Source organism: Choloepus didactylus, chromosome 2 (genome assembly GCF_015220235.1).
Source record: "Choloepus didactylus isolate mChoDid1 chromosome 2, mChoDid1.pri, whole genome shotgun sequence".
NCBI lineage: Eukaryota > Metazoa > Chordata > Mammalia > Pilosa > Megalonychidae > Choloepus > Choloepus didactylus.
In genome coordinates this window covers 186,601,348-186,745,526 of record NC_051308.1, presented here as the reverse complement: position 1 = coordinate 186,745,526, position 144,179 = coordinate 186,601,348, and the positions used below count along the sequence as shown (strand labels likewise).

The 144,179-nt window shown below is 36.3% G+C and overlaps 1 protein-coding gene and 1 pseudogene across 2 annotated transcripts; one reads left to right on the top strand and one right to left on the bottom strand.

The window, feature by feature from the left end:
* The first annotated feature begins 32,885 nt into the window (after positions 1–32,885).
* Positions 32,886–132,526, top strand: HOOK1 (hook microtubule tethering protein 1). 2 transcript variants are annotated; one of them, XM_037827082.1, is made up of 22 exons: positions 32,886–33,140; positions 50,612–50,697; positions 56,486–56,558; positions 66,624–66,674; positions 67,869–68,001; positions 70,742–70,809; positions 71,950–72,012; positions 72,954–73,037; positions 78,512–78,678; positions 90,142–90,282; positions 91,409–91,610; positions 92,201–92,311; positions 101,565–101,652; positions 101,728–101,788; positions 103,431–103,571; positions 118,228–118,321; positions 120,027–120,061; positions 120,591–120,673; positions 121,293–121,393; positions 124,305–124,406; positions 126,707–126,775; positions 128,521–132,526. In XM_037827082.1, the coding sequence occupies exons 1-22, from the start codon at positions 32,946–32,948 to the stop codon at positions 128,689–128,691; spliced, it is 2,319 nt and encodes a 772-aa protein (XP_037683010.1). In that variant the 5' UTR covers positions 32,886–32,945; the 3' UTR covers positions 128,692–132,526. The 2 variants fall into 2 exon arrangements, with proteins under 2 accessions (XP_037683010.1, XP_037683011.1); XM_037827083.1 differs by having other exon boundaries at positions 33,104–33,140; positions 50,572–50,697; positions 128,521–128,691.
* Positions 97,289–98,312, bottom strand: LOC119528179 (annotated as a pseudogene).
* Positions 132,527–144,179: the final 11,653 nt, after the last annotated feature.

Below are 144,179 nucleotides of genomic sequence, written 5' to 3'. Positions count from 1 at the left end.
CACCCTAACCAAAAGACAAATAAATCTGCCCCCACAAGATTGCGTATGCGTATATGTTAAGGGGGGACATAATATATCCAAACCAGTGTAAGTATGATGGAATATTATTTAGCAGTAAGAAGAAATGAAGTCCTAAAGCATACATGGATAAACCTTGAGGACATTATGCTGAGTGAAATAAGTCAGATATAAAGGGGCAAATATTGTATGATTTCACTAATATGAACTAATTAGAATATGTAAACTCATAGTCATAAAACTTAGAATATAGGTTATCAAGAGATGGAATGAGGCTAGAGAATGGGGAGCAGTTGCCCAGTAAGTACAGAATTTTTAATGAGGTTGAACTTAAATGTTTGGAAATGGAGAGAGTTTGTTATTGGGATTATAGCTAATAGTGCTGAATTGTAGGTGAATATGGTTGAAAGGGGTTGTTTAGAGTCATGTATGTCACCAGAAGGAAAGCTAGAGGTTAAAATATGGGAATGTATAATACAGTGAACCTTGTGGTGGATGATGTTTATGGTTAATGCTACAAATATAAATAAGTTCTTTCATGAACTAGAACAAATGTATGATACTTGTACAAAGAGTTAATAATAGAATGGTATATGGGGGAAAAGTACCTATTGCAAACTACAAACTATAGTTAACAGTAATATCTTAACATTCTTTCATCGTCAGTAACAAATGTACGACACCAATACTGGGGTTCAATAATAGGGAGGGATAAGGGGTATGGGGTGTTTGAGGTTTTCTTTTTTATGTTTATTTATTATTTTTCTCTTTGGAGTAATAAAATGTTCTGAAATTGATTGATGATGATTTCACAGGTAGGTGATGATACTGTGAGACACTGTATAATTTTTATGGATTATATGGTGTGTGAATATATCTTGATTTAAAATTTGCAGCTTAAAAAGATAATGACTTCAGTGGATTGATATATATCAAATATATAAACATCCATGAATCATTCCTAAACATGCACGTGGTTCCATCTGTACTTACCAACTAGATAACTTTGCAACATTCCAGTCATCAAATCATATTTCTGCAAATTCATTCAGCCAAATCTTCCTACCCTGGATCTGAATCTGGCATGATATCATACTGTAAGGGACTCCAGAGAATGGAAGGGACATATTCCTTCTAAGGAGGAGGAATAATAGGGAGTTTTCTCAAATTTGCAGAGAACAAAGGGTCATAAGAGTTGCCATCCAACAGCAGATCAGTGGTCTCTCTAACCTAGTGATTCTCACCCCCAGTTGAATATTAGAATCACCTGGGAGCTTTTACAAACTACCCTTGGGCTCTACTTCCAGAGATTCTGACTCACTGGTTCTTGGATGTGGCCAGGCACAGGCAGGTTTGAAAATCTCCTCAGGTGATTCCAATGTGCAGCTGGCATTAAGGAACCGCTGCATTCTCACTGTGGCTCTAACCTCATGCTTTCACTGGGAGGGGGCTCTGTGGAGCAGGAATGAGAGTTCGGGACTGAGTAGAGAATATTCTTCAGGAAATACACCTAAAAACACCATCAGCAATAACAAACCACCAACTGCTAGACATGCTAGATACGTTACTTACTTAATCCTCTAAAAACACTGTAAGGAAGACACTATTCTCATTTTTATAGATGAATAAACTGAAGCATAAAGAAGTTAAGTAAATCACCAGTGTTTACAGAGCCATTGAATAGTGAAGGTAGGTCTGCGTGAATACTCTTTGCCATATCACAATTCAGATATATTTTCTTCCTGATTCTTAGCTAAAAATAAGATGCAGTCCAGGTTGAGCAGATAACTGCACAGTATGTGACAAACTATTGACAATCATTTTCAATGTTCCTCATCAATGAGCCACCTCTGGGGAAGCAAACATGGTCCGGCTTATTTATTTTACAGCCCTGATAAAGAAGGCATAGATGATCATGCTTCATAGGACACTTGGTTGTTTAGAATCATGAATTGTTAGCGTTTAAAAATAAAATATATATTTTAAGTGCAGCAGTGAACAATATTTGATAGCCATAAACTACTTCTTTTAGCAGTAGAGAATATAGAATTTCTATGTAAGAATTGCTTGGGGGACTCAAGGAGCTAGTGGACTTTACATAAGAATGAAAAAATGTCAACTGTCCAGATCAAAGAATTGAGCCCTCTCAATTCCAAAGTTGGTGCAAATTGTGGGAAATCTAAAGCCCCCTTTCCAAAAAACCACTTCTCATCACTGCTGCTGTCCCTCAAACAGGCAAGGGTCTTTACATAACCATCTAATTGGGGTTGAAGGGAATGGATTAGGTATTCTGTTAGCTATAATGTGTTTTTTAATCAAATATTATTACTATTATTAACTCCTTTTCAAAGAAATCTCTTGGATTTCCCTAATCTTCACCTCTTCTAATCTGAGTCTATGTTCTAATTAAATCTAACAGCCTTCTGGCTAACCTTCCTGCCTCCAGTCCTTCTTTCCTTTAATCCACCTTGACTATTGTTTTCCATTTCACAATCAACACTCACATCTCTTCTATTTGTAAGGGTTAAATACAATAAAAGGAGGGCCCTGGTGAGGTCTTAATAGGAGTGTGGGAATAGAGATTAACTAGGAGGGAGGTGTGAGAGCTGGAAGACAAACGCCAGAATGATGTCCTGAAAGCAACACAAAGGCCAAGGGAAGGACAGCAGGCCAAGTCTTGCTATTCCAAGAGGCCAGCATGCGATGGATTTAAGGTATGGGGCCAGTTAAGGAAGCCAGAGAGAGGGCAAGGACTCAAGTGGGAGGTGGTCCCCTCTCAGGGACAGATCTAGGAAATATATGTGTTTGTACTAACTCATGTATATGCACATGAGGAGATTTAAAAAAAAATAAACGCACAGAGGGACTGTTATAAGTGCTATGAAAAAAAACGCATTCTATATAAAAAGAATTAGAGGTGTGATTTACTATAGATGGGGTGAGGTGGAGGTCAGGGTAGTCTTTGCAGAAGGAATACTTCAGTGGAAATCTATCCAGTAAGTAGGAATTAGGTGAAGGGGCAAGACGAGAAAATTTCAGGTAGAAGGAGCGGCACCTGAAGAAGCACCGAATAGGACGAGCTCAGTGCATTTGAAGCATTGGAAGAGGTCCTTGTGACTTGAGCAGAGTGATCCAGAAAATACATGACTACAGATGAGGCTGGAGAAGTGGGCAGAAGCCAGATCATGTGGGGCTTGGAAAGCTATGGTAAGGATTTCAGATTTTGTCTTGAGTGCAATCGGATGCCGCTGGAGGGTTTTTAATTGGGAAGTAAGATGCATTTTACTTCATATAGCAATGTAGGGCAGTCAAGTGGGAACACCCTCCCCCCAACTTCCTCATCTCGCCCACCCCACCACCTATGAGCTTTTCTCCACTGGCCCCCATCCCCAGGGAGCTTGTACCTGACCCTATCACCCTGGTCCACACCACCGTCTTATCTTTCAAGTTCTTGTATTTGACAAAGACCAGATGTATAAAATGCACTCATATGAAGAGTCGTATACTTTTGTTATAAATCTTGCTCTCATTGACATTATTCGGTTTTTCGCTCAAAATCTTTTCCAGTAACAGCCTCATATCCAAAACCTCACGAAATTCCAGGCTCTTACTAAATAAGAATATTGTTTCCCTCTTTTCCTTGTTTACTAAGAAATTCATCACTCTGTTTTAGATCCACTCAATTTTATTTTCCTTTGCTGAGAATTCTTGATATAACATTTTCCCACTCCTTTTTTTCTGCTTAGTTGCCTGCAGAGTATGCCAAGATTGTTTATTTTATTATATATCATGCCTTTGTTGTAAGCCAATTCAAGACCTTTTTTGAAATTAAGATGGATACAAATTTTTAAAAATTAACAAAGAAAGAAAAAGCCTCCTACCACTCAGCAAAGGGATTTTCTCTTTAGCAGCAACAGCCTCAGCCTGGAGGATTCCAATAACATGGGGCTCCTGAGGTTTTTCTGTTTTCTGACCAGCTCTAATTAGTGCAAAGTTATTAAATGTTTATTGATTGTTGGGCCAAATGAATAAACAATGGTCTGTTGTTCTTATTAAATAATGAGGCACTGGTTATTTAAATATGTTTATAGTGTATTGTGTAAAATCTTAAAGGTTTACTAAGTGTAAGACACATTAATGAAACAATTTGTTTATTAAAAGCATGGATTAAGCAAAAGCATGGATCAAATATAATTATAAAAATGAAAATAGAAGGTACTTTATCATTTGCAGGGTAGTACTTTTAGAATGCAATAAAGACAAATAATTATCCCCTAAGGAACAATATAACAGCCATTGCTTAATTACAGTTTATTTTTCCCTTTCTCTTGTGATAATTATTCACTCATTCATACTAAAAGAAGCTGACAGTTCTCTAACAATGTGTTTGTTTTTGTTTCATACACCCTGTGGTTTTCCTTTCATTTTAGTCCTAAGACGAAGTATTCAATTATTTTCAGATCTTAACTTTGTTTTAATGGTGTCTACATCTGTTTAGATTTATGATTCCCTAATTTAAAACATTAGACCAATTTCATTTTGATGTTCTAGAGATAACTTGAGTGTCCTTAAAATTCCAAGGACTTTTCAGTCTTTACACTATACATGATGTTAAGTTTTAAAGACAAGCCAGAGTAGCATCGGATCGTGGAACCACAAGCCTTGGGTTTGAAGGGCAGCTCTGTCATGCACTAGAAGAGTGTGAACTTGGACAAATAAATTAATCCCTCTGGGTCACTGTTTTTTCATTTTTATGATAGAGTTGGTAATCACTCCTTTGCCCAACTCATTGTGTTGCCACAAGGTTCAAATGGAATAACAGCTGGAAAACTGTTCACTTTGCAAACCTTAAAGTTCCTGTTGCATATCAGCTATAGTATATGTGTTCATTCCATTTAATGACATTTTCTGAACACACACGAGGTGTCAGACACTGCTCTGATGCCAGAAATATTCAGAAAAATGTTTGAATAGAAGAAGATGAGGATGATGATGACAATGCTTCATAGGTTTAAAAATGTACATAATATGTTTTCTTTCTTATGCTATTTTTATGTAATGACATCAGCATTTTATAATATAAAAAGCGTTTTTAAATTATGTTTTACTCATTTGGGAAGCACTAATTTTATTCCAACATTCAAAAATTTTATATGCCAAATGTGAACAATTAGATAAAGAACTGAAACGCTATGTCTGCAAACAGGATACAATTTATGGTTCTACTATTTCCAGTCAGAAACTAATTAATGGTTTTTAATTGGTGAATTCTAGCAGGCTTTAAGCTCAGTTTCCACTGGTGTCTCTGACTGACTCTTCCCCTTCCTCTTGTGGACTGACAGTGGGCCCACGTGGAGTTTCAATGCCAACTGTCACAGAGAAAAACCTTGTGAGATCTGCTATATCATCTGTTTTTCAGGAGTTTATTTCAGAGTCAGAGGCAAGAAGGACTCCAGGAGCAAGAGAAATGTGAGCTGTAATTACTGCAGAGGCAGCAAGAGACAAGAAGACAATATGCTGGGTTCCAATATTTACTGAGCATTTACCTCATACAACGCACCCTGCTAGTGATGGGGATACAGTAGTAAATACAGACCTATATTGAGGGAGTTTAGGTAAGTGAGGAAGAGTTTAGAGACCTTAACTTCAGGCGGAGAAAGCAGCACCTGAGAGGGCCTGGCAACTGGAAGGAATCTGACGCTTTTCAGTTCCTGTGTTCTGTGTGTCTTTGTGACCCTCACAATGTATGGTAGAGGGTTGTACACACAGACATGAAAAATAGATATTTTTTAATCAATAGCAAATGAACACCAATGACAATGGCACCACTGGATCATCTGACCTTCCTGCAGCCTGTCTATGAATGCCAGAACATCCAAATCTTCAGTCACATGGAAATCATGATCTATACTATATAGGAAGATGTGGAAATATAATAAAATGATAGGTAGCAAAGCAATTTCTAAATTATAAAAATTATCAAAACCTTCGTTGGTAATCTTTGAAACAATCGGAATAAACAGAGCATGAAAAAGAATGTCAAGGAAGAGTCTAGATTAGCTTTAATTCACAAAAGTGCCAAAGAATAGAATGCTTCTGAGGCAGAAATAGCCATATCTGTGTCAGTATCAGAGTCAAACAAACTTGACTTGGGAGAGAAAGAGAAAGTGTCAAAGGAACAGTCATTCATCCTGATCAAAGTTCACAGGCTAATGTGTGTGAGTCTTGTTCAACAGCTAGAAGGGAAAGGATTTGGCTAATGAATGTCATAATGATTCCTATCAGCGAGTTTGTATATTTCCTCCACTGAATCAAACTCTTGCTTTGATTATATATTGATACACACATAGGGAGATACACATGCTACAAGGAGACTTGTTAATGCTTCATTTGGGGGAGTTATGCAATAATATATGGGAAATCACATCATAATCTACAAATTATTGTAGAACTAAAAGAAACTATTATCAGTAATATATTGATTGTTATAGTGACACATGCTATAAGACAATTACATGAGCAAGGCTGCCTTATAATAATCCTTTGGGGACTTTCACTAAATGGTTTTGAATGGAATCCAAGTCTGACTTGCTTAAATGCATTCTACTCTATTGTGAATGGTGTTGTAGTGCTGCTTCAGGATGTCAGATAATGGAATTGTGACCCTATGGTTTTAGCAGATCAGACTCTATTAATAAAGCCAAATAGTCATTTATCTGGGATGATAAAGCCAAATAGCACAGCACTTAAATTTTAAATTACCATTGAGATATCAATGGAATAATGCCACAAATTTGAGTCTGGAGAAAAGAAATTAATTACTTGGAAAGAGAATGCTTTCACATATTGCTCATTGTGCCTTACTAAAGTGCTGGAAGTATGGGAAGCAGTCAGAGTATAATGATGCTTATCACAATGAGCTTGAGTTAAAGGCTTTTGGGATGTTATCTATTAAATGTAGAAGCTGCTCTCTCCATAGAGCATTTCCATATTAAAGATCCTGTAGTATTATCAGTTAGTTTACTGGTCATGTGTCACCATGGACAGCAAATTGGTCTCAACTCCCCAGCCAGTGAAATTGAGTAGTAGTGGCTGCTGGGGGCACTTTGTTGAAAAAGACTGTAATGGTAAAAGTAGCTCTAAAGCAAAGATCGTGGATGTGTGCATTTGGGCAGGAGAAAGTGAGGGTAGGGGGCAGTAGGGAGCAGACACTATGCAGTGTGTTGGATGGTCACAGCTCTGTATTAGGAAGAAGGTGAAGTGAACCCTTACTGCCCACAGTTATGCACTTGCTCACTTATTCAGTTGTTTATCCTTTACCGCTTCAAAAAAGACAAGTATGAAAATATATATATATTACAAGCAGATAAAGAAATCAGGACAAATGGAAAATAAGATCAAATAGTAAGATAAGACCAGTAAGAAATGCAGGACATAAAATCCTGCACAATTAGGGGGACTTAAGGGGACTTTTGAAAATTTGACTCCGAGCTTCCTGATAGCCAAATTAAAAGCTGAAGGCATAACCATTTACAAGATTCACATTGTCTAAAATGTAAAGTGGGTCATGTAAGTAAAATGTAAGACAGGCTGTGCTGGTTTGAATCTATTGTGTACCTCCAGAAAAGCCACATTCCTTTAATCCAATCTTGTGGGTGCAGACTTATTGTGTGTGGGAACTTGTGATTAGGTTGTTTCCATGGAGATGTGGCCCCGCCCGTTCAAGGTGGGTATTATATGTAATCCATAGTTTGCCTCTGGGAAAAGCTAAGAGAAGCTAAGAAAAAAAGCCCAGAGACATTTTGGAGAAAGCCATGGAAACCAGAACCTAATGCCAGGAGACTTCCCCTTTTTCCAGACAGAGGACCACCGATGCCATTGGTCTTTCTTCAGAGAAGGTATCATCTTGTTGATACCTTAATTGGGACATTTCATGGCCTTACAACTCTAAATTTATGAACTAATAAACCCCCATTGTAAAAGCCAATCCATTTCTGGTATATTGCATTTCAGCAGCTTTAGCAAACCAAAACAGTGGCTTTGGTATGAAAGACTAGTACTGGACATAGAAGACATGAATGTAAACCCTGGATCTGCCATTTACTAGCCATGTGACTTTCAGCAAAGTTACTTAAACTTTCACTACCTCAATGTCTTCTGTCTTGGTTTTCCAGGCTTCTATAACAAAATATGATACAATGGATTGGCTTAAACAACAGGAACTTTTTGACTCATGGTTCTGAGGCTAAAAAATGTCCAAAATCAAGATACTGGCAGGACTTGCTTTCCCTCAAAGCTTGTAGCATTCCAGCTGGCAATCCTTGCAGCTGGAGACATAAGACTCAGATTCCTTCCATCAGATGACCCCATTTCCCCAATATAGAATGCAAACAGCAGAGAGAGAATCAGGGTTAATCAGGTCAGTTCGCCTGTACACAGAAAAATGATAGCATTTATGGAAGATGTAAAATATGTTCTATATTTTATAACATTTAAAAAGAGCATAGCAAAGAGCAAGTATGAGATTTTTCTTTGTGCCATTGTATGTACCTGAGTTTCTGGTGGAGAGGAGAGGGCACATACATAATTAATGGAGTGACCAGCCTTTTCACATGCTAACCATTTTTGCAATGATTTAAATAAGGGAATGTGCCTTTAGAAAGGAAATATTTTGTCTCCTTTTTGTCAATAAAGATTGAATCTAAGAATGACATATGCACGAGAAAGTAACTAGTGGTCCCAAAGTGTGTTATGCACAGGGTCTATTATAGCATAACTGTAAGTTCGTGGGTATTCAGCAAACTCTGTTGTTGGTCCTAGAAACCATCTGTGCTGGTTTGGATGTATTATGTCCCTCAAAACACCATGTTCTTTGATGCAATCTTGTGGGGCAGATGTGTTAGTGTTGATTAGGTTGGAATCCTTTGATTTAGTGTTTCTGTGGAGATGTGATTCAATAAACTGTGGGCGAGACCTTTGATTGGATAATTTCTATGGAGGTGTTACTCCACCCGTTCAGAGTGGGTCTTAATTGAATCACTGGAGTCCTATAAAAGTGTTCACAAACAAAAGGAGAAGCTGCAGCTGAGAGACAATTGGAAGGCAGCCATTGAAAGCTGACATTTTGGAGAATGCCATTTTGAAACACAACCTGGGAGCAAGCCGCAAACTGACTCCAGCCACGTGCCTTCCCAGCTAACAGAGGTTTTCCAGATGCCAATGGCTTTTCTCCAGTGACGGTACCCTATTGTTGATGCCTTACCTTGGACACTTTATGGCCTTAAGACTGTAACTTTGTAACCAAATAAACCCCCTTTTTAAAAGCCAATCCATTTCTGGTGTTTTGCAAAATGGCAGCATCAGCAAACTGAAACACCATCAAAGCCAGATAATTCCATGTGTTTCTTTATTAAAGCAACTTAGTTATTATTGCTGTCAGGAGAGACCCTTTTTCTCAATGGTCTTGATTGACACAGGCTTTTTTTCTCCTTTGACACAAAATTCATAGGAGAGCAGAAGTGTCTTAGATCCTCTGTATGTGCACAAGTTGTCCCCCAAACCAGACAGGCCTTGTATAAAATAACACAGCATAATGGAGAAGTCACAGAGTAAAAGACTCATAAAGTAAAACATTTTTGCTTTTCTATTTGTCATTTTCATTCTGCTTTGATATTCAACATTTATAAATCATTCTGTTGCTGTAAACTTAATAAATGAAGTAAAAGAGCAAAGACCAAAAATATAATATTGAAATGAAATTTTGAACACCTACAATTTTTTGGCAGGGTCGGCTAGATTGTGCTTTATATAAACTTAAGGGTTTTGAATTTTAGATGGACCTTTTTTTTAAACATGTCATGTGTCTTAAATGTGACCCAGTTTCATTCTAATAAATGAATGCTTAGCATTGCACAGGCAGGTCAAACAGACTTGGCTATTTTAGGAGCCATTAATATAGTATACTTACAGAAACCAAATATATCATTCCAGATGGCCAGTGAAAACATTTATTGAGCATATATTATGTGTTGAGCAATATTTCAGGCTCCGTAAACACAAACACAAAGGACAAGTTCCCATATTCAAGCAACTCATAAACTAGTAAGAGAGGAAGACAACAAACATGTAACAATGCACAAGAAAATGCAACAAAGCATGACATGTGCAATGATAGAAGCCTGAGAAAGGTACAGAAGCAGTACAAGAAAGGTAGCCATTCATTCTGTCTGGGAAAGTTCAGGGAAGACTTTGCAGAGGAGGGGGCATCTGGGCACATTCAAAAGTTTTAATTCCAGGTTGGAATTTCTCTTCAGTTAAATCATGACTTGTTTGTGGAGAAATGTCCACTTAGATCAATGAGATAACAGATGGAAAATGCCTAGCATAATGCTGGGTATAATATAAGAATCATTAAATGCTTTCCCTACCCACCTATTTTTTTTTAAATTGAGATTAAATTCATGTACCATAAAATTTACCATTTTAACCATTTCAAAGTGTACAATTCAGTGGCTGTGCTGGCTTGAATCTATTTTGTTCCCCACAAAAGCCATGTTCTTTAATGCAATCTTGTGGGGACTGACTTATTAGTCTTTTAATTAGGGTAGGACATTTGATTAGGTTGTTTCCATGGAGATGTGACCCACCCAACTGTAGGTGAGACCTTTTGATTAGATCATTTCCAAGCAAGTGTGACCCCCACCAATCCAGTGATTGACTGTAGTACTTTAAGAGAGCTCACGGAGAGAAGAACCCCAGAGAAGCTGAGAGAGACATTTTGGAGAAAAGATATGTAATCCAGAGTTTGCCCCTGGGAGAAGCTAAGAGTCGACACAGACCCAGATGCTTGGAGACCCTGGGAGATGCAGATAGGACAATATTTGGAGATCCTAAACTAAGAGATGAAGCCTAGAGTTTGCCCGAGAGAAGCTAAGAGAGGACCCCCAGATGCTCAGAGAGAAACACTCCAGGAGAGCCAAGCAGAGAGCTGAGAAGGGCTAAGAGAGACAGAAGCCCAGAGACATTTTGGAGAATGCCATTTTGAAACATAACCCAGGAACAAAGGACCAGAAGACGCCAGCTGACAGAGGTGTCTGGATGACATCAGCCTTTCTTCAGTGAAGGTATCCTCTTTTTGATGCCTTGGTTTGGACATTTTTATGACCTTGTAACTGTAAACTTGTAGCCTAATAAATCCCCTTTGTAAAAGCCAGTTCTTTTCTGGTATTTTGCATAATGGCAGCTCTAGCAAACCGAAACAGTGCTTTTAGCATATTCACAATACTGTGCAACCATCACCATAACCTAATTCCAGAATATTTTCATCATCCCCAAAGAAACCCCATTCCCATTAAGCAATCATTCCCTATTCCCCCTTACCCTTGTCCTTGGCTACCATTAACATACTTTATGTCTCTATGGATTTGCCTTTCCTGAACATTTCATATTAATATGTGGCCTTTTGTGTCTGGCTCCTTTCACTTACTATAATGTTTTAAATGTTCATTCATGTTGTAGCATAAATCAGTACCTTATTCCTTTTTATGGCACAAATAATATTTCATTGTTTGGATATACCAGATTTTGTTTATTCTTTCACTAGTTGATGGACATTTGGGTTGCTTCCACTTTGAGGGTATTATGAATAATGCTGCTATTCATGTATAAATTTTTATTTGAAAATACATTTCTGGTTATCTTGGTTATATACTAAGGAGTGAAATTCTTTGTTCTTATAATAATTCTATGTTTAACTTCTGAGGAAACTCCAAACTGTTTTCCACTGCAGCTGCAATATTTTACATTCCCATCAGCTTTGTATTAGGGTTCCAATTTCTCCACACCTCGCTAACACTTATTATTTTCTGTTTTTTGATTATAGCTATCCTAGTGGGTGTGAAGTGGCATTTCATCATGGTTTTGATTTGTACTTCCCTAATAACTAATGATGCTAAACATCTTTTAATTTGCTTATTGTCCATTTACATAGCTTTTCTGGAGATACATCCATTCAAATGCTTTGCTCACATTTTAATTAGGTTGTTTGTTTTTTTTTGTTGTTGAGTGGTAAGAGATTTTTATATATTCTGGATACTAGACCCTTACCAGATATATGATATGAATATATTTTATCCCATTCTGTGAATTCTTTTCACTTTCTTCATAGTGTCCTTTGAGGAACAAAAGCTTTCCATTTTCATGGAGTCCAATTTATTTTTTTCTTTTGTTGTTTGTGCTTTTGGTGTCATATTTAAGAAACTGTTGCCTAATCTCAGGTCACAAAGGCTCTTTTTAAAGGACTCCAGTAAACTAATCAAGACCCATGCTAAATGGGTAAGACCACACTGCCATGGAAATAATTAAATCAAAATTATCACCTACAGTTGGGTGAGTCACATCTCCATGGAAACAACCTAATCCAAATATCCCACAATATTGGATTAAAGAAGATGGCTTTTACTGGGGGACATAATATATACAAACCAGCACATGTAGGCACTTACAGCTAAACATTTCCTCTGAGCACTGCTTTTGCTGCATCTCATATGTTTTGGTATGTTGCTTTATCATTTTCATTCATTTCAAAGTATTTTATTTCCCTGTGATTTCTTCATTGACCTATTGGCTGTTTAAGAGAGTGTTGTTTAATTTCCACATATTTCTGAATTTTCCAGTGCTCCTTTAATTGGTTTCTAATTTCATTGCACAGTGGTGGTAGAAGATATTTTGCATGATTCCAATCTTTTTAAATTTATTGAGTTTTGTGTGCACGTGTGCAGTGTAACTTATGGTCTTTCCTGGAGAATGTTTCATGTGCACTTGAGAAGAATGTGGATTCAGCTTTTGTTGGGTGGGAAGTTCTATATATATCGGGTAGGTCTAGTTAGTTTACAGTGTTATTTAAGTCATTTATTTCCTTGTTGATCTTCTGTTTAGTTGTTCTATCCGCTATTGAAAGCAAGGTAGTGAAGTCTCCAACTATTATAGTTGAACTCTTTCTTTCTTCAAGTCTGTCAATTTTTTCTTCCTATATTTTAGGGCTCTGTTTACATGTTTATTATTGTTATATGTTTTTCATGGATTGACCCTATTAGGACTATATAAAGTTCCTTTGTCTTGTAATAATTTTTGCCTTCAAGTGTATTTTTTCTGATATTAATATAGCCATTTCAGATTTAATTTGGTTATCATTTACACGGAATACCTTTTCCCATCTTTTCATTTTCAACCTTTGTGCCTTTGGATCTGAAGTGAGTCTCCTGTAGACAGAATATAGTTGAATCATATATATTTTTTGAATCATATTTTTTATCCATTCTCCCCAAATCTACCTTTTGATGGAGTTTTTAATCCATCTATGTTTAATACAGTTACTGATAAACAAATACTTACACCTGCCATTTTACTATTTGTTTTCTATATGTCTTTTATATTTTCCTTAATTCCTCCATTAGTGTCTTCTCTTTTCTTTAAATAGATATTTTATAGTATACCATATGATTCCTCTCTCATTTCTTTTCCTACATATTGTTTAGCTATTTTCTTAGTGTTGTCCTAGGGATTACAATTAACATCGTAGTTTATAACACTTTGGCTCAAATTAATACCAACTTAGTTTCAACAGTATACAAAAAATTTGCCCCTAAATAGCTCCTTTTCCCAACTTCATGATATTTTCACAAATTACGTTTTTAGTCATGTGTACCCATCAATATAGATTTATAATTATACTTTTTTGCAGTTGTCTTTTAAGTCATGTAGGAATAAAGAGGAGCTACAAACCAAAAATATATTAACAATGATTTTTATTTTTCCTTTGTAGTTTTTATCTCCCCTTCTGAATTTTTTCTTTCCCTTCCCTCCTTCCTTTTCCTTTTTTCCTTCATGTATTCATCTCTTCCTCCCTCCCTCCCTCTCTCTCTCCCTTCTTTCCTTATTTTTTTTCTTGGACATAGGAAAAAAATATAAAGTTGTATTTTATTATTATTTTAAATTTGGAAGCTTATGATGCCCTTGGTAATTTATCCTTTCTCTTCTTTGTCTTTGATATTCACATGGTGCTTCGCAAGTATGACCCTTTGTTATTATTTTCCTTTTTTTTTTACCTGCAAGTTCTGCATCACAAGAGCAGGGACTATGCCTTATATTTCTCCACATTTCCAGTGTTAAATGGAGTATTCTATCTGTAGAATATACTTAATATGTGATTTTTGCTGTTGTCCTAGGTATCTTGCCTACTTCCTTCAGGCAGGCAAGCTATTATTATTCTCATTCACAGTGAGAAGCTAAGAACCACGGGAGTTCAGGAATTTGACCAAGATCAACAATAAGGAGAGAAAACCATATTCTCCTTGGCTTTGTACCCGATATGGTTTCTCAGGCAGCTTGCTTTAGTTATCTTTTACAAGCCTGAAACAAGCTTTTCCATGGATTTCACTAGCATTAACTTCTGACAACAGACAGTACTTGTAATGAAAAATCCAACCAAGACAGCATTCAGTTTGAGATTCTTATCTGTTCTTTTAAGTCAACACTGAAAGCAAATGAAATAGAAACTTGTTTTCACAGACTTTCTGAGTAATAAAGAGAATTACTTTGAACTTTATTTTCAACCAAAGGACAATGCTTGTGAGGGTGGCTGTGCACACAAGTCTCAATGAACAACTTCAAGTAAAACCAATTTGCCCTTCTCAAGACTCAAAGTGTGTGAAGCTTGTTTTCTCATCCCCTAGACCTCCTTGCTTGACTTGGAGGTCAGCATGGGATAGTAGAAGGCACAGATGAGGTTTTTGGAGTCAGATATTGTATGCTAAATGCCATACAATTTGTAGACTTTGAATGTTATTTCCTCACTTGCAAAAATGAGGGTTGTCGTGAGGATTAATTTAAACAATGTATGTGAGGTGCCTTGAATAGATGAAATTGATTTTAGCTTTCTTCCTTTCTCCATAGATCCCTCTCACCACTCCACTCCCAGGCATCCAATTTCCTCATATTCTCAGTTTCCTAACTCATATAAAGGAAATGTGCTAATAAACACTTTCACCCCAAAGTATAAAGGGATATTAGAGTCAACATTTAAGTTTTTACCACAATGTCTCTATTTTAACAGGGTTCGAAAATCTTATGTTCAAGGAATTAAATTCTAATTAAAATGGAACCTGCTTTTATAATAATCCAAACTTGTTTAACACCATGTGCTGATGACAATCAAAAGCGATAGTTTCTCTGCCTGATGTGCATAACAGCCAATCCATAACACCAGGTTTTGAAGAGAGAAAGAGTATAATGCTACAGGGAAATTGCGGGAAGCAGGAAGAGCAGATGGCCCATGGGCTTCAAAATCTCTCTCCAGGTCTAAGGAGTTCAGGGTTTTTATGGACTCAAACAAGGGGAGATGGAGTTGTTACCATTTCGATAACAAGTATAAGCAGAAACAATTTACAAATGTAAAGGAATGGGGTTATGCTAGAACTAAGCTAACCACTACAAGAACAAGTCAATGTTAGATCTGGGCTGACTCAAATTCCTTCTTTAACATTACAGGATTGCCTTTGTGATTATAAGACCCTAAAGTTGATAAAAACATATAAAGGGGGTGCCAGTCACAAGATTTTTACAATTACAAGGTTACAAAATAAAGGCTATAGATCTATAAACATTATCAAAAATCAAGGCAACTGGATTACAGTTCAACAATTTCAGGCATTTCCTTCTGGTTATTCTAACACAAAAGAATAAAAATATTCTTTTTTAAATAAAAAATTTCTTTTGTAATAAAAAGAAATATCTATATAATGATTCAATAATGATGATCATTTCTTAAGTCCTAACTTCTTGGTTACAACGCCACAATCTGGAACTGGGTCTCCTGGGGGAAATTGTTATTTCCAGGATAGGGATTGGGAAAGTACAAACTGAGTCTGGAACATGTTTCTGTGCCAGAAAGTATGAAACACTAAAAAAAAAAAAAAGAAAAAGAGAAAGTGCCAGAAAGTATGGAAACAAAGGAAGGAAGAAAGGAAGAAAGGAAGGAAGGAAGAAAGGAAGAAAGGAAGGAAGGAAGAAAGGGTGGGGGCATGTCAAAAAGACAGAGAGGCCAACTTGAATGAGTTGCCACTGGCAAAATTTGGGATAATTTGATTATTAATACGAATAGTGACAGGAATGGATTATAACACTTAGAATAAAAAATTAATGAGAGTTGCAGAGAGGCAGGGCAAGATGGCAGACTGGTGAGCTGTAAGTTTTAGTTACTCCTCCAGGAAAGTAGGTAAAAAGCCAGGAACTGCGTGGACTGGACACCACAGAGCAATCTGTCTTTGGGCATACTTCATACAACACTCATGAAAATGTCGAACTGCTGAGATCAGCAAAATCTGTAAGTTTTTGCGGCCAGGGGACCCGCGCCCCTCCCTGCCAGGCTCAGTCCCGTGGGAGGAGGGGCTGCCAGCTCCGGGAAGGAGAAGGGAGAACTGCAGTGGTAGCCCTTCTCGGAAACTCATTCTACTGATCCATACTCCAACCATAGATAGACTGAGACCAGACACCAGAGAATCTGAGAGCTGCCAGCCTAGCAGAGAGGAGACAGGCATAGAAAAAAAAAAAAATAACACGAAAAACTCCAAAATAAAAGCAGAGGATTTTTGGAGTTCTGGTGAACACAGAAAGGGGAAGGGCGGAGCTCAGGCCTTGAGGCGCATATGCAAATCCCAAAGAAAAGCTGATCTCTCTGCCCTGTGGACCTTTCCTTAATGGCCCTGGTTGCTTTGTCTATTAGCATTTCAATAACCCATTAGATCTCTGAGGAGGGCCCTTTTTTTTTTTTTTTTAATCCTTTTTTCTTTTTCTAAAACAATTACTCTAAGAAGCCCAATACAGAAAGCTTCAAAGAATTGCAATTTGGGCACGTCAAGTCAAGAGCAGAACTAAGAGAGCTCTGAGACAAAAGGCAATAATCCAGTGGCTGAGAAAATTCACTAAACACCACAACTTCCCAAGAAAAGGGGGGTGTCTTCTCACAGCCACCATCCTGGTGGACAGGAAACACTCCTGCCCATCGCCAGCCCCATAGCCCAGAGCTGCCCCAGACAACCCAGTGTGACGGAAGTGCTTCAAATAACAGGCACACACCACAAAACTGGGCGTGGACATTAGCCTTCCCTGCAACCTCAGCTGATTGTCCCAGAGTTGGGAAGGTGGAGCAGTGTGAATTAACAAAGCCCCATTCAGCCATCATTTGAGCAGACTGGGAGCCTCCCTACACAGCCCAGCAGCCCAGAACTGCCCTGGGGGGACGGCACTCACCTATGACATAGCACAGTCATCCCTCAACAGAGGACCCGGGGTGCACGGCCTGGAAGAGGGGCCCACTTGCAAGTCTCAGGAGCCATACGCCAATACCAAAGACTTGTAGGTCAGTGGCAGAGACAAACTGTGGCAGGACTGAACTGAAGGATTAGACTATTGCAGCAGCTTTAAAACTCTAGGATCATCAGGGAGATTTGATTGTTAGGGCCACCCCCCCTCCCCGACTGCCCAGAAACACGCCCCACATACAGGGCAGGCAACACCAACTACACACGCAAGCTTGGTACACCAATTGGGCCCCACAAGACTCACTCCCCCACTCACCAAAAAGGCTAAGCAGGGGAGCACTGGCTTGTGGAGAACAGGTGGCTCGTGGACGCCACCTGCTGGTTAGTTAGAGAAAGTGTACGCCACGAAGCTGTAGATCTGATAAATTAGAGATAAGGACTTCAATAGGTCTACAAACCCTAAAAGAACCCTATCAAGTTCAGCAAATGCCACGAGGCCAAAAACAACAGAAAATTATAAAGGATATGAAAAAACCAGATGATATGGATAACCCAAGCCCAAGCACCCAAATCAAAAGACCAGAAGAGACACAGCACCTAGAGCAGCTACTCAAAGAACTAAAGATGAACAATGAGACCATAGTACGGGATATGAAGGAAATCAAGAAGACTCTAGAAGAGCATAAAGAAGACATTGCAAGACTAAATAAAAAAAATGGATGATCTTATGGAAATTAAAGAAACTGTTGACCAAATTAAAAACATTCTGGACACTCATAGTACAAGACTAGAGGAAGTTGAACAACGAATCAGTGACCTGGAAGATGACAGAGTGGAAAACGAAAGCATAAAAGAAAGAATGGGGAAAAAAATTGAAAAAATCGAAATGGACCTCAGGGATATGATAGATAATATGAAACGTCCAAATATAAGACTCATTGGTGTCCCAGAAGGGGAAGAAAAGGGTAAAGGTCTAGGAAGAGTATTCAAAGAAATTGTTGGGGAAAACTTCCCAAATCTTCAAAACAACATAAATACACAAATCATAAATGCTCAGCGAACTCCAAATAGAATAAATCCAAATAAACCCACTCCGAGACATATACTGATCACATTGTCAAACACAGAAGAGAAGGAGCAAGTTCTGAAAGCAGCAAGAGAAAAGCAATTCACCACATACAAAGGAAACAGCATAAGACTAAGTAGTGACTACTCAGCAGCCACCATGGAGGCAAGAAGGCAGTGGCACGATATATTTAAAATTCTGAGTGAGAAAAATTTCCAACCAAGAATACTTTATCCAGCAAAGCTCCCCTTCAAACTTGAGGGAGAGCTTAAATTTTTCACAGACAAACAAATGCTGAGAGAATTTGCTAACAAGAGACCTGCCCTACTGGAGATACTCAAGGGAGCCCTACAGACAGAGAAACAAAGACAGGACAGAGAGACTTGGAGAAAGGTTCAGTACTAAAGAGATTAGGTATGGGTACAATAAAGGATATTAATAGAGAGAGGGGAAAAATATGGCAAACATAAACCAAAGGATAAGATGGCCGATTCACGAAATGCCTTCACGGTTTTCACGTTGAATGTAAATGGATTAAACTCCCCAATTAAAAGATATAGATTCGCAGAATGGATCAAAAAAAATGAACCATCAATATGTTGCATACAAGAGACTCATCTTAGACACAGGGACACAAAGAAACTGAAAGTGAAAGGATGGAAAAAAATATTTCATGCAAGCTACAGCCAAAAGAAAGCAGGTGTAGCAATATTAATCTCAGATAAAATAGACTTCAAATGCAGGGATGTTTTGAGAGACAAAGAAGGCCACTACATACTAATAAAAGGGGCAATTCAGCAAGAAGAAATAACAATCGTAAATGTCTATGCACCCAATCAAGGTGCCACAAAATACATGAGAGAAACACTGGCAAAACTAAAGGAAGCAATTGATGTTTCCACAATAATTGTGGGAGACTTCAACACATCACTCTCTCCTATAGATAGATCAACCAGACAGAAGACCAACAAGGAAATTGAAAACCTAAACAATCTGATAAATGAATTAGATTTAACAGACATATACAGGACATTACATCCCAAATCACCAGAATACACATACTTTTCTAGTGCTCACGGAACTTTCTCCAGAATAGATCATATGCTGGGACATAAAACAAGCCTCAATAAATTTAAAAAGACTGAAATTATTCAAAGCACATTCTCTGACCACAATGGAATACAATTAGAAGTCAATAACCATCAGAGACTTAGAAAATTCACAAATACCTGGAGGTTAAACAACACACTCCTAAACAATCAGTGGGTTAAAGAAGAAATAGCAAGAGAAATTGCTAAATATATAGAGACGAATGAAAATGAGAACACAACATACCAAAACCTATGGGATGCAGCAAAAGCAGTGCTAAGGGGGAAATTTATAGCACTAAATGCATATATTAAAAAGGAAGAAAGAGCCAAAATCAAAGAACTAATGGATCAACTGAAGAAGCTAGAAAATGAACAGCAAACCAATCCTAAACCAAGTAGAAGAAAAGAAATAACAAGGATTAAAGCAGAAATAAATGACATAGAGAACAAAAAAACAATAGAGAGGATAAATATCACCAAAAGTTGGTTCTTTGAGAAGATCAACAAGATTGACAAGCCCCTAGCTAGACTGACAAAATCAAAAAGAGAGAAGACCCATATAAACAAAATAATGAATGAAAAAGGTGACATAACTGCAGATCCTGAAGAAATTAAAAAAATTATAAGAGGATATTATGAACAACTGTATGGCAACAAACTGGATAATGTAGAAGAAATGGACAATTTCCTGGAAACATATGAACAACCTAGACTGACCAGAGAAGAAATAGAAGACCTCAACCAACCCATCACAAGCAAAGAGATCCAGTCAGTCATCAAAAATCTTCCCACAAATAAATGCCCAGGGCCAGATGGCTTCACAGGGGAATTCTACCAAACTTTCCAGAAAGAACTGACACCAATCTTACTCAAACTCTTTCAGAACATTGAAGAAAATGGAACACTACCTAACTCATTTTATGAAGCTAACATCAATCTAATACCAAAACCAGGCAAAGATGCTACAAAAAAGGAAAACTACCGGCCAATCTCCCTAATGAATATAGATGCAAAAATCCTCAACAAAATACTTGCAAATCGAATCCAAAGACACATTAAAAAAATCATACACCATGACCAAGTGGGGTTCATTCCAGGCATGCAAGGATGGTTCAACATAAGAAAAACAATCAATGTATTACAACACATTAAAAACTCGAAAGGGAAAAATCAATTGATCATCTCAATAGATGCTGAAAAAGCATTTGACAAAATCCAAAATCCCTTTTTGATAAAAACACTTCAAAAGGTAGGAATTGAAGGAAACTTCCTCAACATGATAAAGAGCATATATGAAAAACCCACAGCCAGCATAGTACTCAATGGTGAGAGACTGAAAGCCTTCCCTCTAAGATCAGGAACAAGACAAGGATGCCCGCTGTCACCACTGTTATTCAACATTGTGCTGGAAATGCTAGCCAGGGCAATCCGGCAAGACAAAGAAATAAAAGGCATCCAAATTGGAAAAGAAGAAGTAAAACTGTCATTGTTTGCAGATGATATGATCTTATATCTAGAAAACCCTGAGAAATCAACGATACACCTACTAGAGCTAACAAACAAATTTAGCAAAGTAGCGGGATACAAGATTAATGCGCATAAGTCAGTAATGTTTCTATATGCTAGAAATGAACAAACTGAAGAGACACTCAAGAAAAAGATACCATTTTCAATAGCAACTAAAAAAATCAAGTACCTAGGAATAAATTTAACCGAAGATGTAATAGCAACTAAAAAAATCAAGTACCTAGGAATAAATTTAACCGAAGATGTAAAAGACCTATACAAAGAAAACTACATAACTCTACTAAAAGAAATAGAAGGGGACCTTAAAAGATGGAAAAATATTCCATGTTCATGGATAGGAAGGCTAAATGTCATTAAGATGTCAATTCTACCCAAACTCATCTACAGATTCAATGCAATCCCAATCAAAATTCCAACAACCTACTTTGCAGACTTGGAAAAGCTAGTCATCAAATTTATTTGGAAAGGGAAGATGCCTCGAATTGCTAAAGACACTCTAAAAAAGAAAAATGAAGTGGGAGGACTTACACTCCCTGACTTTGAAGCTTATTATAAAGCCACAGTTGCCAAAACAGCATGGTACTGGCACAAAGATAGACATATAGATCAATGGAATCGAATTGAGAATTCAGAGATAGACCCTCAGATCTATGGCCGACTGATCTTTGATAAGGCCCCCAAAGTCACTGAACTGAGCCATAATGGTCTTTTCAACAAATGGGGCTGGGAGAGTTGGCTATCCATATCCAAAAGAATGAAAGAGGACCCCTACCTCACCCCCTACACAAAAATTAACTCAAAATGGACCAAAGATCTCAATATAAAAGAAAGTACCATAAAACTCCTAGAAGATAATGTAGGAAAACATCTTCAAGACCTTGTATTAGGCGGCCACTTCCTAGACTTTACACCCAAAGCACAAGCAACAAAAGAGAAAATAGATATATGGGAACTCCTCAAGCTTAGAAGTTTCTGCACCTCAAAGGAATTTCTCAAAAAGGTAAAGAGGCAGCCAACTCAATGGGAAAAAATTTTTGGAAACCATGTATCTGACAAAAGACTGATATCTTGCATATACAAAGAAATCCTACAACTCAATAGTACAGACAGCCCAATTATAAAATGGGCAAAAGATATGAAAAGACAGTTCTCTGAAGAGGAAATACAAATGGCCAAGAAACACATGAAAAAATGTTCAGCTTCACTAGCTATTAGAGAGATGCAAATTAAGACCACAATGAGATACCATCTAACACCGGTTAGAATGGCTGCCATTAAACAAACAGGAAACTACAAATGCTGGAGGGGATGTGGAGAAACTGGAACTCTTATTCATTGTTGGTGGGACTGTATAATGGTTCAGCCACTCTGGAAGTCAGTCTGGCAGTTCCTTAGAAAACTAGATATAGAGCTACCATTCGATCCAGCGATTGCACTTCTCGGTATATACCCGGAAGATCGGAAAGCAGTGACACGAACAGATATCTGCACGCCAATGTTCATAGCAGCATTATTCACAATTGCCAAGAGATGGAAACAACCCAAATGTCCTTCAACAGATGAGTGGATAAATAAAATGTGGTATATACACACGATGGAATACTACACGGCAGTAAGAAGGAACGATCTGGTGAAACATATGACAACATGGATGAACCTTGAAGACATAATGCTGAGCGAAATAAGCCAGGCACAAAAAGAGAAATATTATATGCTACCACTAATGTGAACTTTGAAAAATGTAAAACAAATGGTTTATAATGTAGAATGTAGGGGAACTAGCAGTAGAGAGCAATTAAGGAAGGGGGAACAATAATCCAAGAAGAACAGATAAGCTATTTAACGTTCTGGGGATGCCCAGAAATGACTATGGTCTGTTAATTTCTGATGGATACAGTAGGAGCAAGTTCACAGAAATGTTGCTATATTAGGTAACTTTCTTGGGGTAAAGTAGGAACAGGTTGGAAGTTAAGCAGTTATCTTAGGTTAGTTGTCTTTTTCTTACTCCCTTGTTATGGTCTCTTTGAAATGTTCTTTTATTGTATGTTTGTTTTCTTTTTAACTTTTTTTTTTCATACAGTTGATTTAAAAAAGAAGGGAAGTGAAAAAAAAAAAAAAAAAGAAAAACAAGGAAAAAAAAAAAAGATGTAGTGCCCCCTTGAGGAGCCTGTGGAGAATGCAGGGGTATTCGCCTACCCCACCTCCATGGTTGCTAACATGACCACAGACATAGGGGACTGGTGGTTTGATGGGTTGAGCCCTCTACCATAAGTTTTACCCTTGGGAAGACGGTTGCTGCAAAGGAGAGGCTAGGCCTCCCTATATTTGTGCCTAAGAGTCTCCTCCTGAATGCCTCTTTGTTGCTCAGATGTGGCCCTCTGTCTCTGGCTAAGCCAACTTGAAAGGTGAAATCACTGCCCTCCCCCCTACGTGGGATCAGACACCCAGGGGAGTGAATCTCCCTGGCAACGTGGAATATGACTCCCGGGGAGAAATGTAGACCCGGCATCGTGGGACGGAGAACATCTTCTTGACCAAAAGGGGGATGTGAAAGGAAATGAAATAAGCTTCAGTGGCAGAGAGATTCCAAAACGAACCGAGAGATCACTCTGGTGGGCACTCTTACGCACACTTTAGACAACCCTTTTTAGGTTCTAAAGAATTGGGGTAGCTGGTGGTGGATACCTGAAACTATCAAACTACAACCCAGAACCCATGAATCTCGAAGACAGTTGTATAAAAATGTAGCTTATGAGGGGTGACAATGGGATTGGGAAAGCCATAAGGACCAAACTCCACTTTGTCTAGTTTATGGATGGATGTGTAGAAAAGCAGGGGAAGGAAACAAACAGACAAAGGTACCCAGTGTTCTTTTTTACTTCAATTGCTCTTTTTCACTCTAATTATTATTCTTGTTATTTTTGTGTGTGTGCTAATGAAGGTGTCAGGGATTGATTTAGGTGATGAATGTACAACTATGTAATGGTACTGTAAACAATCGAAAGTACAATTTGTTTTGTATGACTGCGTGGTATGTGAATATATCTCAATAAAATGATGATAAAAAAATTAATGAGTTCATATTCACACTTAAAGTTATAAGGAGGTGTGAAGAAAAAAGGAAAAATTCTTTTTTATAGAATGTTGCTAACTAGATGTAGAAGGGATAACAGAAATAGAAAATGACTTTTATACAACTGACATAGTAATAATTGATTCAGGCAATACTTCTCCATGGATGTTAAAAGCATTGGGTGAAAATCTTCTGGGGAACAGGATATTCACACAGTCCCAGATTAAGTAATTATTACAATGGTAAAAATACCTGGTGGACACAATCTTTACCAAATGATAAAATTAAAAATCCCTAATAACTGGACAAACAAGTACCATGTTCCTGCTAAGGTGATGCATTGAGCTCACAATATTGCTACTGGACCAAGGTGGTGGATTCTTTTGCCTGATGTGCTCAAATGACAAATTCCTGAGACACCAGGAGAGAAAGAGTTTTATTGCTAGGCGTGAAACGGGAAAACCAATGGCCTATCAGTCCAAAATCTGTTTCCCCAAACAGTAGAAATTCTGATAGTTTTATAGCATCAAAAGATGAGCAGGTTTTAGGATGATGAGTACAATGGCCCCAGGTGACATAATTAGAAGTGATCTAATTGTTGATTAGATCTAACTGTTGATTAGGTTGATGCTTATGTAAGATAATGGCAGCTTTAATATGATCATGGGTGTGATTTTTAGTATTATAATGAGGTATAGGTGACTTGTAGGTTAAAGCCTAAGCTACTGCACCTGTCAGGTGGGCCCATTTTGGTTAGATCCAGCTTCAGTTATCAAGGCAACTTTGGACTTGGGGTGGGTTAGTCCTGGGCTGATCCAAGACCCTTCATTAATAAACATTAGGGGCTGTCTTTAGTGATCATAAGACTATAAAGTAGAAAAAGTGGATAAATGGGTACAAGTGAAAGTTAGCCATGAGGTTTTTACAATCACAAGGACACAAGATAAAGGCTATGCAATCATTATCAGAAATCAAGGCAGCTGGAACACAGCTCAGGTTTCAGGTATTTCTCTCTTGTCTACTCTAATATACCAGAAAGTAAAAAGGAATATCTATATAGTAATTTAGTAACCATCATCAGTCCTTAAATCCTAACTTCCTGGTTACAATATTGTCTTTGTTAAAAATGGTTAATCCAAATCCAGTCATGAAGAAACAATAAGACGAATCCACTGGACTGAACTTTTTAATAATGCTTGCTGTCACCAAAGCTCACAGACACATACACACACACACACACACACACACACACACACACACACACACACACACACACACACACACACACACACACACAGGCTGGGAAACTGACCTAGATTAAAGGAGGCTAAAGTGACCGAACAAGAAATACAATGCATGATCCTTTACTTTGGATCCCAGAAAAAAAAAAAAAGGAAAAAAATAATTGGGAACCAGTAGGGAAATTTAAATAAGGATTGTATCAATGTTAAATTTCCCAAGTGTGATAATTGTATGAACTTATGTATATACTTTTGTAAGAGAATCTCATTAGGCGCTATATCAAAGTATTTAAGGGTAAAGAATCATGATTTCTATTACTCTTAGGGTGAGAGAGAGAGAGAGGCAACATAAAAAAGGACTTTGTAAATAAAAAAGAAATATAACCCTAACAGTAGGCCAGTTATTTAACCAAATGGCAAACTTAATTATTTTTCAGAAAAGTCATATGAAGTTTAAAATGAAAATTGAAGAGAAATAATAGTCCAAGCTCTTTTTATGATTAAAAAAATATAAAAAGGGAGAGTATCTGTTTGCTGGATATGGTATGTGTGTAAATAAAATTAATTTTAAAAATGCCCAAAGCTTAATATATCTGAATCATCCCTGAATCATCTACTGTAGTCATTAGCCTTCAGTCAGCAGATTCTCTAATGGTGAAATTATACTCATTTAGACATGATGGTTTTGTTTGATTCACAGTGCTGGGGAAAACATGTGACTGCTTGAAGGAACATTTCAATAACAAGGGACAATATAGAAACAGTAAATTAAAGAATTTTGCTTTTGAAAATATTAATTTTCAATACCCCTTAAAACAATAGAGGTATACAGGGTAGTTATACTGTAAAGGTAGATTTTTATTGACTTTTAGAGACCATACATTAAAAAACAAACATCTGTGGATTAAATGACTAGCCACTATATGTCACTGTTTGGTCTTTGTTTTTAAAACCTGCTCACATGGATTAGAAGGATTTTTGTATACAAAAAATAGGTCACTGACTGAGAAGCACGGATCATCTCTTCTAATGGAGTGTAAAATGATGACATTCTTATGATTTACTTAGATAAATTCAGAAATAAACTACAGGATTTATATGTTTAAATGATATGTTTGATTGGTTGCATTATCAGTACATTTTGTTGAATGCTTATTTTTGTCAACTGTTTTCATGTTTTGAAAAAATGGTGCCTATATCTTGCTAGTTAAAAATTTCTCATCTGAATTATTTAAGGCAAGATAAAATAATTATGTCCAATTATATTTGATTTAGAGCTTTGAGGTTAATTTAAATATGCTTAGTAAATGAATGTTATCTTTATTTCCACTCAATAAATGACAAACTAAACACTCTTTCCCATCAGTTTAAAATACAATTGATAATATCACCATGTGTTACGATTTATTTTTTATAACATTTGTTTCCCTAGGTACCCAAGTCTTAAATCCTCCAAGGGGGCATTCATTTAGTTATTTGACACCAAGTCCCTGTATAAAGTTTTATCTGTGGCTACCATCCCTCTCCTCTTTGGAGCCTTCTCAATCCAAGAACCATAGTGCCAACATTTTCCCTCTGTGATCATTATTACTTTTCTCTTATTACACTTTACTGCCACATTCACAATCACTTGCCTGGGCTCTTTCTGACACCATGCTTTGCCATTCTAAGTGATGACACCCCCAGCTCCACCCCAAATAACTGTGGGTGCTACTGCTGTGCAGAGGATACTGTGATATGCTGCCTGGATCCCCAGCATCTGGGAACGCTACCAGGAGACAGCCCTCAGTCATAGCCTTCTTTGTGAACTGCCTTAACTGTCACATCCCCTTTCCAGGGCAGCCCTCATCCAGGTCACGGAAGTAGAAAGACCTGGCCCCCCTCATCCAAACTCAGGACAACTAGAAGGTATCATTCCAGTTTCAGAGCTCCATAGAGGTAGGTTGGAATTTTGTTAGGACTGCATCACAGCCTACTTTCACCCTCTACTTACTTCTGCTTACTTCCCTTCCTTTTACAGCTGTTATTCCCAAGAGCACTTCTTAATAAACCTACTGCATGCTAATCTCCATCTCAGAGTCTGCTTCCTGGGAAGCCCAACTTGTAACATGCTGTCACAACAACAGTTCTTGGAATTATGATATTCTCTTTGCCCCTTATGGTACAATTTTTAAATCCCTTGCTCTTTTAATATACAGTATCCAGTGGCAGAGAAATCTTTACTCTTAATTTGGCTTGAACTTCTCCATTGAAATCTTAGAATAATCTCTTTGTGGGCAGCCCAACACTTGTGCTAACAGCCATTTGCAAGCATTGAACTGAAATTTATTAAAAAGCTGTTTCATTAAATGATATAAAATCTCTAAAACTTAAATCAATGAGGACCTCAGAAGTAAAATTCCCAGTTCATATAAATTCCCCAAATGAGTATTAATTTCATATCAGAAGTCACTTCCTGCTTAATATAAAGAATAGATGAGAATTTCCTTTTGTATGTAGTGGGAAGTTGTCCATATCCTTAATCCCCTTTCTCCAATTTCTATCTCAATTGTCACTCCAGCTGAAAACATCTATAGGTATGAGGTTTATCCTGGTTTTCCCAGCCCCATCACCTAAAATTTAAAAATATTAGTCATTTCTTCCCAAGATTGTCCCTTTAACAGAAGGCTAAACTCAGTAATGGGTAGTGTCTGTGATTGCTCTTGCTTCCCTAAATCCAGTTTTTCATGGGGCTCTGGTGAGCTCCAGGCACTTGCACCCACTATGATCACAGGCCTAAGAACTAAGAGCCATTTTAAAATGTCACCATCTTTCTTCCCTAGAACTCTGCCTAGAGTTTGTAAATCTCTTTCTCCAGGGCTTGCACACTATTATTCTGAAGTATCTTCCATGTTCTGAACATTATCACAGTCTAGAAACATCTGCTGCTCCATTGAACTGCCTGTGGATGCTGATGCTGACCTAGATGTAACCTGAGTTTTCTATAGTTCTTTGGATATTGTGGCTGCAGACCACTCTTGGGGGTATCATCCAGAGAACCAGGTTAACCCCAATGGTGACTCTTACATCATTCTGGCTCCTCCATCTCTGTTGTTGAAATCTAGTCTCAGCTGCAGTTCTTTCCTTCCTCCTTCCTCCTTTCCTCCCTTCCTTTACTACTTCTTCCTTCTGTAAATATTCAGAGGACTTCTGTTTGGGGGATCATGGAATGCACACCTGCACTTAAGCATTGTCAGGATCCTCTGTGTGTGGGTCCAGAAAGTGCTTCAGGAATAAATGCTTTGCTGGTGACATCCATTTGGACTGTTTGCTGATCTTATGGTTACTTTTATGGTGGAGGCTTTATCTGTATGTCAAGATCCGTGCCTGTCCAGGCCAGTGTTGTCTTCTAGGGGTGTGCACTCTCAGCTGTTCAGGGTACCTAAAAAACATCGGGAAAAGCCTTAGAATTCTCCATTTCTTCATTCCCTCACACGTCTGTGCAAGGCACAGACTTCCTCTTTACAAGTAGAACCTACTACATTTTTATTTACAGTGCCTAATCATGGATTCTTTCCTCTTATCATTCATCCATCACTTACAACCCAACTCAGAGCCTCAAATCTCATCCTGATCCTGACTCCTTTTTTTTTTTTTTAAGTTTAACTTTGTTTTAATTCAAAAGTTCCATTTTGGTGAAACTGGAAAATAAAAAATATTAAGAATAATAGCCATAAATAACCTCTACTAATATTTTAATATGTTTTCTTTCAGTTTTCTTAATGAGTGTACACACACATACACATACTGTATGTTATGACTAAAATGTATTGAGTTCTTACTATAGCTAGGATTTGTGTTAAGCACTTTTCATGCATTTGATCCTCACAACAATCCTATGAGGTCATGCAGAAAAAATTGTCTCCAGGTCCCCACATCCTTTCATACTTGCATCTGCCCCATGATTTCACCTTGGGTATGCAGTCTTAGTGGGGCTATCAGACAAGGTGCTCCATCCTCTTCTGGCATATCCCAAGATAGACCATCATGTATCCTCCCAGGAATTTGAATCTTGAACAGAATATCTCAGAAAGACTGAGTAATCATTTATAGTACTCATATAGTTGGTAGTGTCCAAGAAAGACTACCCATAGTTTTTGCTATCTAGATCAGAAGAACAGTTCTCTGTTCTGCACTTTCCCATGCCTGGTTCTTTAGCTTTTCCTCTGAATCTGTGAGCTTTCCTATATCCCTTCCACATTGTTTTTATATATATATATTTTTACCCTAATTTGGTTTCTCCCATTTGCCACCATGAAAAACCTAAACAATACCATACTATGCTAGCATTACTATCCTAGTTTACAATGATTGAAACTGAAAAGTAATTGACTTGCCCAAGATCAGCCCAGCAATAAGAAGTGGTATCAGGTTTCTGTAATACTAAATTTGTGCTTAATTTTAAACAACTCTGTTCTCAAAATTCTCTCTCTATATAAATACATAATAGATGTGTGAGTATGTATGAATATATATATATATATCTTCCACAACTGAGATCTAATATATTCACAATTTTAATTATTTTCAGCTTTTATTTTTTTCTGACAATAAAGTTGTAGAAAATTTCAAAATTAATATAAAATACACAATATTCCAACACCCTGACATCATCAGCCACTGTTGACAGTTTGATTTCTCTTTTAGTTTCTCTCTCTTCCTCTCTCTCTCTCTCTGTGTATATACATATGCATACACAGACATGCACATATCCAAATAGGGATCAATACACAAATATATATTTACATACAATTACATATTTATATATATGTTGGGATGCATGCTATATGGATTGTGTCTTCACTTTCTTCTCTTAATGTTATTTGTAAGCATTTTCCTAAGTCATTAAACTTATTTGAAAATATTTTAATAGTTACAATATATTTAGTTGTATGGATATATCATAATGTATTTACTCACTACTTTTTTATTTAATAGCTATTTTTTTCCTTTGATAAATAACACTGCAGTTAACAACTTTATTGGCATCTGATTATTTTTGTAGAATATATTCTGGAAGTGAAATTATTGGCTTCATAGCTTTGAATCTTTTAATGGCTCTTGATATATATTGTCAAATAAATTTTCAAAAAGATTGTGCCAATATATAATCCCACCACTAGTGTATAAAAGTTAGTTTCATTCATTTCTCCAAACCTGGATGCCAACTTAAAAAAATAAATGCCAATTTAATAGGTGGAAAAAAATAGCTCACATTGTACTAGATATTTCTTCTATCTTTTTATTCTGAGTCAGAAAAATTTTTAAATAATGCTTATAGAAAATAGCAATCACTTGTCATCCATATATAAAAATAACCATAGTAGTTTGATGACTTTTCCTTTCAGTCTTCTTGCTGTGCACATATTAAAATATATAAGTAATATTTATAATATTGAGTTCATGTGGTTCATACTTATATCTCAATTTTTATTGTATATTATGACCTTATGACCATTTTCTATGTTATCAAATATTCTCCAAAGCATTATTTTTATTAGTTGCCTAATATTCTATCTTACGAACATACCAGAATGTATTTAAGCATTCTTTCTTGTTGGACATGTAATTTTCAGTGCATTTAGAATGCAATACACATCACTGTTCAAAATCTTTGACTACATTTCTGATTATTTCAACACAATTCCTCACTAGAAATGGAATTATGGATTTATGGTGTTAAATGGTATGGACATTTCAAAATTTTTTGATAAATATTGTCCATTTTTTTTTTCTAAAATGCTTGTTCCACTTGTGTATGAAAGTGCACTTCACTCTTGTTGGCATGATTATCATCTTTTTATTTTATTTCAGTGATTCATGCTTTGTATTTTTCTACTTTTTCATATTTATTTTATATTACTATTTCTTCTTCTCTGAATTCATTGATCATGTCTTCACATGTTTTTCCATTGGATCTAGTATTATGAAGAGAATTGGGCAGCTTTTCCTCTACTGTGCAGAGCCCAGAAGGACAACTCAATTACTCTCCCCACCCCAGTTACTCTTACTAAATATTTTATTTGAATAGTTTAATTACTTGTGGCTCTCAGAGATAAAAGCTTCTAAGTATATATAATTATAGTAACATTCATCAAACTCTTCCATATCCATTATCATTTTTTCCCTTGTGAGGGAGGCAGGGCAAGAAGTGTCATTAGCATTATTTTATGTATGTTTAGGTTGGGGTCCAACAGAAAAAGCTTAGGTCAACAGCTAGTGGACAATGAAGCCGAAATTCAGGCCATGTCTTCAATTCCTAAATCCTGTATTTTTCATTGAGCCACATTACCAGTTCCCAGTGTCTAAAAATATAAAATGATTCCACATGGAGTAAGAAATTTCTAGAGTTATGTTAAGAAAGCCAGTAGCAAATGCATGGATGGTATTTTTAGAAACAAGACTCGTTTCCATTTAGAGGCTTTTAATTGCAGTCAACCAATAGTTTTAAACTTTCAATGTCTAAATATACAAACGCAACAATATAAATGAGCCAGCTGTGTGTTTACACAGAGCATGAATTAATGAGTTTATGAATGAATGATGTAATGGGAATCATAAGCAAAAGTAAGACCACTCTAACCATTCTCAATAGGCCAAACCATCTCTCAGTATCTTGTTCAGCCTCCAATTTTATGCTATCCCTCTCCAACATTCTCAGAAAACAGATTTTCAACCCCCAAAGGAAAATGGGAAACCTTGTACATTTTTTCCATATCATTTTTCGAAAACTGAAAGACCATTTCATTTTCCGTTTTGTTACCTGAAAGTGGTCTCCCCTCTTGCTCCATTTAAAATAAAATTACCGGGGATCCCGTGAGTCTTTTTGGTTTCAGCAGTATTAAGGTAGTTTCTCCTAGGAAACACATTCCTTTGCCACATCTGCCTATGTAGGATGTGGTTTTAATTCCATGTACGTTCTCCTTCTCAAGACTTTAGGGAAGCAGAGGGCCGGACTCCACAGGCGTAGCCTGCAGGCGCGCCAAGGCGAAGGAAGCGGGAAGATGCCGCTGCCTTGCTAGTGACCTGCGTATGCTCTGGGCAACACCACCCCTTCTGCCCCTTTTGCCTCTTGGGACTGTACGGGTATCTGAGTTTCAGCCCTGCCACCTTCCAACGGCGCACGCGCACTCCACCCACCTTCTTCTCCGCCCTCACTGCACCTGCCAGGTCATAAACCCCTTTCCCGCCCAGTCCCGCTCCATCCCGGAGCCTCAGGCTTGTCTCACGTTCATTGGTCGGAGCCCCAGGAGGGCGCGCCCAATCAGGAACCCCTCTTGCTCAACCTATTCCCACTGTCTCCCACCCTCTCCCCTCCCTGCCCCGCCTCTCCTGGGTAGGTTCTTTGTGACTGGTGTGCACACAGGTCACTCAGGGAGGCGGGGAGAGGTGGGCGGGAGTGGGAAGGAGGGGGCGGGGTAGGGGTGGAACGGGAGTGGGCGGGGCCCAGGTGCCCAGCGGCGTCTCCCGCACTCAGGCAGGGGAGGGGGCGAACTCCAGAGAAAGGCGGGGGCGGGAGCGGTGGCGAGGAGGCGGTTACGCCGGCGACGTCGGCTGCGCGAAGTTTCGCGCATGAGTCGCGCTGGCGCTGGGCCTCGCTACCGAGCTTGCCTGGCCGGTGAGCAGGTCGTCGACTCCGGCTCCTGGAGGAGCGCGGGGAGGAGGAAGGTGTCGTGTCACAACTTAGTCGAAGGCGGCCTGGTCATGGAAGACACGCAGTCCCTTCCGCAGCCCGAGCTACCTCTCTGCGACAGCCTCATGATCTGGGTGAGTGCGAGGGCTTGTTGGGACGAGGGGCCAAGGCGAGAAGCACCGGGCGCCCAGTTCTTCCCAGGTGAGCTGGAGGAGGACCCGGGCCATCTGCTCAGAGGACTCTCCGACATGCCTTCCTCACCTCTTGTCGCCCTTGACCGCGAGGGTGGTACCGGTAGTTCGGGCGGCAGGGTCTGTGTCTGTGGGGGCGAAGGGAGGAGGTAAGGGAAGCTAGAGTTTCGGGGTGGGGGTGGGGTGAGGGAGAAGGAGACAGAAAGTAGGAGGCTCGGCAATTAGCCGTATGCTCCAGTTGGACCGTGCCCCTAACTGCTGTGACAGGAACGCAGCGCCAAATCCCCTTCCTTCCAGACCCCTCTTTTCTTCCTTTACCCTGCGCCCCAATTCCTAGACCTTGTAGACCTCCGACTCTCATCTTCCTTCTGCTGAGTAGTCCTTCCATAGGGACCTTTGTGCCACCAGAGAGTGACCTCCCCCCTCATCCCCCACCTTGAGCACAGATGGTCAAGTGGGTCGCAGGCTGTTTTAGTTCCCGGATCGATGCTCTTTCAGTACGCAAGAAGTACTTAGAAGTGATGTTTCCATGTATTTTCTGGGTGGAGAAAAAGATGTGCTGGGTTGGGAGATCATTTTCCCTTTTTCTCTCCTTCCCTTCCAAAATGGACAGCATTTTATTTAAAGAAAAGGAATTACCATTTTCGTTTACACTTTATCAGTGTTTAGGATTTCTGTTAGTTTGTGATATGTTTGGATAGACAAAATCTGTTCCCAGATTCTTCAGTATTTCTGTCAGCAAAATGATGTCTCAGCTCCTGGAGTTTCTCAGGTGTCAGAGAACTGGCAGTAAAGTGTGGGTGTCAGAGAACTGGCAGTAAAGTGTGGGACCTAACCCATATTGGGCAAGGATAGTGCTGGGAGTTCACAAGGTACTGTTGATGATGCTCATCCAACCAGTTGTTTAGTTATGTGTAGGGGAGTATGTGCAAAATGGAATGTAAATGGATTTGATCAGGTAATTGGTTCCCTGGTAGTCTTCTAATGCATGTAATTCAAAAGAATCAGAAATCAGGGAAAGTTTCTAGTTGTGTAGGATGTCGATTGGAAATAATAATTTAAAGCACTGTTTACATTTTGAAGATAAGTAGCTTTTGTTCTAAGTGGAATAAAAATATGTAGGGTTCTGAGTTAAAAGCAGTTAGCTAACTGTTGATCTGTATTCTCATTTAAAATAAGTATTGGGATTTAGATGCTGTATTTAAGACTGTCATGAAATAAGGCAACATTACTTTTAATGATCTGTTTTGTTAAAACCAGTGATTAATTACAGGATGTGTCCTCATCTGTTACATTGTTGCTCTAAACTTCATCTGACTGAGGTAGTAAACTTAGTCTTTATGATGTCATTGAATTACATGTGAGGTGGTGGAGGAGCACAGGATTTTTCTTGAATTGTATTGTAAGATTTTAAAATATTATGTGACTGTATCCATTCTTTTAACCAGTATTTGAGTTCCTACTTTGTGCTAGGCATCAAGGAAGACAAATATCATTAAGAATCAAAGAGCTTTATGTTTTAATCGGAATGGCAGGCAAAGCTGTTTTTAAAATAATGAATTTCACAATGGAAAGCAAAATTCATTAAAAGCTGCAAAAATGTTATAAACCAAATGATACAGAATCATAGATGACAGAGTACACCTGGTTTGTTTGTTTCTCCATTCTTCTCTCAGGCTTCTGGGCTTTGTGGAGAAAGTGGAATGATTGTGCAGACTTGCCTCTACAAATCTACGAATGCAGTTATAGCCAAATCCAGCTATTCCTGTAATGCTGCCCAACTCTATGACACAGGTTGTAAGATACCCAGACCTTTCCTTTCCTATTCCTCTTAGAAAGCCTTATCTGTTCTCTAAGCCCCCAACTTTTCTTTCCCTTAGGCAAATGACCACCTCCTCCTCCTTATCTCTGGCTCTGACTCCGTTACATCATTTATTGCTTTCTGTATGTACAACTTCGTCCCCTCCATTGGCTCCTTCCCCTCTACATATAAATTTGTTCAAATCTTCCTCATATTAAAATGAAAGAACAAACAGCCACACTACCTATTAAAATTCCACTTATTTTCCCTTCCTTTTACAGTCAATTTTTTTTTTCTTATTGCCATTGTGATTTCTTCATTGGTTATTGAGATTTCTTCAAAGAGTTTTTTTTTTTTTCCACATTTGCCTTTTATACTTCCTTAATTCCTAGTCTCTCCTTAGCCTACTGCTCTTGTGCTTTTTTTCTCTAAGGCTTTCACTTAGTTATTAATTTGTCAAACCCAATAAGCACTATATTATCTTTATCTTACATGATGGCAAGACAGTTGAGGTAGGAAGGGACTTTATCCTGCAGCATCTTTCAAGCCATTTTAATCACTTTGGACTTTATTGCAACAGAATTGGGTATTCATCAAAGAGTCTTAAACAGAAAGTCAAGGAGTAGTATAATTGTCTTTCAAAGATCACTCTGATTCTAGTGTGAAGAATGGATTGAAGAAAATCTGATCATGCCATTCCCCTATGCACAAATCTTTGGTGATTTCCCAAATACCTTTTCATGATTTTAGCTACTGCCTTATTTACATCTTATGGCCCACCCCTTACCCCCAGTCATAACTACAAGCGTGTACAGTCTCACGTTCTTTCACTGATTTTTATACCAGGTCAATATCAAGTCTTCTGTAGCCCCAGGAATATGGCCAGATGCTTTAACACCTATAAGCCATTACACATGCTGCTCCCAAACATCTGGAATGCCATCTTGCCTGTTTGACTGTCTAATAAATGCCTATGCACCCTCTGTAAATATGAGCCCTTCATTGTGGAGCATTCCCTTATGATTTCAAGAGAATAGTTTGGAAGCTGTTGCAGTAGTCCAGGAGAGAAATGACTAGGTTTGATGTCACTGGATGGTGAAAAAAATATAGATTAAAGAGATATTTGAGAAGTAAAATCAAAAGGGCCTGTGATTCCCTTACTCATCTCATCTCAAGAGAGACCCTCCTGTCCGCTCAGTTCCCAGGTTTCCCTCCTTCCCCAGCCCAGTTGTCCTGCCTTCCTGTCAGTTCTGCAAGCTTCCTCATATCCTCCCGATAAATTCCCTTTACAATTAAAAAAAAAGAAAAAAAAGGGGGCAAAAAAAAAGAAAAGCACCCAGTGTTCTTTTTTACTTTAATTGTTCTTTTTCACTTTTATTTTTATTCTTATTACTTTTGTGTGTGTGGTAATAAAAATGTTCAAAAATTAATTTTGGTGATGAACGCACAGCTATATAATGGTACTGTGAACAGTTGAATGTATGCTTTGTATGACTGCATGGTATGTGAATATATCTCAATAAAAATGAAAAAAAAAGGGGCCTGTGATTGATTGAATTTAGGGTGAGAGAAATGTGTTGAATGATCCTAGATTTCTAGCATAAAGTACTGAGATTGGAATTCTTGGAAGAGGAGCAGGTTTGCGGAGAAAATCATGATTATCTACCATATGCATGGACCTTCAGTTGGAGCCAGGGGAATTAGAGCAATGTGAGAATAGTTGTTTCTCTATAATCGCTCATCACAGTGTGTTATTAAACTTTTTTTTAACTTTGCCAATATGATACTTGAAAATGGAATCTCATAGTTTTAATGTATTCTATTTTAAGGAATGAGGTTGAGTAGCATTGTGTATAACTAACAATAATTTGTATTTTGTTTCCTGTGAACTCTGTTCATATTTTTTAGTTTTGTTTCTCCTCCATTTACATTATACATATAGTAAGTCACTTATTCTTATTGACTGTACTTCTTAAAGTTCTCTCATATTAACCCCTGCTTCTCTTGCCTCACTGCTGCTGACCTACTTTGGGTCTTTTTAATCACTTGCATAGACCATAGTAGTAGCTGCAGTAGCCTTACTGGACTCCCTAGCTCTATTATTAACCCATGCCAATTCATTTTTCACACTTCAGATATGGTGATATTAAAAAAAGGAAAATCTGATCATGCCACTCCCCATGCACAAATCTTTGGTGGTTTCCAAAATACCTTTTCATGATTTAGCTACTGCCTTATTTACATTTTGTGGCCCACCCCTTACCCCCAGTCATAAGTACAAGCTTTTACAGTCTCACACTCTTTCACTGATTTTTATACCAGGTCAATATCAAGTCTTCTGTAGCCCCAGGAATATGGCCAGATGCTTTAACACCTATAAGCCATTACACATGCTGCTCCCAAACATCTGGAATGCCATCTTGCCTGCTTGACTGTCTAATAAATGCCTATGCACCCTCTGTAAATGTGATCCCTTCATTGTGGAGCATTCCCTCATGATTTCAGGCACAGGCAGACTGAAGCATACTTTTCTCTATAACTCCCATTGTATTTTTTCCATTTTAATTGTTTGCTTTTCCATTAGATTTTAAGTAGTCTCATCTTTGTGGTTCTAGTGTGTCTCACAGGACCTAACTGGGAGTAAAGATTAGCTGACTTAGAAGATCTTTTTTTCCTTTTAATGAAGTATAATATACAAGCAATAAGCGCATAACATACACTTAAACTTACAGCCTGATGATATTTTCCTATGTTTATGCTCATGTAACCATCAGACAAATCAAGATATAGAACATTTCCAGGATGCCAGGAAATTCACTTATGCTACTTCCCAGTAAGATGTGAGAACTATTCTGATTTATCACCAAAGGTGAATCCTTTTTCTTGAAATGCATATAAATGGAATCTTGCACTCTTGGGTGTGGATTTTTTTACTTAACATATCTGTGAGATTTATCTATGCTGTTGGGTAGATCAGTAGTTCATGCTTTTAAAAAACTGCTGTGTAGTATTCCATTGCATGAACATATAAATTTTTTTCATTTTCCTGTTGGTGGAAATTTGGCTATCTTATTGGCTATTTTATTATTACATTGGGCTATTATATTTTGTTGATAACTTTTGGCTCTTGTGATGAAAACATCTATGAACATTCTTGTACATTCCTTTTGTAGAACATAAAATCTGCTTGTGTTGGTAGTATCACCCTAAGAATGGGATTAAGTCATAGCATAGGTGTGTATATGTTTAGCTTTAGGAAATCTGCCAGTTTTCCAAGATGGCTATCTCACTGGTTACTCCTACCAGCAATATTTGAGTGTTCCAGTTGTTCCATATACTCACCATTATTTGGTATGGCCATTCTTTTTAATCTGAACCTTCTTGGTAATTGTGTAGTGCTATCTTAATTCAGTTTTAGTTTTGCATTTTCTTGATAAGTAATAACATTGTGCATCTCTCATGTTTCTTATGAAAGGGTACTGTTTAAGAAGCATTGCCTACCCCCAGGACATAAAGATGTTTCCTATGTTTTCTTCCAAAAGCTTTATTAGTTTACTTTTCACGTGTGACCTGGTTATTTCTCTAGAATTAATTTTTGTGTGTGGTTTGAGATAGCATTATGACTCATTATTTTCTATCTATGTACTAATATTATGCTGTCCTACCTACAGGAGTTTAAAGTAACTCTTGAAATATGATAGTTTATGGCCTTCAATGATGAATTTCTTCAAGAGCATTTTAGATATTCTGGGTTATTTCCATCTCTATATACATTTTTTAAATTTGCTTGTCAATTTTCACTAAAAGAAAAAGGAAAAAAACCTACTGGGATATACATTGGGGTGACATTATATGTCTTGTATCATTTTTCATAAAATTGACATCTTAGCAATATTGAGTCTTTCATGGTATGTCCCTCCATTTAATTTCTCTCTTGAAGTTGCTTTATAAAAGTTACACACTTTTCTACCTTTCGTTAGAGTAATTCATGTGTTTTGATGATTTTTTTGTGCAATTGCAGAAGATATTTGAATTTAATTTTCTAATTGTTTATTACTAGTATGTAGAAATACAATTAATTTTTCTATGTTGTCCTTGTATACAACTATTTATTTAATCCAATAGGTTCTTTTGACTTTCCACATATGCATTATGACATCTGAGAATAATAAAACTTTTACTTTTTTCCTTTTCAGTTTTTAAACATATATTTCGTCTTGCCTTACTGCACTGGCTAGTATATCCAATAACATTAAATTAAAGTGGTGATAGTGGATATCCTTGTCTTGGTTCTGACCAAAGGGAGACAGCATTCCGTATTCACCATTAAGAAATGATGTAGCTGTAGGAATCTGTGGTTTCTCTGAGTGAATTTTTTAGTGAATCATAAAGGATTCATGGATTTCAATATGTAGAGGTCAGGGGAAATAAGTTTTCCAGACTCAGGGAAGAGCCACTAGCAGCAATGTAAATGCTCTGCTTTGGCTATAGGATGAAGGGATGTAATGGAAAATAAATCTTTTTCATGAGATCCCTGGTCCCTTGATATTCTCCTGAATATAGTAAGTAATGTAATGAGTTGAAGGGAAGTAAGAAGAGAGAGAAGATAAAAGTTATAATGACACCAAATCATGGAGGTGAGAAGACAGTTGGGAGTAACTGTTCTTTCAGCACTGGGAGGAGAATGGAGCCACTATTAACAGAATTAGAGAAGTCAAAGGAAGGGTGGTTAAGTGAGGGGCTACCACTTTGCAAGAAAGAAAAAAGTTTAGTTTTTAAAAAGTTATCTTTTATGATTTTTTTGGAGCTCATCTTCCTAAAATAATTAGTTCTTAGAAATGCTGTGCTGCTAATACGGGGAAAATTTAGGGCTTTAAGGATGAAGTTGGACATCATTTACATAGTGGAAGGAATGGATGACACTTTGAAGAAGTTTCTGTGAGAAGATAAGTTCTGCCTCTTGGTTCTGTAACATTGTGAGATTTATTTAATATCTTTGGACTTTCACCAATAAAACTGGTGTTTTACCAGATTTTTTTTTTTAATGGTTTCATTGCTTCTTGAATTCTTTGACAGGCAGGTGAAGGAAAGACTAATACCAACTATATACCCAAATTAACAAATGTATTAAAGACTGAATCTTTCTTATAAGTTCTTTAAACTCAAAGCTTTGGTTTCCTCTCTGAAATGAGTAGCTGGGGGGAGAGTATGGGTATATAGTTTACCTGAAGTTGAATTGTTGTTGGATAGCAGGTGTGATTCCACCCTTTTCTTCTTCGATTTCTAAGATGTTTATATTGAAGCAGTTTAGGAATAGCATTTACACATTTCTGGTTATTTAGAATTTTTTTTTTTCTTTAAATTGAGAAGAAGGTAAGATGATTGTTTGCCGGAACACTGTTTAGTGAGAAGCAGTTGTAGAAGCCTTGTCTGTCCTTTCTGGGTTACTCAGTAAAAAGACTTTTGCCTGTTCACCTCTGTGAAGAGTAATGTGAATGCATTCATTTTCTTTGTTCCTCTGCCTCCACCTCACTCCCATCACTGAGCTTTCTAATTTATTCACTGTTCTTGGTTATAAAACCTTCCAATTTGGTAGTTTATTTTATAGGCAGTTTAAGAACTGCTAGGAGGGGGAGAACCCAAGATGGCGGCTAGGTAAGATAGGGCAAAAAAAACACCTCTGTGAAAAATACTAGATAAAAGCCAGAAAGTGACCCAGAACACCAGTTCCAGCGATGCACCAGCCGGACAAGGTCTGCTAAATCCACAGGGACCGTACATTTGGTGAAACTGGGAGTCTGCATTCTGAAACGAGTGAGTGAGCCGGCTGAAAGTCTCACGGCCACGCTGCGGTGTGGGGAAACCGTGGGTTGGCATTTGGAGATGGACTAGTTCTTTTAAAAACAAAAAAAACAAAAAAAACAAAAACCTGAAACGGACTGCGGATGCAGCAGTGAGAACCGAGCAGTGAAGCATGGCAGGAGCAGGCTGTCCCAACGCCTTGCTATCTGGCATGCAGGATAGCCCTTCCCACACCCGCTGCTGATTGTCTTGGGACCAGGGGAGCAGAGGGGAGCCAAAAGGAGAAAGAAACTGCGTCTCTTGCAACCAACTCCCTGGCGGGCTTGGGACGCTACCGCCCAGGGCCGGACCCATAGCTCAGAGGCACGCCAAAGGTCCCAGTGTGGCGGGGAGTGGTTCCCGCAGCACCAGACACACACCACAATATCAGCTGTGGACAGTGGCCTTTAGGGCACCCACAGCTAATTGTCCCGGACCTGGGAAGGTGGAGCTGTGTGAAAAGGGGGAAATTAACATGCTTCATTCTACCATCTTTGAAACGAGCTGGGAACACCCCTGCATGGCCCGGCAGCCCAGGGCTTCCCTGACAGGCCGGCATGCACTTGTGACGTGGCACAGCCTTCCCTCAGCAGAGGTCCTGGAGGAGCATGGCTGAGAAGGGGAACCCGCTCAGAAATCCCAGGGACCCTATGCCAGTGCCAGGGACTTGTGGGTCAGTGGCAGAGATGATCTGTGGCGGGACTGAGGTGAAGGCTTGGACTCTTGCAACTGCCTTAAATCTCCAGGAACACCTAGGAGGTTTGATTATTAAAGCTGCCCTGCCTCCCTAACCGCTCAGACACACACCCCACATTCAGGGTGGACAGCACCAACAACACACCCAAACTTGGTGTGTTGAACCCCACAACAATCAGAACCCCACACACCACAAAGACAAAGTTGGGGAGAACTGACTTGCGGGGAATAGGTGACTCGCAGACACCATCTGCTGGTTAGTTAGAGAAAGTGGATGCCACCAAGCTGTAGATCTGACAGAGATTGGTATTTTATAGACCCTGAAAGAGCCCTATCAAGTAAAGCAAATGGCAAGAGGCCAAAAACAACAGAAAATGTTAAAGCATATGATAAAACCAGATGATATGGAGAACCCAAACCCAAACACCCAAATCAAAAGATCAGAAGAGACACAGTACTTGGCGCAATTAATCAGAGAACTAAAATCAAACAATGAGAGCATGGCACAGGATATAAAGGACATGAAGAAGAGCATGGTACAGGATATAAAGGACATAAAGAAGACCCTAGAAGAGCATAAAGAAGAAATTGCAAGAGTAAATAAAAAAAATAGAAGATCTTATGAAAATAAAATAAACTGTTGGCCAAATTAAAAAGACACTGGATACTCATAATACAAGATTAGAGGAAGTTGAACAACGACTCAGTGTCCTCGAGGACCACGGAATGGAAAATGAAAGAGCAAAAGAAAGAATGGGGAAAAATAAAAAAAAAAATCGAAATGGATCTCAGGGATATGATAGATAAAATAAAACGTCCAAATTTAAGACTCATTGGTGTCCCAGAAGGGGAAGAGAAGGGTAAAGGTCTAGAAAGAGTATTCAAAGAAATTGTTGGGGAAAACTTCCCAAACCTTCTATACAATATAAATATACAAAGCGTAAATGCCCAGCGAACTCCTAATAGAATAAATCCAAATAAACCCACTCCAAGAGATATTCTGATCAGATTGTCAAATACTGAAGAGGAGCAAGTTCTGAAAGCAGCAAGAGAAAAGCAATTCACCACATACAAAGGAAACAACATAAGACTAAGTAGTGACTACTCAGCGGCCACCATGGAGGCGAGAAGGCAGTGGCATGACATATTTAAAATTCTGAGAGAGAGAAATTTCCAACCAAGAATACTTTATCCAGCAAAACTCTCCTTCAAATTTGAGGGAGAGCTGAAATTTTTCACAGACAAATGCTGAGAGATTTTGCTAATAAAAGACCTGCCCTACTTCAGATTCTAAAGGGAGCCCTACCAATAGAGAAACAAAGAATGGAGAGAGAGAGATAGAGAAATTTAACAGATATATATATAGAACATTACATCCCAAATCACCAGGACACTCATTCTTCTCTAGTGATCACAGATCTTTCTCCAGAATAGACCATATGCTGGGACATAAAACAAACCTCAATAAATTAAAAAAAAAATTCTATTTATTCAATGTACATTCTCTGACCCCAGTGGAATACAAATAGAAGCAATAACCATCAGAGACTTAGAAAATTCACAAACACCTGGAGGGTAAAACTGAGGAGGAGATGAAAAGATTCCCGGATAATCAAAAGCTGAGGGACTTCATCACCAGTAGATCAGTCCTATAAGAAATGCTAAAGGGAATTGAGCAGGCTGAAAGGAAGGGACACTAAACAATTGACTGAAACCACATGACGGAATAAAGATTTCCAGTAAAGATCTCATGGTAAATATAAATACCAATACTACTGTATTTTTTATTTGTAACTCCACTATTTACTTCCTACAGGATCTAAAATACATAAACTGTAATGATAAATCGGTGGTTTGGACTCAATGTAAAATATGTAATTTTTGATAAGAACTACATAAAGGTGGGGGAATGGAGGTGTATAGGAACATAGTTTATGTATCCTATTGAGGTTAAGCTGGTATCAAAGAAAAACAGATTGTTATAGATTTAAGAGGTTAAATTGAAGCCCCATAGTAAACACAAAGAAAGTATCAGAGAATATGACCATAGAGATGAAAAGTAGAGTAGGGGTTCTGAGAAGTGGGGGAAGGGGCAATGGGGAGTTAAGAAATGAGCGTAGGGTTTCTGTTTGGGGTGAAGTGAAATTTCTAGAAATGGATGGTGGGAAGCTGATAGCATTGCAACATTCTAAATGTGATTAATCCCACTAATGGAATGCTAGGGAGGGGTTGGAATGGGAAGATTTAGGCTGTATATGTGTTTCCACAAGTGAAAAAAATAAAAAACAGTCTAAATAGATAATAACAATTAAATGCCAAGGATGATCCTGGATGGGATCTGAGGATGGAGGAGAGGAGGCTCAAAGGGACACAGTTGGGACATAAGGAAAAAAAAAAAGAAAGTGTAGAATGTAAGCTTTGTATCAATGTTGAATTTCTTGAACTTCTTGGCTGCACTTAAAGGGAATGCATAAAAGAATGTTCTTGTTCGTGAGAAATGTATATATGAATTATATTGTTTGTTCAAGGATGTGTGCAGCCTGCTGTCCTGTGTTCAGAAGACAGAGCGATGGATGATGGATGATAGATAGGGAAGGAAGGAGGGAGGGAGGGAGAGAAAGAAAGAAATGGTGGTGTGACAGGATGTTAAAGTTGGTGGATCAGGGTATTGGGGGAGGGGGGTCGGGTATGCTGGAGTTTTGTGTATGGGGTTTTTTTTTTAATTGTTTTTGCAACTTTTTGTGTAAGTTTGAATTTATTTCAAAATAAAATTTAAAAAAAAAAAAAAAAAGCACTGCCAGGAGACACTCCAACTTCCATGGCTATACATAGAAGTTGATCTTAATCTAAACATTGACAATGAAGCAACTACTTACTGTGGGATGTGTGTGTGTGTGTGTGTGTGTTTACTGTGGGGTGTGTGTGTGTGTGTGTATTTCCTTATACATATTTTAAAATATTTTGCCTAATATCCTAAATAGATACTTAGGAAATTTCCAAAGTTATTATGAGTTATAGTACCAGAGTTTCAGTTACTTCCTTATTGTGAAATATAACATATGTACAAAAAGATATGGTTTTCAAATTACAATTTAACAAGTAGCTATGGAACAAATTTCAAAGGATGTTATGGGTTACAGTTCCACCATTTCAATTCTTTCCTTCTATCTATTTTAACACCCTAGCAACTAAGAAAAAGCAAATTATGTAAAGATTCAGTATTCATAATTCTTTGTTAAATTCCATCTTGTCTGTTGCTACTCCTTCCTCCAGTTAATCTTTTTCGCCTTCTTCAGGGATATCCAGGCAGTGACCACCCTAACCTATTCATATTGAAAAGGGGTGTCGACTTTATGAGCAAAGGAGACATATCTGGTTGATGTTCTTGTAGAGGCTATTGCCTCTGGGTTTGGGGACTTAGCTGGCATAGGAGCACTCTGAAGGATTTATGTTTAACAATCGTTACCCCATCCATTACCATACCTTTGAATTCACCATCATTAACATATTTTAATGTATCATTACCCCTCACTAGCTACAGTCTATCACTAGGTCCCCAATATTCTTATGTTGTAAGACATTGATTTTGCGTTGTTCAGATAGTTCATAGAAGTGGTAACATACAATCTCTCTCCTTTTGTGTCTGAGTTTTTTCACTCAGAATTATATCTTCAGTGTTCATCCATGTTACTATATGTTTCAAGACCTTATTGCTTCTTACTTACTGCATAGTATTCCATCGTATGAATATGTTGAAGGACACTTGGATTGTCACCATCTCTTGGCAATTGTAAACCTGCTGCTGTGAGTGACGGTGTACAAATGTCTGTTCATGTCACTGCTTTCAAATCTTCTGTGTATATACCAAGAAGTGAAATTGCTGGATCATAGGGTAATTCAATATCTAGTTTTCTGAGAAACCACCAAACTGTCTTCTAGAGTGGCTTGTACCATTATACAGTTCCATCAGCAATAAATAACAGTTTCAATTTCTCTACATCCTCTCCAGCATTTGTACTTTCCTGTTTGATGGTAGTCATTCGTATTGGTGTGAGTGATATCTCATTGTGGTCTTGATTTACATCTCTCTAATAGCTAGTGAAGATGAGCATTTTCTCATGTGTTTTTTAGCCATTTGTATTTCTTCTTCAGAGAAATGTCTTTTCATATCATTTGCCATTTTATAATTGGGCTGTTTGTACTATTGTTGTTGAGTTGTAGGATTTCTTTATATATGCAAGATATCAGTCTCTTATCAGATACCTGGTTTCCAAATATTTTCTCCCATTGAGTTGGCTGCCTCTTCCCCTTTTTGACAAATTCCTTTGAGGTACAGAAGCTTTTGATTTTGAGGCGTTTCCATTTTTCTATTTTTTCTTTCGATGCTTGTGCTTTGGGTGTAAGGTCTAGGAAGTCACCTTCTAATACTAGGTCTTGAAGATGTTTCTCTACATTATCTTCTAGGACTTTTATGGTTCTGTCTCTTACATTAAGGTCTTTGATCCACTGTGAGTTAATTTTTATGTAGGGTGTGAGATAGGGGTCCTCTTTCATTCTTTTTGTTATGGCTATCCAGGTCTCCCAGCTCCAATTGTTAAAGAGACTGTTCTGTCCTAGTTTAGTGGATTTGGAAGCCTTATCAAAAATCAGTCGACTGTGTATCTGGGGGTCTATTTCCAAACTGTCAATTCGATTCTGTTTATCGATATGTCTATGTTTATGCAAATACCATGCTGTTTTGACCACTGTAGCTTTATAGTAGGCTTCAAAGTCTGGAACTGTGATTCTTCCCACTTCGTTCTTCTTTTCTAAAATGATTTTGGTAATTTGAGGCCCCTTTCCCTTCCAAATAAATTTGATAACTAGCTTTTCTAAGTCTGCAAAGTAGGTTGTTGAAATTTGGATTGGGATTGCATTGAATCCATAAATCAGTTTGGATAGAATTGATATTTTGACTATTTAGTTTTCCTATCCATGAGCATGGAATTTTTTTTTCCACTTATTTAGGTTGTTTTTTTAAATTTCTTTTAGTAAAATTTTGTAATTTTCTGTGTAGAGTTCTTTTACATCTTTGGTTAATTTTATTCCTAGGTCCTTGATTTTTTTAGTTGCTATTGTGAATGGATTTTTTTTTTTTTTTGATTGCCTCTTCTGTTATATCATTACTAGTGTATAGGAACATTACTGACTTGTGTGCATTAATCTTTACATCCCACCATTCTGCTGAATTTGTTTATTAGCTCAAGTAGCTTTGTGGTCAGATTCTCAGGATTTTTCAAATATAAGATTCTATCATCTGCAAATAATGACAGTTTTACTTCTTCCTTTCCAATTTGGATACCTTGTATATCTTTATCTTGGCGAATTGCTCTGGCTAGATCTTCTAGCACAATGTTGAATAATAGAGGTGACAGTGCACATTCTTGTCTCATTCCTGATCTTAGGGGGAAGGCTTTCAGCCTCTCACCATTGAATATTATGCTTTATGTGTGATTTTCATATATGCCCTTTGAATACTCTTGCTAGCCCTTTACTCTTCTCTTCCCCTTCTGAAACACCAATGATTCTTATATTTGTGCACTTCATGTTGTCCATCATTTCCCTGAGAGCCATTTCAAATTTTTCAGTTTTTTTCACCATTCGTTCTTTTGTGCTTTCACTTTCCATCACCCTATCTTCGAGGTCGCTGATTCGTTCCTCTGCTTCTTGAAATCTCTGTTATGTACCTCAAGAATATTTTTAATTTGATGAACAGTATTTTTTATTTCCATAAGATCCGCTATTGTTTTATTTACTCTTGCAGATTCTTCTTTATGCTCTTCTAGGGTCTTCTTCGTTTCCTTTATATCCTGAGCCATAATATTGATGTTTGAGTGTACCTCTTTGATTAATTGCTCCAAATTTTGTGTCTGTTGCAGCTTTTTAATTTGTTCCTTTGGCTTGTCCATATCTTCTACATCTTATAAGTGTTTTGTAATTTTCTCTCGGCTTTGGGGCATTTGCTTATCTTGATGGGGTTATTTTGGTAAGTGCAGAATTAATTCAGCAGTTATATATAATTTTGTTTGCTGGAGTGCAGTTGTTTTCCAATTCTACCAGCAAGTGGCGCTCCTGAGACACAAGTTGCTGGAGTGCAGTTTTGCTATTTACCAGCAGGCAGTGCTCTCAAGTAGATCTTCAGACTTCTGTGTGGTGGGCGTAGTCCAGACCCAGTGGGGAACCAGTCAGTGCACCGGATCTCTGTGTGCTCTGGGGAATCCTGGTCCTGGGCTACGGCGTGGGCCCTGGGCAGGCAGAGAGCCTGATCAAGGGCATCCCACAGGTGGGATATAGGCCCTGCCTGCCGGTTCTCTGCTTGCCTTGTGCCCGCAAGTCTCTGGGGTGTGGGAGGGTCTCCCAATCACTGGTATGGTGTGTCTCCGTTCCCTGCTCCTCACTGCTGCATGCACCTAACATCTGTCGGGGGAGAGCAGTCGCCACCTGCTGGGTTCCCTCACGGAGCTCCCCACTGTCTGACTGAGAAGGCTCACCCCTCAGTAAACTCTCAAGGTAGGTGAGCCTACCTTTGCCCAGTAGTGGTTTTACTGCTGTCCGCTTGGGGGTCAGGGGTGGTCCGAATGGGGAATACACTTACCATGTCCCTCCAGTTGCCTCTGTCCTCTGTTTTTGTCAGGGGTCTCCTCCATGTATGGTGGGGGACCCTCTACTGCCAGCCAAACCCCGGAACCGTGGTCCCTGGTGTCCTCCCTCCCCTTTCCAGTTGCTTTCTTGGAGGAGGAGAAGCCCATTCCGCATTACCTACTCTGCCATCTTCTGGCAGTCTCCAGGCACTATTCTAAGTGCATTATGTTTGCCAATTAATTTAATTCTCACAACCATCCAGTGAGGTAGAAACTATTCTATTTCCAATTATATAGATGATGCTATTAAGGATTAAATAAATCCACATTTCTTGCCATGGCCCTTCAGAGTCCTAACCCCTGCCTGTCTTCTCAAACCCCTTGTCACTCCTTCCCCATCCCTCTCTGCACTACAAATCCAGTAATCTGAACTGGGTGCTCCTAAAAACCCTCTCTTCATGTATCTCTTCTTTTATTATGTTTCTACTTCCTAAAGCTTCCTTCCCCTGGCTTTTTTTTCTTTTCACTTAGAAATTATGCAGCTCATCCTCAGGACCTTCCTTTCAGGAATCATCTCTGAGAAGTCTTTTCTAAATATATATCCCGAATTAGATTAGATAGCACCTATTTTTTTTTTTAATTAAATTCAGTTTTATTGAAATACATTCCCATACCATAAAATCATCCATGGTGTACAATTAGCTGATCACAGTATGATCATGCAGTTCTGCATTCATCACCACAATCTATTTCTGAACATTTTCCTTACATCAGAAAGAATCAGAATAAGAAAAAAAAATGAAAGTAAAAAAGGACACCCAAATCACCCCCCCCCCCCCACATCCCACCCTATTTTTCATTTAGTTTTTGTCCCCATTTTTCTACTCATCCTTCCATACACTAGATAAAGGGAGTGTGATCCACAAGGCTTTTACAATCACACTGTCACCCCTTGTAATCTACATTGTTATACAGTTGTCTTCAGGAGTCCAGACTACTGGGTTGGATTTGATAGTTTCAGGTATTTACTTCTAGCTATTCCAATACATTAAAACCTAAGAGGTGTTATCTATATAGTGCATAAGAATGTCCACCAGATTGACTTCTCAACTCCATTTGAAATCTCTGAGCCACTGAAACTATTTCATCTCATTTCACATCCCCCTTTTGGTCAAGAAGATATTCTCAATCCCATGATGCTGTGTCCAGATTCATTCCCGGGAGTCATATCCTGCGTTGCCAGGGAGATTTACACCCCTGGGAGTCGGGTCCCATGTAGCAGGGAGGGCAGTGTGTTCACCTGCCAAGGTGGCTCAGTTAGAGAGAGAGAGAGGGCCACATCTGAGCAACAGAGAGTTACTCAGGGGGAGACTCTTAGGCACAATTATATGCAAGTTTAGCCTCTCCTTTGCAGTAATGAGCTTCCTAAGGGCAAGTCCCATGATAGAGGGCTCAAGATAACACCTATTTTTCAGAACGTTTTGTGCACACTACAATCATGGTACTTCCACATTGTGCAGAAATGGTTTATGTCTTTTTATCCTTAATCCTTGACTGAAGCTACTTGAGGGAAGAAACCTGGTGATTTTCCTTTGGAACCCCATCCTGTACCACAGTGTCCTGCTTAGAGTAGGAACTTAGGTATCTCTGTGTACTTTGAAAGTAACTGTGACTAGTTTTAGTTTGTCTGTGTCATTCTTCCATGTTGTATTGGGGAAATGAGGACAGATTTTTAGAATCTGAAAATACATAGAACAATTAGTGGAAGATAATTTTATTGGATTAAGATAGTTAATTTCATGGTAAACTAAGGAATTAAGTGATAAACTGAGGGAAGAAGATCAATAGGTATGGGAAAAGAGAATTATATATTTAGTTTAAGATCCTTATGGGTTCAGGTTAGATTTGTAGAAAGTGTACGATTCATTTTATCTCTGTTAGAATTTGCTATGTAAAAAATTTTTCTAACTTGTATTTGTATTTTTCTATCTTGTGTTATTCATACATACATGAATATTTAGCAAATAGAGACTTGAAAAGTCAGTAAGATCTAAAGCCATACTAGGTAGAAGATACTGCTATGGGGGCCCTTGGTTGATGTCCATGCCCTGAGGTTTATTGTGGGATGGCAGATGCAGATACTGTCTTCAGATCTGATTGATAAACTGTCATCAGTTACAGTCTTGACATTTCTAAGCTTTGTGCTCCTATGAAATAAGAAGGAAATTTTCACTTACAAATGTTAGATTATCTTAAAGTTCTTTTTCTATTATTTTCCCAAAAATACACAAAACAACAGACTATTACTATCTTAAGAGTCTGCATGTGGCTTTTTATTCAGAAGTTCTGAATTACTTCATACATGTCATCAGTGTATTTAGTGATCTTTTTTTTTTTTTTTAATGCTTCTCTGTAGGTATCAAAAATCAGTAGTCATTTGCTTCCTGTCATTTCAGCTGCAGACATTCAATACTGCTGCACCTTGTCAAGATGTCAAACAGCTAACTAATGGAGTGGCCATGGCCCAGGTTCTTCATCAAATGTGAGTGTTGATTCTGACTCTTTCTGAAAACAGTTGCAAACCCAATATCAAGCTCTAGAAGGAGAAAAACTTAGACTTTTACTCTAAAGGTTATTGAAACTTTATCCTATCAATACATGAAAGCATATAGTACTAAGGCATTCTTGCAACTAGAGAACAAAAAAATTTACCACTTTATTATTCTTTTCTTATTCGTAGAGAGACATTTTAATTAAATTATCAAATAGGATTCTTATTTATTGAAGATATTTTATTTTAAACTTGTTCTGTATATGTTTACAAGATTTTAGTAACTATAAAAAGAAACATTGAATGAATGATATAATTGCTTCTCATGTTTCCTTTAGCTATACTATTGTCTTAAAAGTATCACTGCATCGAGATTGTTATCTTAGAGGTTATTGAAGCATGGAAACATCAAATACCTGATTTGGAAAAAATATAGACTTAAATTTTAAAATCTATTTCTGAATTAATATTAGTAATTCTATAAGTCCGTCAGTAATGCAACAATGTATGAGTGAAATTTGAAATCACAGATGCTAAAGAACTTTAGCCAGAAAAGTGATTCTGTTTAGGCTGTCTATTTTTATGTCAGAGTCCTTGTATTTGCCAAACAGTGTACAAGGATTGAAGTTATAAAGTCTACAATATGAACTGTGACATTAGGGGGATAACATGGCCAATTCTGTAGTCATAATCAATAATATGCATATCAGTTTATATTAGCTTACTTTCATGATAATTTATCTTCAGTGAGACTAGAATCATCTCTGCTTCACTGTCTTATAGTCAAAGATTATTTATTTAACTGTAGACTTCATATTGTAAAGGCTTGTGGTGATTCGCATTGAAAACCATGTAGATAGGTTAGTAAAAATCATTACTACTCTTAAAAATCAGCTTAAAATTATATCAAAATCCTAGTTATTTGGAGTCTTGAAAATGGTGTAATTTGAGTAGGCAAATTTTATGGTTAACTCAAGAGAAAGATTAAATGATTAATTAATCATTTTTTAAATGAACTTAATATTTTGGGTGCAGTCCTCCTCAAATATGCCTTATTCTCCTGCCTTTTATAAAACATTTCTTATGTATTTTATTTATTTATACTCTGGTTTCAAAGTGAATTTAAATGGTCAGAGTCAAACATTCTGAATATGGTCCTTTGTCAGACATTTAAGAAAGCTGTTACTGTTTTTTGTCTTTCTATACCTTGCCTCCTTCTCATCACAGTATTTGTGGGGATTAGGATAGGGGTAGCTACATTGTGTTTGGTATGGATGTAAGGTTGGTGCACATTCACCCACTCCATTAGTACATCCAAAGATGTCATTCGTATGTATTGGAGTGGGCTGTAGTGGCTTTATGCCACAATACAATAAAAGAGACTTATTTTGACCATGATGCTTTTAGCTCTTTGACCCCCAAACTCTAGGATTGTGTCTGATGCTTAGATTAGGGTCAGGTAAATTATAGTTGAACCGTATGCTTTATCACTAACTGATTTTTCCACAATCTGTAGGATTCTGGGATTCTACTGTTATTACTGATTCTCTCTGTTCTCTTTGCTTTTCTCTATTTTTGTTCTTACTTTTGTCTCTTAATGTCTTCTAATAGTTTTCCTGCAGGAAAAATCAAGTATTCAGCCAATTAGGTCTTTTTCTTCTTAAAGCAAATAGCCTGTCACCTCAAATTGGGCCTAAGTTTTCTTTTCGCTTTATTTGCTTGTTTTTGCATGTTTAGGTTATTCACCTTCTTATTGTTCAAGGACCATTTTTTTTTTTCTTTTCTTTTCTTTTTTAACCCTTGTGCATTTCTGCAGCTTTGTGGAAGTCTGGATCCTGGATAGTGAGATTTATATCATATGTTATCCTTCCTATGAAAAGAGCAAATTTCGTCATATTTCTTTGAATATTTCAAAGTATTTTAGCATGTGTTACAATTTATCACATTTTGTATTAGTAGCTATTGTGACTCATGTCAGATGGCATCAAAGTTGTTACTGAAGGTGAGAAGGTAAATTTTGCTCTTTATGAAAGTAGCCATATTTGACCAATAATTCTTTCCTTATTTACCTGTGCAGATATGCATTTAAATAATAAAGTTTGTAAAAGTGATATCCAACTATATGTCTCTATGTCTCAGCTAGGGGTCTTCAGGTCCTTACAAGGCTAAATATTATCTTTAGTCTGTTCACATAATATATACCTCTTTTTCAAATGTGTGTAGACTCTATTATTTGAAAAACTTAATTATTTTTAAATTATTGATATTACTGTAGTCTTTTGTCATCATTTTCTCTATCAGTGGGTTTTAAAAGTACAGTTATCATAGGGATTCAAAATTTATTTTGAAGTTTAAAAGGATCTTCCTACTTAAAGACTGGGAATCAATGATTTGAAACATAAAGGCCTCTATTAAGATTGTCAGGTAAGTTGATTATAATTTCTGAAAGACAGTTTTAGGAGAGAAACTTTTTTATTTAAAAAATATATATTTATTTTCTTTTTCTTAAGAAAAGCTGTAACAGGCTGAAATCCTTCTTATTAGCACATATTTTTATTTTAGTCTGGAGGGAAGTGGTAACTACTGTATATAGAGTACATGCCCCTTCTTCCAAAAGAAAAACCTAGCTTTGTCAGTTTAACCTCACATAACTTCTCTGCTTATTTCTGCTATTTCTGATTAGACTATTTTTTAATTCAGTTTTATTGAGATATAGTCACATACCATACAGTTATCCATAGTGTACAATCAACTGTTTACAGTACCATCATATAATTGTGCATTCACCACAATCTTTGAACATTTTCCTTACTCGCTCCCAAAATAAAAACAAGAATAAAAATAAAAGTAAAAAAGAATACCCAAATCAATCCATCCTCCTCCATCCCACCCTATTTTTGTCCCCATTTTTCTACTCATCTGTCTATATGCTGGATAAAGGGATGTGAGCCACAAGGTTTTCACTATCACATGGCTACAGCATGTAAGCTACATAGTTAGACTGTCTTCAAGAATCAAGGCTACTGGGATGCAGCACAACAATTCTAGGTATTTCCTTCTAGCTATTCCAGTACACCAAAAACTAAAAAGGGATATCTATATAGTGCATAAGAATGCCCTCCAGAGTGACCTCTTGACTCCATTTGAAATCTCTCAGCCACTGAAACTTTATTTTGTTTCATTTCACTTACCCCTTTTAGTCAAGAAGTTTTTCTTATTCCCACGATGCTGGGTCCAAGTTCATCCCCGGGAGCCATATCCCTCATTTCCAGGGAGATTTACGTCTGTAGGAATCATGTCCCACATAGGGGGAGGGACTAGTCACCCGCCATCTGACTTGACATTTTTGCAAAGGGGAAAAGAATGCGACAGAGAATGTAGTATACTCAGAGGCCATAAGCATCATGCATTTATTTATTCATTCTTTCATTTTATTATTAAAATAATAAAACACCATGATAGCCAGCATTTGAATAAGATGCTGTCATAGGTCCCATGAATATGTTATTTTGTTTAACTTCTGTGAAGTAGATATTATTTTTCATATTCAAATTATAGATGAGGAAACTGAACTGAAGCCCAGAGAAAGTGAAATGAACAAAGGTAGGATTTGACCTATTTGGCCAGACTCAAAAGCTAGTGCTCTTAATCAGCCATAATCGTTGAAATTTAGTGTCTTGGACTTCTCTTTATGGGTTATCACTTTGGTCTTGTAATAAAATGAAAGCTACTGAAAGATTTATTTGGAACACTTTGAAAGGCTAGATGTACGTGCCCAAAGTACAGATCGCAGTTTGATGTGTTACACGCAGAAAGCCTTTTGATTATTCAGTAAGAATAGTCTCGGGATATCCACTGAAGAGACACGACTGTTTTGTTTATAGAAGCCAGTAGGTATTCCTTACTATCTGAATTTAGCTGGCATAATTGTGGAAGACAGATAACATGGGTTGAGTTAAAAAATAATCATGTAGCAATTCTGACAGTTTTATTAGGAAATAATTGGGCAGTATTTTGTTTCATTAGTCCTGTGTCCCATTCTTATTTGATACCCCTTGAGTTCATTGGAGTTATGGGAAATATAAGCAAAAGAAACTAATTGTTGGGGGCCAAGAAGCTAGTTAAGGCGTATGTCACAATATGGTAAAGAAAAAGATATGGCCAGAGAGTTCTGAGGTCGGATATCAAATTTATTAGTGGAAAGATTGGCTGTCATTGTATTTGAGAAAGGAGAGTTAGTTTATAAGAAAGAAAGCAGAAGATATATTTTTATGCAGAAGTTAGAACATGTTTTCCAATTAGGGCTAAGATTGATGTGGGATGGAAAAGAAAAAGAAGAATGAAGACAAAAGGAGAAATCAGAATAGATTATCTCTAGATCCAATTTCTAAAGATAATTGCAGCTTAGAATCATATATTTAGATTTTCTTGGAGTCAGTTAGAAGATCAGCATATACCTCTTTTGTGTTATACTTTTTTTACTCATCCTGATTTAAAAAGAAAGTAAATTTATTTTGACAGTTTGGGTACATTAACTAAATTAATTCAGTCATTTCTGGTAAATACTGTGTTAGCAGTGTATCATTTACACATTTAACTAAATTGTTTTGATAATTGTAGCATTAGCCTAGGAAAAATTGAGGAAAATCAAGATTAGTTTTCTCAAAAGAAAATAGTCACAAATTTCAAATAGATAAATTGAAAATGGTAAAACCATTTTGGGCTGTACCAGCCAGAAGTGAGATCATCTGTATTAGAATATCTGAGATAGACTAGTTTCTATAAGCAAATGGGACTAGACCTTGTGTTCTGGTTTCAGCTTTGTATTTTTAAATACAACTTTGGAAAAGAATTCTTTTAAACTTTTCCCCCACTTTAGTTGGCTTATAAAGTAGAATTTTAGATGAGACCTCTAAGACCTATTCCAGCACTAATTTTCTGTGATTTTGTAGTTACTTGTTTTGTTCAACTATTAGAACTATTATCACATTTGAATTGAGTGTATTATTTGCACTCCTGGCATTCCCCCTTTAATAACTGTTTCTCTGAAAGTCAGAATATTAATTATTCATCTTGTTAATCTTCAGTTGCCTACTCAGAGCAAGCATCCAAACATTTGTTGAAAGAATAAAATTTTATTATTATTATAGTCCATTATTTATAGTCAAATGATTTTCCTCAAAAATCTGATATAGCAATTCTTTATCTTGGTCTTTCAATATCAGTGTAGAAGTTTATTTCTAATTAAAACAATATTTATCCTTATATATTTCTCAGTTAAAGTCATTTGCCTTGATTATAATCAAATAGATTGTTTGGGCTTTGCCATGTACTGGTGTCACTTGGGGCAAATTACTTAATCTCTGTCATCCTCAGTTCCCTGAAGAGTAAATTTGGGAATAATGATAGTTTCTTTGCCAAATTATTATGACATTTAATTGAAGTAATATGGGAAAGCATCAAGTGAAGTGCTTGATACATAGACGCTCATTAAAATATTAGTTTCTTGCTAACATGGTGCCTACCATGAAATATTTAATACATGTTAAATTGAAAATGTTAGTAATTTAAGTAATCTAACATGGGAAACTCCAAAAGAAATCCTCAGGAATCACAAAAAATTCAGTGGGTTCATTTAAGTAATTTTTACTATTCATATTAGCTCAAGGACAGGCTTTAAAATGTAAAATAACTTTCTCTTGATTCTGTTTGGTATTCTTAATGTTTTTCATGTAATAAAAGTCATCTTAATGTTTATTGTTTTTTTTTTTTGTTTTAGTGATGTAACTTGGTTCAATGAATCTTGGTTAAGCCGAATTAAAGAAGATGTTGGTGAAAACTGGAGAATAAAGGTATGTAGAATGAATGTGAAGAAGCACTTGATCCAAAGAGTGTTCCTAAAATTAGCACTAAGCCCAACTAAACCTTTTTTTAAAAATAAACTGAAGTATAATTTACATACTTAAAATGGGTGCTTTGTATTGTGTACAGTTGGAGTTTTGATGAATGTGTATCTTCATGTGTAACCATCATCATAATCAAGATAAAGAACATTTCCATCTACCCCAAACATTTCCATATCCCCTTCCAGTTAATCCCCACCCCTTGCCCAGCCCTCGTCAGCTGCAGATCTGGTTTCTGCCACCAAAGAATTCATTTCTGGAGTTCCGTCTAAATGGAATCAGTCAGACTGTAATTTTTGGGTTTGTCTTCTTTCACTTAACAAGGGGCTGAGACTCATCCATGTTGCATGTTTCACTTATTTCTTTTTATTGCTGAGTAGTATTTCATTACATTGATACACTGCAATTTGTTCAGCATTTACCTGTTGATAGATGCTTGAGTTTTTATTTTAGTTATAAATAAAACTGCTATGAACATTCATGTATTGAGGTTTTGAGTCTACCATATATTCAGTTTCTCTTGAGTAAATTCCTGAGTGGAATTGTTGAGTTGTATGGTAAGATATGTTTAACCTTCTAAGAAACTTCCAAACTGATTTTATACTTTTTGAGTCAGTTTTTTGTAGCTTTCAAGGCATTTGTTTGTTTTTATCTTGGTTGTTTTATTTGTTGGCATACAGTTGTTCTTAACTGTATTATTATGCTAAAGTATGCTAAGGACTTTAGTGATGTTCCTGCTTTCTTTCTTGATATTGGTAATTTGTAACTTTCCTATCTTTTCCTTGATCAGTTAGCTAGAGGGTTTTCAATTTTATTAATTTTTTTTTAAAGCACCAGCTTATTTTCATTGTTTTTTTTCTCTACTTTGATCTTTATTATTTATTCTCCTAACTTAGAGTTTAAGCTGCCTTTTTAATGTGAATGCTTACATCATAAACCTTGGGTCTTTTGTTTTCAAATATTAAGCACTGCCTTAGCCACATTCCACACATTTTGGCATAGTATGTTTTTATTTTCATTAAGTTCAATAAATTGTTAATTTCCCTTTTGATTTCTCCTTTGATCCATAGGTAATTTAGAAGTTGGTATTTTAAAATCTAAAAATTTGAAGATTTTCCAGGTGTATTTCTTTTATTGATTTATTGATTCCTGATTTAAATCCATTTTTTTGGGGGGAACACACTCTGTATTATCTCAATTCTTTTACATTTTATGTAGACTTATTTTGTGACCTAACATATGAACTGTCTTGGCTGATGTTCTATGTACACTTGAAAAGAATATGTATTCTGTAGGTATTCTGTAAATATGGATTAAGTCAAGTTTGTTGATACTGTTGCTTAAATCTTTTATGTCCTTAATGATTTTCTTATTCTATCAATTACACAGAGAGAAGTCCTTAAATCTCTAATGATCATTACAGATTTGTCATTTTTTTCTTTCCATCCTGTTAATTTTTATTTCATGTATTTTGAACATGTTACTAGGTTCATACACATTAAGTTTTTATGTCTTCTTGATGAATTAATCCATTTATCATTATGAAATGCCTCTCTTTATCACTGGTATTATCCCGTGTTCTGAAATCTATAATGTCTGATTAATATAGCAAATCTAGTTTTGTCATTATTATTGTTTACATGACATCTTTTTCCACCCTTTTAATCTGTGTCTTTTTTAATTTTTTAATTTATTTTTATTGAGGTTGTTCACATTCCATACAGTTATCCAGAGATCCGAAGTGTACAATCAGTTGTCCATGGTACAATCACACAGCTGTGCATCCATCACCACAATTACTTTTTATTGAATTTTTAGCACATTTTCATTACTCTAGAAAAGAAATACAGACAAACAAAAAGGAAACTCAAGTCCTCCCATACCCCTAACCACCTCACCTCCATTATTGAATCATGGTACATTTGTTGCTGTTGATGAAAGAATATTAAAATACTAACTGTAGTATATAGTTTGCAATAGGTATATATTTCTTCCCTATATGCCCCTCTATTATTAACTTCTAGTTGTATTGTCATACATTTGTTATGGTTCATGGAAGAGTTTTCTAATATTTGTACAGTTAATCATGGACATTGCCCACCATAGGATTCAGTTTTTATATATTCCCATCTTTTGACCTCTAACTTTCCTTCTGGTGACATATATGACTCTGAGCTTCCCCTTTCCACCTCATTCACGCACCATTCTGTACTGTTAGTTATTCTCACATCTTGCTACCGACACCTGTGTTCATTTCCAAACATGTAAGTTCATCCTAGTTGAACATTCTCCTCATTCTAAGCAACCACTCCCCATTCTTAAGCCTTGTCCTATATTTTGGTACCTTATATTTCATGTTTATGAGTTTACGTATTATAATAAGTTCATATCGGTGAGACCCTGCAATATTTGTCCTTATGTGCCTGACTTATTTCACTCAATGTAGTGCCCTCAAGGTTTCTTCAACCCATTTTTTTTAAGATGATTTTGTTCACACCCCATATATTCCATCCTAAGAAAACAATCGTTGGTTCCCTGTATAGTCACGCATTTATGTATTCGCCACCATCCACCACTATCTATATAAAGACATCTCCATTTCTTCCACAAAGAGGGAGGAAGAGTCAAAGAAGGTAGAAAGACAAAAGAAAAAGAAAGAAAAAACAAAACAAAGCATGACAGCTAGGAAGCAACAAAAGGAAAGACAGCATTAAACTAAAGTAGAATAAAGAGTCAGACAACATCACTAATGCCAGGAATCCCATACCCCTCCCTTATGTCCCCCTCTTATATGCATTTAGCTTTGTTATATTGCCTTTGTTACATTAAAGGCAGCATAATACAATGTTTCTGTTAATTATAGTCTCTAGTTTGCATTGATTGTATTTTCTCCCCAATATCCTATTTTTAAGACCATGCAAAGTTGACATTCATTTGTTCTCCCTCATTTAAAAACAAATTTGTGACAGCTTGGGCAAGATGGTGGCATAGAGAGGGGTGGAAGCTAAGTAGTCCCCCTGGAACAACTGAAAAAAACCAGAAGCAACTAGTAAATAATCCAGAATAACTGCGGGGGGAAAAACGAGACCGTCCACTGATCATACACCAACCTGAATTGGGGGGAATGCCCAAGATCACAGCATAAAATCTGTAAGTAAAACTTGCGGATCCAAGTTGCGAGACCCCCTCCCCCACAGCCCGAGCTGCAAAGCCTCGTGGTGCCACAGAGAAGCTGTCTCCCAGCAAGCGAATATAGCTCAGCTGAGCTCCAACTCGTGTTTTAAGTAGCGAGTGTGAACTGCTCACTACAGGTACAAATCCCCAAAGAACAGACAGAGGCTTTGGGTGACGACTGACCTTGGAGAGCTGGAGGGTCGCCTTGGACTAGGTCTGAAGGGGACTATCTGTTTCTTTTCGGCTCAGTGGAGAAAGCCCCAGTCATTTTCAGTTTCCAGGGCTGTGACTCAGAGAAGGGTGGAGACAGCACAAGCAGAGAGAGACCATTGAAATGCTAATGACTTCCCCCTAGGCGTTCTATCTTCTCTAAGAGGAAAGGGGTGGGGCCCTTTCCATTCAGAACCAGACCCCAGAGCCTGGGGGAACATGGTCATACCTCCTCACACCAGTCAAGAATTATAGGCTAACAGGCATCACCTGCTGGGCAGAAAAGCACAGTGACCTGAGGAATCACAGGGTGGAGCAATTTTCTAAGACACACCCTCAGGGAAACAAGATACTGAATATTTCTTCCCTCTGGGACCTGAGCCTGTTCTGGTCTGGGAAAACCTGAATTGGATAACCAAGGAAACCATGCCTAGACAACAGAAAATTACAACTTACACTAAGAAAAACAAAGTTATGGCCCAGTCAAAGGAACAAATGTACACTTCAACTGAGATACAGGAATTTAAACAACTAATGCTAAATCAATTCAAAAAGTTTAGAGAAGATATTGCAAAAGAGATAGAGGCTGTAAAGAAAACAGTGGGCATACGTAAGGTAGAAATCGAAAGTTCAAAAAAACAACTAGTAGAATCTATGGAAATGAAAGGCACAACACAAGAGATGAAAGACACAATGGAAACATACAACAGCAGCTCTCAAGAGGCAGAAGAGAACACTCAGGAACTGGAGAACAAAACACCTCAAAGCCTACATGCAAAGGAGCAGATGGAGAAAAGAATAAAAAAATGTGAGCAATGTCTCCGGGAACTTAAGGATGAAACAAAGTACAATAATGTATGTATCATTGGTGTCCCAGAAGGAGAAGAGAAGGGAAAAGAGGCAGAAGCAATAATAGAGGAAATAATTAATGAAAATTTCCTGTCTCTTATGAAAGACATAAAATTACAGATCCAAGAAGCGCAGCGTACTCTACACAGAAGAGATATGAATAGGCCTACGCCAAGACACTTAATAATGAGGTTATCAAATGTCAAAGACAAAGAGAGAATCCTGAAAGCAGCAAGAGAAAAGTGATCCATTACATACAAAGGAAGCTTAATAAGACTATGTGCGGATCTCTCAGCAGAAACCATGGAGGCAAGAAGGAAGTGGTGTGATATATTTAAGATACTGAAAGAGAAAAACCGCCAACTAAGAATCCTATATCCAGCAAAGCTGTCCTTCAAATATGAGGGAGAGCTCAAAATATTTTCTGACAGACAATGAGAGACTTTGTGAACAAGACACCCTCCCTATAGGAAATACTAAAGGGAGCACTACAGAGTGATAGAAGACAGGAGTGTGTGGTTTGGAACACAATTTTGGGAGATGGTAGCACAATAATGTAAGTACACTTAACAAAGATATCTATGAATACGGTTGAGAGAGGAAGGTTGGGAGCATGTGAGACACCAGAGTAAAGGAGGAAAGATAAAGACTGGGACTGTGTAACTTGCTGAAATCTAGAGTGTTCAACAATTGTGATAAAATGTACAAATATGTGCTTTTATGAGGGAGAACAAGCAAATGTCAACCTTGCAAGGTGTTAAAAATGGGGAGACATTGGAGGAGGGATGCAATCAACATAAACTAGAGACTGTAACTAATAGAATCATTGTATTATGCTTCCTTTAATGTAACAAAGGTGATATACCAAGGTAAATACAGATAATAGGGGGGGATAGAGGAGGCGTGTTAGACACTTGACATTGGTGGTATTGTCTGATTCTTTACCCTACTGTGATTTAAGGTTATTTTTTCTTTTCTTTTCCTGCTTCCTAGCTTCCATTTTTTTTCCTCTTTCTTTTGCCTCTCTGCCTTCTTTGACTCTCTCTCCTGCCTTGTGGAGGAAATGTAGATGCCCTTATATAGATAGTGGTGAAGATGGTGAACACATAAATATATATGACCGTACAGAGAACCATTGATTATTTACTTAGGATGGAATGTATGGTGAGTGAACAAAACCATATAAAAAAAAATGGGTTGATGAGAAAACCTCGAGGGCAATATACTGAGTGAAATAAGCCAGACACATAAGGACAATTATTGCAGGGTCTCACTGATAGGAACTAATTATAATATGTAAACTCATAGACATGAAATATAAGGTACCAAGATATAGGACGAGGCTTAAGAATGGGGAGCGGTTGCTTAGTATGAGAAGAATGTTCAACTAGGATGAACTTAAATGTTTGGAAATGAACAGACGTGTCAGTAGCAAGATGTGAGAGTAACTAACAGTGCCGAATGGTGTGTGAATGAGATGGAAAGGGGAAGCTCAGAGTCATATATGTCACCAGAAGGAAAGTTGGAGGTCAAAAGATGGGGAATGTATAAAACTGAAACCTGTGGTGGGCAATGTCCATGATCAACTGTACAAATACTAGAAATCTCTTCCATGAACCATAACAAATGTATGACAATACAACTAGAAGTTAATAATAGATGGGCATATAGGGAAAAAAGATATACCTATTGCAAACTATATACTACAGTTAGTAGTATTTCAACATTTTTTCATAAACAGTAACAAATGTACTATACCAACACTACGAGTCAACAATTGAGGGGGGTTGGTTAGGGATAGGGGAGGATTCAAGTTTCCTTTCTTTTTTTCTTTTTTCATCTTTCATTTTATTTCTTGCCTGGAGTAATGAAAAGTTTCTAAAAATTGAACAGAAATTAAGTGTGTTCATGGATGCACAGCTGTATGAGGGTACCCAGGGGCAAGTGATTGTACACTTTGGATCTTTGGATAAATGTATGGTATCTGAACAATCCCAATATAACTTACAAAGGAAAAAAAAAACAAAAAACACATTTGTACATTTTGTCACAGTTGTTGAGCATTCTAGGTTTCACTGAGTTATACAGTCCCAGTTTTTATTTTTCCTCTTTTGTTCTGGTGTCCCACGTGCTCCTAACCTTCCTCTTTAAACCATGCTCACAGTCATCTTTGTTCAGTGTACTTAAATTGCTGTGCTACCGTCACCCACGATTTTGTTCCAAACCTCTCACTTCTGTCTTTTTCTGTCTGTTTGTAGTGCTCCCTTTAGTATTTCCTGTAGAGCAAGTATCTTGTTCACAAACCCTGTCATTGTCTGTTTTTCAAAGAATGTTTTAAGCTCTCCCTCATATTTGAAGGACAGTTTAGCCAGATATAGGATTCTTGGTTGGCGATTTTTCTTTTTCACTAATCTTAAATATATCACACCATTTCCTTCTTGTCTCCATGGTTTCTACTGAGAAATCCACACATAGTCTTATCAAGCTTCCTTTGTATGTGATGGATTGCTTTTCTCTTGCTGTTTTTAGGATTTTCTCTTTGTTTTTGATGTGTGATAATCTGATTATTAAGTGTCTGTGCATAGGCCTATTCAGATCTATACTGTTTGGGGTACACTGCGCTTCTTGTGTCCATAATTTTATGTCTTTCATAAGAGATGGGAAATTTTCATTGATTATTTCCTCTTTTATTGCTTCTGCCCCTTTTCCCTTCTCCTTCTGGGACACCCATGACATGTACATTCATGCATTTCATGTTGTCATTCAGTTCCCTGAGACATTGCTCATATTTTTCCATTCTTTTCCCAATCTGTTCTTTTGTGTGTAGGATTTCAGTTTTCTTGTTCTCCATTTTCTGAGTGTTTTCTTCTGCCTCTTGAGATCTGCTGTTGTATGTCTCCATTGTCTTTCATCTCTTTTGTTGTCCCTTTCATTTCCATAGATTCTGCCAGTTTTTTTTTTTGAACTTTCTATTTCTACCTATGTATGCCCAGTGTTTTCTTTATATCCTTCATCTCTTTTGCCCTGTCTTCCCTAAACTTTTTGAATTCATTTAGCATTAGTTGTTTCAGTTCCTGTATTTCAGTTGAGTGTAAGTTTTTCCTTTGACTGGGCCATAACTTTGTTTATCTTAGTGTAGGTTGTAGTTTTCTGTTGTCTCAGCGTTTGGTTTCCTTGGTTATCCCAATCTGGTATTCCCAGACCAGAACAAGCTCAGATCTCAGAAGGGGGCAATATTCAGTATCAGGTTTCCCTGAGAGTGTGTCTTAGAAGATTGACACACCCTGTGAGACCTCAAGCTGCTGTGCTCTTCCTCACTTGCCCAGCAGGTGGTGCCTCTCAGCCTGTGGCTCCTGACTGATGTAAGGATGTCTGGCTCTCTTAGTCCTTAGTTTCTGTGTTGATTGTTTTCCCCCAGGCTCTGGGATCTGGCTCTGAATGGGAGGCGGGTAGTAGGGTTGGGCATCACTTCCTTCCTCTTAGGGAAGATACACCCTCCAGGGAGTTTTCATTTGTATTTAAATAGCTCTTTGTCTCTCTGACTCTGCTATCTCCACCCTTGTCTGGGTCAGAGTGCTGCAAACTGAAAATGGCTGCGGCTTTCTCCACTGAGCCACCCAGTTTAAGAGAGAGAAAAACGGACAGAAAGTCCCCTTCAGGGCCAGTCCATGGTCGCCCCAGCTTTACCTGCCAGCTAGAGATAGCACCCAGTCCTCCGGGCTCCCCCTCCTGGCACAGAGAAGTCCTCTGGCTCTATAAGGTCAGTCGTCACTAAAAGCCTTTGTCTGCTTTTGGGGATTTGTAGCTGGTATTGAGCAGTCCAGATTTGTTAATCAAAACCCCTTCGGTCTGTGAGGGGAGGAGGCTCCAGGCTTGAGTCCACAGTCTTTACTTACAGATTTTATGCTGCAATCTCAGGCACTCCTCCCAGTCCAGGTTGGTGTATGATGTGTGGACAGTCACTGTTGTCCCCAGCAGTTATTCCAGATTATTTACTAGTTGTTCCTGGTTGTTTATTAGTTGTTCCAGGGAGATGGACTAACTTTCACTCCTCTCTTTGCTGCCGTCTTCTTTCTTCTCCCCTGTATTTACTTTGAAAGCTTTTCATGTAGGTACCTAGTGGTTGGGTCTTGCTTTTTAACCCACTCTGACAGACTGTCTTTTAAAGGAAATATTTAGGTTTGTCTACTCAATGTGATTCCATTTAAATCTACCAAGTTGTTTTTTGGTCTTTTTTTCTTCCTTTTTTCCTCTTTCACTGCCTTCTTTTGGAATAAGTATATTTAGTATTTCATTTTATCTCTTCTTTTGGCTTATTAATTCCTCTTTGTTTTATTGCTTTGTGGTTTATTTCAGGGTTACTATATGCATCTTTATTGCTTATCATGGTTTAACTTTAAAATATACCACTGCTTATGTCTAATGTAATAATCTTACAGTGGAATTCTTCTGTTTTATCTGTGCTTTATTTGTGGTATTGTTGATATATATTTTACCTCTACATCTATTATATAACCCTAACAAGTCCTTTCTTTTAATTTAAAGTCAGTACTCAACTTTTTATTTTGAAATAATTTCAGACTTACAGAAGATTTTTCTTGCTTTCCTACATCAGTCTGTCCATGACTGTCTGTCTATCTATGTGTCTGTCTGTCTATCTGTCTATCTATCTATCTATCTATCTATCTATCTTTCTGTCTTTTGAACATTTCAGAGGAGGTTGTACACATCATATTCCTTAAACACATAATACTTCCATATATTTCCTAAGGTCAAGGATATTCACTTATGCAATCACCTTAAATACAGTTATCAAGTTCAATAAAGTTAACATTGATGTAAAGCTTACATTCCATATTCCATTTTTGTCCAGTGTGTCCCCAAAATCTACTTTTGAGCCTCTTCTCCATTCTTAGATCCCATCCAGGATTGTGTATTGCATTGAATTGTCTTTATTTTCTCTTTCTCTCTTTTTTGTTGTCAGAGCATATATACAACATAAATCTTCAAGCATACTGTTCACTGGGACTAAACACTTTTCAAAATGTTGCAGTACCCTCACCACCACCCATTACTATAATATTCCCTTTACCCTGAACAGAAACCCTACATTCAGTTTTCATTAATTCCCCATTACCCCTGACCCCCACCCCTGTTAACCTGCACTCCACCTCTATCTCTATGAGTTTCATATTCTCTGATATTGTCTTTGGGGTTACCAAGGGGCTTAAATTTAACAACCTAAATCTTAAAACGTTCTGAATTTTAAATCAGGCTTTGTATGGTTTCCATCTCCCTGTTAACACTGTGGTCTGAAATTCTCTCCAGACAGAAAGCTGAGGCAAATTTAGGGCTCTTCTGTTTCTTGTTCTTTCTTCCAGAAACCAGAATTCTATACTGCCCATTGTCTTGAGTTTGAAAATGGTTGTTCCTTATATTTTGTCCTGTTTTGTACTTGTTTGTGATACAAGAAGGAGTCCAAAACTTGTTACTTGCTTATGGATGGAAGTGGATGTGCTCATAACTAAACCTTTAAAGCAGATACTTGAATTTGTTGTGTATCACTTTAAATTCAGTCACCCTAGTTGAACTATGTAAACCTGAAGTAAATTTCCTTTCATTTAAACTCCATTAAATAGTGATCTGACTCTACTATGATGGTTTTGTTGTCAGTCTTCTTAATAAGGGAGAGTTTTCTTTTCTTCGGCCTTTGTTAAGTGTTCTTTCATTATTAATATGAGATAAGAATTTATGTAATTCTTATTCTTTTTTTCCCGTTAGGCAAGTAATTTAAAGAAAGTCCTACAAGGAATTATGAGTTATTACCATGAGGTATGAAAATCATAAGACTTTGTTTAAATACAAAATGCTATGTGATAACTATATTGGCACTGAAAAATCCCTTGGCTTTTTGTTTGTAACATTTTACTGCATCATAATTGGAACATATTGTCTTATTGCCATTTTAGTACAGTCAAATTTTGTCAAAATAGATACACTTAAATATATTGATTTATAAAATAAAGTTGCTTATATACACATACTCTTTAAATTATTTCCTCAAATAGAATTATCTTCATTTTTATATGATTTAATTTTATGCAGTGCTATAAATTAGGCTTTATAATTTAAGTAATCTCCACTTTAAAGCATTCCCTTATTTTGACATCTCTTTCCATTGTAGACAACAGTAAAGAAATATTGTGAAATAATGCTTGTACAAGTGAACTGCGAAAAATGCTAAGTGAAGATAGTATTAAATTTATGTTAGTACATTACTCAGATAGTGCACATTTTTTCTTGTTCAGCATCATAAAAAGTTCTATATAGGGTTAATTTGGTATAAGAAAACCCTTTATCAGGTAGCGTATTGTTTAGTGATTGAAAGCCTTTGGTTTGGTTTTGCTCTTAAGGAATTTTTATTTCTATTTATTGGTAGTGTCACACAATTACACTTGTAATTTCTTCCAAAAATTTTTAAGACTTTTCTGAAAAATTTCTATTTATTAATACCTAAAAGTTATTTTGAAGCTTTTTCAATGCCAGCAAAAAGCTTAAAATATAGAAAGAAAAGGTCAGGAAAGATTATATTTGTTATTTATTTGTAAAAAAAAAAAAAAAAGTGCCACTTTGTATTGTGATTCTCTAGGAATTGCTCATTTATCAAAACATATGTATGTTCTTTGGCTTACAAAACTGTCATTATTTTGTGGAAAAGCGTAAGTTTTGTCACAGTAGATCAGACCAAGGGCTCCTTAAGTTAAACAGTTCCTCCCTCTGACAGTGGCATCGAAGACTATTTGGTGGAAAACCTTTTTCTCTTCTTTTGGTTGGTTACTCAAAATTTTGGCAAGTTGTCTGGACATTCTAGTTTTAATCAGTAATTTTGGATTTGCCGTTTGCTTGTTTATTTGACTCTTTTGTTGAACTTACTTATAATTTGTTTCCCTTGTTATATTCAAATGTAGTTAATCCCTTGTAGCCTACATAAATGAGTAGTCTAAATTTGCTGTTTTGATACTTCAGTTTTTAGGGCAGCAGATTTCTGAAGAACTTATTCCAGATTTAAACCAAATAACTGAATGTTCAAATTCTGTGGAGCTTGGGAGATTGCTCCAGCTTATTTTAGGTTGTGCTGTCAACTGCGAAAAGAAGCAAGGTAAGTGAATTTTAATCCTTTAAGGATATCTGCTTTCTAGAAACAACCTACACTGCCATACAAAGTAGCATAAGAGTTTGCTGTGATAGCTTGGCAGAAAGCTCCCTGAAATGTAAGCCAGAAGATATGAATTCAGGCCAGGTCTCCCATTAAAAACCAATATCTTAAATACCCCATTTGAACCTGGATGCAGAGATATATATTCAGTGGCTAAAATGAGGTTATTTTAGTTCATAGCTCAGTTTAATTTAATATATTCAGTGCTTGGCTTATAATGGATAGTTAATAAAAAAAATTGCACTAAAGGATCTGAATCATTATCTGTTTCACATGTGACATAGTACCGTAAGTATTCAGTTTTTCATAAATAAATATGCAGCTATGAAGTTATAATTCAGGCTTCTTCAAATGATATTCTTTTCTTTTCAAAATAATGTCTGTCCAATGTATCTTCCAAATAACCTGATGTGAAAGGGATTTGGATCATTATATTGGTATATCCAAATACAGCAACCAGATGTGGCTGGGCAAAAAAAATCAATTTTTGTTGCATGTAAAGAATTAAATTACAAACTGAACAGACTTAGATCTACTTCCCTCAAGGACTAACATCAGTCTGGGTGGTGAGAATTTTGATGCTGATGTTATTTGCGTGATTTGTCCAAACCTGGTCTTAGTACATCACCTTTAATAACAGAATGCTGGGTGCTTAAGTTTGCAAAATACTTAAAGCCAGCACCTAGAAAACACAGTCAACATTATCCAACTAATGAGGGAAGCATATGAGAGAGGATAAATTCAATAAGAACAAATTCAAAAAGGAGAAAAATAAAATACATGAAACCATTTGTAGTTCATTGGTAAAATAGAACAAGGATTTGATATCAGGAAACTTTAATGTTAGTCCCCTCTATCATCAACTTGCTGTTTTTTTAGAGTAAGTCAGTACTTCTCCATAGGCTTTTATTTTTCACCTACAGGTGCCAAAGATTTGAATTTTTTATAAAGTGAAGGACATTGCTCACGTAAAGTTAAAACTTCCTTAAATGTTTAATAACAAATTGGCAACTTCATTTATAAATCCAGCAATTTTCTGTTTAAAATCGTGATTGTTTTGATCTTGTCCATGGATTAATGCTTGGTCTCTATTTCTAATTACTGGTTATTTGTAACTTCTCTTTGCTTGATTAATTTTGCCAGATTTATCAGTTTTATTAGTCTTTCCTTCAAACAACCAACTTTTGTCTTTGAGTTTTTTTCCTCTAATTTTATCTTTTATCTTATTTCTTTTGTTTTCTTGTAAATTAATCAGCTGTTTGTATTCTAACATCTCAAATTGGATATATAGTTCGTTAATTTGTACCTTCCTTTTTTCATACTGTGAAATGTTAAGCTATAATTTTCCCTTAAAGTAATGCTTTTGTTGCATCCTACAAATCTTGATGTGATGTATAGTATTTTCATACTTCAGCTATAAGCTTTACTTAGTAATTTTATCCTCGTACTTTTAGAAGAATTTTTAATTCCTGGATATGTAAACAAAACCTTAGCAAGTAGTAAATATAAGGAAATTTCCTTGCATTTTCATTATTTGAAAAAATCAGGATTATCTGATTGAATTTATTTTTGGAGTTATATGGGGGTTCTCAATTTTAAGGACAAAGAAAATAACCTATTGGTGATTTATTAAAATTTAGAAAACAAAACACATCTAGGATATGAAACAGCTTCAACACCTTTGTATTTTGCAGTCAGAATTGATACCAGAATTATTCCAAGATACAACAACAATTGCAGTCTTGAAAGAATGAACTAGTTTGGATAATAATACTCTTTTATCTTGGTGGGGGAAAAAAAGGTTATTTTTGGCAAGGGTTTCAGCAAGATTTCAAACACGGTTATCCAGAAAATCAGATAAAGGAATCCATACATTTCCTGTGCATTCTCTAATTAGTCTCCCCCTCCCCCCATAGTACTTGGTGGTCAGGTGCATACCAGAATCTATCTGAATCTATGTCCAGTTCTTGGGTTCCCAACTAAAATGAAGGTTTAAAGAACTTTTAGAAGTTTCTCAGAAGAATAATAAAAATACTAAAATTATTAGAAAATAAATCCTAAAACTTTTGAAAAATTCTTTAGCTGGAGAACATACACTAATGAATTTAAATTTTCATATATATAAAGGTCTCCTTCTTATGATTTCTTACTTCTCGTTAGGACAGAATTACCTTAACTTAGTGCATGTGTGCTTGTGGCAAGGTATAAGCATCTCCATACAGTGAGGCTTAGTGAGTGTTGAACAGGTTTTAAAAGGAGGCTGTATAATTAATTCCCTTGTCTGAAAGCCTTTCTGGAATGAACTAAGTAGGTGACAAAATGAAAGTTTCTGGGCCTACAGTTTTAGGAGTTCACTTAACGTTTGTGAGTCCTTCCAGTAATAATATTTAACAAGATGGAAGAAATTGTTCTAATTGACTTAAGATTGTGATTTCTTCCCTTTCTCTTCCTTATCAGAAAACTAGAGGTTTCCTTCTTTAGGAAAAAAATAAATCTAAAAGTGTTTTTATGAATATTTTCTGTACTGCTTATTTGTTTTCAGTGGATGTATTTGTTTTAGTAGCAAATAATGTTGTGTAAAGGATTATCTGTTGTAAATAAATTTTCATATCTGTTAATTGGATGGCTAAGGCACTATGAGTAAAGAGTAGATATTTTTCAGATCTTTTTTTTTAAATTATAGAACATATTCAAAATATAATGACATTGGAAGAGTCTGTTCAGCATGTAGTAATGACTGCTATTCAAGAGGTAAGTTATATCATGTTAACGAACCAAATTATATACAATTTTCACGTACACTTTATAGGTATACATTTTTATTTGCATAAACTTCCCTTCATAGCAAGTTTGCTTATCTTTAGCTAAGGTTTCATCTCTTTTTACAAAATATCTTAAAAGGCCTTTAAGCCCAATTTTCATATCTACATTTCCAAAATTAGTTGATAAATTAATATTGTCAAGATTCTTTAACTTCAGCTAAGTAGGATAAACAGCCTCTGCATATATTTTTTTTAAAACTTCTTCTCTTTTTCTGCCAGTAAGGACAATCTTTCCTGAGATTTCAAAGCTTATATATTTCAGTTGCAGTTTCAAAATGTTAGATCTGTCAGCAAGTTTGGTGGTACTTAATGTTTTGGAACTAGGTAACTTGGGTTCAAGGAAAGTCTGCTTGTCTAAGTGGAGCCAGAAGGATTCAGAATTCCTGTGGCATTGTATTGATTCTTAAATTCAGGCGTAGAAGGCTGCAATGACATGGAGTGCAGAAGAGATGTGAAGGAAAGTAGAGAGAGGGATAGTGAGGAAGAGCAAAATTTGGAAGGCGTCATTTAGAGAGAGACATCATACGGGACTATAGTAATTTTTATACTGTGGGTTTGCTTTGGTGGTTTGATTTCACAGCCACATCTGTAAATTTATCTGTCTTTCAGATGCAAAAAATTATTTTATAGGTTCACTTTTTGTCATATAATTACGACTTCTACATTTTAAAGTGACTTCTCCAATTAGGAATTTTCCACATCATTTAAAGGCTGTATTTTAAAAGTGTTAATGTATATGTTATGGGAGGCAATCATTTTTGTATTATTCGGTGTGTTCAATTTTATTCAGTAATTAATCTTTTCAAACTTGTTTGTAATTTTTTAGTACAAAAAGTATTTTAAATGTGTCTTTATATTTAAAGTACACTTATGTCATTACTAAAATAATGCTTGAACATTCTGTTATTGAACTTAAACATCTACTACAATTTTTATTCGAATAGTGTTCTAGGGGTCAAGTTAAGGCAAGGAAAAATTAAAGATAAACCATTTTACATCCATTCCAAGTAAATATATTTTACTCTAGAAACATATTATTGTACTTAATTTAACTATTCTAATTTTTTAGTTGATGAGTAAAGAAATAATGAGCTCTTCTACAAATGATGATGTTGGAGAATTAGAGCAACAGGTAAGTGTTTCAATATGTGAGAAAAATGTTGAAAACAGAAATACAGTTCCTTTGCCGTTTACTATCATATGGCTTACATAGGAGAGCATATACTAAAGTATTTTCTTCCATAAAATTTACAGCATTTATTCTGCTGTGCAGACCCTGTTATATATTATTACATATTCTTTCATGAAAGTAAGTGGTATTGGTCCCCAGAGTTTTCTGTGATCATGTTGGAAGAGTTGAGTAGCTTTGAACTTTCCTTCTGACATTTATGATACATATTTAGCCTATGCTACTCAGTTAAACAGTGATATAGACAAAAATTATACTGAATTTTACTTTATCTATTAAGGTAATATAATTTTTGTCACTGTAGCTATCATTTCTTCTGATATTGGAAAAACAGCTTCAGGACCATGTAATCAAGGCTCCTTTCCCTGGTTAAAGTATATGACTGTTCTACATGAGAGAAAAGGCATTCTTCTCCTATGTATAATCCAGTCTGAGGTGTAGGGGAAAGTGGGCAAGGAAAGGCAAATGTATCAAGTATTTTTATTGTTATAAATATGTTGGACATCATTTTCTTCATGAATGTCACCAGGTATCTCAAGAAGTATTTTAAATTTTAAAAATTTTCAGTAAATAATTTCTTTAAATTTAAACATGCTATATTCTTAGAAAACTTTTTCTGTGATGAAACTAAACAATGCCTCCTCTAATACTTTTTTGTTTGAATATTTCACAAGGATTTATATAAAATTTCTTTTTGTGGGACCCCTTAAACATTAATGAGGCTATATAAATATTTATGCAAAGATAAATTAAGACTCATTTGTTAATAGGTAGATTTAAAAAAAAATTTCCTATAACAGTATATATATGTGTAGTGAGAAAAGTATTTTTTAAATTTGAGTCAGAGCATGATTTAATAAAAATTTGGACATTTTATATTACAGCTTAAAAGGGCCTTGGAAGAACTTCAGGAAGCAGTAACAGAGAAAGAAGAGCTGAGACAAAGATGCCAAGAACTAGACATGCAGGTTCGGAAAAGAACCCTGATCTGAAAAAAATTCTTTTCTAATGTATAAATGGTTTTTTATTTTAATTGATCGGCAGGTTAATTTTGGAGTTTGGGTTTCATTTCATGGTGAGTTCATTGAAAGGATTTGTTATAGGCTTGGATATTCAAAAATGAATTGCATAATTATTTTTCTCTGAGAATTGGAAATTGAAACCTACTATTCCCTGCTCCAAAAGAAAATTTGAGGAAATAAGTCTACTAATTGTAAAATTTGAACTATTTAGATAAGACCTCAGCTTTCTCTTTAGTAAAATAGGGGAAATAAAGTACCTTCTTCATAGTGTGTTTGTGGGTATTAAATAAGGTAATTTATGAAAATACTTAGGAGTGCCTGACACCCAGCAAACATGACTGTGTTCTCCTTCCCCTCCCTCACTTCCTCTCTCCTTCTCTGCCTCTCTTCCTTTCTCTCTCTCACACATGTACACACATATAAGGAGAGAATTATATACATACATGTTCATACACACATGCATGCCAGCAAAACAAAAAAACTTGGCATCAGTGTCAATAGTTAGTGGTTAAGTAGTGGACTGTCAGACCAGACTGTCTATATCTAGAACCTGGCCAGGTTACTAGCTGGTTGTGTGCTCTTAGGCAAATTAACTTAATTTCTCTGCACTTTAGTTTTCTCTTTTGAGAAGTGGAATAATGCTAATGTGTATCTCCCAGAGTTTCTGTGAAGATTAAATGAGTAAATATACTTAGATCAGGGTCTGGTACATAAGCATTATGTATGTGTTTTGCATGTATATGTGTATGCGTGCGATAAGTCTTGAAAAAGATACACAAAAGGTTTAATGTACCTTCCTAATATGCTGTGTATAGGTTCCTTTTTTATTTTCAAATAATGAGCTAAATATATAGTTGACCTTCTGAAAAATGTGAGGACAAGGAAGTAGGGTTGTGCATTATCCTTGCTAGATATTGCTAGTAAATATCTAGAATGATAGAATTGGGTAATGAATGTGTCTAACCCTCAAAGGTTTGCAAATAAGGAAACTACCATAGAGAAGTGACTTCTTCAGTGTGACTTAGCTACATAGGGTACTGATAATACTAGAATCAAGGTCTTACAAGTTCATCCTTAAAGTTCAATCCTCTGTATTTATACAAACAAAATATCTCAAATAGAGGGGAAATTCTACCTGCTCTCCTTTGCATCTTTCCCAACTGCACTCATCTGCACATAGCATAGTAAGACACACATGCATGCACATGCAGAGCACCTGAGATGTGTTCCTTTCACATAGTATCATATGAATCCTCCAGAATATCTCAGATGGAGAAAGGTGATTGAATCATGCAGGTATTAGCCATCTCATGTAGAATCTCTGTACAGTTTTATGAGAAATTCTTGTTCATTAAAGAATAAATTAATTCTATATTCAAGATTTAAGTGTTTGTCATACATAATGAAGAGTGTGTGATCCCATGGTTTTGGTTAAAAAGTGCAGGAATCCCAAGATTTGACATTTTAGTTCTAGTGTTAAAATAATTAGCCTTCAATTATCTGCACAAATGAAATTAGATGATTACTGCATAGAATCAAGAAAAAAATTTTTCCATGAAAATAGGATGCACCCCACACCGTCCAGATATGAGGCACTTGGGGCAACCTCAGAAGTTGGACCATAGTCCAGATGTTCTAAAAAGATTACACATGATCTCAACTGGCCTCAATTCCTTCTGCCAACATTCACAGGGATATAGTCTGTTATGGAGAGAAAACAGTCCCAAATATGGCTTAGAGGGTGTTCTGATTTGAATCTATTATGTACCCCAGAGAAGACTGTTCTTTTAACCCAATCTCATGGGTGCAGACTTATTGTGGGTGGGACCTTTTGATTAAGTTGTTTCCATGGAGATGTGACCCACCCAATTGATGGTGGGATCTTTTGATTAGATTATTTCCATGAAGGTGTGACCTCACCCATGCAGGATGGGTCTTGATTAGTTTACTGGAGTCCTTAAGAGAGCTAAGAGCTGACATAGACCCAGATCCTTGGAGATGCTAAGCTAAGAGATGAAGCCCAGGGTTTGCCCCAGAGAAGCAAAGAGAGGACCCCCAGACACTTAGAGAGAAACACTCTGGAAGAACAAGCAAGGATGCACAGGAGCTGAGAGATGGATGGTAAGAGAAACAGGAGCCCAGAGACATTTTAGAGAAAGTAATTTTGAAACCAGAACCCAGGAGGAAAGGACTAGCAGGCGCCAACCACGTGCCTTCCCAGCTGACAGCTATTCTGGACGCCATCGGCCTTTCTTCAGTAAAGGTACCCTCTTGTTGATGCCTTAGTTTGGACACTTTTATGGCCTTAGAAATGTAAATTTTTGTCCTAATAAATCCTCTTTATAAAAGTCAACCCATTTCTGGTATTTTGCATAATGGCAGCTCTAGCAAACCGGAACAGATGGGAAACATATACTGGATCTCAGATACAATGGAAAGGATGTCTAAGATGTCATCCAGACTGCACTGGAACAAATAGCAGTTTTCAATTATAAATCAAACATGAGCAAGATGAAAAGAAAAACAGCATGCCATCTGTGCAAATATATTACAGATTAAAACCAAAAGTAGAAGAGAAGAGAGCATGTAAGAGACAATAGCTCAGCTTATAAACAACGTTTGCTTCATGCCGAATACCAATTTCATGAAAACCCATTAGTAAAGGAGAATAGCTGATAAAACAACAAAATGAGTTTGAAAAAGAGATTGAAGATGTGTAGAAACATATTGAGACCCTAAAGCATCGTTATAGTACTAAGAAATAAGTCATAGACAGCTAGAGACAGAAGAGACTTAGCTGAAAATCAGATGACTAACAGTGGAAAGGTTTGAGATGATCACATTGAATGGAAATGAAAAGTATAAAGACTGGAAAACTAGATATTCACATGCAGAAGAATGAATTTAGACCCTTCCTTCATACCATATACAAAAATCAACTCAAAATGGATTGATGACCTATAAAACTCTTAGAAGGTGTTCTAGTTTGCTAATGCTGCGGGAATGCAAAACACCAGAAATGGACTGGCTTTTATAAAAGGGGGTTTATTTGGTTACACAGTTACAGTCTTAAGGCCATAAAGTGTCCAAGGTAGTGCATCTACAATTGCGTACCTTCACTGGAGGATGGCCAGTGGTGTCCGGAAAACCTCTGTTAGCATCTGCTCCGGAGTTCTGCTTTCAAAATGGCTTTCTCCCAGGACATTCCTCCCTAGGCTTCAGCTCCTTAAAAATGTCACTCCTAGTTGCTCTTGGGGCATTTGTCCACCACTACCAGAGGTTCCAAGTCAAAGATCTGTGGTTGGTCCAAGGAGTTTGTCTAACAACACCCCACCGCCACTCTATCCCCATGTCTGTGATGAAGGTAGCTCTGGAACCACACTGTGCAAAACACTGACAGGATCAAAGCTGGTTACTCACCAGGTGCTAAAACTAAATTTACTCTTCATCTTCTTCTTAGAGAATTCATACATGGGGTTGAAGACTGAGGGCATTGTTACTTTCTATCAGTTCTTTTTTGACAGCCACTGCCATCAAGCTAGAATTAGATAGTCTTTGCTCTGTGCCCCCATCACCACCCTTTAATGTGCTTCCATCAGTGCACCTTGAACATTTCCTTCATGTACATGTCTACTGTAAAACCTTGAGGACTGAACCCTTCTTCTTTGTATTTGAACCACTTAGAATTGTACATGGCAGGTAATAGTCACTAAGCTGATTGCATGACAGGAGTGGATGCACACATTAAATTTAAAAACAGAAAGCTGTTTCCTTGTGTAGTCTACCTAGGGACGGATTCCCTAGTCTTTTAATTTCTTGTTTGGAGAGCAATGTTTGTAACTTGCCTATATTTTAAGGCAATCAGTTGATTTTAATTTCCCGTTATTAGCATTGTGCCAATTTATATTTTCATTCACTTAACTAGATTGAATTAATTATACTTATTGCAAATATAAATAGAAAAACTTTTCCAATAATATATTGGAAGTCATGACAGTCTCTGTTTGTACCAGTTTGTATATATTATGTCTCCCAGAACAAGCCATGTTCTTTGATGCAGTCTCGTGAGGGCAGACATATTAGTGTTAAGTTGGAGCATTTGAATTGGACTGTTCCATGGAGATGCAACCCACCCAACTGTGGGTGATAACTGGTTGGATAATTTCCATGGTGGTGTGGCCCTGCCCATTCATTGTGAGCCTTGATTTGTTTACTAGAGCACCATATAAGCTCAGACAGAAATAGCGAGCTTGCTATAGCCAAGAGAGACACTTTGAAGAACACACAGGAGCTGAGAGTGACATTTTGAAAAGGAGCTGCAGCTAAGAGAGGACAAAACGCCCAAGAGCAACTGAGGGTGACATTTTGGACAAAAGCTGAAGCCTAGAGAGGAACGTCCTGGGAGAAAGCCATTTTGAAACCAGAATTCCAGAACAGATGCCAGCCACGTGCCTTCCCAGCTAACAGAGGTTTTCTGGATGCCACTGGCCATCCTCTAGTGAAGGTACCCCATTGTTGATGCGTTACCTTGGACACTTTATGGCCTTAAGACTGTAACTGTGTAACTAAATAAGCCCCCTTTTATAAAAGCCAATCCGTTTCTGGTATTTTGCAAAAAGGCAACATTAGCAAACTGGAACAGATTTTGGTACCAGAGAAGTGGGATGCTGCTGAGATGGCAAATACCAAACATGTTGGATCGGCTTTTTAAATAGATAAGGAGAAGATTCTGGAAGAGTTGTGAGAAGCTTGATAGAAAAGGCCTAAACTGCTTTGAAGAGACTGTCTGTGGAAATATGGCCTCTAAAGATACTTCTGATGAGGCCTTGAGCAGAAATTATGAATGTGTTGTTGCAAACTGGAAGAAAGGCGATCCTTGTTTTAAAGCGACATAGAATTTGGCAAAATTGTATCCTGGTGTCAGATGGAAGGCAGAATTTGAAAGCGACAACCTGGGATACTTAGCTGAGGAGATCTCCAGACTATGTGTGGAGGATGCACCCTGGCTTCTTGCAGCTTATAGTAAAATGCAAACAGAGAGATAAACTTACAACTCAGCTCTTGGGTTCAAAGAAACCAGAAACTGAAAATTAGATGGTTTATACCTAAAGGGGGGAACAAATGGTATTTTTGAACTTCATTGGCATGTCAACTTTTAGAGACCTCACAGTATTTTCTTCCCAGAACTAAGGCAGGCACAACATTTCGAAGACATCCTTACTCTGTTTTGATTTCTTTTGTTTGACCTAAACCTTGTGGCATCAGAATTCCAGAGTTGGAAAGACCCTTATAAATTGTCTAGTCCTATTGACCAAGCTATTTAATGACTCAGTCAGAATTAGAATCCAGAACTTCAGACTCAAGTCTAAGGACATTTTTGCCATCAGTGTTGATATTGGTGTTTTTTATTTTTTCTTTAGGTGACCGCACTTCAAGATGAAAAGAATTCACTGGTTTCTGAGAATGAGATGATGAATGAAAAACTTGACCAGTTGGATGGATCTTTCGATGATCCAAATACAGTGGTTGCAAAAAAGTATTTTCATGCACAATTACAACTAGAACAATTACAGGAAGAAAACTTCAGGTATCATTTTCAGTAAAAGTCATTTTATGGAGTTCTGTCTATTAAACTGGTAGCTCAAAAATCGTAATATCAATAACTAATTATTAAGCATTATTAAACATATGTTGGATATTGTTAAGCCACTAAAGATATTAAATAATATAAGAAGTGGTTCTTGCTCTCACAGAGCTTACAATCCAGTTATGCAAGTGGGATGCTACATAAAAATAAAACAGCATGTGACAAGGGACAAATGAAGACTACAGAAAAGAACAGAAGCAGTTCATACAAACAGTTCATGCCGAAGCCAGCATGGGTGGGTGGGTGGATGGAGAGGGCAGGAAGTTTTTTACACAGGAAAGGCAACCTGAAAATAAATGGACAAAAATGTAAATCTAAAGTTAAAGAGATGATTTTCACTTTAATTTTATATTTCTTCTTTAAAAAAATTTATATACACATTCGTACCTTTAGTATACATTGATTGTCTCTGGAGTGCTTACCACTGAGCTTTTCACCATAGGACCTTGAGGGTAGGCACTCTTAATTGCCCTGTACATATTTTTTTCTTTCTTTATTTTGGTATAATTTCAAACTTATATAAAAAGGTACAAGAATGGTACAAAGAATTCCTTTATACCCTTTACTCAGAATCAACAATTGTTTTACAATTTTCCCCATTTATATTATCATTCTTTCTATGAACATAGTCATATAGATATGCATAGAATTTCTTTCTGAACTACCTGGGAGTAAGCTGGAGACATGCTCCTTTACCCCTATATATTTCAGTGTGTATTTTCTAAGAACAAGGATATTCCCTTATGTATTCATAGTAGAATGATCAAAATTAGGGAATTTATCATTGATACAATATTATCTAACCAAGAGATCATATTCACATTCTGTCAATTATCTCAGTGTCTTTTATAGCTGTTTTTATTTTCCTCGTCCAAAATCCATTCCAGAATCAGGCATTGCATTTAGCAATGGATTTTTATTCAATGATTATAAATCAACTACTATCATAATTTATTTTGATACTCAAATTATCCCAGATTGGCCCTATGTCCTTTCAACATTTTGCCTTCATTCTTTGAGCACTTTCTTACTTTCTGGTCAACAAAATGTTCCAGACTCTTCTCATCCTTTATTTTTCCCAATTCTAGGATCAGCCATTTCTCCAAGGAATTCTGGTTCCTTTTATTAGGAGAATGTTATCTATAAGCAAAGATCTGTACTCCAGATTTTTTTTTTTTTTATTTGAATCATTGCTTCTAGGCCACCATAGTGGACATAGCTAGGAAATATACTCACAGGTTCACACTGACCTGTATACACATACTTGTATATACATGTTTATTTTTGTATCTAAAAATGAACCACAAATTCATTAAATGGACTAACCAGATGGACACCACAGGGTTCATTCTAGTCATCTCCATTTCTGTATTGTAACTCCCTTCTCCAATAGAGAAAAACCTGACTCCCGTTTTCCTCAGTACTCATTTGCTCAAACCCAAAGTGTACAGAAAGTAGTTTTGGAATTGATAACCCAGATCTCTGTAAAAAGCAACCTGTTACTAGAGTTCAGTATGTTTACAGTTTTTTTTTTTTTTAAAAGATAACACATATAGTGAAATGCATAACTACTGAGTAGAATTTGATATATTTTGTCAAATGCATACATCTGTGTAATTCACACCCTTAACAATATATGGATCATTTCCGTCACTGCAGAAAATCTCCTCCTGCCCCTTCCCAATCAGTCCCCATCCCCCAGAGGCTAATTTCTGAATTTTTTTCCACTGTAGATTAGTTTTCTCTAATCTAGAATGTTATACAAATTGGATAATGCAGTATGAACTCTGGAGACTGGCTTCTTTTGCTCAGCATGTTTTTAAGATTCATCCATGTTGATGACTTTATCAGTAATTCAGTCTTTTTTATTGCTGGGTAGCATTCAGTTATATAGAATTGTACTGAATTATACCATATTTTGTTTATCCATTTTCCTTTAGGTAGACGAATTGTTTCCAGTTTGGGGCTAGTACAAATAACTCTGGTGTGAACATCGGAGGACAATGACAGATACCTATGAGTAATATTGCTTGGTCATAGAGTAGGTCTGTGTTTAATTTTAAATGACTGATAAACCATTTTTCAGAGTAGTCTTACCATTTTACATTCCCACCAACAGTATTTGAGAGTTCTAGTTGCTCCAACTACATACCAAAATTTGATCTTCTCTGTCTTTTTAATTTTAGCCATTCCAGTGAATGTGCAGTGGTATCTAACTGTGGGTGTGTAGAGGTATCTAACTGAAACTTTAATTTTTATTTTCCTGATAACTAATGATGTGTTGAGTTTTCATGTGCTTATTGAGCATTGATGTCTCTTACTTTGTGAAGTATCTTCACTTTACACTCTTGGCCTATTTTTGTATCCTATTTTTATTTTGGGTGGTGTGCCATTTTGAATGTATTATGTCCCACCAAACGCCATTATCTTTGATGTAATTTTGTGTGGGCAGACATTATCAGTGTCGATTAGATTGTAATTCTTTGAGTGTTTCTTTGGAATGCACCCCACCCAGCTGTGGGTAATGACTCTGATTGGATAATTTCCATGGAGGTGTTGCTCCATCCATTTGGGGTGGGTCTGAGTTGAGTCACTGGAGCCATATAAATGAGCTGACAGACAGAGGGAACTTAGTGCAGCTGTGAGTGATGTTTTAAAGAGGAGCTATAGCCAAGAGGGACACTGAAGAAAGCACAGGAGTTGCAGATGAGAGACAGTTTGAAGATGGCCGTTGGAAGCAGACTCTTGCTCTGGAGAAGATAAGAGAGGACAAATACCCCAAGTGCAACTAAGAGTGATGTTTTTGAGGAACTGCAGCCCAGAGAGGAACATCCTGGGAGAAAGCCATTTTGAAACCAGAACTCTGGAGCAGACACCAGCCACGTGCCTTCCCAGCTAACAGAGGTTTTCCGGACACCACTGGCCATCCTCTAGTGAAGGTACCCAATTGCTGATGTGTTACCTTGGACACTTTATGGCCTTAAGACTGTGACTGTGTAACCAAATAAACCCCCTTTTATAAAAGCCAATCCGGGGAGAGGTAATGATGATGGTGGTGGAGGAGGAAGGCAGGGGAGGGGGTGCTGGGCGCTGAGCGGCGGCGGCGGCTCTGGCAGGGTTTTGTAGGGTGGGGGACGGTCGCGAGGCGACTGCGTCAGGGAGGGGGCGGGCGTGAGGGGCGCCGTCCGCCTGAGGGGCTGTAGACCCCGGCTCCCGCGAGTGCCGTGGCTGGTTCGGCTGTTCCATGTGGCTCCGGCGGGGATGGAGGACTCGGTGGAGGCGGCGGTGGCTGCTGCTGCTGCGGCGGCGACGGAGGAGCGGCGCTGAGGAGGGAACCGGGCCAGACTCAGCCCGACAGCGGAATTAGAGTCCTCCAGAAAACACACCGCATAGCCCATGAGGTGGAATGGTGATGTCTCCATGAGGGAACCTCCTCTCATTCATCCTGTCATGTATATCATACTGTTCTCGACTGGGCAATTCATCTATGATGGGATTTACCCTGTGACACAAACAGGGAGAAGATTTATGGACCCCAAACATCGTTTCAAGTTGTAGTTGAGTTTTTTGAAATATCGACATACCCTGCAAAGCTCTTTTGCTTTGGACCCTCTGCTGTATTAAAGCTACTGTGTTGCTAACCCAGCACTGCTCCAGTGTGTTGATTGATCATCATGGCTTCAGTTTGGAAGAGACTGCAGCGTGTGGGAAAACATGCATCCAAGTTCCAGTTTGTGGCTTCCTACCAAGAGCTGATGGTTGAGTGTACTAAGAAATGGCAACCAGATAAACTGGTGGTAGTTTGGACAAGAAGAAGCCGAAGGAAGTCTTCTAAGGTTCATAGCTGGCAACCTGGAATAAAAAATCCATACCATGGTGTTGTAGTGTGGCCTGTTCCTGAAAACATTGAAATCACTGTGACACTTTTTAAGGATCCTCATGCAGAGGAATTTGAAGACAAAGAGTGGACATTTGTCATAGAAAATGAATCTCCTTCTGGTCGAAGAAAAGCTCTTGCTACTAGCAGCATCAACATGAAACAGTATGCAAGCCCTATGCCGACTCAGACTGATGTCAAGTTAAAATTCAAGCCATTGTCTAAAAAAGTTGTATCTTCCACTCTCCAGTTTTCTTTATCTTGCATTTTCCTTCGGGAGGGAAAAGCCACCCAGAATCAAAGGAAAGGAAATACAGGAAGAAGACAACAAATTAAGAGAAGATTCTTTGTATGTGGACTCCCTTCCACAAGACAGAGGCAGGATGAAGACATGCAAAGTTTGGCTAGTTTGATGAGTATGAAGCAGGCTGACATTGGCAATTTGGATGACTTTGAAGACGATAATGAAGAAGATGATGAGAACCGAGTGAATCAGGAGGAAAAGGCAGCAAAAATTACAGAGCTTATCAACAAACTTAACTTTTTGGATGAAGCAGAAAAGGACTTGGCCACTGTGAATTCAAACCCATTTGGTGATCCAGATGTAACAGATTTAAATCCATTTGGAGATCCTGACTCAGAAGAACCAGTCACTGAGAAAGCGTCTTCTAAAAAACCAGAAGAATCTTTTTATAATAACAGCTATAATCCCTTTAAAGAGATACAGACTCCACAATATTTGAACCCATTTGATGAGCCAGAAACCTTTGTAACTGTAAAGGACTCTCCTCCCCAGTGTACAAAAAGAAAAAATATAAGGCCTGTGGACATGTCCAAGTACCTTTATGCTGATAGTTCTAAAACTGAAGAAGAAGAGTTGGATGACTTCCTTCCTTCACTGAAGCCTTGAAGGCCTCGAAGTCATCCATGAGGGTTGGAATCAACTTCTTCCAAAATCTTATTGGTATTGATATTTGACCTCCTCCTATGAATCACGGGTATTCTTGAAGGCATCTAGAATATTAATGAATCTTTTCAGGTTTTCAATTTACATTGCCCAGATCCATCAGAGGAATTACTATCTATGGCAGCTATAGCCTTATGAAATGTATTAAGTAATAAGACATGAAAATTGAAATGAATCCTTGATCCATGGATTACAGAATGGATGTTGTGTTAGTAGGTATGCTGGTTTGAATGTGTTATGTCCCCCAAAACGCCTTATCTTTGATGTAATCTTGTGTGGGCCAATGTATCAGTGTTGATTAGATTGTAATTCTTTGAGTCTTTCTGTGGAGATGCACCCCACCCAACTGTGGGTGTGACTCTGGGTACTTTCCATGGAGGTGTGGCCCTGCCCATTCAGTCTGGGCCTTGTTTAGTTTACTGGAGCACTATATAAGCTTAGACAGAAGGAGTGAGCTTGCTACAGCCCAGAGGGATACTTTGAAGAATGCACAGAAGCTGAGAGAGTAGCTGCAGATGAGAGGCAGTTGGAAGGTGGCTGTTGAAAGCAGACTCTTGCTCTGGAGAAGCTAAGAGAGGACAAACACCCCAAGAGCAATTAAGAGTGACATTCTGAGGAGGAGCTGCGGCCTAGAGAGGAACATCCTGGGAGAAAGCCATTTTGAAACCAGAACTATGGAGCAGACGCCAGCCACGTGCCTTCCCAGCTAACAGAGGTTTTCTGGACACCATTGGCCATCCTCCAGTGAAGGTACCCAATTGTTGATGTGTTACCTTGGACATTTTATGGCCTTAAGACTGTAACTGTGTAACCAAATAAACCCCCCTTTTATAAAAAAAAAAAAAAAAAAAAAGCCAATCCATCTCTGATGTTTTGCATTTTGGCAGCATTAGCAAACTAGAACAGATTTTTGGTACCAAAGAATTGGGGTGCTTTTGCTGCTGAGTTTGCAAATAACAAACATGTTGGAACAGCTTTTTAAATGGATAAGGGAAAGATTCTGGAGGAATTGTGAGGCGCTTGATAGAAAAGGCCTAAACTGCTTTGAAGAAACTGTCTGTGGAAATATGGACTCTAAAGATACTTCTGATGAGGACTTGAACAGAAATGATGACTGTGTTGTTGCGAACTGGAAGAAAGGTGGTTCTTGTTTTAAAGTGGCAGAGAATTTGGCAAAATTGAGTCCTGGTGTTAGCTGGGAGGAAGAATTTGAAAGCGACAACCTGGGATACTTAGCTGAGGAGATCTCCAGACTATGTGTGGAGGATGTACCCCGGCTTCTCCTTGCAGCTTATAGTAAAATGAGAGCAGAGGGAGATAAACTTAGAACTGAACTCTTGGGTTCAAAGAAACCAGAAGCTGATGGCTTGGAAAAGTACGGGCTTCCAGGGAGTGGAATCCCAGAAGCTACAGCCCAAAGTGAGGATGAACCAAACATGGAACCCAGCCGCCATTTCAGTACAAGCCAAGTTGGGGATGGAGTTATCCAGAAAGGATTTGTGGAAAGTCCTGTTGTCTGATGGCTTTGACCCCTGTGTGCTTCATGTGAAGCCAGCAGAATTTTGCGAGCTCTTCATAGACAGCGCTGCTGCCGGTCTGGACTGGAGAGGGCAGACAAGGAATGAATTGAAGGAAAAATTTCTTCAAAGGCAGAGCCATGGAGGTTGAGGTCTGGAGTCAGGAGGCCTCGGGCTGGGAGAGTGGAACAGCCCACATGCATGGAAAGGGTAAGTTTGCCCTGGAGGTCGAGGGCGGGCTTTCCACCTCGATGCTCAGGAAATGTTCTGCAACCCCAGGCCCCAAAGAGGGTGGAGCACATTCCCAGGGAATTGGGGAGAGCCTGGCTGCCACCACACTGTTCTGAAGGGGTTGAGCGTGTGCCCCAGAAATGGAAGGGAATCTGGGTGCTTCCCCGATGTTTGAGGAGGGTGGGGCCAAGAAGGTGGTCTCCCCAATGTGTGGATATGTTGGAGCACTCACCCAAGCATTTGGTGAGGAAAGGGTTGCTGCAAAGACCCTTAGGAAGTGTTAGATTCCCGCTCTCTCAAGCCCCAAGGATGCAACGTCGATTTGTAAAAGACTCTCAGACTTTGAAATCTAGTGGAGTTTGTCCTGCAGGTTTTAGGAACTGTTTTGGTCCCGTGAACCCTGTTTACCTTTCAGGTTTTCCTTATGGCAATGGGTATGTTTATCCTATTAATGACCCTCCTTTGTATATTGGAAGCACGTAACTTGTTCTAAGTTTACAGGTCCACAGTCAGAGGGGAATTTTGCTTTTGGACAGACCACACCTGTAACTGATTTAATGGGATCTTGTACTTAACTATTGTTACTGAAATGATATAAGTTTTTGTGATATTATAATGAGATGAATGTATTTTGTATATGGAAAGATGTCATTTTGGGGTCCAGGGGGTGGAATGTGCCAGTTTGAATGTATTATGTCTCCCAAACGCCATTATCTTTGATGTAATCTTGTGTGGGCAGACGTTATCAGTGTTGATTAGGTTGTAATTCTTTGAGGGTTTCTTTGAAATGTGCCCCACCCAGCTGTGGGTGATGACTCTGATTGGATAATTTCCATAGAGGTGTTGCTCCACCCATTCAGGGTGGGTCTGAGTTGAGGGAACTCAGTGCACCTGTTAGTGATGTTTTGAAGAGGAGCTACAGCCAAGAGGGGCACTTTGAAGAAAGCACAGGAGCTGCAGCTGAGAGACATTTTGAAGACGGCCGTTGGAAGCAGACTCTTGCTCTGGAGAAGATAAGAGAGGACAAATACCCCATGTGCAACTAAGAGTGACATTTTTGAGGAACTGTAGCCCAAAGAGGAACATCCTGGGAGAAAGCCATTTTGAAACCAGAACTTTGGAGCAGACGCCAGCCACGTGCCTTCCCAGCTAACAGAGGTTTTCCGGACACCACTGGCCATCCTCCAGTGAAGGTACCCAATTGCTGATGTGTTACCTTGGATACTTTATGGCCTTAAGACTGTAACTGTGTAACCAAATAAACCCCCTTTTATAAAAGCCAATCCGTCTCTGATGTTTTGCATTCTGGCAGCATTAGTAAACTAGAACAGGTGATCTTTTTATTATTGAGTTGTCGGAGGTTTTTTTAAAATTTTATATACATATATATATAGGATATAGGTTCTTTGCCAGTTATATGTATAGTAAACATTTCTCCCATTCTGTGGCTTGCCTTTTCATTTTTAAATGATATCTTTCAGAGAGAGAAAGTTTTAAATTTAGATGAAGTCTAATTTATAAATGTTTTTAAGGTTAGTGCTTTTTTGTTTTCTGCCCCCAAAATCTTTGCCTATTCCTAGGGTTGTGAAAATACTCTTCAGTTTTTTCTTCTAAAATCTTCATAGTTTTATCTGTAACATTTAAGTATACATGCCATCTTGAATAATTTTTTTTGATGTAGTGAGGTGTGGGTATTTCTATTATTATTACTAGCATCTAGTTTGAACATCATCTGTTGAAAAGATTTAGTTTATCCCATTGAGTTGCTTCAACACCTTTGTCAAAAACAAATTAACCATATAACTCTGGGTCTTTTTGGGGATTTAAATTCTGTTCCATTGATCATTTTGTCTATCTTTATGCTAATATGACACCATTTTTATTACTGTAGATTTAGAAAAGTCTTTTGAAATCACATAGTGTAAGTCTTCCAACTTTTTTCTTTCTTTTCAAAATTTGTTTTGGCTATTCTAAGTACTTTGTATTTCCACATAGAAGTGAGAATCAGCTAGGTAGTTTCTACAAAAAAACATTTTAAGATTATGATTTGGAGTATTACTATCTTAACCATATTGAATTTTCCTATCTATGAAACATGGTCTCTCTATTATTTAAGATTTTATCTCAGCAATGCTTTATTGTTTTCATTGTAGAAGTCTTTTATGTTTTTTGTTAATTTTATTCCCAAGTATTTTATGTTTTTATTGTTATTACAAATGCAATTTAAAAAGTATTCGCCAAAAGTTTTCTGCTAATATATAGATGTGCAATTTAGTTTTGTACATTAGTATTGTGTTTTGCAAAGTTTCTTAATTCACCTACTAATTCTAGTACTTTTTTTTTTTTTCCATAGAAAATCCTATGGAATGACAACCATCTCAACTATTAGAATTTTACTTTCTAATATTTCTGCCTTGTGTTTATTTTTCTTGCCTTGTTGCAAGAGCAGACATCCTTATTTTGTTCTCAGTCTTAAGGGAGAAAATGTTCACTTAAGTACCATCAAGTATGATGCTAGTTGTAGGTTTTTTAATACACGTTCTTTATTAGAATAAGTTCCACTTTTTTTCTAGTTTGCTACGAGTCTTTGTTATCATGAATAGGGGTTCATTTTTGTCAGATCATTTTTTTGCACCTTGAAAGGATTGCTTGCTTTTCCTTTTTCATTTTTTAAATATGATTGATTTTTGAATGTTAAACTAATATTGTATTTCTGTGATAAACCCCTTTTGTCTTATTATCCTGTTTATATATGGCCAGATATATTTGATTTGCTAGCATTTTGAAAGAATTTTTCTGATTATGTTCATAATTTATATTGGTCTGCAATTTTTTTGGTAATGCCTTTTTCAGGTTTTATTAAATTCTGTTAATCTTACAGAATAAATTGGAAAGTATCCCCTTCCCCTCCCCTCTATTTTCTGAAAGAGTTTGTATAAGAATGTTATTTCTTCCTTAAATATTTGATATAATTTATTAAGAAAACAATCTGGGCCTGTAGTTTTCTTTCAGAAAGGGCTTTTAATAGCTAATTTATTTAATAGTCCTATGGGTTTTCAGATTTTCCATTTCATCTAAAGTCAGAATGACAAGTTACGTTTTTTAAAGTATTGAATTTATTCAAGGTTTTTCAAGTTATTGAATTTATTGGCATAATTTTGTTCACAGTGTTCTTTTGTTGTTCTTTTAATGTCTAGGAGTCATGACAGCCCTTCTTTCATTCCTAATATTGGTAATTTGTGTTTTCTTTCATATTTCTTGATCACTCTTGCCTAGAGTTTCATTAATTTTATTAATCTCTTCAAAACACTCTAACACTCTTTGTATTGTTCTCTACTATACAAATCTTTTTTTTTCTTAGATTTAATTTGCTTTTCTTTTTCTAGCTTCTTAAGGTTGAAACTTAGATCGATTTTAAGCCTCTCTTCCTTTCTAATACAAACCTTTAAAGTTGTAAATTTTCCTCTAAGCACTGCTTTAACTATGCCCCCAAATTTGATATGTAGTCTTTTTGTTGTTTTTCAGTTTGAAATATTTTGTAATTTTGCTTTTGATTTCTTCCTTGACCCATAGGTTATTTACAAGTTTTTTTTTTAATTTTCAAATATTTAAGACTTTTTCAGACTTATTACTGTTTACTGATTTCTAATTTAATTCTTCTGTGGTTCAAGAATGTGATCCATGTGATTTCAATCTTTTGTTATTTCTTGATACTTATTTTATGCGATCCATCATATGCTTTATTATAGTGAATGACCCATATGCACTTGAAAAGAATGTGTGTACTTTAATTGTTGGCTGACATGTTCTATAAATTTCACTTATATCAAATTGGTTAATATTGTTCAGATTTTCTATATTTTTGCTGATATTTTTGTATAGTTCTCTCAGTTATTGAGATATTAGTGTTAAAATCTTCAGCAGTGATTTGAATTTGTATGTATCATTTGGTTCTATCAGGGTTTTTTTCCATGTGATTTGAACCTCTGTTATTAGGTGTACACACATTTATGATATGTCTTTCTGATGAATTGAACCTTGCAAAAATATGAAGTTTCTGTTTATGTTTTATAATACTTTTGCCTTCAAATCTATTTTGCTTTATATTAATATAGGCACCACAGCTTTCTATCATTTTACTTTCAGTTTTTCTTTGTCTTTAAATTGGAAATGTGTCTTATCATTAGCATATATTTTAGCCTTGCTTTTTAAAATCCAGTTTGATTATGTCTATCTTTTAATTGGTATGTTCTGTCCATTTACCTTCTAAATATTTATTGATATGATTATATTTAGGTATGTCTTTTTACTCTGTTTTTCATTTGCCCTGTTTTTTTGCTCCTTATTCTTCCTTTCCTGCTTTCTTTGGGTTAATCAAATAAATTTTGATATTTGACTGTGATTATTGTATTGTCATTTTAAGTTTTTGATATTGCTCTGGAGTTTGAAGTATTCATTCTTAATCCATCAGTCTAGAGTTATTATCACTTTACATGCTATGTATATTTTTGAGTAATTTTAACATGCATCTCATGCATTTTTTCTTCATCCTTTGAAATAGAAATTTCTGTTAGAACTAGAGGCATAATATTTCAGAATTGAAAATGAAGATTCAAAACGTTAAGTTTACTTCTCACATCTATTTCAAAATTAATAGCCTGAAAGTATCTTACCCTTTAAGTTTTTCCTCTTTTGATTGTGGATTGGATTTTTTTTTTTTTTAATGTTTGTCTTCTTAAGCTCGTAGCCCAGTAGGAAAAATAAATGATGGCAATTACCTTATAAATACATAGTTGTTTTCTTTATGAAAGGCTCGAAGCTGCAAAAGATGATTACCGTGTTCATTGTGAAGAGCTTGAAAAGCAACTAATTGAATTTCAGCATAGGAATGATGAATTGACTAGTCTTGCTGAAGAAACAAGAGCCCTGAAAGATGAAATAGATATACTTAGGTATGGCTATGTCTAAATGTAATTATGTCCCTTCTGAGTTACTACTTAAGTCAATTTTGATATTCCATATTTTTAATCAGGGTTTCTGGACTTGTTACTGTGTCTCAAGTATTAATCAGTTTTGTCTAGGCTCCTAGTCTTAACTTCTTTCATGCTTGTTCATAGTTATTGGAGTTGAAGAATAATGTTCTATTCTTGTTAAGACAGTTTTTTATTAGAACCCATAAACCCCAAATGATACTTTTTTTTTTCCTTAGAAATTTGTAACTTACTAACTTGAAGATACATTTAATTTGATGTTCCAGTATGCGTTAGGATATTTTGTGAAGTTTGTTTCAGGAGATGCATTCCCACAATCCATATTTTAGTTTTTGAGAAAATATAGGTAATTATACATAAGTATACATAAATACTAGCATTTATTTCAGTATGAATTGTGTTTGACAATGTGAAATTTATATTTAGCTTCCACATATGAAGTGTTCCTCAAATGAACAGACTATTCATTTGATCTTCAAGTTTCATGTTTCTTTTCTTAGCTTCTTTTTTCAGTTTTAATACCCATTATAAGTCTTAGAGTCATTCATTTCCACCTGCATGTAATATTGAGGTGACTTCATTCTTATATTTATTTTCGTTTTGTTCTTTTTTTTCTGCAGCCCTGTTAGTCAAGGAATACACAACTGTATAGGGAACTGTTTTGGCAGACGTCATATTTATAAGTTGAGTCAACTTCCTGAGTATATCAAATGCTTAGTACAAAAGAGCCCTAAATGATAAGCACAAAGAAAATTTGGCCGGTAATATACAGAGTGACTCAGAATTGTTCAGTGTATTTACAAAACCATTCTTTTTGCACATCATGTGCTACAGTATAAAACAGTTTGATAATTTAGTGTCAAATTTGTAGCATTTTTATTTTGATACCTCTTTAACAAAAAGGTTGAAATTTAGACCATTTTAGGCTTGGGTCTGTTTCCAGAGTTTTCCCTAAGATTGGGATTTCTCTCTCTCTTTCTGTTTTTGTTACAGCCAATTGATAGTTTATTTGGAAGACTCATTTTACAGCCCAAATAAAATTGTAAGCTGCATTTTACACAGTAATATTTAGTCTTTATCATTATAGGGCTACTTCTGATAAAGCAAATAAACTGGAGTCAACTGTTGAGATATATCGTCAGAAACTAGAAGATTTGAATGACCTCCGCAAGCAAGTGAAAACTTTACAGGAAACAAACATGATGTATATGCACAATACAGTCAGCTTAGAAGAGGAATTGAAAAAGGCAAATGCAGCACGTACGCAATTAGAAACATACAAAAGGCAGGTAAGAAAATATCTTAATTTTTTAATCAATAAAATTGAAAGAACTCAACTTTGTTATTCCATTTGATTGTTTAAGAATATTAAACTGCAGATTCATTGCACACAGCTGTGAAATTATTATGACAGATTTCTTTTATTTGTAATTTTAAGAGTTGATATTGGAATACGAGTTTTCTAGTTATTGCTTTTTTTTTTTTTGCTTTCTGAACTTGTAGATTTTTCCTGTGGAAAATGCCTAGAGAATGGAGCTGTGGCCTAAAGTCCTCTATTTTGCTATTTGTCAAACAGCCTAGAGAAACATCAGAGTAGAAGCTGATGTTTTAGGGCTAAATCATTTGGTTATTTAAAATTTTATCTCAGTTCTTATCCACATATAATTTTCCACAAATTACCAGAATTTGTCTGTAATCAATATAAAATATTTTATCAGTTTTCTTTTCTTTTACTCAAGTGAAAGACAAAATATCAGTATTATAAGCTGTTGTCAATATAAAGTATTTTATCAGTTTTTTTCTTTTACACAACTGAAAGATAAAATATCAATATTATATGCTCTTGTTTACTATTTTTTGCTTTTGTTTCTGACAAAAGGTTCAGGATCTTCATATTAAACTTGCTTCAGAATCCAAAAGGGCGGACACACTAGCATTTGAAATGAAGCGACTTGAAGAAAAGCACGAAGCTTTGCTTAAGGAAAAAGAGGTAAACATAAATATAATTGATAGGTTAAGGTATATGTCTTTCTTTTCGATTTTATACTAGCTTTGCTGTTCTTAGAATGGAGGTGATGTCAGTCAGTCCTTCTACGTTTCCCCATATTGATATTGTTGGTGTTAAAGAAAGGCTTGTAAAAATAGCTGTCATTTCTTCATGCACTTGCTAGTTTCCTTTACAAGGGAAGATGAAATCATAGAGACAAGGTCAGATATTTCTAGGTGCACTTTTCCAACTATTCTGTCAACCTGTGGCTCTCCAGGACTTGTTTTTTTTGTTTGTTTATCTTTTTACGAAACTTTATTTTTTAAGGACTGTTTTTTTAAAAACAGCTTTATGAAGGCATAATTTACATACCATAAAATTCACTCACATAAAGTGAAAAAATAAATGTTTTTTAGTATATTTCCAGAGATGTGCAAATCATTACTAGAATCTAATTTTAGAACAATCACCCCAAAAAGAAGACGCTTGTTAGCAGTCATTCCCCATTCCTGCACCCCTGCCACATCCTTAGCAATCATTAATCTTCTTTTTTTCCCTATAGATTTACCTATTCTGTCTAGAATATGCAATCATATACTGGCTTCTTTTACTTAGTATATTTTCAAGGTTCATCCATGTTGCAGCATGTATGTACTTCATTCCTTTTTATTGCCAAATGATACTCCATTCCATGAATAATATCACATTTGGTTATCCATTCACCAGTTGATGGATATTTGGGTCATTTCTGTTTTTTTGTCTATTATGAGTGATGCTGCATGTGAACATTCTTGTACAGGTTTTCGGTATTCTTGAGTATGTAACTAGTAGTGTAATTACTGAGTTATATGGTAGCTATGTTTAATCTTTTAAAAAATTGCCAGACTGTTTTCTAAAGAAAATGAACCATTTTCATCCTCATGTGCAATGTGTGATTGTTCCACATCCTTGACAACTCTTTTTAATATATGTCTTTTTGATTATAGCCGTCCTAGTGAGTATGAAGTGGTATCTGTGGTTTTGATTTGCATTTCCTTAACTGAGGATATTGAGCATCTTTTCATACGCGTATTGGCCAATTGTATATCTTCTTTGGAGATGTGTATTCAAATGCTTTGTCCATTTTTTAAATTAGTTTTTTATCTTTATTACTGAGTTGTCAGAATTCTTTATATATTGTGGACACAAGTCTCTTATTAGATAAATGATGTGCAGATATTTTCAGTGGGTTGTCTTTTCACTTTCTTATTGTTGTATTATATGCAACACAAAAGTTTTTAATTTTGATGAAGTTCAAGTAATTTGTTTTTTTGTTTGTTTTTCTTTTCTTTTGCTTTTTAGTGTTGCTTCTAAGAAACCATTGCCTAACCCAAGGTCACAAAGATTTCCTTCTGTGTTTTTGTCTAAGAGTTTTATGGTTCTAGATCTTTTATTTAGGTCATTGAAACATTTTGAGTTAATTTTTACATATGGTGTGAGGTAGGTGTCCAACTTCATTCTTTGCACAGAGATATTCACTATTTTTTGAAAGACGCTTCTTTCCTCATTGAATTGTCACCATTGTTGAAAATTATCTAACACTGGAAGGATGATTTCTGGGCTTTCAGTTCTATATAACTGATCATTATGTGTGTCATTATGCCTCTACCACACTTTCTTGATTATTGTAGCTTTGTTGTAAGTTTTGATTTTGGGAAGTGTGTGTCTTCTAACCTCTTTCTTCTTTTTCATGATTTTTCAGCTGTTCTTTATCCGTTTCATTTCCATATGAATTTTAGGATCAGCTTATTAATTTCTCCAAAAATATTCAGCTGGGAATGAATTTTTTGATAGAGATTGCTTAAAATCTGTAGACCAGTTTGGGGAACATTGCCATCTCCACAGTATTAAGTTCTTCTGATATGTGAACATGATGTCTTTCAATTAATTAGGTCTTTAGTTTCTTTCATTGACATTTTGTAGATTTCGGTGTATACGTCTTATGCTTCTACTAAATTTACTCCTAAGTATTTTATTCTTTTTGGTGAAATTGCTCCTCTCAATTTTATTTTTTGGATCAGCCATTGCTGGTGTATGCAAATACAATTGATTTTTATATGTTGATCTTGGATCCTGCAACATTGTTGAATTCATTTATTACTTCTAACAGTTTTTTAGAGTATGCCTTAGGATTTTCTATATACAGGATCATGTCATTTGTGAATAGGAAGAGTTCTTCTTCTTCTCCAATATGTATGCCTTTTGTTTCTTTTTTTTTGCCGAATTGCCCTGATTAGAAGTAGCATGCTAAATAAAAGTAGCAAGAGTGGATATCCTTGTCCCGTTCTTGATCTTAAAGGAAAAGAATTCAGTCTTTCACTATTATCTGTGAAGTTAGCTGTGGGTTTTTCATAGTGTTTATCAGGTTTAGTTCCTTTTTTCTATTCTTAGTTTGTTGAGTGTTCTTACTATGAAAGGGTATTGGATTTTGTCATATGCTTTTTCTGTATCTATTGAGATAATCATGTGATTTTTATCCTTTACTTTATTATACTGGTGTATTACACATTGACTGATTTTTAGATGTTAAACCGTTGTTGCATTCCTGGGTTAAATTCCACTTGGTCATAGTTTATAATCCTTCTCATATGTTGCTGGATGTGGTTTCCTAGTCATTTGTTATTAGTGTGTAATTTTCATTTTTTGTGATGTCTTTGCCTATTTTTTGTATCAAGGTAATACTGGCCACCTAGAAAGAATTAGCAGGTTTTCCCTGCTCTCTCTATTTTGTGAAGAGTTTATGACAAATTGGTATTTTCGTAAACCATCTGGGCCTGAGCTTTATTTGTGGGATGTTACTAAATTACTAATCCATTCTCTTCAGTCTATTCAGTCTATTCAGAGTTTCTATTCTAGAACAAAGTTTGTGTCTTTTTGGGATTTTCCATTTAATTTGGTTATCTAATTTGTTGGTATACAGTTGTTCGTGTTAGTTCCTTATAATCTTTTTTATTTCTGTAATTTTGGTAAGGATAGTTCCCTTGTTCATTCGTGATTTTAGTGATTTTAGATTCATCTCCCTTTTTTTTGGCCAGTTTACCTAAAGGCTTTTCAGTTTTGTTCATCTTTTCAAAGAACCAATTTGAAGTTTTGTTGAGTTTCTCTCTCTTTTCTTCTTTTCTCTACTTCATCTATTTCTGCTTCAATCTTTATTTCCTGACCTCTGCTTCCTTTGTGTTTAGTTCTTTTTCTGGTGTCTGAATGTAATGTATATTAGATTACTGATTTGAGATTTTTCTTCCTTTTTAATGTAGGTGTTTACAGCTATAAATTTCCTTCTGAACACTTCTTTATCTGCATCCCATAAGTTTTTGTATATTGTGTTTTTGTTTTCATTCATCTCAAAATATTTTCTGATTTCTCTTGTTATTTCTACTTTGATCTATTGGTTAAGAGTGTTTTTTTAATTTCCATATATTTGTGAATTCTCAGATTTTATTGTAATTGATTTCTCATTTAATTCCATTGTGATCAGAAAACATACTTTATATGATTCCAATCCTTTTAAATTTACTGAGGCTTGTTTTATGGTCTAACATATGGATTATCCTGGGGAATGTTGTATGTGCCATTAAGCAGCATATGTATTCTGCTGTTGTTGGGTGACTGTTCAATAATTGCTTTTGGGTCTACTTTGTTTATAGTTTTGATCAATTCTTTTTTGATCTTCTGCCTAGTTATTCTATTTATTATTGAAAGTAGGCAATTTTTATGTCTCAGTTTTTGCTTTATATGTAGTTCAGGATTCTCTTTAGAAGCATATATGTTTAGTAATTTTATATCTTCCTGATGGATTGACCCTTTATCATTATGAAATGTTTCTCATTGTTCCTAGTAATAATATTTGTCTTAAAGTCTGTTTCAACTGATATTAGTATATCCCCTCTGGCTCTCTTTTGGTTCCTGTTTGCATGGTATATCTTTTCCATTCTTTTATTTTCAAAACTATTTTGTGTCTTGAGTCGAAAGTGTTTGTCTCTTCTACATAGCATATAGTTGGATCATTTTTAAAAAATTTATTATGCCAATATTGCCTTCTGATTGGGGTTTTTTAACACATTTGCATTTAATGCCATTGTTATTAAGACAGCCTTAAGGTCTGCACTTTTGTTGTTTTCTACTTGTCTGATGTTTTCTTGGTCCCTAGTTCCTCCACTACTGCCCTTCCTATGTGATAATAGATATTTTCTAATATATTGTTTTAACTCCATTTCTTCTATGTTTTCGTAGTTCTTTTGTTTTTTTTATTTCATTTATATTTAATCAGTTAATTTTAGACTCTCCAAAATCATGCTTTTTTTTTTTTAAAGCTGTATAATATAAAAATAAAAAAACTTAGTACAGTTTCATTAGAGGGAGGGACAGGGTAGGAAGATGAGGGAAGGTTCTTGTATTCTCCATCACTGATTTCATCAGCAAATCTCAAAAACTCAAACCTACATCAAATAATTTAAACAGAAGTGGCATTTCTTCATATGAAATGCGAAATGCACATTTACATACTTACATATACATAAGTATATACATATATGTTTCCTTTACAAAGCTGCAAAGGTTGCATTACCAGCATGCAAACATCTTCTTCTGTGGAAATTCCTAATATTGACAAGGAATGTCTAAAATACGTCGAAAAATATTTCAAGCAAACTGGGCACTCTTCTTTTCTTGGCTCTTAGAGAACTTTCCTGCCAAACTTTGACCAATGATCATTTAAAAAAATTTACACCCACATTGGTAATACACATTTAAAACATACTAACGATTAAATGGCCATCCTGGACTTAAGAAAAATAAGGAAAAAAAAAACACACCCTACTGTAAATCTAAACACTTAAAGGTGGAGTTTAGCCTATTTTATATTCTTTTCCAGCCATATAATGTTGCATCATTGTTAAAACAGAAGCAGCACATCATCCAAGAAATTTGCAAACAACATGTGTGTCACATTTCCCAACTGCTATCTTTAAATGCAATTTGTGCTAATCTGAGTTCTAGTTCAAAAGCATCTGGATGATCCTGAGGGTTTGTAGCCAGCATTTCCTTAATCAGTTGTTTCATTTGCCCATTCACTGACTTTTTCTTCACAGGAATGAGAAGTTCTGTTTTGGGATTTTCCAGACATGCCTCTCCTACAGGCACAATCTCAGTTCCATGTTTTACATAACCCCCCAAGAGTTCCTTCTTTGTCTCTGTGTCTATGAATGTGATCCTTTCCAGTATGGCCCAGGCAATAATCCCCAGAACAAAGATGTTAGCTTTTGCTGTGCTTCAGGAGCCATGTAGAAATTTGTTCCACATGCTGTGGAAAGGAAACACTTGTTTACACTGGCAGGTTCTTCTGGGTTCTGCCTAGAGGCTGAACAAACTTTACTTACACCAAAATCGGCCACTATCAGTGTAGGTTCCGAGTCGCTGGTATCCAGCCTGCTTTGAGAAATCAGGATGTTATCAGGCTTGAGATCTCGGTGCATGATCTGGTTTTTTATGCAAGAAAGCCAGGACACTGCTCAGCTGAAGCATGAAGCTGGTATTAGTTTTACGATTGGGTTTCCTGGACAACAGATACTCATTAATATCTCCTCTATCACAAAAATCCATCACAAACCACAAATAATATGTGCTTCTGGGATCAAAGGCAATTTCTCCTTTTAATGAAGTCTCTACAAGCTGTAGATAAAGGGAAGAATTAGAACCATGGGACATCTTCTGCACCATCCCATCTTTTTTGTAGGATGCATTCCTCCAAGTGAATCACATTTGGATTTTGGCTCTTGATACTGCTTAGTGCCCAGAACTCACGAAGGGCTAGTTCAACATTTTTGGGTGCGTGAAACCGAATTTTCTTCACTGCTACCCGTACAGAGGTCTTCCTGATGACTGCTTCATGTACAGCACCATAACTACCTCAGCCTACCTGCCATATTAGATCGTACTTTGGCTGGCTACTCACCATCTTCAAGGTCGAGGTTTCTCAGGGTAGCTGCCGCTGATTCTCCCTCTCATGGGCTCTGCAGACTGCCATTATTGGGCAGCTCGTGCCTCCGCCACTGCTGTCTCCAGTCCTATAGTTATTTTCTAATGGCTGCTCTGGAAATGACAATTAGCATCTTAACTTAAATAATCTAGTTTAAATATTAACTTAATGTCAATTGTATACATAAATTTTACCTCAATATAGCATCCTTCCCTACACTCTCATTTGTGTTGTAATTGTCATATAGCACAGTTTATAATTACTACTCTATGATATTGTTTAAATCTAAAAGGAAAATGAAAGTCCCCAAAAATACACTTAGTTGTATTATATATTTATATACATAGTTACTTTTTTAAAAAAATTCAGTTTTATTGAGATATATTCATATATCATACAATCATCCATGGTGTACAATCAACTGTTCACAGTACCATCATGTAGTTGTGCATTCATCACCCCAATCTATTTTTTGAATCCTTACACCAGAGAAAGTAAAAATAAGAATAAAAAATAAAAGTAAAAAAGAACATCCAAATCATCCCCCTCCCCCATTTTTCATTTAGTTTTTGTCCCCAGTTTTCTACTCATCCATCCATACACTGGTTAAAGGGAGTGTTATCCACAAGGCTTTCACGATCACACTGTCACCCCTTGTAAGCTACGTTGTTATACAGTTGTCTTCAAGAGTCAAGGCTACTGGGTTACAGTTTGATAGTTTCAGATATTTACTTCTAGCTGTTCCAATACATTAAAACCTAAAAAGGGTTATCTATATAGTGTGTAAGAGTGCCCATCAGAGTCAACTCTTGACTCCATTTGAAATCTCTTAGCCACTGAAACTTTATTTTGTTTCATTTTGCATCCCTCTTTTGGTTAAGAAGATGTTCTCAATCCCATGATGTCAGGTCCATATTTATCCTTGGGAGTCATGTCCTGTCTTGCGAGGCAGATTTGCACACCTGGGAGTCAGATCCCATGTGGGAGGTGGGGTGGCGGAGGGCAGTGAGATCACCTGCCGAGTTGGGTTAGCTACAGAGAGATGGCCACATCTGAGCAACAAAGAGATACTCAGGGGGAGACTCTTAGGCATAATTATAAACAGGTTTAGCCTTTCCTTTGCAGTGATGAGCTTCATAAAGGCAAGCCCCAAGTTAGAGGCCTTGGTATACCAAACTGCCAGCCCTCTGTGTTTGTGAGAACATGAGCAACAATCCAGGTGAGAAAGTCTAACACTTCCACATTTTCCCCCAGCTCCTCAGAGGGGAGGCCTGCATAAATATTTTTATTCTCTGCCCAAATTACTTTGGAATTTTACATGCATAGTTACTTTTATTGGTGCTCATTATTTCTTCATGTGGATTCAAGTGTTACCATCTACTGTCCTTTCATTTCAGCCTGAATGACTCCCTTTAGTGTTTCTTGTAGGGCAGATCTGCCAGCAAATTATTCTCTCAGTTGTTGTTTGGTTGGGAATATCTCAATTTATTCTTTATTTTTCATACTTTGACTATGACTTCCCACTGTATTCTGGCCTCCATTTCTCATGAGAAATTAGCTCTTAACCTTATTAACAGTCACTTTTTCATGATGGGTTATTTTTATCTAACTGCTTTCATGATTCTTTTTTTGTCTTTGGATTTCTACAGTTTGACCCTGATAAGTCTAGATGTAGTTCTCTTTGAGTTTATTTTATTGGAGTTCATTGAGCTTCTTGGATGTGCAGATTGATTTTTTTAAAATCAAATTTTGGAAGTTCTTTTTTTTTGCCATTATTTCTTTAGATATTCCTTATGTTCCTTTCTCTGCTCTCCTCTTGGTTTCCCATTATGCATATGTAGGCTTTCTTTGTTTTTCTTTGTTCTTTTTTATTTTGTTCCTCAAGCTGAATAATCTCAATTGACCCATCTTTAAGTTTCCTGATTTTTTTATTCTGCCAGCTCAGATCTGCTTCTGATCTCCTCTGGTTAATTTTTCATTTCAGTTATACTTTTCAAACTCCAGTGTTTCTAGTTGTTTCTGTTTTGTAATTTTTACCTCTTTATTGATACTCTGGTGAGACATCATTGTTACACTTTCTTTTAATTCTTTACATGTTGTTTGCTTTAGTTCTTTGAATGTATTAGTTCTTTGAACAAATTTATAATATACAAAGATTTGAGGTCTGTGGCTTGTGTTTCCACCAACCTGGTCTGCTCATTGACAGTTTCTATTGACTGCTCTTTTTTTCTCCCTGGGTATGGGCTGTATGATCCTGTTTCTTTGTGTGTCTCATATTCTTCTTGAAAACCTGACATTTTAAATAATGTGTGAACTCTGGAAATCAGACTTGTTTGTTTTTCTTAGTGACTTTCCTGAACTAATTGTGTAAATTCTGTATTCTTTATCATGTACAGTCACTGAAGTCTCTGCTCAGTTAAAATAGTGGTAGTTAATGATTAGTGATTGGTCAGAGTGTTCCATAAATTTCTTGAAGCAGTAAATCTCCCAGCCTTTGCCAAAGGGCTGTGTGTGTGTGTTGGAAGGCACTTTCAGTGCTCATGCTGTTTAAAACTCTGCCTTTGCCTTTATTTCCTGCTTGCACAGGTCCTGAAGGCCATCCATAGCTGAGAGATTGGGGTCCTTTGAGATCTTTTCTAGGCATGTGCACACCTCTGCACGTGGCTGGCCTTCTAGATCTCCAGGAATATGTGGGAGCTTTTCAAAGCCCCTTTTGTACATTTTGTTTCTCATATTTTTCTTTTGTTACTGGCCTGGCTCTTGTTTACCCAAATAGGTACCAATGTCTCAGCAGCTGTGATGTTAAACAGTTACTGATGATTGTCTTTAACAAATGCCCTGGGAATAAGGCTTTTCCTGCAGATTAAGAATTGAGTCAGGTCAAGTAACAATTTCCTGTTATAGCTAGAAAGTAGTGGAAATAGAATTCTAACTATAGCCTGTTTACCTCCTAAATCCCTGTTCTTTGTAACCCTAAAGTTGCATACTTGCACTCTGTTACATAATTGCATTTATTTGGTTCAAGAATAAACCATCTGATGGAGAAATCACAAAGCGTGTATTTTTTATGAAAACTCAAACCTCTTATACAAGAGAAATAAGCTTCTTAGCACTAAAACAAGAACAATGTCATTTTAAATTAACTAAACCACAATTATCAAATTAATTTAAGATTAACAATTATAAGCATAAAGTACAATATTTATGGGCAGATTAAATTTTTGACTGATAATTCTTTTTTAGAGACTAATAGAGCAGCGTGATACCCTGAAAGAAACGAATGAAGAGCTTCGATGTTCACAAGTACAACAGGATCACCTAAACCAAACAGGTGAATTTTGTTGCATTTAGAAAGTTCTTTTAATTTTAGAAATACTGAATTTCTAATCTAATTTTTGTTGTTTAGATACATCTGCTATGAAAAGTTATGAGAATCTTGCTGCTGAGATTATGCCAGTGGAATATAGGTAAATTTGTTTTTATTAATTGATGATCCATATTCAATAGGAACATCAAGAGGAGAAATGTTATTTCTTCATTTTTTCATAAATGTCTTGACCTTTAAAACTTTTCATTTTAAGAGTCATGAACTGAAAATTATTTTATTTCAGCTGCTTAATTTTTTAAGTCATATTGTTAGAAAATCGGAAGTGAAAATTTTGCAAACTATCTGAATAACATGTTCTAGTTATTATAAGATGACCTTTATTATGTTGGACATATTTTCCTATTTAACTCATGGAAAATCTTTTCAATGTGATGCATTTAAATCCACATGGGTGAAAAACCAGGAACTGTAAATAATAGCCAGAGAATTAAACAGAAGTTAAAAAATATACAAATTTTAGAGGTTCCTGTCAACCCCAATCTCATCATGTTCTTTTACTACTAAATTTACTTCTAGCCATTGGAATAGTCTGTCATTTTTATGATTTTCTTTTCCCTTTATAGGCAATAAATTCACATACTATTACATCAAATTTTATTTATTCTTTGTTTGAATTGCACTGAGATATAATTCACATAGCATATAATTTACCCATTTAAAAATGTAGAGTTCAAAGGTTTTTCGTATATTCACAGAGTTGTGCAACCAATACCACTAATTTTCTAACATTTTCATAACGCCCAGAAGATACCACCCCCTACCTGTTAATGGTCATTCCCCATTCCCACCTGTCCCCACTCCAGCCCCAGAAAATAGAAGTTACTTTCCACTCTATTGGTTTGCCTGTTGTGGACTTTTCACATAAATGGAGTTAAAATTTGTGGTCTTTTGTGATTGGCTCCTTTATTTCTTTAAGGAGTTTTCTAGTTTCAGCTCTTTACATTTAGGTGTATGATTCACTTTGAGTTAATTTTATTTAAAGGTTTAAGAGTATTAGAAGATGAAAAACAATATAAAGACCTTTGTTGAGGGACATCATAGGTGTGTAAAGCAAAATCAATTATTTTTCTTAGGAAGTCAGTTATCACTCTAAAATTGACAATTGAAAAAAATAACCATAATAGCCTATATTTTTAATTATGTACTGTCATTCAAAAGAAAAAAAAATGGGCAATGTAATTTGGGAGGGCAGCAGGTACAAGAGTATTACTTTTTATTTATTACCATTCCTATTATTTGCATTTTATAAACATGCGTATGTAAACCTTTAATATTAGTTTTTTTCAAAAATAAAAAAACTAGAGACTGACATAAAAGTATTTTAAAAGTTTTAGGCCAACTATAGTCTTCTTAAATCTATTGCTTTTCATTTATGTTTTCTAAGAATATGCAGTTTCTAAATTATCAATTAGAATATATTACATGTAGTGGATAATTTCTAAATTATCAAAGCAAAGTAATTCACGTTTTCTCTTAGAGATTCCCATGATAATTAATGAAATACAACATAATCCTATACCTGTACCTTTAAAACTTTACTACATGTTTTTTCAGGGACAGTCTTGCAATTTACATATTTTTTAAATTGAATTATCTCATGAGCTTTGGTTGCATTTTAAAATGACAGTCATTGAGTGGAGAGGAATTTATGTTTTTAAGAAATTATGTAAAGACCATTACATTTTAAAAATTAATGTACAAATTTTGCTTTTCAATATCAGGGAAGTATTTATTCGACTGCAACATGAAAATAAGATGCTTCGCTTACAGCAGGAAGGGACTGAGAATGAACGTATTGCAGAACTGCAGGAGCAGCTAGAACAGAAGCACCGCAAAATGAATGAATTGGAAACTGAGCAAAGGTGATGTTCTTCTTTATACTTTAAAACCAAGATGATACCTAACCACAATATCTTAGTTCACAGAAGTAGAAAATAGTGTAGTTAAAATAATTAGGGTTTTCTAGAAGACTCTGAATCTTCTGCGTGTAGTCTTTCACTATCATAAGGTTCACTCTGTGAAAGAAGTCAAGTGATTCATTTCAATTATATTGTTATAGAGTTCTTAGAATTGCGAATTAGCTATTAATTTCAGCAGGCTTGGTTTACCAGGCTGATAATTCTTTTTTTTTTCCTTCCATGTGAAAATTTCTTGTATTTGTACAATTAATCACCAACATTGTCCTCTCTAGGTTTCGCTAAGTTATACAATCCCAGTTTTTATCCTCTAGTTTTCCTTATGGTAACATACACAGCCCTAATTTTCCTCTTTCAGACATACTCACACTCAGCTTTGTTAACTACTCTTACAATATTGTGTTACCATCATGCAGAATTATGCTATACATTTCTAAACCTTTACTCTTGACCTTATTAAACATTCTGTGCTCCTTAAGCAAAATTGCCCAGTGTCTTCTCTTTCTATCTCTTATAGCCTGTGCTCTTGAATTTAACTCTCAGAGTTTGCTCATTATATTTAGTTCATATTAGTGAGACATTTCAATATTTTTCCTTTTGTTTCTGGCTTATTTCGCTCAACACAATATCCTTATTTGCAGATTATTATGAAGATTATAGATAATGTGTTTGAATCAATTATCCAGTACTGAGATACTCAAAATTATAATAGTAATACAAACAGATAGCATTTATGTAGTGCTTACCACAGGTCAGGCACTTTTCTAAGTGGTTTATTTGTATTAACTCTGTAAATCCTTAGAATTACACTGTGAAGTAGTAACTGTGATCATCTCTTTTTTATGGATAAGGAAACGAAGTACAGGGAGGTAAAATAACTTGTCCAAAGTTGCACAGCTAGTAACTTTTGGAGCCAGATTTGAACCTTCTCTAATTTTAACTCTGCTCTTAACCACTGTGCTTATCTGCCTCATAAATGGCACACTTGCTTTCAGGTGTATTTAGATCTATTTGTCCAAAGTTTATTGGAGCTCAGATACAACCAGAAATCTTAGAGAAATTTGAAATTTCTTTCTCTCACACTTACATGTATACTGTTAAATCAGCTGCGGTTAAAACAATAAAATTTTAGCTTTTTCATGAGACCGTTAAATATTACAACCCCAAACAGTTATATACCATTTGAAAGCCTTTTGGGGTTTTTTGTTTGTTTTGTTTTTTGACCAAAAAAAGAGCTATTGTTATCACTGGAGATACTAAGTTTCAATTTTTAGAGACTTAATATAGGAAGATAGACATGTGCGTAGAAAATTATTATATGATAACTGCAACAGCAGGATTATTATGATGGGCAGGTGTGTGTGTTTGTATGTGTTACAGAGAGACATACAGATGCTTTGCTGGTAACTTCAGAAAGAAGGCAATTTTTAAGCAGGGTTTTAAAGAATGTTTTTTTTATTTTTTTATTCAATTTTATTGAGATATATTCACATACCATACAGTCATCCAAAACTTACAGTCATTTGTTCACAGTACCATCATATAGCCGTGCATTCATCACCCCAGTCTATTTTTTGGACATTTTCATTGTACCAGAAAAAGTGAAAATGAGAAAAAAAAAAAAAAAGTAAAAAAGAATGCCCAAATCACCCCACCTCACCCTATTTGTTTTTTTAATTGAGATTGTTCACATACCATACAATTGTGCAAGGATCCAAAGTGTACAGTCAGTTGCCCATGGTACCATCATACAACTGGGCATCCATCACCACAATAATTTTTTTTTTCAATATTTAGAACATTTTCATTACTCCAGAAAAGAAATAAAGACAAAAGAAGGAAACTCAAATCCTCCCATACCTCTAACCAGCCCCCCCCCCTTTGTTGACTCATAGTATTGGTATAGTACATTTGTTACTGTTGATGAAAGAATGTTAAAATACTACTAACTTTAGTATATAGTTTGCAATAGGTATATTTTTTCCCTATATGCCCTCTATTATTAACGCCTAGTTATAGTTTCATACATTTGTTCTGATTCATAAAAGAGATTTCTAATATTTGTATAGTTTATCACGGACATTGCCCACCACAGGATTCACTGTTTTATTCATCCCCATCTTTTAACCTCCCAACTTTCCTTCTGGTGTCATACATGACTCTGAGCTTACCCTTTCCACCGCCTTCACACACCATTCAGCACTGTTATTCTCACAATGTCCCACCATCACCTCTGTCCATTTCCAAACATTTAAATTCATCCTTGTTGAACATTCTGCTCATAGTAAGCAACCGCTCCCCATTCTTTAGCCTCATTCTATATCCTGGCAACTTATATTTCATGTCTATGAGTTTATGTATTATAATTAGTTCATATCAGTGAGACCCTGCAGTATTTGCTTTTATTTGTCTGACTTATTTCACTCAGTATATTGCCCTCAAGTTTTCTTCATCAACCCATTTTTTTAAGACCGTTTTGTTCACACACCCTACATTCTGTGCTAGGTAAACAATTGATGGTTCCCTGTATAGTCACATATTTATGTGTTCACCACCCTTACCACTATCTATGTAAGGACATCTCCATTTCTTCCACAAAGAAGGAGGAAGAGTCAAAGAAGGTAGAGACAAAACAAAAAGAAAAAAGAGAAAGAAAAAAATAAAACAAATGAACATGACAGCTAGGAAGCAACAAAAGGAAAGATAGCATTAAACTAAAGTTTAAAGAGTCAGACAACTTGTACTAGCAAAGGCAAGAGTCCCATACCCCTCCCTATGCCATCCCTCTTATATGCATTTAGCTTTGGTATACTGCCTTTGTTACATTAAAGGAAGCATAATACAATGTTTCTGTTAATTATAGTCTCTAGTTTGCATTGTTTGTATTCTTCCCCCAATACTTCCCTATTTTTAATACCTTGCAAGGTTGACATTCATTTGTTCTCCCTCATTTAAGAACACATTTGTACATTTTATCACAATTGTTGAGCACTCTAGGTTTCACTGAGTTATACAGTCCCAGTCTTTATCTTTATTCTTTCCTTCTGGTGTCCCACATGCTCCTAACCTTCCTCTTTAAACCATATTCTTAGTCATCTTTGTTCAGTGTACTTAAATTGCTGTGCTACCATCACCCAAAGTTGTGTTCCAAAGCTCTCACTTTTGTCTTTTCCTATCTTCTGTAGTGCTCCTTTTAGTATTTCCTGTACAGTAGGCATCTTGTTCACAAATTCTGTCATTGTCTGTTTGTCAGAGAATATTTTAAACTCTCCCTCATATTTGAAGGACAGTTTGCCAGATACAGGATTCTTGGTTGGCAGTTTTTGTATTTCAGTTTCTTAAATACATCACACCACTTCCTTCTTGCCTCCATGGTTTCTGCTGAGAAATCCGCACATGGTCTTATCAAGCTTCCTTTGTATGTGATGGATTGTTTTTCTCTTGCTGCTTTCAGGATTCTCTCTTTGTGTTTGACGTCTGATAATCTGATTATTAAGTGTCTTGGTGTAGGCCTACTCAGTTCTATTCTGTTTGGGGTACACTGCGCTGGGATCTGTAATTTTATGTCTTTCATAAGAGATGGGAAATTTTCATTGCTTATTTCCTCTGTTATTGCTTCTGCCCCTTTTCCCTTCTTTTCTCCTTCTTGGACACCCATGACATGTACATTCATGTATTTCATGCTGTCATTCAGTTCCCTGAGACTTTCCTCATATTTTTCCATTCTTTTCCCTGTCTGTTCTTTTGTGGGTAGGATTTCAGGTGTCTTGTTCTCCAGTTCCTGAGTGTTTTTTTCTGCTTCTTGAGATCTGCTGTTGTATGTCTCCATTGTGTCTTTCATCTCTTTTGTTGTGCCTTTCATTTCCTTAGATTCTGCCAGTTGTTTTTTTGAACTTTCTATTTCTACCTTATGTATGCCCAGTGTTTTCTTTATATCCTTCATCTCTTTTGCCCTATCTTCCCTAAACTTTTTGAAATTATTTAGCATTAGTTGTTTCAGTTCCTGTATTTCAGTTGAAGTTTAAGTTTGTTTTTTGACTGGGCCATAACTTCATTTTTCTTAGTGTAGGTTGTAGTTTTCTTTTGTCTTGGCATTTGGTTTTCTTGGTTTCCCCAATCAGGTTTTCCCAGTCCAGAGCAGGCTCAGGTCCCAGAAGGAGGAAATATTCAGTAGCAGGCTTCCCTGAGGTTGTGTATCTTAGAAGATTGACACACCCTGTAAGGCCTCAAGCCGCTGTGCTTTCCCTAACCTGCCAAGCAGGAGATGCCTGGCTGGTGTAAGGATGTGTGGCTCCCTTAGTCCTTAGTTTCTGTTTTGGGTGTTTTCCCCCAGGCTCTGGGGTCTTGTTCTGAATGGAAGGCAGGTAGTAGAGCTGGGCACCACCTCTTTTGTCTTAGGGAAGATACACCCCCTGGGGAGTTTTTATTTGCATTTAAATAAGTTCTTTGTCTCTCTGACTCTGCTGTCTCTGCCCTTGTCTGGGTCAGAGCGCTGTGAACCGAAAATGGCTGTGGCTCTCTCCACTGAGCTGACCAGGTTGAGAGAGAGAGAAAAAGGGGCAGAAAGCCCCCTTTCAACATCAGTCTGTGGCCCCAGTGTCATCCGTCAGCCAGAGATAGCGCCAGGTCCTCTGGGCTCCCCCCAGGACAGAGAAGTCCTCTGGCTTTTCAAGGTCAGTTGTCACTAAAAGCCTCTGTCTGCTTGTTGGTTATTTTCAGCTTGCATTGAGCAGTCCACGTTTGCTAATTAAAACTCCAGTTGGAGCTGGCCTCAGGTATATTCGCTTGTTCAGATAGTGCTGCTCTCTATCACAGCAAGGTTTTGCAGTTTGGGCTGCCGTGGGGGTTGGGGGTGGGGCTCAGCTTGGGTCTGTAGTTTTTATTCTCTGATTCCATGCTGTAATCTCAGGCATTCCTCTCAATCTAGGTTGGTGCACGATGTGTGGACAGTCACAGTTGTCCCCCAGCAGTTATTCCAGATCATTTACTAGTTGTTCCTGGTTGTTTATTAGTTGCTCCAGGGGTACTAACTAATTCTACTCCTCTCTATGCCGCTGTCTTCTTCCTTCTCCCTAAAGAATGGTTTTTGCAGAGTTAAAATCTGCATTAGGTAGTAGAGATCCAAGATGGCAGATTAGGAGAGACAGAGAAAAGTTCTCCTCCATGAAAAGCGCTAGATAAAAGACAGGAAGTGCTCCAGAATACCAGTTCCAGTGTTCCACTGGCTGGGCAGGGACTTACATATCCTTAGTGATTGAGCACTTGGAGAAGCCAAGAGCCTGTATTCATAATCATGTATGTATTTCATCCAGAGAGCTGCTGGGAAATGGTACCTTGACTCGCGCTGTGTTTGGAGGCAGGTCGGACTGGGATATGCAGGGAGTGGCCAGGGAGATGGCAGAGTGAGCTGTGGTTGATCACTGCAGATTGTGCCTTCCATGCCCCAGGCACCCACCTTGGTAACTGGTGTGAGCGATACTCCTTTTCACACCCACAGCTGAAGCCCCCCAAATGAGGGACAAGCTGCTGCAGAAAGTGGACGATTGCAGAAGTGGGTTATTTTCCATGCCCCGCACAACCGTCTTTGAAGCGGGCTGGTAGCCACCCCTTTGCAGCGCTGTGGCCAAGAGCCTCCTCAGGGGAACTCGGGATTCAGCTGGCTTGTGGCAGTGCAACTCCTCCTTCACAGAAGCCCACGGGGTGCACAGCCAAGAGGCAGGGTTGCCACACGGAAGTGACAGGAGACCTACATCAAGCCCAGGGACTTGTGGGTCCACAGTAGAGAGGGTCTGAGGGGATTCTGTGCTGAAGAGGTGTATGCTACCACAGCCACAGGGTATCACAGCCATAACCCCAGGAATGGCTGGGAGTACTGGGTCTTAAAGCTGTATTCCCTGCCAAACTGCACAGGGCATGACCCCCACCCACAGGGCTGGTTGTCCCCATTGCACACGGACAGTTGGTGCACTGATTGGACATCCATAGGGTTTGGACCCCCATTCACTGTATAAATGAAGTTGGGGAGAACTGGATTGAAGGTAAGAGGTGGCTCAGGAGCACCATCTGCTGGTAGGTCAGGGAAAGTGCACTGCATCAAGCTGTAGCTCAGTCAAATATAGATCATTGTTTAAGTAAGCTTGCATATCCTGAAAGAACCCTATCAAGACAAGCAAATACCAAGAGGCCAAAAACAACAGAAAATTATAAAGCATCTGAAGAAACCAGAAGATATGGATAACTCAAATGCCTAAATTAAAAAAGCAGAGGAGAAACAGAACTTAGAGAAATTAATCAAAGAAGTAATCACAAACACCAATACCATGCCTCAGGATATAAAGGACATCAAGAAGAATGTAGAAGACTGTAAAGAAGAATTTGCAAGAGTAAATAAAAAAATAGAGGATCTTATGGAAATAAAAGAAACTGTTGATAAAATGAAAAGGATTCTTGATACACATAGTACTAGATTAGAGAAAGCTGAGGAAAGAATAAGTGAACTGGAATAGCGTAGGTTGGAAAGTGAAAGAAAAGAACAAATGGTGGAAAAAATCGGAACATTTGAAATGGATCTCAGAGATATGATTGACAGCATGAAGCACAGAAATATAAGAATCATTGGCATTCCAGAAGAGGAGAGGATTAGGAAGAGTATTCAAAAACATTGTCGGGGAAAACCTCCCAACCTTTCTAAACAGCATAAATATGCAAGTCATAGGTGCCCAACAAACTCTAAACAGAACAGATCCAAATAATCCCACTCCGAGACATATTCTGATCAGGTTGTGAAATGCTGAAGAGAAGGAGCAAGTTCTGAAAGCAGCAAGAGAGAAGCAATTCACCACATACCAAAGAAGCAACATAAGACTAAGTAGTGACTACTCAGCAGCCACCATGGAGACGAGAAGCTAGTGGTATGACATAGTTAAAATTCTGAAAGAGAAAAATTGCCAATCAAGGGAGAGTTTAAAATTTTCACAGACAAACAAATGATGAGAGAATTTGCTAACAAGAGACCTGACCTATAAGATATACAAAAGGGAGCCCTACCAGCTGAGAAAAAAAGAAAGGAGAGAGAGGTTTGGAGAATGGCACAGAACTAAAGAGTTTTAGTAAGGATATGTTAAAAGAAATAGAGATAGAGGGGGGGAAAATATATCTGAAAAATAAAAATCGAAGTATATGATGGCTGATTCAAGAACTGACTTCACAGTAATAACATTAAATGTGAACGGATTAAACTCCCCAATTAAAAGATGTAGATTGGCAAAATGGATTAAAAAATAAGAACCATCAATATGTTGGTTACAAGAGACTCATCTTAGACCCAGGGACAGAAGGACATTGAAATTGAAAGGATGGAAAATATATTCCATGCAATCTACAGCCAAAAGAAGGCAGGAGTAGCAATACTAATCTCAGATAAAATAGACTTTAAATGGAAGGATGTCATAAGAGACAAAGAAAGACACTGTATACTAATGAAAGGGACCGTTCAACTAGAAGAAATAACAATCATAAATGTCTATGCACCCAATCAAGGTGCCCCAAAGTATATGAGACAAACATTGGCAAAACTGAAGGAAGCAATAGATGTTTCCACAATAATTGTGGGGGACTTCAATACATCACTCTCTACTACAGATTGATCAACCAGACAGAGGAACAATAAGGAAACTGACAAAGTAAACAATATGTGTGCCGGTTTGAATGTATTATGTCCCCTGGAAAAAGCCATATTCTTTGATGCAATCTTGTGGGGCAGACATAATAGTGGGGATTAAGTTGGAATGTTTGGATTGGGTTGTTTGCATGGAGATGCGCCCCACCCAACTGTAGATGATAACTGATGGGATATTTCCATGGAGGCGTGGCCCCACCCATTCAGGGTGGGCCTTGATCAGTGGGGCCATATAAACCTGCTGACTCAAAGAGAAGGAACTCAGTGCAGCTGTGAGTGATGTTTTGAAGAGGAGCAAGCTTGCTAGAGAGGAATGTCCTGGGAGAAAGCCATTTTGAAACCAGAACTTTGGAGCAGATGCCAGCCACATGCCTTCCCAGCTAACAGAGGTTTTCCAGACACCATTGGCCATCCACCAGTGAAGGTACCTGATTACTGATGTGTTATCTTGGACACATTATGGCCTTAAGACTGTAACTGTGTAGCCAAATAAACCCCCTTTTTATAAAAGCCAATCCATCTCTGGTGTTTTGCATTCTGCAGCATTAGCAAACTAGAACAACTTTTGGTACCAGGAGTGGGGTGCTTTTGCTGCTGAGTTTGCAAATGCCAAACATGTTGGAACGGCTTTTTAAATGGATAAGGGGAAGATTCTGGAAGAATTGTGAGGAGCTTGATAGAAAAGGCCTAAACTGCTTTGAAGAGACTGTTCGTGGAAATATGGACTCTAAAGATACTTGAGCAGAAATGATGAATGTGTTGTTGCAAACTGGAAGAAAGGTGATCCTTGTTTTAAAGTGACAGAGAATTTGGCAAAATTGAATCCTGGTGTCAGATGGAATGAAGAATTTGTAAGTGACAACCTGGAATACTTAGCTGAGGAGATCTCCAGACTACATGCGGAGGATGTACCCTGGCTTCTCCTTGCAGCTTATAGTAAAATGTGAGCAGAGAGAGATAAACTTAGAACTGAACTCTTGGATTCAAAGAAACCAGAAGCTGATGGCTTGGAAAATTACGAGTTTACAGTGGGTGGAATCCCAGAAGCTACAGCCCAATATGAGGATGTAACCAAACATGGAACCCAGCCACCATTTCAGTACAAGCCAAGATTGGAGATGGAATTATCCAGAAAGGATTTGTGGAAAGTCCTGTTGTCTGATGGCTTTGACCCCTGCATGCTTCATGCGAAGCCAACAGAATTTTTGCGAGAGCTTTACAGACAGAGCCGTTGCCAGTCTGGACTGGAGGAGACAGACAAGGAACAAACTGAAGGAAAAATTTCTTCGAAGACAGAGCCATGGAGTTTGAGGTCTGGAGTCAAGAGGTCTCGGGCTGGGAGAGCGGAGCAGCCCACACGCATGGAAAGGGTGAGTTACCCTGGAGGTCAGGGGCGGGCTTTCTGCCCTGATGCTCTGGAAGAGTTTTGCTACCTCAGGTCCCGAAGAGGGTGGAGCACATTTCCAGGGAATTGGGGAGAGCCTGGCTGCCACCACACTGTTCTGAAGGGGTTGAGCATGTGCCCCGGAGATGGAAGGGAATCCGGGAGCTGCCCCGATGTTTGAGGAGGGTGGGGCCGAGAAGGTGGTCTCCCCAGTGTGTGGATATGTTGGAGCACTCACCTAAGCATTGGGAGAGGAAAGGGCTGCCAGAAAGGCCCTTAGGAAGGGTTAGAGTCCCGCTCTGTCAAGCCCCAAGGATGCAACGTCATTCTGTTAATGACTCCCAGACTTTGAAATCTAATGGAGTTTGTCCTGCAGGTTTTAGGAACTGTTTTGGTCCTGTTAACCCTGTTTTCCTTACTGTTTCTCCTTATGGCAATGGGAATGTTTATCCTATGAATGTCCCTTCTTTGTATATTGGAAACATATAACTTATTTTAAGTCCAGAGATCCAAAGCTAAAGGAAAAGTATTCCTTAGGACTGACCACGCCTATATTTGATTTTGATGGGATCTTGTACTTAATTATTGTTACTGAAATGATTTAAGTTTCTGTGGTATTGTGGGATGAATGTATTTTGTATTTGGAAAGAATATGTTTTTCTGGGGTCCAGGGGGTGGAATGTGCCAGTTTGAATGTATTAAGTCCCCCAGAAAAAGCCATGTTCTTTGATGCAATCTTGTGGGGCAGACATAATAGTGGGGATTAAGTTGGAACGTTTGGATTAGGTTGTTTGCATGGAGATGTGCCCCACCCAACTGTAGATGATAACTGATGGGATATTTCCATGGAGGCGTGGCCCCACCCATTCAGGGTGGGCCTTGATCAGTGGAGCCATATAAACCTGCTGACTCAAAGAGAAGGAACTCAGTGCAGCTGTGAGTGATGTTTTGAAGAGGAGCAAGCTTGCTAGAGAGGAATGTCCTGGGAGAAAGCCATTTTGAAACCAGAAGTTTGGAGCGGGTGCCAGCCACGTGCCTTCCCAGCTAACAGAGGTTTTCCAGACACCATTGGCATTCCTCCAGTGAAGGTACCCGATTACTGATGTGTTACCTTGGACACTTTATGGCCTTAAGACTGTAACTGTGTAGCCAAATAAACCCCCTTTTTATAAAAGCCAATCCATCTCTGGTGTTTTGCATTCTACAGCATTAGCAAACTAGAACAATATGATAAATGATGTTGACTTAACCGACATATATAGAGCATTACATCCCAAATCGCCAAGGTATACATTCTTCTCTAGTGCCCACGTAACTTTCTCCAGAATAGATCATATACTGGGCCAAAAACAAGCCTCAATAAATTCAAGAAGACCGAAATTATTCAAAGCACATTCTCTGATCACAGTGGAATATAACTAGAAGACATTAATCATTAAAGATTTAGAACAGTCACAGATATCTGGAGGTTAAACAACACACTCCTAAACAATCAGTGGTTTTAAGAAGAAATAGCGAGAGAAATTTCTAAATATCTAGAGATGAATGAAAACAAGAGCAGCGAAGGCAGTACTGAGGGGGAAATTTGTAGCTCTACGTGCATACATTAAAAAGGAACAAAGAGCTAAAACCAAAGAACTAATGGAACAACTGAAGAACCTAGAAAACAATTAGCAAACTAATCCTAAACCATGCATTAGAAAAGAAATAACAAGGATTAAAGCAGAAATAAATGACATACAGAACAAAAAACCAATAGAGAGAATAAATAACACCAAAAGTTGGTTCTTTGAGAAGACCAACAAGATTGATAAGCTCTAGCTAGACTGACAAAACCAAAGTGAGAAGACCCAAATAAACAAAATAATAAATGAGACGGGGACATTACTGCATATCCTGAAGAAATTAAAAAATCATAAGAGGATTCTATGAACAACTGTATTCCAACAAACAAGATAATGTAGAGGAAATGGACAATTTCTTGGAAACACATGAACAACCTAGACTGTCCAGAGAAGAAATAGAAGACCTCAGCAAACCAATCACAAACAAAGAGACCCAGTCATCAAAATGTATTCCACAAATAAATTACCCAGGGCCAGATGGCTTCACAGGGGAATTCTACTAAACTTGCCAAAAAGAACTGTCACCCATCTTACTTAAACTCTTTAAAAAATTGAAGAAAATGGAACACTACCTAACTCATTTTATGAAGCTAATATCATTCTAATTTGGTAAAACCAGGTAAAGATGCTACAAGAAAGGAAAACTACATGCCAGTCCCCCTCATGAGCATAAATGCAAAAATTCTCAACAAAATATTTGCAAATCGAATCCAAAGGCACATTAAAAGGTCATACACCATGACCATGTGGGGTTCATTCCAGGCATGCAAGGATGGTTCAACATAAGAAAATGAATCGGTGTAATGCAACACATTAACAAATTAAAAGTGAAAAATCAAATGATCATCTCAATAGATGCTGAAAAGGCAATTGACAAAATCCAGCATCCTTTTTTGATAAAAACACTTCAAAAGGTAGGAATCAAAGGAAACTTCCTCAATATGATAAAAGGAATACGTGAAAAACCCACAGCCAGCTAGTACTCAATGGCGAGAGACTGAAAGCCTTCCCTTTAAGATCAGGAACAAGATAAGGATGTTCACTGTCACCACTGTTATTCAAGATTGTGCTAGAAGTGCTAGCCAGAGCAGTCTGGCAAGACAAAGAAATAAAAGGCATCCAAATTGGAAAGGAAGAAGTAAAACTGTCATTATTTGCAGATAGTATGATCTTATATTTGGAAAATCCCAAGAAATGGAAAACACAGCTACTTGAGCTAATAAACACATTTAGCAAAGTAGCGGGATACAAGATTAATGCACATAAGTCAGTAATGTTCCTTCACCCTAGAAATGACCTAACTGAAGAGACATTCAAGGAAAACATCCCATTCTCAATAGCAAGTAAAAAAATCGAGAGCCTAGGAATAAATGTAACCATGGATGTAAAAGACCTATAGAAAGAAAACTACATAACTTTACTAAAAGAAATACAAGGGACCTAAAAAGATGGAAAACTATTCTGTGTTCATGGATAGGAAGGCTAAATGTCATTAAGATGTCAGTTCTACCCAGACTCATCTACAGATTCAATACAATTCCAACAACATACTTTGCAGACTTGGAAAAGCTAGATATCAAATTTATTTGGAAGGGAAAGATGCCTCGAATTGTTAAAAACATTCTAAAAAAGAAAAACAAAGCTGGAGGACTTACACTTCCTGACTTTGAAGCTTACTATAAAGCCGCAATAGTCAAAACAGCATGGTACTATCACAATGATAGACATATTGGTCAATGGAATCGAATTGAGAATTCAGAGATACACCTCCAGATCTATAGTTGACAGGTCTTAGATAGACCCCAAACCACTGAACTGGGACATAACAGTCTCTGCCACAAATGGGGCTCGGAGAAGTGGATATCCATATCCAAAAAAATTAAAGAAGACTTCTACCTCACTCCCTACACAAAAATTAACTCAAAGTGGATTGAAGACCTAAATATAAGACACAGCACCATAAAATTCCTGGAAAATAATGTAGGGAATCATCTTCAAGACTTTGTATTAGAGGGTCACTTCTTAGACCTTCCACCCAAAAAGCACAGCAGTGAAAGAAAAAAATAGATAAATGAGAACTCCTCAAAATTAAAAGCTTCTGCACCTCAAAGGAATTCGTCAAAAAAAAAAAAAAAATGAAGAGGTAGCCAACTGAATTGGAAAAAATATTTGGAAACCATGTATCTGACAAAAGACTGATATCTTGCATATATAAAGGAATCCTACAACTCAACGACCATAGTACTGACAGCCCAATTTTAAAATGGGCAAAAGATATGAAAAGACATTACATTGAAGAAGAAATACAAATGGCTAAAAAACACATGAAAAAATATTCATCTTCCCTAGATATTAGGGAGATGCAAATTAAGACCAAAACAAGATTTCATCTAACACCAATTAGAATGGCTGCCATTAAACAAACAGGAAAATACTAATGCTGGTGAGGATGTGGAGAAATTGGAACTCTTCTTCATTGCTGATGCAACTGTATAATAGTACAGCCACTCTGGAAAACAGTCTGGCAGTTCCTTAGAAAACTAGATATTGAGTTACCCTTTGCTCCAGCATTTTCACTTCTCGGTATATACCGAAAAGATCTGAAAGCAGTGACATGAACATACATTTGCATACCAATGTTCATATCAGCATTATGCACAATTGCCAAGAAATGGAAACAATCCAAATGCCCTTCAACAGACGAGTGGATAAACAAAATGCGGTATATTTACACAATGGAATACTATTTGGCAGTAAGAAGGAATGAGGTTGTGAAATATATGACAACATGGATGAACCTTGAAGACATAATGCTGAGTGAAATAAGCCAGATACAAAAAGTTACTGTATGTTACCACTAATATGAACACTGTGAAAAATGTAAAATAAATATTTTATATTGTATAATATAGGGGACCTAGAGATAGACAGCAGCTAGTGAAGGGGGAGCAGTAATCTAATAAGAACACATAAGCTATTGAGGGTAATCTCAAGGTTATCAGAATGCTCAGGAATGATTATGGTTTGCAAACTTTCTTGGGTATGGAGGATCATGTTGGAAGCAATGTAGTTATTTTAGGTTATTTGTTTTTCTTATTCCTTTGTTAGGGATTCTTAATTTTCTTGGGGTATGGTAGGGACATGTGGGAAGAAATGCAATTATTTTAGATTATTTGTTTTTCTTATTCCTTTGTTTTGTTTTCTTTGAATTGTTTTTTTTAATTTTTTGATAAAGTAAAAAAAAGCTATTGCATTAAGAAAATTAGCTTGAGTGTAATTACTTTAGGTTTTTGGTTTTTCCTATACCTTTGTTTGATTATGGTTTGTTAATTTTCTTGGTGTATGGTAGGAACATGTTGGAAGCAAAGTAGTTATTTTAGGTTGTTTTTCTTAGTCCTTTGTTTCTTTTGAAATGTGGTTTTTTTGATTGCTTGTTTATTTAATTTTTTGATAAATTAAAAAAATTTTAAAAAATCTGCATTAGTTGCTAATGTCAATCTCTTTAATTAAAAAAAAAAGTCAGGAAGAAATAGTTGGAAAATGGTGACCTTCCTCTTCTCCCAAAGTACCATAAAATCTGATAAAGAAGGAAACCTAATTTCTATTTATTAAAAAAATAGAACTGTATGAAAATTCATCTAATTTAATTTTTCTGCCAGTGAGTACAGTGCAGAAATGTTATGCTTTTGCCACTGACACATAAATGCCTTAAATTTTAAAATTTTTAAGTATTTCTGCAGAAGTAACCTATTGTACCAAATACTTTACCTAGGAACAGATAATTGTTCTGCATTTATTATTGCTATTAAGTTTCTATTTTATGATTTAAATTGCATGAATGTACCTTTAAATTATAGAACCATAACTACTTTGAATTTTAATACAAATAAGTACATAATAGTCATCTTACAATAGGCTGAGCAAAGAACGCATCCGAGAATTGCAGCAGCAGATTGAGGACCTCCAGAAATCTTTACAGGAACAAGGCTCCAAGTCTGAAGGTGAAAGTGTAAGTAACTTAGAAATTATAATAATTCTGTTGTGTCTGGACTTTCTGTGGTAGCAGGTCCTGATGCCCAAGTTATCCTTGCATTTGAAAGTGCTACCCTTATCATTGAGGGTATCATTAAATACCGTATATATCTGCATAACAGATGCAGTGATTTTGCCAACTTGGAGTCTGTAAATTTATCACATATACTATAAGGTGATTTCTATCTGCCCTACTTCAAATGCTACATCTGAGTTCATGCTAATTCCTGATTTGAAAGTGTGCTCTAGTTGAGGCTATCAAGAGTTCTACTTGGATTCCTACAGGAAACCCTGAGAAATGATCGTAATCAGTGGTCAGAACTAAGGAAAAATTTTAATAGGAAAATAGAAAATAAAAAGATTTTTATCAAAAGAACATTCAAGAAATTTATCATACCAATCTCTGAAGGACAGAACCTTAATGTAATCTTGGAGACACCCTCCTTTATATCCTCCTTCCTTCCATACTGACTCTTGGCCTTGCCACTTTCCAGTGGTTTTGGATGGCAGATATTATGAGGACAGAAATAAGAGGACTTAAAAGAGATCAAACTTAGCCGAATTCTGAATATACCTAGCAATTTTCTATAGCTGATGTCCATATGTGGAGAAAAAAAGAGGTAATGATTGGGGGAGGAATGTGTTTAGTTAAAAGCAACAAGAAAAATCATAGGGCTAGGTGTGTTCTAGAGAGAGAGAAAAAAAGATACAATTGGTTGGTTGGTTGAGATTAGATATAATTTTAAGTGATTATACCCATGTTGATGAGGGAGGAAACTATGCAGAGTAAGTGATGAAAAGGAAAACTGAAAGGGTTAAGTTACCTTTCTGTCTTTCATATGCATTATAAGATTTTCTCTTTTTTCCTTGGGGGCTTGGAAAATAGAAATCGTCTCATGCATGGCGGCATCTCATATGTGCATATATACGGTATTGTAACCTCTCTAATACAAATATATTTTTTAACCACATTAGGGAATACTTTTAACATAGGATCTATTATTGGGAGTACATTTTGGATTGAAATTTTTTTTAGAGTTTAAATGTTTTTATTTTTTAATTTAAATGGTGTTTTATTGTATTTTAGACTATATTTTTTTCAGTTCTATTCAGTAGATGCAGAACTATTGAGATTAATAAAAAATTTTCATAAGGAAATTTTATGTTTTAAATTTTCAGCTTTATAACAAAATACAGTTCTTTACTTTGGATGTTAACATTAATATGGTCATATTTATAATGATATAAATGTTTATCATAAAGATAATTATTTTAGTTCTTTAAATCTATTCTTCATTAAAGGCCTAGAGCCTTAAAATTTGTATTTTCAGTCAATGATTCCTTAGATATCTATTGTTTGATACTCCTCTATATATCACATTCAACTTGCATTTGCTGTTTTTCATCAAGTTTAAATTTTATTTTTGTCATTCAGAAATATGAAGCATTTTTCTTTGTGTTATTGTATTCTTCCCTATTTCATTTCCTTTTCTTTTTCTTTCACTTTTGAAGTAAAAAATAGCTAAAGCTTTATGATTTTAAAGTATATTGTTAGAAATGCAAAATTTAAAAACATAATGTTGAAGAATACACCTTCAAAAGGAGGTAAAGAAGTTTTGGTGTCTGGAAAATTTACCTTTTTCAAGATAGTCCTCTTACAGCAACTTTTTTTAATTTTATAGTCCAGCAAACTAAAGCAGAAGTTGGAAGCACATATGTAAGTAAAATTGATATTTCATTTCAAATGTGAAAGGTTGCAAACACTTCTAAAGTTAGTATCCTTTTCTTATTCTAAATGCAAATACTTTGATATTAGTTGAATGTTTACCACTGCCATCAAAAACTAAAAAGAAAACATGCTAAAGGGTTCAGTCTGCCTGCCAGCAATCCCAACTCCCTGTGGTTTTCTGTTGTCAATGCCATTTGAAGAATTTAACAAAATAAACAAGTATCACAACTGGATTATGTGAAAATATGAGAGATTAAACTGATAAAATATCTCCTTTCACACTCTTTAGGAAATGAGAGTGAAAGCAGAAAGGAATTTAATGTTTTTAGTGCTTACCATGGGCCAGGCAGTTTACAGCCTTACAACAAGTTAGTCATGTAGTATTCCTGTTTCACACACAAGGAAATTAAGGATCAGAAAGCAACTTATTTGTAGTCCACCAATGTTATGTGACAAGACTGGTTTTCGTTCTTAAGTCCATTTAACTCCAAAGCTCCATGCTCTTTCCACTACTTAGGGAAAAACTAACAGAGGTCCATGAAGAATTACAGAAGAAACAAGAGCTCATTGAAGATCTTCAGCCCGATGTAAATCAGAATGGTAGGTATTTGTAAAAACCTGGATCAGACTACAGCTTTTTAGTTGAAGAAAGCAAGAACTATGTGTATGTCTTTGGATAATTTGTAGGTACATACTTTGCAAATAAGAACTACGATAAGTTTTAGTTATGAAGTCACTAGTAAATTATCTTATCTTAAAGCAAAAGTATGTAAATCTAATAAAGTGAACTGATTGATATATAGGAGTATCAAACGTAAAAAATAATGGGAATTGATACTGTGGAAATGTAAATAAAATCATGATTTAAAATCAGATTAAAATGAACTTCAAAACGTAGAGATAATGCTTTCTTTGCCCTTATTGTGGTTATGCTTATATTATAAGATGTATTTGCTAATTGAAATTGAAAGGAGAAAAATAGCTAGATAAGGCATGTTATAGACATCTTTTTGAGCAACAAAATAAATGGTTAAAGAAGTAAGTATTGGTTGTATTTCAAAGGTTTGGATAAGAATTCACTACAAAGAAGAAAAAGAAGGTTTCTTTTTAAAGTTCTCTTATCAGTTTTAGAAAATAAATATGGTACAACTTTTTGGTGTGGATCTAATATTTTAAGTTGGAAGTAATTGGTCATGTTTCATTTCATTTTCATTAACAGCACAAAAGATCAGTGAACTTGAAGCTGCTCTTCAGAAGAAAGATGAAGATATGAAAGCGATGGAGGAAAGATATAAAATGTACTTGGAGAAAGCAAGAAATGTGAGTGGTTTAGCTTTCAGAGCTCAAGTCTTTGTGACCCATGTTCCATTTAACCCCATTCCACTTGGTTGTACTGCTGTACCTGTAGCTGTATCAAATCACTTTGAGTCTACTGCCTTGCCTGTTCTGTTCCTGGTGTGCCTCTACCTCAGTCCTCCCACTTTCTCTGTCTCATTCATCAATATAAAGTAAAATAAACATGGTTTATGAGGGCAGGTTACATATTAATAGTACTGACTTCATTAGAGAAATGAGTACTGTAGTGTGAAGAGTCTTTACCTCTTGAAATGAACATTCTGCCTTTGGTGACAATCTAGCTTTTTAAGCTTGTTTGAAATTGTTTTAGCATTTAGTCTAGATTAGGCAGTTAAACATGTTTATACTAATGTTCACCAGACTAAATTCTTTTTTTAAATGTCTGAAAGTACTACTGTTCTCATAAAATCTTTTATTGTCATGAGTTACCATTTATTTTCCTAATTAAATATTAGTATTATCCCCCAGTGTTAATGTACCTACTTTCTATTTATTGACAGAATTTTTTTGGAGAAGCTATAAAATGCTGGTAATATGGTAAAATGCTGGCAATATAAAATGCTAATAATATCACCTTTTTATTTTTAAGTTTTATATACTATTTATTTATTTATTTATTAATATATAAACATTACCTGCAGCAACATATAAACCTCAAGGTCTAAAGGCTCAACAAGATGACATTTCCTTCTGGATCACATGAAGTCCAATCATTGCTGGAGAAGGAGCTCTGCTCCCTGCAGTTTTGAGTCCCAAGCTGACAGAGACTCTGCCTTCTCCAACATGGGGTTCCCCAGTTCACTCGGCATTGCTGTCCAACCAGTAGATAAGAGAAGACAGCATGGATTGCATGGTAGATGCCTAATGGGTCAGGCCTGGAAACAGCATAAATCAGTTCCGCTTGCATTCCACTGGGCAGAACTCAAGCCACACCCAGCTGCAGGGGAGAAAGGAAGAGATAGTGTGGCCTTGTTTGTTTGATTAATTAAATTATGAAAGAAAAGGGAATAGGCTTGGTAAACATCCAGGAAATCTGTGTTACACTTTAGTTTCTCTGAGTCATAAAAGTATAAATGCTTATACTAGAAAATGTAAAATACAGAAAAGTTCTCAGAGACAATTGATGTCACCATTTTGGTGTATTTTCTTAACAGTCCATTTTTTTCATTACGTATTTTTCCCTTGATTTGTGAGGTATATACATATATATATATGTATTTAATTTTTATTTTTTGACTTAAAATGATAAGCATGTCCTTATGTTATATAAACATAATGTAATTAATAGTTATTGAATGCCTACTATGCTAAGCACTGGGAATACAGCAGAGAATAAGACAGATGCTACCCTTATGGAATAGACTAAAATAATGGCTCTACAATATTCAAATGTGTGGGATATATCCTTGTGTTTTTACTCATCAACATATTGTTGGAAATAGTTTCTTTCCATTTCTTTTTCTGTTGTTAGAAAGAAATTAAGGCTAAAGGGAACAGATTGATACAGAAAACTTACCCCTTTTTGGTTTATTATCTTAACCTTGTTTACTGGAAGTGGAATTACCAATTTGAAGGGCAAGAAAATTTTAGTAAGATTCTTCCTAGATGATATTCTAAAAGGATTATAACTAATTGCAGTAAGCAATTACAATGAATACCATATTCTTGCCATCACTGAGTATTATCATTTAGATATCTGTTGCTTGTTTGGCCAACATGGCTTCATGATTTCTTTTTTGCCCTTATGTAATTGGGAGGAGGGGAGTGGGCTGCAGTAAGGGGCAGGAAGGGCTTGTTAAAATGACAGTGTCTGTCCATTGTAGAAAATCAGACAATATAAAAAAGTCACAGCCATACTTTATCACTTAGAGGTAACAACATTGTAATTAAATTATGATTTAAAATATTGTCTGTCTTTGATGTGAATTCCCTGAGGGCAGGCCCCCTGTGTCTTGTTCATGCTGTATCCCCATATGCCACAGTATCTACCACATAGTAGGCAACTCAGTGCATCGTTCATGAATGAATGAAGGAACCACAGTAATGTTTAGGTATATTGTATTCTATTCTTTTTTCATGGCCTAAATAAATATAGATGACATTTTGATATTTTCCTAATTCATTTTAAAATTTTTTTTAGTAGATTTTTTTAGTAGATTTAGAATTATATTATATGCATGTCCCTGTTTTTGGAAATTTTGCGGTTTTTTTGCTTGTACTTTTGTACCTGATGTTTCCTAACAGACTGCTGCCCACATAGTTTAGCTGAGTCTCTTAACTATATTCTGATAAAGATCTCCTTTTAACCCAACTTTTAGTAATTTACAGAAATATAATTGAGTATCCCAAGGTTTGCAGATAAAATCACCAACATCTATTATGTTTATCTTACCTATTATAGATAATTTGATAATGGAGGTAAGAAAGATAATTTCTAAGAAGTTTGTTTTTGTATGTTACTTTTATTTTGTAAAATCTACAAGTCCCCTCGTAGTTACTACATTCATTTAAAAAAAATTTTTTTTAATATTCAGTTAAATGTAGAATTATTACAAGACCTCAGCATTCAAAGGTTGAAAGGGTTAAATAACTATTTATTAGTACTGAGCTTTGGAGAAGGGAGACTTGATTTTATATGGGTCTCTTCCCATTTGGGGAAGTTTTTATATGATTTTTCATTTATAGAAAAAGTTATTTTGTTATTCAAGCTAGATTGTAGAACATGCTACAGTTAGCTCCTGGTTCCCTTTCTAGATCTATTTCGTAAATAATTTTCCATTTAACTTACAAAGATTTTATAGATTATGTTTCTTTATTTTCAATACTTAGTAAGCTAAAAGAACCATAAAATGTTATTTATTTTTTCTTTAAACAGGTAATAAAAACTTTAGATCCCAAATTAAATCCAGCTTCAGCTGAAATAATGCTACTTAGAAAACAGTTGGCAGAGAAAGAGAGAAGAATTGAAATTCTGGAGGTAAAACTTCCAATTTCAATCATTTCCTGTTACTTACTCTGTGTAATCCTGGTAATTAACTGCTGTCATCTATGTGTCATTAATGATAATGTTTCACAAGGTGAAGGTAGAAATACCATGTTTTAGCACTTACAGAACATCTCATTAGCCTACAAGATTGGTCACTGTATTGTCTGTGGCTGTGTTTATAAACTGCTAGCTGCATTGTGTCTCTCTCCCTCATAATAGCCAATAATAGGAGATCCCTGAGTTTCTAACAGAGTCCTGCTCTGATGTTCCTTTCAAAATTCTGCCTATGTGATTTGCATTCAAAAAATAAAAAAAGACAGAAACTGCGTTCACCTTTTTAAAAAGGCACTGTGCTCACTCAGTTAACCAGCTTTGTCTTCTCTGCCATTGGTTCCTGACTGACCCTAAACAACTTATCAGTTGGAATTACTGGGAGAAGGACATACTTACAGGATCCCAGTAAGCCTTTGAACTGAAGTAGCAACCTTGGTTATCAATTATGTAAAGTTGTGTTAATAATGGCACGTTCTCATTAATTACTTGTGTACTAATACTGACATTAATGCTATTACCTTTAAATTTGAAAGTTTTTGTGTTACTGGTTGTAATTTTTTATGAGCTATGTCAATATGAAATTATGTATGCTTAGATTTTATAATTGGGCATGTTCTAGTTTCCTTTGCAGAGTGTTTTGCAAAGCTACTATTTTTTAAAATTGTAGTGAGATTTGAGGCTATTCTAGAAGTCAATATATATTTCCATATAATAACATACACATAATTGCAAAGCCATGTTGAGGTCTATATACTGACCTTGAAATTCTCATAATTGATTTTTAAATCAATTAGGAATATTATATTTCAGAGAAACATTCACCTACTGTTTCCTTCATATTATTTCTGAGCCAGTAGATGTTAACAGTGGTGGAAATATTTTTTGACACCCTCTCTTCCCTACATTCTGAGTACACACCAACCTGATATATACCTGCTGTAAAGACCTCTAACCTATAAGTGCTTGTTCAGGCCATGTAGTATTTGTAGCAAATATTGGAGAGGGATATCTGTCTGAGGAAATACTATTAATTCTTGAGTTCCAACTCAAATATCACTTCATCCATAAAGCTCTCCCTGCATTCCTTAGGCAATGTTACTTACCTCTCCATAGTAACTCCATGTGCTTTGAACTTTCTGGCATGTTAAGGAAAGCCTTGAGGGCACAGGCTGTGTCTTATCTGTCTTTGTATCCCCAGCATTAAATATCACATAAATCAGGAGGCCAGAGTTACAGTATTGGTATATTCCTGTCTTAAATTTGTCACCTCTTCTCTTTAAAATAATGAGACTTGGATTGGATAATCTCAATATCTAAATTCCTGGTTATTTACTTCCCAGTGAAAGCCAGACTGATGATAATGTACACCATCATTGACATTTGATATGCAGTTCCCTAACAAGTATGAGGAAAAATTCAGTTAAGTCACAGCATGTAGGCATTTAATTTATGTGAATTTATCTGTACTCACACTGCAAAAGAGAAAAGGAGGAAAATAACATAAATAGCAGAGGTCACTTTGTGTGTTTTCCTTGTCTGGGAGTCTGTGCCTGGAGTGGCTGTGAGCGGGAGAGGGAAGCCTTCCCTTTCTCATTTGGGCTCGGTTCCTGTGTGCTTTTCATACATGAGCATCCTGCCCCTCTGAAGGAAGATTCAGGTGTTTCAAGATGATATTTTTAATATAAGCCAGCTATATTTTGTGGTCAACAAAATAAAAACTTTAGCTCTGTTAGAATAATCGTCATAAAGTAGCACAATGTGGCTATAAGGAATCTAGTATAGAGGCCACCAGGACTTGAGAGATGGAAATTTGTGGTAAGCTTTTTTGTTGATTTTAAAGGATGGTTTCCTAGGGTATTTTGAACTATGCCGCTTTCTCCTTAGTTTTGACTCCCCTGTAGGATGCAGCAACACTGTTTTGTAACCTGAGCCAGTTGTTACATTCGTTCTCTAGACATTGGGGTGAGTAGTCTAAGAATCACTAGTTTCTTTTTTGAAAATTGCTGAGTTCTGCCAGTAAAATTACTGAAATAAAGATTTACTAGTCACAAATCCTGTTCTTTCCTAAAGATCTTATACATACATTTCTTCATGATTCAGTTTACATTTTGGCTATTTTATGGGCCTCACAAATGCATTCAGATTCTCTCAAAAATGCATATATTGATGAAATGATTCCATTTTTAATAATTTGGGGTGATTTCTGGGATTTTAATACTTATCTTTTCTTTTTCCAGAGTGAATGTAAAGTTGCAAAATTCCGTGACTATGAAGAAAAACTAATTGTGTCTGCCTGGTATAATAAGGTGAGATGAAATTTAGCTAAAGATTGAATCTTTAAAAGAGTGTTTATCAAACTTTTTTGACAAAGAACTACAGAAGGAAATAGATTTTATATCATAAATGAGTACATATACATGTTATATATATAATAGAAACACAAGTTACATTGCACTCAGGTATTTTCTGTTGTATTTTCTTCTATTTAAAAAAAAAAAAAGGTCATAATCCACTAAATTGATTTCATGATTTATTAATGTGTCATAACCTTTAGTTGATAAGCATGAAGTACAGGCATAACAATTCATGAATAATTTTTAAATTACCTTATTCAAACTGAAACATTTAATTTGTGCTCCTTAAAGGGTTTCTAAAGAAATACGGGTATCTGTGTAATGCAAAATTAATGCTTCTGGCACTCAATATTTATTTTAATATTAAAATAGTAGCCCTCATTGTGTCCTTAACTGTATTTGTATTTTTTTTATCCAGGGAATACTATTTAATCATTGTCTATTTGTCCTCCCAAGAAGAAAATAGTGTTAAATAATTTGAAATGTATTTTATTCATCCTTAGAATCACCAGGATGTTTTCAAGGGTATTGTTTCATGGCATATATGGTTTCTTTTGGGTTTTTTCTAATCATCTAGAAAGGATAAGTCAGCACTGTCTACCTCAGGAATATCAGTTTATTTAATATGAAGGAATATCAGTTTACAGATTCTCCATATGAACCCTATACTTCACCTACATAGAACTAGTTGCCCTTCCTCAAACATGCCTTGTTCTTTCTTGCCACCATACTTTTTGTCTGTGCTTGTCCCTCCATCTTTCCCTACCTTCCTGGGTTAATTTAGCAGGGCCTTGAAGAAGATTACTCTGTGAGAGATATTTCTAGAACTTTCCTTGATGAGTTAGTCATCCTAGTTAAAATCAGGAACTGTGTGTTGTTTTCTTTGTTCCTCTGTTGCTTTTTGTTATATAAATCAGTCAAGACACTAGAGCTAAACACTGCATTATTTATTTATTTTTTTCAATTTGCATTCATTGAGCATCTGATATATTTCATGAAATGTGCTAATTACTAGTGATACTAAATTCAGAAATTCAGTAAAATTGCATTATGAAGTCTGGTGAGAGATTAGTAATGACTTCCCTTACTAAGAAACCCAACAGCCACAAGTTCAGTAATTTGTCATGCATCAATATATTGATAGACCATAGTAAATATGGACTTTGCTGGTGGTTGTCAAACTTCAGCATGCATAAGAAGACTTATTAAAACACAAGTTGCTGGACATTTCCTGTAGGGCTTTTGATTCAGAAAGTCTGGGTAGAGTTCCATTTTTTTGCATTTTTTGTAAAAAATGTTTGCATTTTTAACAAATTTCTAGTGATGCTATTGTTGTTAACCCAGGGACCACACTTTGAGAAACACTAATCTAAGATTTTCTGTTTTTCCAAATTTGCTTTGGAAGTGTTTCCTATTGTTATAAATAAACCTGATTCCTGCACATTCACTCAAGCTACCTTTTTAAATGATTTCAAGTTTAGTGGATTAGAATAGAGAAACTGAGTTTTGTTGTTTTCTCCTTCTTATTAGCATTACTGTGTGCAGATCAATCAGCTTCTCAACCTTTATTTTTTTTCTGTAAAAATAAGGAACACCCCAGCTTTAAATAATTTTTTTAGGATTAAATAACTTTCTTTATGTATTTGAAAAACATAACATTTAGTCATGTGACTATTTTGTTTTTTTTTTTCATCCAGAGTTTAGCTTTCCAAAAACTGGGGATGGAATCTAGACTTGTGAGTGGCAGTGGTGCTTGCAAAGACACTGGGGCTTGTACTCCTGCACGGTCATTTTTAGCACAACAAAGGCACATCACCAACACCAGAAGAAATCTCTCTGTTAAAGTTCCTGCTGCAACATCTGATTAAACTGCAAAGAAAACATAAAGAGAAGTGCCCTTAAAATATTTTGTACCTTTCAACTAACTACCATATTGAATAGGAAGTTTATGATGCTGGATATCAGCTATTTTTAAATCAAAATGCATGAATTAATTTTGCCAGCTGATTTCGTTAATGAAGTATATAATTTGCCGTCTCTCTGGAGGAAGCACATTGGAATAATTAGAAGATGTAATTAGGTATACATCTCAAACAAACATAGCTGTCTTTTGAGAGTATTATAATTTCAAATTGATTTTGTATATTTTAGTTTTAATTTTTTCAGTTGTTCCAGTAACTTGATTATTTTGCAATATGTAATCAGGAATAGGTAACCTAAAAATATCTATATTTGTGTTTTTGTTTTGTTTTGTTTTGGCCCATATAAAAATAGTTTTGAGATACGCACATGGAGAGATATACAAGAGTGATTCTTTGACTTGATATATTCAAGTTTTTACTTCTATCCTTCTAATTCTGACACTGAATGAGTATATTTTATCATGTCATTGAACATACAACTTTTGGAAGGTTTGACTGTTGAAATGAGTTTGCCAGAGCCCATAGTTCTCATATGTACTTACTATATCCAAGGACTTCTTTACAGCTTGGTTGAAATGTTAAGGGTGTAGAAGCAACCTGACCTTTCTAAGAGTAGACTTGCCAATGGACACCAAGCTTAAAAATATAATTTGTGTAATAGCTACATATTCTTTAATGTGATTGAAAGTTTTGGTCGTCATTTTAAAATGTAGTCACTTTGAAATGCTAATTTAGTTGGCTAAATCTGTGCTAATATGTAGCCACAAGCCACAAGTGGCAATTTAAATTCAAATAGCTAAAATTAAAAATTCAGTTGCTTGGTTGTACGCAGCCACATTTCAGATGCTCAATAGCTGGTGTCTTCTGTATAAATGTATAAAGAACATTTCCGTCATTACAGAAAATTCTACCGGACAAGACCAAACTAAATCTTTTTATAATAACTTCAAAATACTCTGGTGTAGGGCCACAAAAATAAGAGGAAAAATGTTAGAACTATTTTACATACGAAAAAGAATTGAATTGTGATCTAACTAGAATCGTACTTTCTTTACAGTTTGAGTACATTGTTGTGACATCCATAGTTAGATCTTTCCAGTGTTTTCTAGCACTATACAACGACTACACAGTAAGAGGATTCCTTGACCAGGAGCCAGCAAACCCTATAAAGGGCCAGTTATTAAATATTTAGGCTTTGTGAGCCATATGCTCTCTGTCACAGCTAGTCAACTGCTGCTTTAATGTGAAAGCAGCCACAGACATGGAAACAATGGGCATGGCTGTGTTCCAATAAAACTTCACTTACACAAATGGGAGGTGGATCAGAATTGAACTGAGGGCTTTAGATCCCTGGTCTAGACCTTTATTCTTAGCCTTTCTTTTCAAATATGACTGTTGTTTCATTCACAGTATTATGCATTTAGACACCTGGTTTTTAGATTCTTCTATAAATTTATCTAATCACTCAAAATACAAGAATTCCATACTGCATTTGGATTTCTGATATTAGGGAGCATCTTTCAGGATATTTTCTTTTATCAGGGTTACTTCAGCTGACTACCTCTTAGATCTTGATGTTTTTTATTTAGTGCAATTATATTGTTGGTTTGCATTTTTGTAGATTCTTGTAGTCTCTGCTTGCTTGTGACTTTTAATGAAATGAAACAAACCTTGGAAAATATTTTAGCATGCTATTAAAAATTTTCTAAATATTATGGCATTTGGTATATTTTGGTCAATGAAGAAACATTTGCCCCTTTGGTGTTTACTACTTGCTTATAATTAAGATTTACCAGCTCTTCAAGCTCCCTTTTTATGGCATTTATTCTAGAACATCAATTTCAACAAGTTAGTATTTTCACAGTTCAGTTGCTCTTAACTTTCTGATTATTATACTTGGACTTTCTAAATAATTCATACAATGTTTGAATAAGAACATAAGCTTGATTCTTTTTCTTAATGGAGAATAGGTAAATTTTCTGATTGATAATTTTTCTAATTGTTAAGTAGAATTTAAAGTGTTTGATATGCCAGTATTTATACAAGACTAATTTAAAGTTCTATGTTGTGAATAATCATACAGAAATTCAGGAACTGATCAGAAGTGAAATTCTTTTCACATCTGGTTAATTTAGTGAGATTGACACCCTGTGGGTGGTAAAGCATTATAAATATTTCATTATGAACCATGATTAATATACATCTGTGTTGTAAGAGAGGCTTGAATGTATGTACTATGAAAGAGAAATTCAGCATTTAGCTATTTGATAAGGAATTGAATGGCCTATGATTATAAAGTAAAACCACAGAACAATTTGGAAATGACCTTTAATTTTGAGCATTTGCTCTAAGATTTATATTCATTTCTCTCTTTTTAAAATAAAACGTTTGTATATATAACTGATGTTTATCCTGATACTCATTAAATGTATTGTGAAATATTTCAAGTTGATTCTATTTTTCCAATGAATAAGGCTAATGAACTAATGACTTAGTATAAATTAAGAGTTAATGTCTTGTTATCTAGAAACATTAAACTGAGTATCCTTCAATAAATGTCATCATCTTTGATAAATTGAGTGCTAATTTGAACGTTAGATAATGCTTCCACTTCTACCATATCTGGTCCTATGAGGTGACTTACGGACCACAGTCCTGTCTTTGTTAAGTTCTCTATATGTACATACAATGAGAAACATTCCTGTGTAAAAATGTATTGTATGCATAAATTTTTATCATGAAACTGTACATTCTCAAAGAAATAGTTTGGAAATTTGTAAAGCACAATCATAAAGAAAAGAGTACGCAGTTATTAAACTTGATGTAGTTTAAATGTAATGTTTATAAAAGGTCCTTTCTATTTTCTATGGGAAAGACTCTGACACTTGAAAAATAGAAGCAATATTTGATTTATTTTTGTAAGTATGTAGCATATTATTTTAAATAAATGATTGTCCAATAACTATAATATATGTGAAATGTTTTAAGTAAATAAACTCTTTGCTTCTGTATATGCTGGGTTTTAGTGGATACAAATGTATGCTCTTTGCTGCGTTAAATAAAGGATTTAAAATATTTGAATTGGTAAAGAAAAATACATTGCATTAATTTTATTCTAATTTTGTTTTTCCTTTGAAAACTTCTTGAGAATGAAATGATGTACAAAAGTAATTTTTTAGTGTGCCCTCTTATGTCTCCAGTTTCACCAGTGGAAATGAATGTAGACATCCTACATTAGCATGAAGTCCAGAACTTTTCTGTTTGAAAGGTTTATCTTTGGCAGACTGCTGTTTATCCTAGTATCTGTTCTCCTCTTCTTCCTTTAGTTATAGAATTCCAAATCTTAACGTGTTACATTACTATCCACAAAAAAAAATAGTTGTATTTCCCAGACTCCTTTGTCTGGGTGGAGCCATTTGACTAAGTTCTGGCCAAACAGGATATTAGTATTAGTGGTGTATGCGTGTTAAAAGCATGAGCATGCATTTCTTCGCCCTTTTCTCCTCTCCCTGAGCTGGCTCAGAAAATATTTTCAACTATGTGACTGAGGGTAACATTCTCAGGGACAGTAGAACAACAAGCTAGAAAGAACTTGGGTCCCTGACACCATCATTTAGCCATATCAGCTGCAAACTTCCTGCCCAGATTTCTCTTGTTTTAAAGCTACTTATATTCTGTGTTTTCTTTGTTCCAGTATCCTATCTTACTTCTTAATTTATACACGTTTGTCAAAAATGAGTTGTGAAATTGAGTTTTAGAAAATTGCAAATGTCCATGTTCTTGGAAAAATACAGTTCTATTGCTTCTAATGGATTCTCAATAAATGTTTAATGGTCATTTGAATGGTTGAAGTTAATGTGCCAGGTATGCAAGGATGGAGACAAAAGTGAAGTCCTGTTTCATTTTAGCTCTGTCCCCATGACAAAGAGTATGCTTCTAAGAATCTTACTTTCTGAATAACTACAATAAATGCTGGCACAACATTACGTTACTTGGGGACTATTTCACAAAGAATAATCCAAGGTTCTACATAGGAATTAATCAATATAGTGACTGCTAACTGCAGTGGATATTTAAATGTTTTAATTCATTAAAATTAAAATTTGGTTTCTCATTTGCACCAGCCACATTTCAAATGCTCAGTAGCCATGTGTGGCTAATTACTGCCATATTGGGCAGTGGAAATGTAGAACATTTCTAACATCAGAAAATTCTATTGGACGACTCTGTTCTAGATCTCTATGTTGAATGTACACATCTTTCTGTGTCTCTCTCTCTGAAATTCCAGGTGATTTGGGATCACAGAAATATAGCAAAAGTGAAACTCAGACATCACATTCTGGCACACAGTGACGTGCACAGGAAGAAAGGGCTACAGTTGCACTCAAGTTGGCTGTGGCTTTGCAGGTTAAGCTCTCCCTTCCCCTGCCCTCCCAGGCTCCAGCAACTTGCTTCTCATTAAGTGGTAAAAGCTGCAGTTGAGACCTCTTGCCTCAACTCAAACATCCCTTGAAATCTTTGTCTTAGTGCCTTTAACGTGACCTACTTTGTTACATATGTCTGCCCCACTAGACTAAGTTTTTTGAGATGCTCCATATCTGGTTCATTTCTGTTTTTCCCACAGTACTTAGCATAATATCTTCTACAACAGGTTAGATTTGCTGCTAAAGGACAAAATGTTTTCTTTGGAATTCCAGTCTCTGTCAGCTCTGAAGTGATCAGGAGAGTGCATCGCAAAGAACATCTGAATAGGCAAGGAATTAGGATACCTGGGTTTTAATTTCAGCCTCGTGACTCCCCTGGGCATATCTGTAAGCCTTGTAGTGTTTCAACTCCTCTAGACCTATCCCTAAGTGTTTTAGTGTTATTATCAAAGTCATTTTTCTTTTAAACAACAGCTTTATTAAGATTTAATTCACAGACCATAATAATTCACCATCTTAAAGTGTACAATTCAGAGGTTTTTTAGTATATTCATAGATGTGCAATCGTCATCATTCTCCTAATTCTCTAAAATATTTGCATCACTCCCAGAAGAAACCCCATACCCATTAGTAGTCATTTCCCATTATCTCCTCTTCCCATCACTTGGCAATCACTAATCTACTTTGTATATCTCTGGATTGCCTATTCTGCCATTTCATATACATGGGATCATACAATATGTGGCCTTTTGTAACTGGCTTCTTTCCCTTTGCATAATGTTTTCAAGGTTCATCCATGTTGTAGCATTTATCAATACTTTATTCCTTTTTATTGCTGGATAATAATACATTACATATATACATAAGTATATACCACATTCTATTTATCCATTCTTCAGTTGATGACGTGGTTAAGTGTTTCCACATTTTGGTTATGAAAAATGCCGCTATGAACAATACTAAAACGTGTGTGGACATAGGTTTTCTATTCTGGATATGTACCTACAAGCAAGTGAAATTACTGGGTAATTTTAACTCTGTTAAACATTTTGAAGAACTGCCAAATTGTTTCCCAAAATGGCTGCAACATTTCACAATTCCACCACAACGTATGAGGGTTCCAATTTTTCCACATCGTCACCAACACTTGATATTGTATGTATTATTTCAGCTATTCTAGTGGGTGTGAAGTAGTATCTCGTGATTTTGATTTGCATTTTCCTAATTAATAAGGCCAAGCATCTTTTCAGCTTATTGGCCATTTGTATATATTCTTTGAAGAAATGTCTCTTCAAATTCTTTGTGCAAACTTTTGTTAAATAAGTTTGCACACTACTTGCTTTGGTATTGAGTTGTAAAAGTTCTTTATATATTCTGGATTACAGTCCTTTATCAGATATATGATTTTCATGTAATTTTCTTCCATCCTGTCGGTTTTCTCTTCACTTTCTTGATGATAATAACACAAAAGTTTTTTATTCTGATGAATTAAATTTATCAATATTCTCAATTTTTGAAAAGAGAATTCTTTACCTTTTGAATTGTCTTGGCACCCATGTTGAAAATCACCTGACCATAACTCCTTATTTCTGAGCTCTCAAATTTATTCCACTGATCTGTATGTGTATTCTTACGCCTGTACCACACTGTCTTGATTACTGATTACTGTAGCTTTGAAGTAAGTTTGAAGTCAAGAGGTGTGACTTGTCCAAATTTATTTTTCTTTTTCAGGATTGATTGGCTATTCTGGGTCTCCTGTGTTTCCATAGGAATTTTAGAATCAGCTTGTCAATTTCTGCAAAACTAGGATCTTGAAAGGAATTGCTTGAAGCTGTAGATTAATTTGGGAAACAATATTGTTCTCGTTTGCTAATGCTGAGGAATGCAAAACACCAGAGATGGATTGGCTTTTATAAAAAGGGGGTTTATTTGGCTACACAGTTACAGTCTTAAGGCCATAAAGTGTCCAAGGTAACACATCAGCAATCGGGTACCTTCACTGGAGGATGGCCAATGGCATCCGGAAAACCTCTGTTAGCTGGGAAGGCACATGGCTGGCATCTGCTCCAAAGTTCTGATTTCAAAATGGCTTTTTCCCAGGACGTTCCTCTCTAGCAAGCTTTCTCCTCTTCAAAACGTCACTCACAGCTGTACTGAGTACCTTCTCTTTGAGTCAGCTCATTTATATGGCTCCACTGATCAAGGCCCACCCTGAATGGGTGGGGCCATGCCTCCATGGGAATATCTCATCAGAGTCATCACCCACAGCTGGATGGGGCACATTCCAAGCAAATCTAATCCAAGCACCAAAACGTCTGCCCCACAAGACTACATCAAAGATAATGGCGTTTGGGGGACACAATACATTCAAACTGGCACAAATACCTTTACAATATTAAGTCTTCTAAGCCATGAACATGGGGTTTCTTTATTATTTGTGTCTTTAATTTCTTTCAATAATGTTATATAATTTTCAGTGTACTTCTTTTGTTAAATTTTACTTAAGCATTTTATTTTTATTCTATTATAAAGGGAATTTTTTCTCAATTTTTAAGTTAATTCAAATTTTAAATTTGAATGGTCCATTCCTAGTATATGTCTTTCCTCACCACTTCTATTCCACATTGTACTGGAAGTTTTAGCCAGGGGAAGTAGGGAAGAAAAAGAAATAAAATGTATTAAAATTATAAAGAAGTACAGCTGTATCTGTAGATGGCATGATTTTGTATATAAAAAACCCTCAGGCATCCATTAAAAAGCTTCTAGAACTAAGGAAACTTGTATATTGCTCTTGTACCCACAAATTGCTGAATTCATTTATTAGCTCCAGTAGCTTTCTTTTTGGATTATTTGGGATTTTCTATATATAGGATCATGTCATCTGCAAACAGATAATTTTACTTCTTTTCCAATTTGGACCCCTTTTTTGTCTTTTTCTTGCCTAATTGCTCTGGCTAGAATTTCCAGTACAATGTTGAAGAACAGTGGTGACAGTAAGTGTCCTTTTCTTGTTCCTGACATTAGGAAGAAAGTTTCCAGTCTTTCACCATTGAGTATGATGTTAGCTGTGTGTTTTTCATATATGCCCTTTAACATGTTGAGGAAGTTCCCTTCTATTCCTAGTTTTCCAAGTGTTTTTATTAGAAGGGATGATGGATTTTTTTTTTTTATCTTTTCTGTATCAACTGACATGATCACGTGTGTGTGTTTTTTTCCTTCATTCTATTAATGTGGTATATTACATTGATTGATTTTCCTATGTTGAATCACCCTTGCATTCCCAAGATAAATGTCATTGATTATGGTGTATCTTTTTTTTTCAATTCAGTTTTATTGAGATATGTTCACATTCCCTACAGTCATCCACAATGTACAATAAGTTGTTCACAGTACCATCATATAGTTGTGCATTAATCACCAAAATCAATTTTTGAACATTTTCATTCCTCAAAAAAAAAACTAATAAAAATAAGATTAAAAATACAAGTAAAGGAGAACACCCAAAACATCTTGCCCCTATTATTCATTTAATTTTTGTTCCCATTTTTCTATTCATCTGTCCATACACTGGATAAAGGGAGTATGAGCCACAAGGTTTTCACAATCACACAGTCACACTGTGTAAGCTACATAGTTATACAGTTGTCTTCAAAAATCAAGGCTACTGGGTTGCAGTTCAACGTTTCAGGTATTTCCTTTTATCTATTCCAATACACTAAACACTAAAAAGGGATATTTCTATAATGCATAAGAATAACCTCCATAATGACCTCACAACTCCATTTGAAATCTCTCAGCCTCTGAAACTTTATTTTGTTTCATTTCTCTTCCCCCTTGTGGTCAAGACGACTTTCTGAATCCCACAGTGCTGGGTCCAGGCTCAACCCCAGGAGTCATGTCCCATATTGCCAGGGAGATTTACACCCCTGTGAGTCATAGCCAATGTAGGGGGGAGGGCAGTGAGTTTGCCTATTGAGCAGGCTTAGAGAGAGGGAGAGGCCACATCTGAGCAACAAAGAGGTTCTCTGGGGGAGACTCTCAGGCACAATTATAAGTAGGCTTACTTCTTTGTAGTAACAAGCTTCATAAGGGCAAGCCCCAAGGTCAAGGGCTCAGCCTTCTAAATTGGTAGTTCCTAATGCTTGTGAAAATATCAGTAATTCCCCAGGTGGGGAAGTTTAATATTTCCACATTATCCCCCAGTCCCTAATGGGGGCTTTGCAAATACATTTTTATTCTCTGCCCAAATTACTTCAGGTTGTATCGGGTCTCACACTAACCTGTACAAACCAACCAGATTTCAATCCCTATTCAAAGTTCAATGTAATTATGGTGCTTGAATAAACTGACTGTGAAAGTTAAATTATTTAATGTGCTATAGAAAATATAGATTTTGCACCAAATAAACATCTCTTCCTTTGGTCTTACACAGAAGTTGAAATTTTAAAGCACAGCCAATATTGTCCTTTACCCTTTAGTCTAATTTGCCTTAGTCCGAACCAGATCTGCTTCATTCATATCTCTAAATGAAGTCTGAACTCTTCTTCAGTTTTTTCAACACTTGCAGTATGGGGGTAATACTGACATTCATAGTTGCCAATCTCTAGCTCTGAGTTTCAGGTGTCACACAGATATTCGAAGTTCCAGGGACTAGCCAATTATACACAAAGCTCAGCATCTCAGAATTTAGACATAACCATTACAACTCAGAAGTAGATGTGACTGTTGTAAGAGCTTACAATCTAGGGACTTTTACAATAAGCCTTACCCTGATAACCTGTGCACTAAAATTCAATTCTCAGAGTTTGTACATTATACTTAGTCTGTATTAGTGAGGCATTACAATGTTTTGTTTTTTTTTTTCCTGGCTTATTTCACTCAAAATACTGTCCTAAAGTTGCATTCACCTAGTTGCATGCCTCACAACTTCTTTCTTCTTGAGCTGTTCAGTACTCTATTGTATGCATACTTCACAGTTCACCATTATGTTCATTAGCTGCTGTACCCTTAGGCCACCTCCATCCATTGCAAATCGTGAATACTGCCGCCATAAATGCCAGTGTGAAAACGTCCATTCGTATCCCTGCTCTCAGTTCTTCCAAGTATATACCCAGTAATGAGGCTGCAGGATCTTATGACAACCCCATACTTAGCTTCTTGTGGAACCACCACACTGCCCTGCAGATAGGTTGCAGGTGGTGTATCTTTTTAATATGCAGTTGGATTCAGTTTGCTAGTACTTTATTTAGGATTGTTGCATCTATTCATAAGAGATATTGGTCTGTTTCTTTTTTTGTGATGTCTTTATCTTGCTTTTGTATTAGGGTGATGTTTGCATCACAGAATGAGTTAGGGAGTGTTCCATCCTCTTCAAAATTTCAGAAGAATTCGATAAGGATTTGTATTGATTCTTCTTTATATATTTGTTACAATTTATCAGTGAGACCATCGGGTCCTGAACTTTTTTTTATTGGGAGATGGGGTGTTTTGAAGCTGTATGTACCCCAGAAAAACATGTGCTTAAATTTAACCCATTCCTGTGAGTGTGAACATTTTAAGTAGGACATTTTTATGAGGCTGCTTCAGTTAAGGTGTGACCCACCTCAGTCAGGATGGGACTTAATCTTATTACTGGAGTCCTTATAAGTGGAATGAAATTCAGACAGAGAGAAAGAAAGCCACAGGAATTAAGAACCTGAAATCAATGAAATGCAGAAGAGAAGGGAGAGACCATGAGATGACACCATGTGCCTTGCCATAGCACAAAGGAGCCAAGGATTGCTGGCAGTCAGGCCCAGAATGCCACAGTCTTTTGGGGAAAAGCATTGCCTTGGTGGTACCTTGATTTAGACATTTTCCTGGCCACAAAACCATGAGCTAATAAATTCCCATCATTAACCTGACCCGTTTCATGGTATTTGCTTCAGCAGCCTAGGAAACTAAAACAGGAGGGTTTTTTGTTTGTGTTTTAATTACTGACTCAATTAATGATTCCATCTGTTGTTATTGGTCAGAAGAGATTTTCTATTTCTTCTTAAGACAGTTTAGGTAATTTGTATATTTTTAGGATTCATGTATTTCACCTAGGGTATCTGTTGACATACAATTGCTCATAGTTTCTTGTTATAATCCTTTTTATTCTGTATCATAAGCAGTAATGTCCCACTTTCATTTCTGACTTCAGTTACTTGTGTCTTCCCTCTTTTTTTATTTAGTCTATCTGAAGGTGATTCTCTATTGTTTTCTATTCTCTAGTTCATTTATCTTTATTATTTCCTTCCTTCTGCTAACTTTGGATTTAGTTTGCTCTTCTTTTACTAGTTCCTCAATGTGTAAAGTTAGGTTGTTGAATTTAGATCTTTCTTCTTCTTCAATAGGCATTTACAGATACAAATCTGAGCATTGCCTTTGCTGTATCCCATAAGTTTTGGTATTTTGTATTTTGTTTTCCTTCATCTTTAAGAACTTTGTAATTTTCCTTGTGATTTCTTCTATGACCAATTGGTAGTTTAAGAGTATCTTGTTTATTTCCACATATTTGTGAATTCTCCATTTTTCCTTCTGTTATTTTTTCCTAGTTTTATTCCATTGTGATAGGAGAATATTTTTCTATTTCAATCTTTTCAAATCTACTGAGACATTTTGTGGCTTAATGTATTGTCTAACCTGGAGAATGACCTTGTACACTTGAGACGAATGTTGTTTGGTAGAATGTTCTTACATGTCTGTAATGTCTAGTTGATTTGTGATTGGTATATTGTGTTTTTGCTTTCATTTATGTCAGTGTATTTTCTAATTTCTCTTATGATTTCTTCTTTGATCTGTTGGTTGTTTGGGAGTGTCTTGTTTAATTCATAGTATTTATTTACTGTCCTTTCATTTCAGCCAGAAGGACACCCTTATATATTTCTTTTAGAGCAGATTTGCTGCCAACAAATTCTCTCAGTTTTGTCTATCTCAGTATGCTAAATTTCTTCTTTGATCTTGTAGGATATTTTTGCTCAACATAGAATTCTTGGTTGACAGTCTTTCTTTTAGTACTTTTAGTATATCACCCAACTGCCTTCTAGCTTCTATAGTTTCAAGAAAGAAGCTAGCTTAATCTTATTGAAGATTTTGTACATGATGAATCACTTTTCTTTTGCTGTTTTCAAGACTCTCTTATTGTCTTTGGTTTTCAACACTTAGGCCATGTTGTATTTAGAGGAGAATCTTTATAAATTTATCCTACTTGGAGTTGATTAAGGTTTGGGGGTCTGCAGATTAATGTTCTTAATCTAATTTGGGAAGTTTGGGGCCATTATTCTTTCAGTATACTTTATTACCATTTCCCCTCAATCCTGTTATTCTGGTGCTCCTATTATGCACATATAATGGTGTCCCACAGGTTTCTGAGACTCTGTTAATTTTTCTTCATTCTCTTTTCCTTCTGTTTCTCAGAATACGTAATCCAAATGGAGGTATTCTGCCAGCTAAAATATATATCTGAGCTTCTTTAATGAAATTTTCATTTCAGCTATTATACTTTTAGTACAAACCTTGAGGTTCTAGTTGTTTGTTTTTTTATAATTTCTCTGCATTGTTTTATCTATTTGCTGAGAAATTGTTCTCATACTTACCTTTAATTATTTAGATAAAATTCCTTTTATTTCTTCAAACATATTTAGAGTATATGATTTAAAGTTTTTGTCTATTATGTCCAATGTCTGGAATTTTTCAGGGACAGTTTCTATTGACTACTTTTTATCCTGTGTATGGGCCAAATTTTCCTGGTTTTAAAATTTTGCATGGGCAGTAAATTTTTGTTGAAAATTTAACATTTCAAATAATATAATGTGGCAACTCTGAAAATCACATCGCCTCCTAAGTTTGTTATTGTTACTGTTTGTTCTCCTTTGTTACATATTGTTTAGTGACTCTCTATGCCTTATTCTGTCATATTGGTAATATTTATCATGTATGGCCACTGAATTCTGTGCTCTGTTATTACAGTGTTCAGCTAATGATTGGACAGAGGTTTCCTTAAATGCCTTGAACTAATAAGTTTTCTGGCCTTTGCTAAAGGACTCTACTTATTTGGGGGCCTGCCTTAAACATACCAGCAGGTAGTTTTCAACCCTGTCTTATTAGCCTTCATTTCCTGACTCTGCATATCCTCAAGGTCAGTCAGAGGTGGGAGATTCATCCCTTCTCTGGTCTTTCCTGGGAATGCACTGAGCCCTGACATATCATGGCCTTTTAGATACCCCAAAACATGTTGCAGCTTTTCAAAGCCCCAGTAGTCATCTCCTTTTTTTAATTCTCTTCCTAGGAGCAACTGGCATTGCTATCTCAGGCTGCTGCAATATTTTACAATCACTGTTGAGTTTTTCAACCAATGCCCTATGAATAGGGTTGTTTTGCTTGCACAGAGTGGGCTTTGAGTTAGGTCACATAAAGACAAGCCCTGAGAATGGAGCTTTTCAGGAAGCTGCCAGGCATGTCAAATGGTGACAATTTTCTGAAGATAGGATTTTGCCATGTTCCAAACCCATTTTTTCCCTTCCAATGGCTGCTTGACTATTGTTTTTCAAGCTACTATAGTTACAAGGCTGTGGCTTTTCAAGGATACTTCAGAGCTGGATATAAGAGGATGAGAATAAGCAAGTTAAAATGTCACAAAACTCTTTGTTCTTACTGAGATTTAGCTGTTTTGTTTTGTTTTGTTTTTTTAGTAAATGCTCATTTTTTTCAAGCCTTTGGATAATTTACAGAATTCTGGAAAGCTTGATGTTGACAGTTTTTGCCAGTGTGCTTGGTACTTTTAAGGAGGAATGTATTTTTTTTTTTTTCACTCTGCCATTTCAGAAATGCTTCTCTTCACAAATCAGAAAGAGAACAGATTGGAAAAATTGAGCAGGCTCTCAGAGAATTTAATGCACAAAGTGAACAAACATGCACCATGGCTGTCCCAGATGGAGAAGAGAATGGTAAAAGGGCAGAAAGAATTTTTGAGGAAATAGTGGCCCAAAATTTCCCGACTCTTATGAAAGACATAAATATATGTCATAGAAGCATAATATACTCCAAACAGAATAAATCCTAATAGACCTACTCCAAGATGCATATTAATCTGAATGTTAAATTCCCAAGATAGAGAATCCCAAAAGCAGCAAGAAAAGCCATTCATCACATACAATGAAACACAATAAGATTAAGTATTGATTTCTCATAAGAAACCATGGAGGTGAAAAGGCAGTAATATGATATAGTTAATGTACTGACAGAGAAAAGATACCAGCCAAGAATTCTTTATGCAACAAAACTGATCTTCAAAAATGAGGAAGAGTTTAAAATATTCACAGAAAAACAGCAACTGAGAGAGGTCTGCCCTAGAAGAAATACTAAAGGGAGTTCTGAAGACTGTAAGGAAAAGACAAGAGAATGAGGCTTAGAGAAGAGTTTAGAAAGGAAAAGTATCTAAGGGTAACTAAAATGATAAGAAAGAGAGGCAACAATGAGATATGACATATAAAAAACAAAGGATAAATTGGTTGAAGTAAGGACTGCTTTTATGGTAATAATACAGAATGTTAACAGATTAAACTCCTCAATCAAAAGACACAGATTGTCAGAATGGATAAAATAGTATGATCCATCTATCTGCTGTATCTAAGAGACTCACCTTAGACCCAAAGACACAAATAGGTTGAAAGTTAAAGGTCAGAAAAAGATATTCCACGCAAACCATAACCACAAAAGTGCTGGGATAGCTATGCAAATATCAGACAAAATAGACATTAAATGCAAAACTGTTATAAGAGATGCAGACACTATATATTAATAGAAGGGGGAATTTTCCAAGAAGAAATAACAATCACAAATATTTATGCCCCTAACCAGGGTGCCCCAAAATACATGAAGCAAATACTGGCAAAACTGAAGGGAGAAATAGATGTCTCTACAATAATAGTTGGAGACTTCAGGACACCACTCTTATCAATAGATAGAACATCTAGACAGAGGATCAGTAAGGAAACAGAGCCTTCAATAATATAAATGAAGTAGACCTAACATATACAGAACATTGCACAAACATATATACAAACAACAGGATATACATTCTTCTCAAGTGCTCATGGATCATTCTCCAGGATAGACAACATGTTGGGTCAAAAAGCACATCTCAATGAAGTTAAAAAGATTGAAATATACAAAGTGACTTCTCTGAGCACAATGGAATGAAGCTGGAAATTAATAATTGCCAGAGAACTGAACTGGAAAATTCACAAATGTATGGAGATTGAACAATACCCTCTTAAACATTCAGTAGGTCAAAGAAAAAATTGCAAGATAAATCAGTAAATATCTTGAGACAAATGAAAACAAGAACACAACATATTGAAACTTACAGAATGCAGAGAAGGATATTGCAAAGGGAAATTTATAGTCCTAAATGCCTACACTAAAAAACAAGAAAGCTAAAATCAAAGACCTAATTGCATAACTGGAAGAAGGACTAGAGGGAGAACAGAAAATTGACCCTAAAGCAAGCAGAAGGAAATAAATAACAAAGATTAGAACAGAAATAAATGAAATTGGAGAATTAAAAAATACAATAGAGAGAATTAACAAAACCAAAAGTTAGTTCTTTGAGAGTTCAATAAAATTGACAAATCCCCAGCTAGGCTGACAAAAAGAGAGAGAGAGAGAGAGAGTGAGAAAAGATTCAAATAAATGTCATCAGAAATGAGAGGGGGGACTTTATTACTGACTCCGAAGAAATATAAATGATCATAAGAGGATACAATGAACAACAATGTGCCAACAAATTAGGCAACTTAGATGAAATGGACAAATTCCTAGAAACACATGAAAAGGCTACACTGACTCTAGAAGAAATAAAAGACCTCAACAGACCAATCACAAGTTAAGACATTCAATTAGTCACCAAAAACCTGCCAACAAAGAAAAGTCCAGGACCAGATAGCTTCATAGGTGAATCCTATCAATCATTCCAGAAAAAGTTAA

Excerpts from the sequence above, each read along its gene's own strand:
- HOOK1 (XM_037827082.1), top strand. The coding sequence starts at position 32,946 with ATGAGTCGCGCTGGCGCTGGGCCTCGCTACCGAGCTTGCCTGGCCGGT. Across the intron at positions 56,559-66,623 it reads GTGAAAACTGGAGAATAAAG|GCAAGTAATTTAAAGAAAGT; the intron begins GTATGTAGAATG and ends TTTTCCCGTTAG. Across the intron at positions 92,312-101,564 it reads CTTTGCTTAAGGAAAAAGAG|AGACTAATAGAGCAGCGTGA; the intron begins GTAAACATAAAT and ends ATTCTTTTTTAG.